We start from the raw sequence: 144,179 nt of genomic DNA on the forward strand, positions 1-144,179 counted from the left end.
TAGTGCGGTGAAGATAGATGCTGTCGTTTCCCATTACTAAAATAGGAGAAGGAATCACTTACTGGGGTGGTTCTGCTGTTCTGGCACCTCAGGGGCTCTCCCAGTGGGTCATGACACCCGCAAACCATAATAGCTAAATCTGTAGTATAATGTGGCGCTCCTTCCCTTCTGAGCTTTGCACTGTGACTGAAAAGTATTTCCCAATTACATGTACAAATTGTGAGTTTCATTTTTTCCTGTTAGCCCTTATAAAAATAAAAATTTTAGGCTAAAACAACATTTTAGTGGTAAAAAATGTAATTATTCTTTCTTAACCACCCAATGGTATAAATTTTGTGAGGCACATGTGGTGTCAATATGATCACTGCACCCCTAGATTAATTCATTGAGAGGTGTAGTTTATAAAATAGGTCACTTATGGGGGGTTCCGCTCTTCTGACACCTCAGGGGCTCTGCCAATGTGACATGGCACCCTCAAACCATTCCAGCAACATCTGAACTGCAATATAGCGCTCCTTCCCTTCTGAGTTTTGCACTGTGCCTCAAAAGTAGTTTTTGACCACATGTGAGGTATTGGCGTACTCAGGAGAAATTGTATAACAAATTGTACCATTCAGTTTCTCCTATTATCCCTTCTGAAAGTTAAAAACTTGGGGCCAAAACAACATTTAAGTGGAAAAAAAATGGTAATTTTCAATTGACTCAGCCCAATGTTATACAATTCTTTGAATCTCCTGAGGGTTAAAAATGATCACTACACCCCTATATGAATTCCTTAAGAGGTGTAGTTTCCAAATTGGTTTCACTTGTGGGGGTTTCTATTGTTTTGACATGTCAGAGGCTCTTCAAATGTGACATGGCATCTGCAATGTGTTCCAGCCAAAATTGCGCTCAAGAATTCAGTTGCTGCTCCTTCCCTTCCAAGCTCTGCCATGTGCCCAATCAATAGTTTTACACCACATATGGGGTATCTGTGTACTCAGGAGAAATTGCACAATAAATTGTATGGTCCATTTTCTTTTGTTATCTATGTGAAAATGAAAAATTTGGGGCTGAAGCAATATCTTTGCGGGAAAATGTATTTTTCCATTTTCACAGCTCAACATTATAAAATTCTGTGAAGCCCCTGTGGGTTTAAGGTGCTCACCATACCTATAGATACGTTTCTTGAGGGGTGTAGTTTTCAAAATGGGGTTACTTGTGAGGGGTTTCCACTGTTTAGGCACATTAGGGGCTCTGAAAACGTGACATGGCGCTCGCTAGGTATTCCAGTCAATTTCGCACTCCAAAAGTTAATTGGTGCTCCTTCTCTTCCTAGCCGTGTGCACAAACAGTGGTTTTCCCCCATATATGGGGTATCGGTGTACTCAGAAATGAATTGCACAACAAATTGTATGGTCCATTTTCTCCTGATACCCTTGTGAAAATGAAAACTTTGGAGCAAAAACAACATTTTTGAGGGAAAAATGTATTTTTTCCATTTTCACGGCTCAAAGTTACAAAATTCTTTGAAGCACCTGTGGATTGAAGGTGTTCACCAAAGCTCTAAATAAATTCCTTGAGGGGTCTAGTCTCCAAAATCGGGTCACTTGTGTTTTTTTTTTCATTGTTTAGGCATATCAGAGGCTCTGCAAACACAATATGGCATCCTCTATCAATTCTAGCCAATTTTGCACTCCAAAAGACAAATGGTGTTCCTTCTCTTCCGAGCCCTGCTATGCACGCAAACAGTAGTTTTCCACCACATATGGGGTATCTATCTACTCAGGAGAAATTGCACAACAAACTGTATGGTTCATTTTTTCCTGCTACCCCTGTAAAAATGCCAAATTTGAGGATAAAGCAACATTTTTGTGGGAAAAAGTAAAATTTTCATTTTTTTCTTCCACTTTGCTTTACATTCTGTGAAGCACCTGAAGGGTTAATATACTTCTTAAATGTGTTTTGATCACTTTGAGGAGTGCAGTTTTTAAAATGGTGTCACTTTTGAGTATTTTCAAAGTCACTGCAAATCTGATGTGAATCCTAAAAAAATTGGTTTTGTAAATTTTGATGGAAAAATTAGTGGAATTATGCTTTAGTTGCTATTTTGCCATACTTGGATTTTTTTTTACTGCTTTCCCGTACATCACAGGATAAAATGGATGGTTTCCTTCAAAAGTACAACTCGTTCAGCAAATAATAAGTCCTCACACGGCTATATGGACGGAAAAATAAAAAAGTTATAGGCCTTGGAATGAGGGGAGGAAAAAACGAAAGCGCAAAAAAGGAAAAAATCACCCCGTTCTTAAGGGGTTAAAAATGTTGGCACAGTAAAGAACAGCTCCTCTCACAAGAAGAGCTTATATGACCCCACTGACATAGAAATTATGGCTTTTGTATTGTGAGAATAAAAAAAAAAAAAAAGGAAGCAGTGTCCTAATGTGTATGCTCTGCTTTAGTAACACAAGGTCTGTTTGCAGCTTGTATCTACCTGCCATAACCTTTACTGAGATATAATTGATATCCAAGCTAAGGTTACGGCATGCCAAAACATGCTCGTCTACTATCGGTATAGTGGAAGCAGCTCTGCGTCTTAAGAGGGACAAAAAGAAATGACATATTTCTAAAGTATAAGAAAAAGCTGAGCTGTCCTTTGATCAAAAACACCAGGATATAAAAATATGTGCACCAACGCAACTTTATTCCGATTATACCCTGCCACAAGAGGGATTTCCCAAATATATTCCTGTATTATATATTTATTTACATGAACTACTACTTTTATATGAGGAGCAATTTGGCTAAGTCGACTACATTTGGGTAGGCGTATACGTCCGAAAAAGATGCACGACAGAGCACACGATGACTCCGTCTGCACTGTTATTGTCAATGGCCCCATCGGCCTAATCCTGTTTGCGGGGAGTTCGGACATAAGCTCCAACCCGATCACTGAAGGTGAGGAAAAACATGGCGTAAAAGGGCCCTAATTCATTAGCATAACCCCAGGAAATTCACACTTCCACATTAAGGGTAGGTTCAGATGAATGTATTTTCGGCCGGTGAATAGATGGACAGCAGTCAGACCAATGGTAGTTAATGGGGCAGTGCAGATGAACGTTTTTTTTTTTTCAAGGACCGAATCTGCTTGTGAAAAAAATCGCATCAGTCACTAGTTTCATCCATGTGTCGCGTCAGACTCACCCATTTATGTCCATGGATGTGCAGAAAAAATGGATACATTGAAATTCTGTAACATAGGAAACTGTAAATGGTCTTGTAAATTATTAATGTCTATTGCTGTAAAAAAAGTTTTTTCAGATGAAACTGATGATTTTTTTATATGCATGTTTGAACCCGGCCTAATAGTGTAAGGGTATATGCACACAATGACTTTTTCAGGCGTGCAATCCCACCAAGTATTTCAAGAGGAAGACGTATCAGGTAACAGAATTTTTTTTACTGAAGCATCTTTTTTTGTTCTTTTTTGTTTGTTTTGTCATTTCCTTAGCTCTTTTTCTACATTTTGGGCTGCCAACGTTTTTTTTGTGTGCATGTGCTTTCCCATCAATTCTGGGTAGTCTTTTTTTACGGCCATTTTCCAGATTTTTTTTAACTCTATTCAGCAATGAAGAAACGATTGCCAAAAAGCTACAGGCCAGGACATCTTTTGAGCTTTCATGTTGACTTGTAATTATGGAGCACCTTCCAAGTGGAAAACTCCTGAAGAATGGTCCACTCACTTCTTTGGAAACCTGAAATGGTTAAACTACGCTCAAAACACTGATTATATGAACAAGTCATTTTTACATAGAAATTCACCCGTTCATTCTCTTAAGCGTGTAGTTATCACTTTTTTAAATCTGTTTTCGCAGCGGATTCTGCCTGAAAAAAAAGTTGTGTGCACATACGCTTAGTGTGTTCCATAAATAATAGAAATTCGATGGCCACATTCCGATGTCCGTTTTTTTTATGATGTGTTTTGACTGTTCATACGGTCCGCAAAACAGGAAGGAGATATGTATGGATGGATCAAACTTGCCCATTTAAGTCAATGGGTCCATGAAAAAAAATGGATAGCTCTCAGACACTATCCATGTGTCATCCGAGTGTTGTCTGTTTTTTTACTGTTTAATGGGCATGAAAAATATATATACACATATATTTTTTTGCATCGGAGAAAAATGAATGCCATACTGATGGTAACTGATTTGAAGAGGCAATTTGCATACTGATGGTAAAAACAGCTAAGGATGAAAAAAAGGATGAAAATTGGATCCAGCACACTGGCTAAAAAAGTAATTTTTTTATTGTATAAAAACTCAGATGCTTGTAGGTCATAAAGGGTTGAATAAAAAGGTACCTCGATATCTGTGATCTGATATCTTATTCCAGAGAGATTCACGTATTTCTTAATATGTAAATGAGCTGTAAGATCTATGCGCCGGACATAGATCTCCCTGAGAATCTGCATTCAGAGCTCATTTTAAGTAAAAGGGAGTGTTACCCGTGTGTGACATGTAATGATGACAGTCTGCTCTTATGCTGTCACACAGCTCTGCAGTGAGATCAGAATTAACATAGTACAGCAGAGCTAACACTGTATTGAGACACAGTTCCCTTCTATTGTACTAACACATTTTCACTGCAGTTGTTCTCTCCTAGTACTTCAGCATCCATCTCACAAGCAGCAAGTGTGGGGAGAAGGGGCAGTACAGCAGAGCTGACGTAACTGCAAATGTGTTTGCAGTGAGATAATGTTCACCTCTGCTGTAATGTGTATGCTATAATCAGGCAGGGCTCTGCAGAAAAGGTGCCAGCACTATGAGTTGATAACTGTAAATGTTTGTAATGAGACAAAGTTCACTTCTGCTGTACTGTGCAATCTCTGCTGTACTATTGGTTCTGATCTCCGTGCAGAGCTGTGTGTTATTATGAGATCAATGTGTCAGACATTACATGTCTCACACTGGTAACACCTCTTTTCATTTATAATAAGCTCCAGAGGCAGATTCTCAGGGAGATCGATGTCTGGCCCGTAGATCTTCACACCTCATTTATATAAAAAAGTGGATTTCTCTGGAATAAGACATCAAGATATCAAGGTTTCCCGAGGCAATGGGCTCCTTCCCTGTCCGTCAAGTTAGGAGGACTCTAGGTTATCCCTGTTCCCCAGCTTACCCCTAATGGTGGAGATGCTGGGGTCTTGTACATTGCTATGCTCCTATATGCACGCTGATCTGTTTCCTTCAACACCCAGTGAGGTATGGGATAGGAGTGTATAGGATAACACAAACCTGACAGACAGGGGAAACAGATGGGGATAAAAGAAAACTACAATCATACAAACACACTAACAAAACAACAGAGTGGAAATGAAGGGAAAAGTAGGAGGGACAAAGCAAATGGAAAGAGTATTAGGATAAACACACAATACCAAATCCACGCAGATATCTCCTGTAAACATCACCAACCGACTGCTACTAATTCAGCCTACTCCTTCCCCACCAAACCAGGACATTGAAAATTATCACCAGCAATTTCCTAGTGCAAGAGGTGAGCATATATACCTGAGAGGAGTGGCCAACACAGAACAGCTGAGACAATTCAGGACGGAGAACTCCAGGAGATAGACCTGATTACCCCTTGCAATAACAGAGCAAGGAAGACCTGCACTACTAAAAGGAAGGTGAAGCAGATCCAATATGTGCAGGGGTTTGTGTAACCAGACGCTGTAATCTTCTGACCCCTCTCTGTCGCGATATCCCTGTGACAGTGTCATTTTATTCAGTGTCCTATGACCTACTGACACGCCAGGTGTGGGCAAGACTTAGTGCAACACAAGGGGAAAAGGGAAAGGGAGCCCAGACACTAGGGAAAGAGGGAAGGGGAGACCTCCTAGTCTGGTCTAGTGTCACCCTGTCTCAACTACAGTCTCTATATTGGCTCTTCACCAATCGCCGCAAGCGTGCCTCACACTGACCTTCCCTGGCGTATGGCTAAGGCTAGGGACGGGAGGATTTGTGCACTAGTCGATCTCCACTAAACTCTATAGACAACAAGGGTAGACAAACAGGGGGGAATTGCTTAGCTTTAGACGACTCCAGACAAATGCGCATACGGCCTCATTCTCCAGAGAGGACTAAGTACTGCTTTTGCTAAAGCCTCACAAGTAGTAATGAATATCGCCGGCACCTCCCTCTCAGACACACCACGTATTTATACACCCAGGCCAGTGAGCTAATTAGCCAGAGGAAGGTAGCCGCTGGGTCCCAGAGACAGCCAGCCTCTAAGAAGATGTCTGTAATGCCAAACGTAGAGATCTCCTGCAACCAACTGCAGGGCGACCGTCTGTCACCTCTGACATACCTGTGACACCTACATGTCCATATAGACAGCTTAGGAGGGTAGATCCTACTGACAGATTCCCTCAAAGTAAGATCTAGTAAAGACTAAGGATCCGATTTTGCATTTATCCCTTTTTTAAGTAACTTTTCTTTTTTTCTCTTTTATGTTTTGCGTCAAAGTCTTCAAAATGCTACACGTGGTCCATGAATGTTGCGCAAAATTAAAAAAAGCTCTTTATTTTTGTCTTTTACCTTTCTTAGAAAAAAAAAGTGACATTTTATAACATTTGCGCAGATGCTTCAGATGTACATAAAATCATTCCAGAGTGGAAGGAAGACTGGAGAATATTTGTGCAAATATTTGGCTAGTTTTTGAAAAGGCACAATTAATGAATCAGCCCATCTGTCTGTAAACACCAAATCCTGCCCACAATGGCAAACATAACAAAAATAAAGTGTAAAAAATGGGCAAATTAAAAGTAGAATATTGCTCAAATGAAAAAAAAAAAAAACACACCAAAAACTTTACCCAAAAAAGCGCAAATGCAAGATTTAAATCGGGTCCATAATGTATGTCTATTAGATATTTTTCTCATATAGTAATTTCTTGGTCCTAGGCAGGTACCTCTCTATATACTAATTGACAAGTATACAACTTTCAAAAGTCATTACTAAAAAGCTCTATAATTCTTTGTCATGGGTAACATTTTAAGGATGGATTCACATGTTGATGTCAGATATTTGCTGTAAGTCAATGGAAATACAAAGAAAGAATTACAGACACTGCATTTTTTTCATGTGGTATGTTTTTTTTCAACTGCAGACTGCAGTGTATAAAAGAAAAATGAAAAAAAAAAAAAAACATAAAAAAATAAACACTCCAAAAAAGGCTTGTACAAAACAAATTGGAAAATCCGATTTGTTGTTGTTCAAAGATTAAACCTCTAAAATCACAGTTTGAAACCCAGATTTCTGGTGCAGATGTACTAGCCGATCCTCACTATCATTAGCCCCATTGTCATTTATTCTTTGCAGAAGCCACATGAATAATGAACATGCTGTAGATTATAACATCTGTAGTGTGGTCACTATTCTTCACGCATTTTTTAATACACTTTTTTGAATGAGCTGTAGAAAAAAAAAAACAAACAAATCACAGACAGGTTGCAAGTCACACGAGACTTGTGTTTAAGGTTGGGTTCAGATAGCCGTATAGAAAAGTGAGCTAGTTGCACCCACAAATTGTAGTTCCATGTGCTCATCAACACTGCAGATGGGTGCCGGAGCTGCCTTTCCTTGCATGCCTTAGGCTATGTGCACAGAGTCTTTTTGCTGAGTTTTCGGAGCGGAAACTGAGTGGAAATTGAGCAGAAGCTCCCAAGTTTTTGAGGAGGACCTGGTGAGGTTCTACTCAGTTTCTGCTCCGAGTGCTCCATGAAAAACTCCACATGCTCATAGCTTTATTCTAGTTGGTGAAGTGGATCAAAGTAGTGCATGCTGTGATTTTTATTTTTTTGCACGCAGGCTATCAATCTACATGGGAAAAATCAACCATGTGTAAATGCACACTAGCTGTGGTGTGTTCTCCGTGCGCAGCCTGTGGCGTACATGGACCGTAAAGTTGGCAGGACAAAGTTGCTTGCGACCTCTGACCAAAATATTACAACAGAATTCACTATTTTCTTTGGCCACATTGTAACGTGAACCTATTACTACTTATTAGACAAGATCCAGCAATCTCCATGTTGCACAACATGGCACAGTGAAGCCCTAGGCTAAATCCTGACATACAACTGAATGAGGTGGTGAGTTCTCCTGCAAACAGAGGCTGGACAGGCATCTGTCTGAGATGGTTTAGTGACTCCTGCATGGAGCAGGAGGTTGGACACGATGACCCTGGAGGTCCCCTCCAACTCTAACATTCTATGATTCCATTACTTTAGGAGACAATAAGTAAATGTATACTATGTAAATGCGATAAAATCCATTGAATTATACAGTAAACTCATTCATAACTATATGATTATGTGAAGTATTCGTGATGCCTTGTGCACTTCTATCATGTGGTGATCGTACCTGGTTTTAGACAAATACCTGTGTGCAGGCTCCATACTGGAAGGGTCACCTAAAATCCCAAGTAGTGTGGGCAGTCAGCGGATCCACCGTGTTCAGCTTTACTGGCCTCGGAGTATCGGATGTAACAGATCACCTGAAGCCGTCTGTGCATTAGTGACTGGTTGCACACGCTGTCCTAATATAATCCTCACACCCAGGTCGGCAGACGCTCTCCTCCCACCTGGCAGCAGGTAAACGGTTACCAGGAACACAAACATGGTCAGTAACAACCTCCTACTGCAAGTGCACAGCCAGAGATTTACCTGTACCCCGTCCATCAAGTATTCACAACGTCTCAAGCTTTTCGCAGTTTGGAGAATAAATCTTTTGTATTACCTGCTCCTTCATTTATGTAGGCAGCTCCAGGTACAAGGTAAAAAACTGAAAGGAATCTACAATTTTCTCTTAGGCTACGTTCACACAACCGTATTTTCTGTTGAAGTGCTGTCTGTGGAATAAACAGAGCTCACACAGAGGGGCATTTTTCTACATGAACTAAATGTAAAAAAAAAAAAAAAAAAAAAGAAATCACAGCAAGCACTGTGTAGCATCTGATTTGTATGACTACATTGCAATTATCAACCTAGGAAACTATATCTGATGGTGTACTCTTTAAAATGTTGATGTTTAAATTCGGATGTCACACTGTAACATTAATGCTAGTGACCCTGCATGGTTTCCCTTCCCCCTCCATGCAGGAGCACCGTCATACTCACCACCACGGCCGCACGGTGACCTCCACAACTCCTGCTCCCCTGCTTCCTGTGTATGCCGCACAGGCTTTCCTGGCAGCGCACCTAGTGCATGCACACGCTCCCCTGTTCTTAAAAGGGCAGCGCACATAGTTTTAAAGTGCTTTCAGCCAATGGTTGGGAGGCATCTTGTATAAGGCATATTGTATAAATGGTGCCGGCAGTAGGGAGGTGCCTGTGCAAACCCTGTAGTTTCCCCTACATTCTGGGTGTGCAACTGTGTGCAACTGTGTGTAGCCATGTCCCTCACCTAGTATCCCGAGTAGTTTGCATGTGAACCTGAACCCCTGGTTTTTGTGTGACCAGGGCCTGAACCTGAATCTGCACAGGTAGTACCAAAGCCAGAAGCCGCGCCGGCGGTACCTGAACGCCCAAACTGCACAGGCAGTACCCGAACCTGAAACCGTTCCAGCAGTACTTGAACCAGCACCAGTGTCTGTCCTGGTTATCGTTCCTGAGTCCGTACTGTCGGACCCTGTTCTAGTATCCGAATCCAGCCGTGTCTGTGGCTCCGTATCAGTATCCGTTCTGGCCAAGGATTCAGAACCTGTGTAGTCTGAACAGAGTCCAAACCATCTCCTGTCAGTTACTCCGAGACCAGTCTGTGTCTGCAAGGCTGACCCCTGGGGTCAGCAGATGCAGTACTGGGGACTCCATAGGAGGGGTACCTGTCGGCTACCTCCATTATCAGGAGCTCCAGTGAAAACCAGGAAGACACTTAGCTACACCCCTTCCTAGGTAAGCCCGGCCCCGTGGCACAGTAGGTCCCCAAACACACACGGACGTAAAACAGGGACACATGGATAACAATACAGATGAATAGTGTCCACATTTTCTGGATGAAAATAGGACATTTTTTCATATGCTTGTCTCACCCTGGCCTTAAAGGGAACCTGTCAGGCAATCCCAGCTGCCCAAACTGCGGGCAGTATAAATCACAGCCTGGCTGCACAATTACAGCCAGGTATATTATTCTCTGAAAACGCTCCGGTGTTTTAGAGAGAGTATACTTTGAAGATTGGGCTGGGGACCATAGCTGGAGACCAGACTTGTGTGGTGCTGTCCCCGGCCCCCTCTTCCCAGCACCACTGCAGGTGATTGGCAGGTCTCCCTCACGTGTACATAAGGAGAGATCAGTCAATCAATTGCATCGGCGCTGGAAAGAGCCGGCCAAGGGCGAAGCCAGACTAGTCTCCTCTCCAGTTATGGTCTGGATCTTTAAAGTATACTCTCTCTGAAACACCAGCGCGTTTCAGAGAATAATATACCTGGCTGTAACTGTGCAGCCAGGCTGCGTTTCACACTGCCCGCAGTTTGGGCAGCATGAATCGCATGAATACCCTTCAAGGGTATGTTCACACACAGTCTATGAGTCAGTAAAAATCAAAGACAGCATACAGGTGGTATCTGTGTCAAATCCGTGTACTGTTCGTGATTAACATTGTGATGGATAGCAGCAGCTTTGCAATTTGTTCAACATTAAAATTTCAAAAGCAAGAAGGAAATGTTGCGGAATTACTGAAATCACAGGCTGGATAGACATTTTAATTAAATGCAAATGAAAAAATTGAAACAAAATTTTCAATACATCTAAATTTATTCAGTATCGAGTATTAGCACAGAAATCCCCACGCTTACACACCTTGGCTGCTATCAATGAGGTTATTAATGGTTGTCTGAGAAATGTTCTGCAGCGCTGATTGCATTTGGGCAAATCATCAAGATCCTCTGCTGGCAGTGCCCTTTATAATTGCCGACCAATGACGTCCCAGATGTGCTTGATGGGAGACAAGTCTAGAGACCCTGCAGGCCATGTTAGGACATTTAGGCCATGCAAGCTGCTCTGAATAACAAGGGCAACATGCAGCCTGTATTCCCCTTCTAGCTTGCTGCCCTTGTGCCATATCAACATGGTACAATATTACACACCACAGATAATGGAGCATGTGGACAAGGTGACGCATCTGTATATTCCAGGGAATTCTATGTACATCATCTAAGTGTTCAAGTCGATTTCAGCGGAATAGGAAGATAATCTGATGTATATGGCGGGGCCCTCAGACTCTCCCTGATAGATGATGTCAGAGAAGATAAGACTGGGGCTGTCAGAATCGTCTGTCTCCAGGAGTGGTGTCTGGCAGCAGCTTTCTCCACTCCTCCTATTGAACACACAAGAACTCTTGGCAGAGCCAGAAAATCATGTGTACGGTGGGGGAGTCAAGAGAGATAGCTGTTAGCAGCTTAAAAAAATGGAAACTGGCCAAAAATGTTTATTTGGCCAAAGGTCTTCAGCAATGGGAAATTTTTATTCGTTCTAAAGTGTTTTTGGATCTAATACAGAACAATCATTCAGTCCCAGAGAACCGTTTTAATTATACTCTGATTGGCAGACAATTAATTTTGGCCATAAATATTCAATTTCTATAAATGTATCTCAGGGATATTGTCAGGGTCTGATTATACAGTTATATGAAAAAGTTTGGGCATCCCTATTAATCTTAAGCTTATTGTTTTATAAAAATTGGTGTTTTTGCAACAGCTATTTCAGTTTGATATATGTAATAACTGTTGGACACAGTAATGTTTCTGCCTTGAAATGAGGTTTATTGTACTAACAGAAAATGTGCAATCTGCATTCAAACAAAACTGTGTCCAACAGTTATTACATATATCAAACTGAAATAGCTGTTGCAAAAACACCAATTTTTATAAAACATTACGCTTAAGATTAATAGGGGTGCCCAAACTTTTTCATATACCTGTATTTGATCAATGGGGGCTGCCAAACAGTCAGGGGGATTTGATATTTTTTGTAGATGAAAATACCTCTGATGTATATGGAATACTTGAAAATAGAGATCAGCTGAGGTTTTGTAAATCAAATTAGCTGGGAGAGGGTCAGAGGGAGAGAGAGAACCCCACTGACCATAAGAGCTTACACTCTACATGAGAGAGAGACTTACCCACTGACTATGGAGATGGAAAATGACTCTACCAGTCTGAGACAGCCCTGGTACTGACCACCACTGTACAAGGCATGTTAATCCAGAAGATGTTATAGCTACAGGGCATTATGGGGAGCCCTGCACGGCCTCGCAAAAAGACATTCCCTCGCTGTCTGATGCTTCAGCAGTGTGGGAAATGGTACTGGATACATTTTTTTTGCGAACCACGAATCAAATCTTAAAGTGTTCAAATTCGCATGAAACTGAGAATTTGAGGAAAGTCAACTCAAAATCTTGATTCAAACATCTCTACATGAAAAAAATATCCTCTGTGTGGTTATATATAAAGTGACGCAGTAATGGTTGTTAGAAAGTTCTGGATATTGTATTAAAGAAACTTGTAATATAAATCCGTAGTACGGCCACATACGCAGAAGCTTTTTGCACTTCATACAAGGAGGCACACAGAATACAATCCAGGTTATTTTTTAATAAACTATGGATAACTACTACTATGGATAACTATGGGGGTGCATTATACTTTATAGGATGACTATGGGGGTGCATTATACTGCTGTGGTGGTGCATTATACTTTATAGGATGACTATGGGGGTGCATTATACTACTATGGATGACTAAGGGGGTGCATTACACTTTATGGAGAACTATGGGGTGCATTATACTTTATGGAGGACTATGGGGTGCATTATATTTTATGGAGGACTATAAGGTGCATTATACTTTATGGATGACTATGAGGGTGCATTATACTTCATGGAGGACTATGGGGTGTGCATTATACTTCATGGAGGACTATGGGGTGTGCATTATACTACATGGATGACTATGAGCTGTGCAGTATATGGAGGACTATGGGGGGTGCATTATACTTCTTTTATGGAGCCCATGACTTCTATGCACGCCCCTGGTGAGTATAATGGTTTATTTTCTTCTATACATTTAAGAACAACAACAGAACGGGGGACATATACCAGGATGGGGGATATATATACCAGGATGGGGCTTGGGATAAGGGACAAATAGCAGAATGGGCGATATATAACAGAATTCCAGAATTGGGCCAGGATGAGGTACATATATACCAGGATGGAGGACTGTTAGAGTCAATGGATAACTTAACATTCAGGCACTAAAAAAAAAATTAACACAGATTAAAAATGGTTAATTTCACACAAATGTAAAAATTGACACAGATGTGTAACTATAGCCTTAAAATATTTTCATATTGCGTTTAGTACACGCTGGGTGGTCCCTTCGGGGCATATGTCTGAACGCCCCCACAAAACGGAAATCAAATGTATTCTCCAACTGAGCCATAGACTATAATGGTGCCGGCAAAGCGAACATGCGCTCTGCCGTGCATAATTTTCGGGCGTGCACGCCTACTGGAGGTAGACACCCAGATGCAGTCTACTACGTCTGAGTGTCCATCTCCAGTAGATGTCCACGCCCGAAAATGATGCACGGCACAAATCATTTCTTGCATGTCCCCAGCAAAATCTGCAGTAGAAAATCCACATATGAATCTTTGTACGTGTGAATGTACCAGCATACTGCTTGGTAACACTAACTGCAATCATGACTGCTCGTAATTGCTGTATGTAATTAGTGCAGCTAGTCAATACCCTGTCATTACTCCTCCATGATTCACCTTGTATGACCCCAGTCAGGGTTTAGGCTCTTCACCTAACAGAACTGGCAGCTATACTATGAAAATCTGTTAATGCAACGCACGTGAAGCCGGTTTTCTGAGAAACTGGAAGCAAGAGCCAAAAACAAGAACTACTTATAAGGATGTGTTTAGAGATAGTTTGTGGTTTTGAGACCAGACTCAGATGATAGCAGGGATTGTCTCTTGCACCACTTTGATTACAGGACAGATATATTCGGTAATTATTTAATGTGGATATATACTGCTCAAAAAAATAAAGGGAACACTTAAACAACAGAATATAACTCCAAGTAAATCAAACTTCTGTGAAATCAAACTGTCCACTTAGGAAGCAACACTGATTGACAATTAATATCACATGCTGTTGTGCAAATGGAATAGACAATAGATGGAAATTATTGGCAATTATCAAGACACACTCAATAAAGGAGTGGTTCTGCAGGTGGGGACCACAGACCACATCTCAGTACCAAAGTTTTCTGGCTGATGTTTTGGTCACTTTTGAATGTTGGTTGTGCTTTCACACTCGTGGTAGCATGAGACGGACTCTACAACCCACAGAAGTTGCTCAGGTAGTGCAGCTCATCCAGGATGGCACATCAATGCGAGCTGTGGCAAGAAGGTTTGCTGTGTCTGTCAGCGTAGTGTCCAGAGACTGGAGGCGCTACCAGGAGGCAGGCCAGTACACCAGGAGACGTGGAGGGGGGCCGTAGGAGGGGCAACAACCCAGCAGCAGGACTGCTACCTCCGCCTTTGTGAAAGGAACAGGAGGAGCACTGCCAGAGCCCTGCAAAATGACCTCCAGCAGGCCACAAATGTGCATGTGTCTGCACAAACGGTTAGAAGCCGACTCTATGAGGGTGGTACGAGGGCCCGACATCCACAGATGGGGGTTGTGCTCACAGCCCAACACCGTGCAGGACACTTTGCATTTGCCACAGAACACCAGGATTGGCAAAATCGCCACTGGTGCCCTGTGCTCTTCACAGATGAAAGCAGGTTCACACTGAGCACATGTGACAGACGTGACAGAGTCTGGAGACGCCGTGGAGAGCGATCTTCTGCCTGCAACATCCTTCAGCATGACCGGTTTGGCAGTGGGTCAGTAATGGTGTGGGGTGACATTTCTTTAGAGGGCCGCACAGCCCTCCATGTGCTCTCCAGAGGTAGCCTGACTGCCATTAGGTACCGAGATGGGATCCTCAGACCCCTTGTGAGACCATATGCTGGTGCGGTTGGCCCTGGGTTCCTCCTAATGCAGGACAATGCCAGACCTCATGTGGCTGGAGTGTGTCAGCAGTTCCTGCAAGATGAAGGCATTGAAGCTAAGGACTGGCCCGCCCGTTCCCCAGACCTGAATCCGATTGAGCACTTCTAGGACATCATGTCTTGCTCCATCCACCAACGTCACTTTGCACCACAGACTGTCCAGGAGTTGGTGAATGCTTTAGTCCAGGTCTGGGAGGAGACCATCCGCAACCTCACCAGGAGCATGCCCAGGTGTTGTCGGGAGGTCATACAGACACGTGGAGGCCAAACACAATACTGAGCCTCATTTTGACTTGCTTTAAGGACATTACATCAAAGTTGGATCAGCCTGTAGAGTGTTTTTCCACTTTAATTTTGGGGGTGACTCCAAATCCAGGCCTCCATCGGTTAATAAATTTGATTTCCATTGATGATTTTTGTGTGATTTTGTTGTCAGCACATTCAACATTGTACAGAACAAAGTATTCAATGAGAATATTTAATTCATTCAGATCTAGGATGTGTTATTTGAGTGTTCCCTTTATTTTTTTGAGCACTGTATTATTTCTTTATTTGTCCTGAACCCCATTGTATTAGCCAGTGTAACAGGGTATAGTATACCCAAGTTCAGACTATACCCGGGGTTAAAGAGGCCTAGGCTTGATTACAACCCCTGGCAAAATTTATGGAATCACCGGGCTCGGAGGATGTTCATTCAGTTGTTTAATGTTGTTGAAGAAAAGCAGATCACAGACATGGCACAAAACTAAAGTCATTTCAAATGGCAACTTTATGGCTTTAAGAAGCACTAAAAGAAATCAAGAAAAAAAAGTGGTACTCAGTAAGGGTAATTTTTTTCAGACCAAGCAGAGGGAAAAATTATGGAATCACTCAATTCTGAGGAAAAAATTATGGAATCACCCTGTAAATTTTCATTTCAGAAACTAACACCTGCATCAAATTAGATCTGCTCGTTAGTCTGCATCTAAAAAGGAGTGATCACACCTTGGAGAGCTGTTGCACCAAGTGGACTGACATGAATCATGGCTCCAACACGAGAGATGTCAATTGAAACAAAGGAGAGGATTATCAAACTCTTAAAAGAAGGTAAATCATCACACAATGCTGCAAAAGATGTTGGTTGTTCACAGTCAGCTGTGTCTAACATCTGGACCAAATACAAACAACATGGGAAGGTTGTTAAAGGCAAACATACTGGTAGACCAAGGAAGACATCAAAGCGTCAAAACCGGAAACTTAAAGCAATATGTCTCCAAAACAGGAAATGCACAACAAAACAAATGAGGCACGAATGGGAGGAAACTGGAATCAATGTCTGTGACGGAACTGTAAGAAACCACCTAAGGCTGTGTGCCCACGATGCGTTTTTTAAGTGTTTCCGCAGCGGCAAAAACGCTGCACAAACGCTTAAAAAACGCATGGTAGAAGGCCTGCCATGTTCCCCAATGATAATCCGCATGTGCTGTGCACATGCTGCGGAAATTTCCGCTGCGGATTATCATTGCGGAAAAAAAACGCAGCACTACCAATTATTTTGCGGAAGTGCTGCGTTTTCGCCGCCATTGACTTGCATTAGAACGCATGGATGATGCATCACTGCATCTGTAGATGCGCATTCCATGCGTTTCAATGTGCGGATGGTACCCGGGTCTAGAGGAGAGGAGACTCTCCTATGGACCCGGGTACCATAGAAAACTGTAAAAAAAAAGAATAAAATAAAAAATAAATGTTATACTTACCTTCTGATGGCCCCCGATGCGCTCGTCCTCCCATGCCGGCAGATCGCGATGGACTGGAGGACCTGCGCTGATGTCGTGTCACGCGACGCTGACGTCGGCAGGTCCTTCAGTGTACCGCGATGTGCCGGCAGCCAGGACGGAGTGAAGCAAGACTGCGGGGGCCATCAGAAGGTAAGTATAGATTTATTTTTTTACTTTTAAAGATTCTTTTACGGTCACACTATATAAATCCATGCTGTTTGCATGGATTTATATAGTGTGACCAAGTTGACAAGCACTTTCCAAGTGATGCTAAAATCGCTCGGAAAGCGCTTGTCAACCCGCATGCGGAAATGCATGTGAAGAACGCTTCACATCTGCATGTCCCTGGCAGGAAAACGCATGTACAATCCGCATACATTTTTTTCTGCCAGGGAGATGCAGAAACGCTTAGGAAAAATCCGGAGCATTTCTGCATCGTGGGCACTTAGCCTAAAGGAAATGGGATTTACATACAGAGAAGCTAAACATAAGCCATCATTAACACCTAAACAGAAAAAAACAAGGTTACAATGGGCTAAGGAAAGCAATCGTGGACTGTGGATGACTGGATGAAAGTCATATTCAGTGATGAATCGCGAATCTGCATTGGGCAAGGTGATGATGCTGGAACTTTTGTTTGGTGCCGTTCCGATGATATTTATAAAGATGACTGCATGAAGAGAACATGCAAATTTCCACAGACATTGATGATATGGGGCTGCATGTCAGGTAAAGGCACTGGGGAGATGGCTGTCATTACATCTTCAATAAATGCCCAGGTTTACATTGATATTTTGGACAGTTTTCTTATCCCATCAATTGAAAGGATGTTTGGGGATGATGACATCATTTTTCAAGATGATAATGCATCCTGCCATAGAGCAAAAACTGAGAAAACATTCCTTGAAAGAACACACATAAAGTCAATGTCATGGCCTGCAAATAGTCCGGATCTCAATCCAATTGAAAATCTTTGGTGGAAGTTGAAGAAAATGGTCCATGACAAGGCTCCAACCTGCAAAGCTGATCTGGCAACAGCAATCAGAGAAAGTTGGAGTCAGATTGATGAAGAGTACTGTTTGTCACTCATTAAGTCCATGCCTCAGAGACTGCAAGCTGTTATTAAAGCCAGAGGTGGTGCAACAAAATAGTAGTGATGTATCGGAGTGTTCTTTTGTATGTTTGTTTTTCCATAATTTTTTCCTCAGAATTGAGTGATTCCATAATTTTTTCCCTCTGCTTGGTCTGAAAAAAAATACCCTTACTGAGTACCACATTTTTTTTCTTGATTTATTTTAGTGTTTCTTAAAGCCATAATGTTGCCATTTGAAATGACTTTAGTTTTGTGCCAGGTCTATGATCTGCTTTTTTTCAACAACATTAAACAACTGAATGAACATCCTCAGAGCCCGGTGATTCCATAATTTTTGCCAGGGGTTGTATACTTCGGGTATATTATGGACTAGGCCATTTCATACACAGTCATGCCAGATTATACCCCCCCCTTGATATCTGCAGCGTTGAGTGATATACACAATAATTACTTAATTTTTCAACATCTTATTGGGGGTTCAGGTTTGTCAGGTAAGTTATGTGAGAAGATAACCAATTTAAATCTTAAAGTTCTAACACATAGACTTTTATTACTTGAACCAGAAAAACTTCAAATCAGTAAAAATATTAGACTTCCACAAAGATATAATGAGATAAATAATCCGACTGCACTTCTCAGTAGTTACACATTAAAATAAAAGCACATATGTAGAACGTTATAATGCAATTGTAACATAACTAATTTGACTGTTCATTTACAAGGGCTCATAAAATAGAGGGGTATATTGTAGCCTGTACACCCTTGGGTATAGTTTGGCCTAGGACAGTTTATCCCCTGGGATAAAATACTGTAGCAGTCTGATTTGATCACTAGAGAAATTTGTCCTGCAAAAGCAATTTATGACTGTTTATTTCCATCCGGGCAGATGGCAAATTCGGGAATCCAACACACTTGGGAGGCACTACTGTGTCAGAAGACATCAATTTGTCAGGAGGCACTGCTGTATCAGTTGGCACTACTGTGTCTGGAGGCGCCACTATGTCAGAAGACATCAATTTGTCAGGAGGCACTGCTAAGACTGGAGGCACCAATGTGTCAGGAGGCACTGCGGAGTCTGGAGAAGAGACAGATTAGAAGATACAGATTAGATATTAGAAAAAACTTTTTGACAGTGAGGGTGATCAATGAGTGGAACAGTCGGCCACGAGAGGTGGTGAGTTCTCCTTCAATGGAAGTCTTTAAACAGAGGCTGGACAGACATCTGTCTGAGATGGTTTAGTGAATCCTGCATTGAGCAGAGGGTTGGACACGGTGACCCTGGAGGTCCCTTCCAACGCTAATATTCTATGAGCCACTGCTAAGTCTAGAGGCACTGCTATGTCAGGAGGCACCAATGTATCAGGAGACATTGCTATTTCAGAAGGCACAGTTGAGTCTGGAGGAGTAGGCAAAATCAGACAAAAATTAATCCCTTAGCTCCCTGATTTAGCTGTACCAAGAGTCCCAGGAATAAAACATGACTGTCATTGTCATGCACCGCCCACAACAAAGTGCGGCACTGCCCAATGACCAAATCGGAAACAGAGGGCACAGATGTTGCAGTAATCAAATCAGCTACAGTACAAAATTAACTGGAAGTAGCTAAAAAAAAGCAGGTTAAATTTTGATACATGTAAAGTTATACACAGTGCACTAATAACCTGCAGGCACCATATGTTCTAGGGGAAGTAAAACTAGGAGAGTCACTTGTAGAGAAGGATCTGGGTGCACTTGTAGATGGCAGACTAAATAACAGCATGCAATGTCAATCAGCGGATTTTAAGGCCAGCAGGATATTGCCATGTATTGAAGGAAACATGGACTCACGGGACAGGGACATAATGCTACCACTTTACAAAGTGTTAATGCCCTGGAGCTACAAAAAGGTACAATGAGGAGCCACAAAACTGATAGGGGTCATGGAGGATCTTTTGTTATGAGAAAAGATTAAAATAATTATATTTATTCTTGAGACGAGACGTACAAGTAAATAAATGGCCCATAGAAAAATATGGTCAAAAGCCGTTTCACGAAAAATGGCCTCAAAAGACAAAAGAAGAGCTCTGTCCATCTGGAGAAAAAAAGGCTCAATCTCCACAGGTGGCAAGGCTTCTTTACCATGAGAGCTATTAGTCTGTGGAGTAGTCTACCTCAAGAGCTGGTCACAGCAGAAACTATTTATGGTTTTCAAGAGTTTTTGATGCTTTTTTATATAATAACATAGCTTATATAGATGTATAAAATTTTTGTTCTGAATGTTGATCCGTTTGATCGATGCTCAGGATCAGGAGGGAAAAATTAGCTCTTTTAGGGCAGATTGGTTCATGCATTATGGTTGTACCTATACCAATTCCCTTTATCATCTCCCATCCCTCATTTGAACCTGATGGATGTGTCTTTTTTCAACAGTAACTAAGTGACTACAATGCAATTGTTAATGCCAAAATCAGAAGTGAATTTAAAGGGAATCTGTCACCAGGTTTTTATTACCCCATCTGAGAGCAGCATGATATAGGAGCAGAGACCCTGATTCCAGCAGTGTATCACTTTCTCACCTACTTGCTGCAGTTTTGATAAAATTACTATTTTCTCTGCTGCAGATCTAGCAGGTCTCTGAATGCTGAGCGCTGTATAACCCCGCCCACACCACTGATTGGCAGTTTTCTGTGTACACTGTGCATAGGCAGAAAGCTGCCAATCAGTGGTGGGGGTGGGATTATACACAGCTTATGAATATGGAGGACTACATGGCAACAGTGATTTTATTAAAACTATAGGAAGCAGCCCAGTAAGTGACACATTGCTGGAATCAGGGTCTCTGTCTCTGCATGATTTTGCTTTCAGATTAGACAGCAAAATCTGTTGACAGATTCCCTTTTAAAAAAAGGTAAGTAGTGTATACCATTTAGGGTAATGCAGGTTATTTCTCCTGTCCCCCCACGTTATACACTGTTAAATCAGACAGGCTGCCCAGCACTATATAAGTGCACCCCACAAAGACAAACACCCCAAATCACCCAACCAGCAGTAAAGGGCCTGGCTGCATCCTGCAAAAAAAATGGAAAAATTAGCAATAAAAAGATGAAAAATTATGTATAAAATACATGAGGCATTGGTCGATATTTTGGCCCCCGCCTTTAACATGGGGGTCTCCAGAATTCTGCTAGTGCATAGGTAATCTGGTCTGGAGTTGGTAAGCCTGTTTTTTTCTGTGTTTTTTCATGATATTTTTGTCCTTTTCTGTGAGGTGTTTTTGAATTTAGTGTAGAGAACCTTGACGTGGCTTGCGAGCTTGCATACTTTGCCCAAAATATCAACCAATACCTCGTGTACTTTATACATCTTAAATCTTTTTACTGTACATTTTTCCATTTTTATACAGGACGCAGCCAGGCCGTTTATTGATGGTTGGGTGATTTGGGGTGTCTGACCTTGTGGGGTGCACTTATATAGTGCTGGACAAGCCCACCTGATGTAATAGTATGGGCATCAATAGGCTGCACACCAGACACTGTGCATTATACGTACCTGTGTGACTTCCGTGCTATGCAAATCTCATCTGTGTGCACGTTTAATACTAAGCAGCCACCCCCTCCATGAATTGGTAGGTCTGCGAGTGGCTGTTTGCATCAGTATTTTGCACCTGTGCTGCCCCCGCCTTTATCATTAGGGTCTCCTGCGTCCTGCTAGTGCATTGGTAATCTGACGTGGAGTTGGTAAGGCTTTTTTTGTTTGTTATTTTTCCCCTGAATTTATGTCCTATGTGAGCCGTTTCAACATACGGTCACACAATCTGACTGCTGCACACCTCCAAAATACCATAGGTGGTCAAAAAATGTCTCATGTGAATGTACTCTTTTAGGCTGCGTGCACACGATGCGTTTTTCATGCGTTTCCGCTGCAGAATTTGCACCCCATGGTCCCCAATGGCATTCCGCAATGTCAATGCACATGCTGCGGATTTTTCCGCAGCGTTTCTGCAGCGCTCATAAATCCGCAGGATGTTCATTAATTTTGCGGAAGCGCAGCGGAAGCGCCGCCATTGACTTGCATTGAGACGCACATAATCCGTGTCTGTACATTTGTACAAGCGGATATCATGCGTCTCTATGTGCGGATGGTACCCAGTTCTGGAGGAGAGAAGACTCTCATCCAGACCTGGGTACCATTGTACCTGTAAAAAAAAGAATAAAATAATAAAAAAGTTTATATTCACCTGTCCGGCGGCCCCTGCAGCGCTTCTCCTTCCAGGACCTGAGATGTGACCGCAGGCTGTCTCGCGAGATGCCGGCAAGCCAGGAAGGAACCAGGAAGGAGCGCGACAGCACACGCCGGGGCATCGGGGGTGAGTATAGCTTTATTTTTTTTATTTTTACGGTCACACTGCCTTTTGCATGGATTTATACAGTGTGACCTAGTTGTCAAGCACTTTCCAAGTGATGCTATCGCCTGGAAAGTGCTTGTCAGTCCGCATACGGAAACACATGCTTTAACGCATGTGGATACGCATGTGAATCCGCATGTATTCTGCAGGAAAAACGCATGCACAATCTGCATGCGTTTTTTCTGCCAGGGAGATGCAGAAATGCTGCAGAAATTTTCTGCTTCATTTCTGCATCGTGGGCACACAATACCAGGGGAAGATTGGGGGAATAAAGCATATTATCTCTGTATGGAAAACTAAAAGAGGAAGGAAGCACTAACACGGGCAGCTATAACTTTAGTTCATATTACACTAAAAAAATCATATTATAATGGAACATAGACATATGAAATGATCTGCAGATTACAAGGGTGCACAGAAATGAACGTATCATCAGCTTCCACCCTGGTAATATAGAAATGAATTTACAGGGTGTTGCCGTCTACTGCGTCTTTGTTTCTCCGTGACTTTTGCATTTGCCATCAAACAAATGGGCTAATATCTCTGCACACAATGGTCACCGTTGTATACAACAGATCCATGGAATCGTTCAGATATCAAACAGACGTAGTCAACATCCTTCACAGAACCGGATGCCGTGAATTCCCAGCCTATTTACTGGGGACAAAGTCAACATGTCATTTGTAAGAAATCATACACTAGTTATATTCTCATTTACCACCATCTCCACCTTCTTTATGACATGTAAAGCCACATTGACAGGAAGGTGAAATAGAAAGGATAGATACATTCTCATTACTGCATGCTATAAAGTGGATTCTCCGCAAGATCAATCTGCAGGATTCACCAGGTATGAGAGCTGTATCTAAACAGCATAAAAATCTGATAATCTGCCCCCAAACTTAGTTTTTGCTGATTATTTGACATTGCGTGTATACAAGTTCAACATTCTGATTATGGAGATACCATATTTTCTTTTTGATCCATGGAGTCTTTTTTTTTTGTGGGACAACAAACTAATTAATTTTTTTGTAAATTATTTGTTACATTTTTATGTTTCCCCCCTCCATGGACTTGTATGATATATTGCAATACAATACACACTGCTATAATAATGTAATGTTAAATTGCCTTTCATAGGACTATGTAGGAATACCAACCTTTTTTTATTATTATTATTATTATTATTATTATTATTATTATTATTATCCTAAAGTTGGAAGTTCTCCTTCATTCACAAAATAAGGGCATTTACGGATTGCATGGGTCTTATTGCTGCAACCCCCAGGCATCCCAAGAAGGGGGATCTGCAAAATCCCATTTGAAAGGATCAGTGGTCAGGTGCACACCTCTGCTTCATTCACTGTCTATAGGACTGTCTATAGGACAGGTGAAAGCTGTGTACATCATTTACCAATTTTGGCAGTGCCGCAGTCAAACCATCCAAAGGAAGCACAGAAGAGGGGGGCTATATTCACATATTGTGCTTTTTCAGGGTTTTGTATGCAAATTGCAGCTGAGCTTTACAGTACCAGAAAAGTCTATAAGACTCCAGAAATCTCGTGCACACAGCTTTTCTTTTTTTTTTTTTTTAGGGTATGTGTCCACGTAGCGTTTTTCAAGCGTATATGCTGCGGAATTTCCGCAGCGTAAACGCTTGTGAAACGCTAGGTAATCCACCCCCCCCATGGTCCCCAAGGGGAATCTGCAAGTTCTATGCCCATGCTGCAGATTTTTCCGCAGCGTTTTTGATGCGCGCAAAAATCCGCAGCATGTCCATTAATTTTGCGTTTCCGCAAGCGGAATTGCCTTTGCAATGCAATAAAAAACGCAAGGCAATTTCGCATGTCGAAAACGCGCGATAAACGCATGCGAAATTCCGGGAGAGAACATGCGGAAATGAAGCAGAAATTTTCTGCTTCATTTCCGCAACGTGGGCACATAGCCTCAATCAGGATTTTGCGCTTTGCAATGGTTTTTTGCAGCATAGAGCATGTCACTTCTGTCAGCGTTTTTTCACCCGTTGGAAGTAGTGGGTGGTGAAAAAAAATGCACCAAAAACGCATGTCAGGTTTTTCAGTGTTTTTTGTGACAAAACCAGAATGAGATTTTTTTTTTTCACTGAACTTTATGTACATGCTTAACAGAGACAAAAGAACAGTGAAAAACATGCAGCAAAAAAGCAAGAAAAATCCTAAACAAACCTCCTGCCAAGAGATCAGGTTTTGCTTCAGAAAAAAAAAATGCAGCAAAAACGCAATGTGTGAACATAGCCTTACAGTAATTTACCTACATGACCACTCGGTGGTGGACATAGACAGTGGGGTGCACCTGTGGAAGAACAATATATGGGCAGTCCAATACCTCATCATAATGCAGAACTCCACCTGCTGGAGGTAGTAGTGGCCCCCTTACCTCTTGCCCCCCTGTGCGGGTGCCCCTGTGACCACTATTTTGGATGTCCCTGAATTAAAGGGAACCTGTCATTACGATTTAGTATGTTAAAATAAAGGTATGGCCATAATGGCACTATTACACTGATTTAATAGATACCGGTAGAGAAGAAATCCGCATATGACGCGCCCCCTGGGCCATGTTCAAGGGATACCCGGAGCCGGATCTGGATAGGGGTAGTAGTCCTTGTGGCGGTGACCCGGTCCGTGCCCAGGGTGTCAAACTAAGTGGCGGTCTATTAGCAGTAGATGTTGGATGACTACGCCACCCGTTGAATGCAGCTTTGGGAGCTGCCGCTGCAGGGCAGACCGCTGAGGCCGGTGGAAGGATGGTGCAGCGGGGATGGTATAACCCCCAACGGGAGGGGTATGGCCTCAGGGCAGCAGGTGTAGATGATGGAGGTTGTGATGGTGCAGCAAGGAGAGTCAGAAACGTATGGTGCAGTTCAGGGTTTTTACTCACAGATGGTACTTCAGTCACTTTGGCCGGGAGTGACCACCCGAGCCGTACTGCGTTCACCAGGTGCGGGACTCGGCTAACCCCCAGGCAGTTCCGGAGCGTGGTCCTGAGCTCCCCTCTCTCTCTCTTTCTGCTGGCCGTCCCCACCAGGGATCCACCTTTGTCCGGCTCCCTCGGGCCTCTTGGTGGTTAAACCTTCTCTGGCTTTCCTGACCCTACTCGTGGTGTGCCTTCCTGGTGGATGTGGTGAGGGTCGCGGCAAAACTTGACCACGACCTCCGGTTCCTGGCTGAGGATCATTAGCCTCCACCAGTTTGGGTTCCGGTACCCGTTTCCGCCAACCCTTCACCCGGTAACTTGTGGGATCTCAGGGTTCCCTCTGGCTCTGCGTCTCTGGGCCTTTCTTCCTCCTCTCTCTCCACTGCAGGCTTGGCCCTGGAGCTGGGCCCAGCCGGAGCCACAGCTCCCTGTCAGCCCTCCTGGCTGAGCTCCTCGGCTCTGCTTCTCCTCAGGCTGACCGACTCCCTCGCTCTCCCTGTCCTAAGATGGTGCCCACCATATATACTCCCTCTATGTGTGAGCCCAGGTGACTAGCACCCAATGGGCTCCTATCTCTATGCCCAGAGCCCCTCCCCTATCTGCCCCTACACTACTGGGATGTTCCACCCCCCCTCCCACTCCAGCCAGGGACAGACACTGTCGTACCTGCACATTCACCTAGTGGGAGTACCATTGATCTGTCCCCCGGAAATGGGATGAGTGTAGTGCATGCAGCTAGCTGAGCTCAGTCCCACACTCCATCCTTACCCGGGAGTGGAATACCACACCTCTGGCTCGAGGTGCACTACCCCTGTAGCAGCCGAGTCCTCGGGGTGCTACATTCCCCCCTGGTAAACCACAGCACGTCCTCGGGCTGTAAAAGAGCAAAACATACAAACATACAAAAAAATTTTTAAAGTGCACTTACATATAAGATATATTAACTTTCACTCATCCCTTTATGGGAGGTACTTTTCTCTTTTAACGTTACGAGTATAAAACATTACGAACACACACATTTATAAAATATCATTAACTCTTTTAGCATAATAAAAACTTTTTCATAAGAAACATTCTTGATCCCTGGCCACCGTGCAACTTGTGACCAGGTAAAGTGCAACAGTCACTTGTAGAAAAACAGTTTTTCTTTAAAACCGGTAGGGGGCGCTTTAGAAAGCGCAACTATATACAGGGTATGGCCGCTCTTCTGGGACCAGGCCCACGATGGGAGGTAGTCTCTTGCCACCCTCTGGCACGCCCATAATGGCGTCCGCTCTGCCAGGGCGGGAAATCTTCTCAGATGGCGGGAACCGTCTCCTAATGGCGGGAAACTCCGTGGATGGCGGGAAAAGGCTGCAGATGGCGGGCAAACGGCGGGAAACGACCCGAGATGGCGTCCGATGGCGGGGACCCTCCGGAACCGGCGGGAGACTTCTTCTTACGGTACAGATAAACTTTTCTTCAGGCACGCAGTACCCGGTGGTAGCGGGCACGTGATCCTGCCGACTACGCCAAAAGTTGACGCGCCCCCTGGGCCATGTTCAAGGGATACCCGGAGCCGGATCTGGATAGGGGTAGTAGTCCTTGTGGCGGTGACCCGGTCCGTGCCCAGGGTGTCAAACTAAGTGGCGGTCTATTAGCAGTAGATGTTGGATGACTACGCCACCCGTTGAATGCAGCTTTGGGAGCTGCCGCTGCAGGGCAGACCGCTGAGACCGGTGGAAGGATGGTGCAGCGGGGATGGTATAACCCCCAACGGGAGGGGTATGGCCTCAGGGCAGCAGGTGTAGATGATGGAGGTTGTGATGGTGCAGCAAGGAGAGTCAGAAACGTATGGTGCAGTTCAGGGTTTTTACTCACAGATGGTACTTCAGTCACTTCGGCCGGGAGTGACCACCCGAGCCGTACTGCGTTCACCAGGTGCGGGACTCGGCTAACCCCCAGGCAGTTCCGGAGCGTGATCCTGAGCTCCCCTCTCTCTCTCTTTCTGCTGGCCGTCCCCACCAGGGATCCACCTTTGTCCGGCTCCCTCGGGCCTCTTGGTGGTTAAACCTTCTCTGGCTTTCCTGACCCTACTCGTGGTGTGCCTTCCTGGTGGATATGGTGAGGGTCGTGGCAAAACTTGACCACGACCTCCGGTTCCTGGCTGAGGATCATTAGCCTCCACCAGTTTGGGTTCCGGTACCCGTTTCCGCCAACCCTTCACCCGGTAACTTGTGGGATCTCAGGGTTCCCTCTGGCTCTGCGTCTCTGGGCCTTTCTTCCTCCTCTCTCTCCACTGCAGGCTTGGCCCTGGAGCTGGGCCCAGCCGGAGCCACAGCTCCCTGTCAGCCCTCCTGGCTGAGCTCCTCGGCTCTGCTTCTCCTCAGGCTGACCGACTCCCTCGCTCTCCCTGTCCTAAGATGGTGCCCACCATATATACTCCCTCTATGTGTGAGCCCAGGTGACTAGCACCCAATGGGCTCCTATCTCTATGCCCAGAGCCCCTCCCCTATCTGCCCCTACACTAGTGGGATGTTCCACCCCCCCTCCCACTCCAGCCAGGGACAGACACTGTCGTACCTGCACATTCACCTAGTGGGAGTACCATTGATCTGTCCCCCGGAAATGGGATGAGTGTAGTGCATGCAGCTAGCTGAGCTCAGTCCCACACTCCATCCTTACCCGGGAGTGGAATACCACACCTCTGGCTCGAGGTGCACTACCCCTGTAGCAGCCGAGTCCTCGGGGTGCTACACATACTGGTTATTTTTTAATTCACGTTAGATTTAGTGCAATATCCTCTTCGTGCATCGGGGCAGGACTTTGGGCCGGGACCCCTCTGCATTTGTACGAGCCTTCTTTTTTACAGTTTGGCCTAGGGCTGCCCTTGCCACCGGGGTGCTTGTACACATTCGTCTCCCAGTGGTCTTCAGTAAAATGGTGCCTGCGCTTGCTCAGATTGACATCCGATGGTCTTCAGCAAAATGGTCGGTGCATGCGCAGATTGAGATCTCAGCTTGTCATTGAGTCGAGGTCTGAATTTACGCATGCGTCACCACTGGCACCATCTTGCTGAAGACCACTGGGAGATGAATGTGCACAAGTGCTGCCAGCAGCAAGGGCGGCACTAGTGCAAACTTTAAAAAAGGAGGCTCTGACAAATGCAGAGGGGTCGTGGCAAAGCCGAAAACCCTACCCATGGTCCTAAATACCTATACTAAATCATGATGCTGGTAATGGATAGAGGTGGCATTCATTGTATTAGGTCACGGTGCAGACGACTGTGTTCTCTCCATCAGAGTAAAGCGGTCTGATGATGCTAATCACACTCTGATCAGAGTCGGATCTGATTTTCTCGTACGAGAGACAAAAAAGTTTCTTCACCTTCTCCATCCTGTCAGTCCGTGAAAATCGGACTGTGCTCAGATGTCAGCCGATTTCTTTCATGGACCCATAGATGTGAATGGGCGAGGGCCGTCCGACTCTGAGGCAAATTATGAATGCTAATTTCTTGTTTTTTTTCCTCCGACCGAGACATTTTGTTCAATTTGTCCAGAGACGGGGACCGTGACGTAACAACTGCACGAGAGTCCTGGGAACGTGAGTGCTGGAACAGCGCAGGCATGTGTGTTTTTATTTTAAAGGGGCCAAATATAAGGAATGAGAAGGGGTTGTCCTAGCAGTGGACGGTCCCTTTAAGTTACACCCCTGCTCAGCAGCGATCCGGACGACCCTAAATGCACTGTCTTGTGGTTACGTTCTGCGGTCCATACTGTCCGTGGTCCTGAGCACCAACCCCCAAATTTACACCATACACTGGGCTTTGTGGGATCAGCCTCTGGGACCCGGATGGGATGTCCGACCACCTCCTTACAGGTCATTATGGGCACAGCTATGGTGGGCTCTAGGCATCAGTTGCTGGCTCCGCCATTGCATGATACAAGTAATGAAGCCCAATGCACAAACAGCAGGATACACTTGATATAAGCAATAACATCGGCCACATCGGTGTGGAGGAAGCCAAACCGGCCCCCAATAACCGCAGCATGTGAGCGGCACGGAGGTGACAGCTGAGCTCCCGCGGCAGCCTCGCAGCACAGCGCCCCCTGCCGCACACTGCGGGCAGGAACAGCTGTGATCGATTCCATCGGGGCTCCGTTCTCTGCAAGAAGAAGGAAATGAGAAAACATCCGGCTGCCGGAGATGGAGGCGAGCGGGGGGAGGTGAGTGCTGTCTGCGGAGCAGGAGCAGGGCGGCCGGGCTCAGCCTGCACCTGCAGGGCGCCTCCCTGCACAGCCAGGTCTGTATGGCACGGTCTATAGGCGGCACTCTCAGCATCTGTCACATATAGTGACATAATGACCAGCTGTTGATCTTATGGGACTGTGAGAAAAATGCCTGAAATAAGACATTACCTATATCCTTGATTGATCCCCGGTCTTCTCTGTGCGACGCTCTGGTATATGGTGAGGTATGGGCCATATGGTGGCGTCACCCTGTGGGCCATATGGTGGCGTCACCCTGTGGGCCATATGGTGGCGTCACCCTGTGGGCCATATGGTAACATGACATGACTGCGCTGTGGCTTTTATCAATCACATCCGTGATAACGATCTGCCTCCAGCCCCCGAAGCTGCGCTCTGTTTGGTCATCATGTTTGATGATATAGGACACATTGTACATCAGAAGTCACAACAGAAAGTGTCGCCCGACTCACTGATATTGTCAGTCCCTGTTCACATCTGCCGTGTTTTTTTTTTTTTATCATCCGTAGGATCCACAACCCGCCACTAGTTCTGTTCCACGGCCCCCACTCATTGACTTATGTTGGGGGCATCCATGGGGTTCTGCCCCCCTAATGATTGCTTTGACTGGGGAGGGGGGAGGGAGCGTTGGCTGCACAGAGCTGTAATTTTTACTGTAAGATTATTTGTATACAGAATTTTTTTGAGACTTTCAAGTGGAAACTGTTTCAGGAAACGTTCTCTCCTGAAGTCGTCTTTGTAGTGTTTACATTGGACAGCACCTAGTCCGGAGGGTTTATCTTTAATGAAGTGACTTGCACTTTTTTTCCCCCCTGTCCAGGCATTGTTTAAAATCTCTTCAAGGAAAAGACACTAAAAAAACCCTCCACAAATGAACAGCAAATTTTAGTAATAGAGATTACTGGGAAGCATTTTCCAAAAAGTACATTTTGATCAATAGATATTGAAATAATAATACGTTCCATAATTGGATGTGATTTAAATAAAATGTTCCTGTGCTGAGATAATCTTATAAATGAGCCCCTGCTGTGTACTGTGTAATGGCTGTGTCTGACCGTACAGGGACATAGTCTGATCATACCACATCTCCTGAGCAGGGGGGAAGCAAAAGAGTATACAGACATTATATAAGATTATCTCAGTACAGGAACATTATTTTCTTAACACATCCAATTGTGAAACTTATTTTTATTCCAAGATCTGTTTATTAAAATGTACTTTGTTCGTGGGAAAACCCCTTTAAAGCAGATTCCACAAAACCTCCATAACAAATGAACACGGCGCAATGTAAAAACGACATTGCTGTGCACATGTTTAGTCTTTTTATTACTTCTTTTTTCTTCTTCTCGGTTTCTGAACCCTGAAGTGTCTAGGAGACGTGGCCTGTTTATTCTTCAGGTGGCTTCCGCTAGAAAACCTCTTAGCACTATGGTGGAGCCGCCAGTAAAAACAACTGCAAAGTCCCCAGTGAAGCTGGTTCAGGAAAAAGACCACCTGCGTTTTCCTGAAGTGACATCACCTATAACAGCTCAGCGGCTCTGCTGTCAGAACAAAGGCGTGTACACATAAACTTTGGGAATGTGCACATGTAAAGTTTTTGGAGAGGAAACTGACAAAAAAACCTCTCAAATTCTCCTCAAAAATATGGACTTTCTGCTCTAAAACTGCAGCGATGCTGGGAGAAGCCAGCCGGGGGCGACGCTGGACTAGTCTGGTCTCCTGTGGTGATCCCCAGCTGGATCTTTAGGCCATGGTCACACGTTGAGTATTTTGGTGAGGTGTTTTTTTTTTACATCAGTATTGACGTGTTTGTATTATACTTTTCCTCTGACTGTTCCACTTCTGGTTTTGGCTTACAAAGACTGAGATAAAAAACTGACCAAATACTGAACATGTGTACATGGCCTTATGGTACAGCTACTCAGGAATACCTGAGCATTTTAGAAAATATATACCTGGCTGCAATCATGCAGCCAGTATCTGATTAATGCTACATATTTTATTACATATACCGTATTTTTCGGACTATAAGACGCACCAGTCCATAAGGCGCACCCCAAATTTTGGGGTGGAAAATAGAAAAAAATTATTTTTTATAAGCTGGGGGTCCATCTTATAGTCTGAATAGGTACGGTATCTTACCTGGGGGGGCAGTGGAGCAAGGGTCACAGGAGGCAGGGTCCCTCAGGAAGTTGGCGGCTGCAGCAGAAGAGGTCAGATGCTGTGGAGCCTGTGCCTGACTGAGGCCCTTAGCCTGGCCGGTTCCTGTGCGGAAGCCTCTGGCCGGGGCCTGTACCGTGCTGCGGTCGGTCCCGGGCTGTGAGCGGCCATCTTCCTAGAGCTGTGATCTACAGGAAAATGGCCACCGGAGCTACTGGTCCGCTCGGGCGGCCATTTTCCTGTAGTTCACAGCTCTAGGAAGATGGCTGCGCACACCTGAAAGCTGTGCAGGCCGCACGCCGCTCAAAGCCCGACACCAGCCCCAGTACCGGCCAGGCACAGGTGGCAGCCGCTGGCGCTTGCCTCTGCCGCCGGTGCTTGCCTCTGCTGCGTTCCTGGAGGGCCCTGTGATCCCACTTTACCACCACCGCAGGTAACGTTCGGACCATAAGACGCACCCCCCATTTTCCTCCCAAATATTGGGGAAAAAAAGTGCGTCTTGTGGTCCAAAAAATACGGTAATTAAAAAAAAATACACCTATTAGGTGTCCACATTATTTTTGCAGTTTATTTAGAAGCTGAGAAAGGAAACAGGACAAAAAATACTTTCAAAAATGACCGTCCAAAAATATCTAAGAAAAAGCCAACAAAAACCTCTTACAAACTGTCCAGAAAAATGCTGCAAAAACGCCAGCATTTTCTTAAGCGTTTTTTCACCGCGTGGAAGAAAGTTGTTGTTTGAACACCCTTAGAGGTGCAATACTTGCTGATGGTATTTCTATTAGTCCGCCATTTGTGGCAGCTAGTTGTCAGGTATAACAACTTCTGCTGTCATCAAAAGTTGTCCATAGTAAACGATCAGATCTCTACTAAGAATATATTAGTTGTGAATTGATCCCCTTTATTAAGCTGTGTCCCCACAAGCGAATTTCCCGGTCTGTATACGGACCACAATAACCAGTGGGTTTCCTAACCCGAATTTACAGACTCCTAGATCCACATGTAAGATTGGGTTGGGAGACTCTGTTAGTCCGGGCCTTGCGGTCTGTTTACGGACTATGATGTCCACCCATGTGGACTGCTTCATGTATGAAGCGATTTATGTGGCTTCTTTTTTGGCCTGATCACCGTTCTTTTCGATTCTGTTGTACCACATGATTCGTCACTTCTGTAAGGGGAGATGGGCAGCAGTTGTCACCTCAGGCACCAATTATCTGCTGACAACTAAAATCCAACCTGTTTGACCATTATTTACTTCAAAGAGAGCTGTCTGTGGTTCCTATGTCCATGTCATGGTGGTAGGTGCTTTTTAACATATCACAAATCCAAAGCTCCAGGCCAGTCTGTGGTGACAACAGCTAGTCATGGGCCATTGTTAGCCTTCCTTTCATCACCGTGTCGTGTCAGTCATCAGGTACATAAGCTGACAATGCGCCTCCACAAACACCATCATGTCTGTTTTAGGTTCTTTTTCTCTAATAATAATTTTTGACACGTTTTAGGTTTTGTACATGGTTGATGATTGTCCAAACGAATGGTCGTTCTTGGTCATTGTCAAGTGTCATTGTGACCGGCAGTCAAACGGTAAATCCTTGGTTTGTTATTGATCGCACCTTTTTGTGCCACCATAAAAATCATCATTGATCGGCAGCACGCTGAGCATGTGCTGCCGACAGCTAGGAATGCGAGGGAGAGCGACCCGTACAAACCCCTCCTGATCATCGCGTGGTGGAAATGCAAGCACTGATTGACTTCCTATAGCTTCAATCTGCTGTCATTGCCCTGTGAAGGGACCCTTAGGTAAACCCCAGCACCATGTATTTTACACGCCAACGTACCACCTGAATTTTTAAAGCAGAAAAAAAGAAAAACGCAGCGGTGTTTTTCCCTGAAATTTTTTTGTCTTTTACGGCAGCTTTGCATAAAAATATATTTAATAGTGAGTTGCTTCTAAGTGGGGAAAATGCAAGAAGAATGGACCGGTCACTTCTTTTAGTGACTTTAATGACTTTTGAAGAGAAGAAAAAAAGTGAAAAAAGACTGAACGTGTGCACAGCAAATCATTTTACATTACCGTGTATGCCAATGCCAAGACGTGTTCATGAAAAAATACACATTACAAATGTAACAGCTGGGGAAGTGAATTGGTCAGGAAGACATTGTCAGAGCATTGAGTTTGTAGGACACTGTTTACTTTCACACTTTGGTTGGCCATTGAGTTGATCAGGTATTGTTCAATCTCGCATCTTTGTCGGACAATGTTTACTTTTTACAAATCACTAATTTAATTAAACTGTACTAATCCTAACTGCCGTCTCAGGTGACCAAGACATTATGGTTTAAACTTGGTAAAATCACAAAAATGTGTTTTACATACTGCTGTTCTTTCTTTTTCTCACTAAAAAGGCAGCATAACCTGATATGTGTTTTTGCACTTAATCATTGCTTTCTGTGGGTGAAAAAACCGCTGGAAAAAGTGACAGTTTTTTAAAAATGCAGCAGATTTCCAATTCAGTCAGGAAAAAAAACAATGTGTGTGAATGAGATTTCTGAAATCTCATAGCTTTTGCTGGTACTGTAAAAGCAGCATTTAATTCACATAAATTTGCATAAACGCAACGTGTGAACATAGCTCATGTTCAATTTTTTATTTATTTATTTATTTTTTTAATTTAAGCATTCACAGTGTGGTAGAAGTGTCCTGACAATATGATTCTCCATCAAACTTTCCAATGGATGGAGCTATGTGAGGATTTGTTTTTCACGTTTCTATCTCGTGTTTTTAGTGGTAACATTTTGATTGCTTATTGCATTTTTTGCCTCCATTGCAGTAATAAAACAAAAAGACGCAATTCTGGCATTTTGATTTTTTTTTTTCCTTCACTGCTTTTACTGTACAGGTTAAATAATTTTACATTATGATTAGAATTTTACGGCTGCAGCGATACCAAATGTTTTATTATGATTTTTAAATATAATATTTTTAACTTTCTACTTTATTTTATTTGTCCTTTTTGGGGGATTTGAACCTGCGACCATCTGATTTCTTGTTCTGCATACTGCTTTACAACAGTATTGTAGTATATTGTAAAACTATCTGTCTTGTACGAATGCCATCCACAGTCTGGTTTTTGCAAAAGCGCCATCATGGCAGGTACAGGGGTCTTCAGCAGGCCCCCAGCTGGGGGGGCATCATGGCAGGTATAGGGGTCTTCAGCAGGCCCCCAGCTGGGGGGGCATCATGGCAGGTATAAGCCTGTGTGCCCACAATGCGTTTTTGCCGCGGAATTTCCGCAGCGAATAAGCTTAAATGCTTGGTAATACGTACCCCATGGTCTACAATGATAATCCACATGTGTTGTGCACATGCTGCGTAAATTTCCGCTGCTTATTATCATTGCGGAAAAATCCGCAGCATGTCCATTAATTTTGCAGACACGCAGCGTAATTGCCGCCATTGACTTGCATTGAATCGCTTAATATCCGCATGACTGCATGTGCCCATGCGGATATCATACGGTTCAATGCGCGGATGGTACCCGGGTCTGGAGAAGAGGAGACTTTCCTCCAGACCCGGGTACCATGGTACCAAAAAAAAGATTTTAAAATAAAAAATAAACATATACTTACCTTCTGATGGCCCCCGGTGTTTTCTCCGCTAAGTCCGGTCTGTTGTAGTTCTCGCGGTGGTCTGAAAGGACCTGCGGTGACGTCATTAGGCATGTGACAGGTCACGCGACCGCTGTCACATGACTAAATGTCGTCACCGCAGGTCCTTTCAGACCACCACGAGACGTACAACAGACCGGACGTAGCAGAGAAAACACCGGGGGCCATCGGAAGGCAAGTATAATCTTTATTTTTTTACTATTTTTATTCTTTTTTTTTTTTTAAACTATTACTTGGTCACACTATATAAATCCATGCCGTTTGCATGGATTTATATAGTGTGACCAAGTTGTCAAGCACTTTCCAAGTGATGCTAAAATCGCTTGGAAAAGCGCTTGATAACCCGCGTGCAGAAATGCATGCAAAAACGCTTGACGAACGCTTCTACCTGGCGGGAAAAACTAATGTACAATCCGCATGCATTTTTCCTGCCAGGGAGATGCGGAAAAAATCTGCAGCATTACTGCATCGTGGGCACTTAGCCTTAGGGTCTTCATCAGGCCCCCAGTTGGGGGGGGCATCATGGCAGGTACAGGGGTCTTCAGGAGGCCCCCAGTTGGGGGGGCATCATGGCAGGTACAGGGGTCTTTAGCAGGCCCCCAGTTGGGGGTGGGGCATCATGGCAGGTACAGGGGTCTTCAGCAGGCCCCCAGATTGGGGGGGGGGGGGCATCATGGCAGGTACAGGGGTCTTCAGCAGGCCCCCAGTTGGGGGGGGGGCATCATGGCAGGTATAGGGGTCTTCAGCTGGCACCCTGCAATTGGGTGCATGGAACATCACTCCACATGTCTTAAATACTGTTGTCCAAGACTGAGGGGGTTAACAGCAGCGAACCGAGTTTAACTCTGATCGCTGCTGTTAGAGGCAGTTCCATTGATACAAAGGGATCCCTCTTGACAGTATATAGACAATAAAGGTGTTTGTCTGTGGTCTAGTACGGTAAATACCCCTGTGTAGAACAGAAAAATAAAACGTCTGCATGCCGCGCTTTTTCTTCAGTTCTAAGAACTGACACTTTAGTGGAATCCTGATGGACCCCATAATAATCAGTGGTGACCCTCTACTACCATTTCCACCGCTTATGTAACTTGCAATTATTCTGTTTGTTTGGAACAAACAAATAGAATGTCCATGTCCAAACACAAGTGTGAACGCAGCCCACAAGCTGACATAGTTATCCTCTTGTCTCTGTTGTTTGCAGCTTCTCGATAGTAACATTTTAGTAGCAGCAATAGAGGAATTCTCACAAACGCGGAAAAGAAATATGATTGTAACCAGCAGCGAAATTAATTCCTAAGTGCTGATGTGTAAGTTCTTCTCATCTCAGCCTTCATAGACCAGGAAATAATGATCCTTCCTTCCTTCAGGCCATCATCATCATCCTCTCTGCTGCTCACAGTTAAACTCTACACGTAGACATTTTCCACGAGGCGGTGTTTTCTCTTTGAAAAAAAAAAAAGTTTCAGTCTTGTCCAACAGGTTTCAACTTGAAAGTGTCTTTTTATTTTTGTGAGCACCTGACATGTAGTTCACGTACATGTAGTAAGCAGTGATCCTTACGTGCATGGAGACAATATGGCTGTAGTAGACATGATACAGTTATTGATAATGCCCTTCTGTTTTGTTTTGCAGGAGGACAGATGAGGTGGATGTGTAGTGGCAGTGTACAGTATGGATGACCCGACATAGTGAGCCGTCCAGAATAACCTAACATGGGCTTGAGAATTGCCGCGGGGCTCTTCCACCTTCCCACCGCCGTTCTGTACGGCTCGTTGTCCTTCTTCCTCTCCGTCCTGCACAACGTTTTCCTTCTCTACTACGTGGACACCTTCGTTTCAGTCTACAAGATCGACAAGCTGTCCTTCTGGATCGGAGAGGTGAGTTGCACATAGTTAATTACATAATGACACGTTGCAGATCTAAAGCCAAGTCAGATCCGGAGTAGATATACAATGATATGTACTTGTGTTGTGTCCTGGAAGCAGAAAAATGATCCAATAAAGGTCGTCTTATACACAGTTCAGAAGGAAATTGGGGCACTGGGGCTGACACTTTTTTTTTTTCAGGGATGTGGATTTTAGATGGCGTTTATTGGAGCAGTGTTTGGCACCAAGGTGGCTGACCTTGTTAGAGGGGGGTTTATGACTGACTTTGATGTGAGGAGGTGAGGTGGGGGGGGGGGAAAGGGTAATTTAGCCAGCATTGCAAAAGGGGCCCTGTGGCCATCACTGTGGAGGTGGTCTGATGTCCGTCACTGCGGAGGGGTCTTCTGGTGTCTGTCACTCTCAAGGGGGAAGTGTTCTTGTGCCTGTCTCTGTAGAAGGGGTTTCTGTGAGTGCTGCGGCTCTGGGGATGGCGTGGTGTTCATCAGAGGGGGTCTGGTATATGTCTCTACTGAGGAGGGGGTTCCGGTGTCTGTCGCTGCTGAGGATGGTGGTCTGGTGGCAGACACTGTGGAGGGGCGGGGTGTATGGTGGTCATCCGTTCAGTTGGGCTCTGGGACTGGCCGACGCTGCGGATTGGCCCACTGTAGAACATAGGGAGTCTGTTTATAATTCCCTTTTATATTTGTGAACTCAGCCATACAAAGCAACATAGATTTGTATTTAAACTGCAATTATCCTGTGTTTCCCGGTCCTCACTTCTGTATTCTTGCTCCTGACCGTGGCTGCATCGTATGGACCTGCAGAACAAGGTGTCCTGTAAATAACGCCATAAATCAGTGTCGCTGTGTCCAGGCCATACTAACGCTGCACTGTATACTTAGCACATGCCTTTCATACCCATATGGCAATACCTTGTTATCCTGAATACATCAAAGACCGTCAGAGTTTGCTGACTGTATATAGAGACCTCAGGTGGGGGTTCTCCTAATAACTACCAGCTATTGCAACCGCTCCATTGTAAAGACATATTATAAAAATAGTTCACTTCTCACAATGGTGCTCGGCGTGACCTCTGTTTAGACCACTATTGTTACATCCTTAATCCTCTCAATCAGATGTAAGAGGCCGACAACCGTTTGCAATAATTACTACATAGTTTACAGCAAACTTTAAATCCTACTCCTGTCGTGGCCAAGGAAATGGCCGTCATGGAATATCTTGGTGCTTTTTTTTTATTTTCGGTTTGATATCTGATGTTTCCAGGCATGTGACAGAATCAGGAACTCAATTATTCACTTTATCATTTTGACTGTCAAGTTAGTAAGACTAAGCTTTATGATGGTATTTTCTTCGAATATAGCAGCAAAGTAATAAAAGGACGGTGCAGAATAAATCCTAGGCCGTCTGGGCACGATAGTTCTTCCCTGGCTGTACAGGTGTAAGGCTTCCCGCCAGTTACTATAAAACATATACATATTACATTATAGCTGGAGCTGCCAGGTAACTGCAGGAACAAAATCTGACAGCCACTGAAATCAGTGTGATTTCCTGCACCATGTAATGCCATTTGTGACAGCAGACCAGGGACTCATTGTTTGGAAAAGGGGTTTTTACAACCTGGGCAAATCCTTTAAAAAGGATCCATCAGCTCTTCTCATATTTCTGTTTTCAAAAATACCTCCCTTTTTAAAAATTCCATAGCGTATTTTTTACATAGAACTTGTTGTGGCATCCCTCTATTATTCCTCCTGGAAATGTATGAATAAATTGAAATCTCAGGGTTACTCTGCCCCTTGTGATGGGAGCATGTCTCAACATACTCTAAGGACGCAGTCAGACCGCCGTATAAATTGGTCCAAGATCGGACCACAGTGCACAGACTGGCCATCTCCTGACCCGAACATGACAGCTGCATAGAATTACATGAAGCTGTCATGCTCGGGTGGGGAGAGCCGCCGGCCAGTCCGTGCACTGTGGTCCGATTTATACAGCCGTCTGACTGTGCCCTAATTTTGTCTAAATCTATGTAGGAACATAGGGCCTGATTAATCAAAGCTTTCACCCCAGAATTCTAGCGTAAAAGCTTTGAAAAGTTGCAAAAATGTAGGTGCAATGTAGACCTCTGCCTAAGTTTTGCGACTTCTCGCGTCTTCACCCTAGTTTCTCCCAGCGCTGCTGAAATGGGCAAAGCTGGGACAAGGGTATGGCGACGGCCGCTCATCAAATTCATGACGAGCGGCTGCACTCGCTACACCACAAAACTCCGTGCGCCACCACCAGAAACGTACGTCAGGCATGCTTGGCAATGCTACGTCCCGCCCCAAACAAGCCTCGCCCACCTTTTAAAAATTTTGCGGAGTTGGCCAGTATTGCCAAAAGTTGCAAAATGTTTGTGTGACTTTGAATTGCATTTCAAGCGGTTTTACACCAGAATTCTTGCAAAACTTGTCACGGGGATACCGCCACAGAGAGGTACCAGAAGATTGCAGCGTCTGGTTACCCGAACTCTTAGACTGGTTAGAACTGCTTCACCATCATATTAAACAGTGCATGTTTTCTTTGCTCTGGCATTGCTAGGCTTAATCAGTTTAGTTGATCTCCTGGAGTTCTCTTTCATGGATTGTCTCAGCTATTCTGTGTTGGACACTCCCCTCTGGTATATATGCTTGCCACTGGCTTTTGGGAATTGCCAGTGATAGTTCATTCTGCCTGGTTTGGAGTTGGCGGTTGGAGAGTTGTTCTGGAGATTTCTGCTTGGAGTTTGATTGCATGTTCATCCACATAATCTCCTATTTGGTTTCACCCATGTTCCCCCTCCCCTGTGTTCCACTCTGTTGTTTGATGAGCGTATTTTATAAGATTGAAGTTTTCATTTGTCCCTGTCTGTCTTCCCTTGTCTGTCTGGTTAGTATAATCCTATACACTTCGGCCTCACACCATCCTGGGTGGAGGAGGGAACAGATAAGGGTAAGTCAGGAGCATAGCAAGGCTCATGACCCCGGCGTCTCCACCTTTATGAATAATCCGTGGGACAGGGATAGACTAGGGCTCCCCCAGCATGAGGGATAGGGAAGAAGCCCCTTTCCCCTCAGAAATCCTGCAACAGACACTTGTTTGATGAATTGGTGCCATAATGAAATATCTTGTCTCAATAGAAGGTTTTTTTTTGTTTGTTTTTTTTAATACTTTCTGATGCCTTGTGTATTGGGAATTTTGGCTGGAATAGTAAATTATCGGTGTTTTATATGTTCAGATCAGTCTGTAAATTCAGTAAAAAACTATTCTTTCTAGTAAGTGAAAGTTACAAATGCAGAAAACAGATGGACTCCAGCATCTTCCAGCGAAACAAAACTAAAGGTCACATTTATCTTCAAGATCAAACGTAAGACAGGAGATATTAGAAGCCGCTGACAAAATCTGAGCGGCAGAAATTGCTCCTTCTTTTTTGCTCTGATCTGATCAGTCCTTTTCGTTAATACACTGTTAATTATTATTTAATCTTGTGCCATCAGTATCCATATAACTGCGCAATTAAAGGGGTAATATACAATTTCTGTAATCAAGACTCAAAAGAAATCTTTGTATAAGACGGTAGAATATTATATGTGCAGAGATTTACCCAAACGACATCTGTTACTAAAGTGAATGAGAAAGTCAAGCACATTTCTTAAAAAAAAAAAAAAAAAAAAAAATGAAACCACACGTTTTTTTTTTTCTTAGACAGTCTTCTTGATCTGGAACAGTCTGAACGACCCTTTATTTGGATGGCTCAGTGACCAGATCTTCCTGAACGCAAAACAGTAAGTCTGATTGTGGGTAACTATTTCCTTGAATGCACTGGCTCATTCCGAGTGTCCTCAGTATACGAAAACTTTCATATCGGTCTGTAATTTCATACGCTGAATCACTTTTCCTGCAAGCTTTTGCAGTTCTGCCTCTCCGCCGCTGTCCCCAGTCTTTCTTGACAGGCTGCAGCGGTGGCATCACAACTACAGCTCACGTGACTACTCCAGGCAATCACTGGCCTCAGTGGTCTCATGACAAACTACAACGGCATCACCCCTGAGCCCAGTAATTGGCTGCAGCGGTCACATGCCCTAAAATTGGGCCAGCATAGCCTGCAACAAAAAATGTGACTGCAGTGGGGAGGCAGCACTTCGCCTGGGGATGGTGAGGAATGCTGATTTTATTATTTTTACCAGAGCAAGACTATGGGGATAAAAAAAAAAACACTTCATCCTAGAAACCTCTCTAAGGGTATGATGACATGTGGTGCTTTTGCAGCATTTATTTATTTTTTTTGGCTGCGTTTTTTTTTCTGCTGCAGAAATGCTGCATATAACACCACATGGAGAGATTAAATAATGCTATATCTCCAACCAATATGAAATATATGTATGTTTTTTTTTAATATTGGTTTGAATAACATCACAGCAAAACGAATGTGGTTTCAAAAATCTCATGCACATGCTTTGTATTTTTTCCTTGCATTTTTTTTTTTGACCTATGAAATCGGCAGCATGTCAACATTTTGCGGCGTTTTTCACCCATTCTAATAAATGGTAAAAAATAAATAAATAAATAAATAAATGCATGTGTGAATGCATCGAAAGTGCGCACTTCTCTTGCCAACACTCTGGTTTTTGCTGCAAAAAAACATCACGTGTGAACATACCTTAAGAGTATTTGCACAAAATGGCTTTTTTAGGAGGACTCTGCCTGGAATTCACCTGAAAAAGCACTGAAAAAAAAGCCAAATGTAAGAACAACGTGCTGAACACATGTTCAGTCTCCTTGAACTTTTACCCGCTTCAGGCTTTCAAAGCTGCGAAGCGGTTACAAGAAGTGACCGGTCCATTCAGCTGGCGGCTTCCACTTTGCATTTTTAATTCTCTGTATTAATAGTGGCGGCTTCAAATTGTCTCTTCAGAGAGGAAGAGGACTAGAACTCTAGTGCCACCTATAGGAAGTAGCAATCTTACAAGTCAATATCGACTCTCTAACGAGCCTTGTCACATGACTTGGGGTAAAAGCCAAACCAGGAATCTCAATTTGCAGACACTGTGTTTCAGGGGTATTGCCCCTCATCAGTGCAAAGTGTGAGATCTGGCTGGGTGAGAGGTGTCTGACCAGGATCCAAGGGGTAACGTATCTCCTTGCAGAGAGTGACCTGCCGAGGTGAGGAGACTTTTAGAACGTTACTCCTTGGATCACGGCCTGACACCTCTCACCCAGCCATGGTGGCAGCAACTCCTTCCCCGGTCCCCATTGAAATCTGAGCTTGTGTTTTTGTAAATCTATGATGGAAATCACATGATATGATTCCGATCACTTACTTATGAGATTGTGTATCTGTGAACCCCCTTCCATTGATGCCTCTGATCTGTAATTTCTCCTGCAGGTCCAGCGTGGACGTCTCCGCTCCTGACGTGGTGCTGAAGCGGCTGAGTGCCTTGAGCAGAAATGGCCCACTGTTTGCACTTTCTTTCCTGGCGTTCTGGGTGTCATGGGCTCATCCTGGTCTGCAGTTCCTCATCTGCCTGTGTGTGTATGACAGCTTCCTCACCATGGTGGACTTGAACCACAATGCCTTGCTGGCAGACCTGGCAGTCTCGGCTGCCGAGAGGACGAGATTGAACTTTCACTGCTCGCTGTTCAGTGCTATCGGCTCCTTGTCGGTTTTTGCATCTTATACAGTCTGGAATAAAGAAGACTTTTTCTCCTTTCGGATATTTTGTGTGATCCTGGCAGCGGTGTCTGCTCTTGGCTTCACGGTTTCTACGTGGCTGCTCAGACAACGCTTTCAGACAGGAGGACAATCTGCTGACAGCCAGGATTGCTTATTAAAGGAGTAAGTGAAATCGCAAATTGTGGTTGAAAAAAATTATTTTTTTTTGGAATATTCCTATATTAAATTAATGCATTTCATGGGAACGACCACTTGGCCCCCACTGATCCGGTGCAGAAATGCAATAAAGCCTCATTGAAGTGAACAGGACTGTGCAGCAGAGAGGATGCCTGAAAGCATTGCTGTGCAGGGAAATGCTGCAAACCTATCCCGCGTTGTGGCCTCGTCATCGGGGAACTCCCCTGATCAATAATTTATATCATATGCTAGATATACAGTCATGACCGAAAGTGTTGACACCCTTGAACATGTGTATAACAAAACATGTATAATGACAATTTTCTGTGAGACATATTCATTTTCTGGAACAATTTCGAGGGTGACAACACTTTTGGCCATGACTGTGTGTCATCACTTACTATGGCATGAAAGTAAATCCTTATAAACAGTATTGATGGCACAAGAGCAAAGTATCCTAAGGTCCCAAAAGACAAAGCTGTGTAGCGATGATGCCTTTCCTGCTAATGTTTCGCCAAGTCACAAAGGTTTTACCACCAGAAGAAGTGATGGCATCTTGCAAATCAATGGGGATTGCATTGCTGGGACCCTCCCTCATCCTAAAGCTGACCTTAAAGAGCGGTTTGGCTGCTGGTTATCTCTGCCGTCTCCTTCAAATACACATGGTTGCTTTGCTGTGCTGAATGCTCTTTTGTTTTTCTACAAGAGCTGCTGCCAGAATCATCTGGCAGCGACTTCTCACCCCACAGAATTAAAGGATTGGGCAATTGAATTCCAACCGTCCAATCCTTTTGCCACTCACGCAACATAACCAGCCTGGGACATTCGGGAGGCTCCCATACATATTAGATGGTCAGCTGTTTTTTTTTATCTAAAGTGTATGGGGGACTTAAAGGGAAGCTGTCGTCAGAAAATGACCTATTGTTTAAGGTTTTTGTGTCTTTTTTTTTCAATGTATTTTTGTAGAAATTTTGGCATGTTTTTTTTTTTTTTTTTTTCATATCACAATCTGTATTAAAAATATAAAAAGTAGTAATATTACAATTTTTCATACTGGCTACTGAGGCTATTTTAGACTCTAACTTTCTATTGTTTCTGGACATTAGACGGACGTTGGCAGCAATGGTCAGGTCCCAATCCTATCTTTTGCATTGAAGCATCTAATGAGCGTGTGCAAAGGTCATTGTGAAGGGAGGGGAGGCAGGGGTCAGATGTGACATCGTCTATTGTGATTGGTGGATCCTGTGTTATCAGCTGTGTATAGAGGGGTTACCTGTCATTGTAATCTTGCCTCTGATGATAAGGAGTCTGCTGAAAGGACATGAAGGGAGTCTAAAAAAAACACACTGAAAATTGAAAGATTGCTAAGCTTGTTTTTAATATAATTAAAAAAAAAAATGGCAAAAAATGTTTTAAAAACACAAGTTTTACAAAAACCTAATTTAAACAATAAGTAGTTTTCTTATGATGGGTTCCTTTCAAGAATCAAGGGCTGCACACAAAGATATTTAGGGAGTGGAAGAATGTTTGGTACTTTCCAAACAAATCTCATATGTCTGTTGATTTTAAAGGGAACCTGAGAGTCTATGCATCCTGCCCAAACCACAGGCAGCATGCTCGGAGCCTGGCTGCAGGACTGGAGCCAGGTATGTGTTATTCTGAAATGCTCCGACATTTCAGAGAGAACCATAGTTAAAGAAGCCTCCTCCATACTTTGAGCTTCTCCCTGACCCCTCTCTACAGGTGATTGACGGGTCTCTCCCTAGGTACACCCTCCCCTCCCCCCTCAAAAAAAAGGCTTTTTAAAACAGTTGGGACCTCTAGCAGCGGTACCCAGCACCACTCCACTAGGTGGATATATAAACCCTCTTTAGTACAGAGCTGAAAGGACTTTTCTGTTTCGCTGCCCTCATAGCTGCATCTAGGGTACAGGAGTTTGCACTTCTGTTTGCTACAGAAACGGTAATGCTTGAGCGACCGTGCACCGACGCCAGGACGCTCCTTATTGTGCCGCACAAAGACCTCAGCTACCTTAGGGGGTTTACTCGGGTTACGAATGTTTATCAGTTGTCTGGAGAGAATGAGATTAGGATTATGGCTGGACCGGGCCGTGTTTGCAGAAGAGGTTAAGCTTGGATTCTCATAACAACATGTCCTACAAGTTTCCTGTCCGTGTGTCCGTACGCGGCCCCTTGTAAGTATCATTTTAAAAGCCGCTCCTCCAGCAGTCATTATCATTTTCACCTTGTGAAATAGAAATAGCTGACGTGGCATCTTGTACGACATCCAAGGAATTCCTACACATGTCCTAAGGTGTGTCTCTTACTAAGGAGCCAAATGTTATTACAACCAAACAAAAAAAAAAACAAAGCAACTGAATTGTTCAAGTGGAAACAGAATATATTGGAGAGAGTTTTCCATTAAAATAAGTAATTATTAGAGGGGTTGTCCGAGACTTAAGACACGATGACATATTCTTAGGATTGGTGATCAATATCCGATCTGTGGTGGTCCGGCACCCTCGCTACTCGGCTGATACCTGGTGCTGAGGCTGCTGGAAGTACAGTGTACAGAAACAGAACAGCACTGCCCCATATACTGTGGCCGTTGTCAGGTACTGCAGCTCAGTTCCCATTGAAATTAATATGATCTGAGCTGCAATACCTGGAAGTGGCCACTACATGGTGTACTGCGCTGTTCTGTCTCCGTATACTTTACTTCCAGCAGCCACGGCACCAAGTATCAGCTGAGCTGTAGAGGTGCTGGGTGTTGGACCCCCACCAATCTGATATCGATGACATCTCCTAAGCAATTTCTTAGTCCTGGTTAATTCCTTTTAGATGCCTGTAAACAGATGAATTTTCAGTTTTTTTGCTTTTTTTGATGGTATAAGTATGTAAGATAGATTAGGCATGGTAAATTTCATCCTACTTAATCTACAAGGCTAAACGCACAGGCATTCCTTGTAGAGCTCAATTTTTGATTTCTCACCCATTTAAACAGTATGCCTTTCACCCAACGAATGTGCAAAACACTTGTTTGTCGGGTGAAATTATAAAAATGATAACCTGCTATTCTATGTTCACAGAACAATCATAATTAACAATTGTTCTGTGCACATGGAAGTGCGGTCGGCCTATCTAAACAGGATATTAAACAACCGCATGTAGCTGATAGTGGGTCATTTAACGTTGCAATTCAACCATTATGTAAATGCACCCCCTGCTCCTTATTCCCGCATTAACTGATCCACTACCAGAGACCTCTGAGTTCCCGCTCTATTAAAATTATATATACATGTTCAGCAGACTGGAGCGTGTTTGTTCAGGGGGAGATAGGTGGTATAGTGGTCATTCTGACCGATCGGCCGACAGCTATTCTAGAGTCAAAATCTTTATCAAAGTAAGCACAGGTCCTAGTTGGGGGACTGTTTGCTAAAAGGAGCCATGCATATTTTTAGTTTAAAAATGCGCTGGCCAGTTTTGGAAAAAAACATTCTTGGTGCTTGGAGTTGGGTTTGTGCCGGTCCTCTGCCTCCCGCAGTTATAGATATAATAAAGGTTTTTTTATTTTTAAACTTAAAGGGGTATTCCCATCTCCAAGATCCTATCCCAAAATGTCGTAGGTGTAATAATATTAGCAAATCCCTCCATTTAGAAATGTAGTATAGTTCTTCTGATTCGCTATATCTCTTTCCTCTTGAGTAAGGCATTGCAGTAGCTTCGGTATCTATGGTTGCGACCATATAGTGACAGCTAGATGCTAGTGGTCGTAACCATAGATACTGAAGCTACTGCAATGCCCTACACATGAGGAAAGAGATAGCGAATCAGAAGAACTATACTACTTTTCTAATTGGAGGTATTTGCTAATATTATTTTTACAACGACGACATATTGGGATAGGATCTTGGAGATGGGGATACCCCTTTTTAATGTATGGCTCTTCTCAGAACAAGGTTTCCCAAAAGGACCCAGATAGCCACCTTTTGAATTAAGTAGTCCTGTCTTGCTAGCCGCAGCTATTGGATTTATGTTAGCAGATCCCTGCGATCTCAGCATCTTCTGCCACCAATGTGATGTTTGTAAAGCCAGACAAGAAGTGGAGTGGTTGAATTTTTTTTTTTTTTTACTCGTTTCCACCTCCACAAGTGGGTAGTTTGGCAGCCACTTTATTTTTACTTCTCCTTAGTAATAGAAGGAGCCGTTCCAATTAAAAGAACTGGTGAAGTCGTGCGTTGCGCTGGGATTCTATAGGCCGGTGCTTCTCCGGTGCCTTCTTATAGACTTCTATGACTATTCCAGATGATTGCCTTCTCTAACGTGGATTATTTTCCCCTAGATTATACGTTCATGAGCCCACGGATTCTCCAGAGAAGAAGATCACCCTTCTAGAATACCTCAAACAGCTGTCCAGGCACCGAAACTTTCTGTGGTTTGTGTGCATGAACCTGGTGCAGGTAAGATCCTCAGACATTGTCCTACTGATCACAAGTGTAAATACAACACACCCAGGCACAGGGCCACCACCATTATTGACCGAGCGTCAACATCGTAAATGGTGATGGGATCATAATGGAACCACAGGCGGATTTCATCACCTCGCTGGTCGTGTAGGGACTTATCTCTACGAGAGATGACGGCCATACACACCCGATAGAGAATGGCCAAGAGATGAGTCACCAGCGTGTATCATCCTCATGTTTCCTATAATATGCTTGGCTAAATGTATTTATTAATCCCTAAGGAGACACGAGCGGTGAGGCAGACACTTTTAGCCCTGCGGTGGGTGAGATGGAAACCAATAGATTTGGGAACAACAGACGTTCACCTTTTTATCTTCCCCTTAGAGCAGATACTTAAGTTTGCTTTGAGTATTGACCCTGTTCCATACGGTACTAGTGGTGCTGGAGAGTTGAAAACATGGTAATTGAACATTCATCACGTGCTGACAGTACATAGTACACTTTTACGTAAGCAAAGTAGATTATTTGAGGCGAAACACACAAGTTTCCAATGTCACAAGTAAATGCGACAAGCCAGGCAGATGTGTCCAAATTACTCTCGATTTTTGGAAAGTAATTTTTGACAGCGAAATGTGTTATCCGAAAATAACCTATTGTTTAAATTAGGTTTTTTGACATATTATTTTGAACATATAATTTGTAGTAAAATAAAGACAAAATTTAGTAATTTTGCAATTTTCACAGTGGCCACTAGGGCTATTTTAGACTTCCTTTTCTTTCCAGAATAAATTTCATCAGGCTCATTATCCGCAGAGGCAGGATTACAATGAATGATAATTCCTCTATAGATAGCTGATCACACAGCATTTACCAATCAGAAGAGGCGGTCACAGCTCTTACTCCCTTCATCGTGACCTTGGCACCTGCTCATTAGATGCTTCAATACAAAATATAGGGTCGGAGTCTGTTCATTGCTGCTAATGTACATTTGGATTTCCTGAAACGAAGTATTAGTCTAGAATTGTCCCAGTGGCTAGTGTGAAAACTGCTGCAAGATTTCTAATTTTTATGTTTTTTTGGCAATAGTTTTTTTTTCTCAACCAGATCTGTATTAAAAATAAAAAATACATTTAAAGGGGTTGTCTGGTGCAAATCTAGAAGTCTGCAGTGAGTCTGTGTGACTGCAAACTTATGAATCCCCCCAGTGCACGCTGTGCTCTGCGGGGATTTGCCAATTTCTGAGCCGGGACCGGCGAGTACATATGCGTTATACATTCTCCCGGGCAAAGCATGACTCCTTTTCTGATTACACACAGTCTTTAAAGTGAAAGTAAACTTTTTATATTCTGTAAGCCTTTTAATTCTGTGCAGATCAGTGGGTGTCCTGGTCCTGAGGCCTTCACTGATCACTGAAAAGACCCCTGATAAGTGCATAACTAAGAAAGCAGGAGCACACAGCCTTCTATTGAACCCATACTCCTCTCTCTTTGCTCGCTCAGGCGCTCCTTTCACTTGAGCTGCGCCGTGTGCGCGCACAGGTGTTCCTTTCTCTTGAGCTGCGCCGTGTACTCGCTCAGGCGCTCCTTTCTCTTGAGCTGCACGGCGTGCTCGCTCAGGCGCTCCTTTCTCTTGAGCTGCGCGGCGTGCTCGCTCAGGCGCTCCTTTCTCTTGAGCTACGCGGCGTGCTCGCTCAGGCGCTCCTTTCTCTTGAGCTGCGCGGCGTGCTCGCTCAGGCGCTCCTTTCTCTTGAGCTGCGCGGCGTGCTCGCTCAGGCGCTCCTTTCTCTTGAGCTGCGCGGCGTGCTCGCTCAGGCGCTCCTTTCCCTTGAGCTGGGCGGCGTGCTCGCTCAGGCGCTCCTTTCCCTTGAGCTGGGCGGCGTGCTCGCTCAGGCGCTCCTTTCCCTTGAGCTGGGCGGCGTGCTCGCTCAGGCGCTCCTTTCCCTTGAGCTGCGCGGCGTGCTCGCTCAGGCGCTCCTTTCCCTTGAGCTGCGCGGCGTGCTCGCTCAGGCGCTCCTTTCCCTTGAGCTGCGCGGCGTGCTCGCTCAGGCGCTCCTTTCCCTTGAGCTGCGCGGTGTGCTCGCTCAGGTGCTCCTTTCTCTTGAGCTGGGCGGTGTGCTCGCTCAGGCGCTCCTTTCTCTTGAGCTGGGCGGCGTGCTCGCTCAGGCGCTCCTTTCCCTTGAGCTGCGCGGCGTGCTCGCTCAGGCGCTCCTTTCCCTTGAGCTGCGCGGCGTGCTCGCTCAGGCGCTCCTTTCCCTTGAGCTGCGCGGCGTGCTCGCTCAGGCGCTCCTTTCCCTTGAGCTGCGCGGCGTGCTCGCTCAGGCGCTCCTTTCTCTTGAGCTGGGCGGCGTGCTCGCTCAGGCGCTCCTTTCTCTTGAGCTGCGCGGCGTGCTCGCTCAGGCGCTCCTTTCCCTTGAGCTGGGCGGCGTGCTCGCTCAGGCGCTCCTTTCCCTTGAGCTGGGCGGCGTGCTCGCTCAGGCGCTCCTTTCCCTTGAGCTGGGCGGCGTGCTCGCTCAGGCGCTCCTTTCCCTTGAGCTGCGCGGCGTGCTCGCTCAGGCGCTCCTTTCTCTTGAGCTGGGCGGCGTGCTCGCTCAGGCGCTCCTTTCCCTTGAGCTGCGTGGCGTGCTCGCTCAGGCGCTCCTTTCCCTTGAGCTGCGCGGCGTGCTCGCTCAGGCGCTCCTTTCTCTTGAGCTGGGCGGCGTGCTCGCTCAGGCGCTCCTTTCTCTTGAGCTGCGCTGAATGGGAAGCGCCTTACACTGTGTGGTGGCCAGAAGTGGTGCCACTATACAATGTATGGAGCTGTGCCACTTCCAATGCACCGTATCCATTTGTAGTAAGGACCCTGAGCTAGTAGTCCTTGGATGCCAGAGCAAATCCCTGCGGACCTCCTCTTACCGGCCGTCATCCCTGGCACCTCGTCTCACTAGTAGATTCAATGCAACATCCTGTGACACAACGCTATGATGACATCTCGCTTGGCGTACTAATTAGGAGAGGTGCTGGGGGCAGGAGATGGTTCGCAGGGCTCTGGTCTGGAAGCTACGTAACTGTGGAGTTACATGTGTAAGTATATCACTATATAGTTATATTGTGTCAAGGGTTTTTTCAGAAGATCTCATTATACAGCACTATGGATTTTTTTTTTAATATTGTTCCTTTAAAAAAAAGTTTCTCCAAATGTGAATTTAACCCAATACAACTTTGCCCCTGCCAGTTATCTTGGGTTACAGCTATGTATACAATGTGTAGACGCCATACTATTTCTGCCTGTTTGGGTTGTATTGATGGCCAGTGGGTCATTAGTGGATCTATAGCGCTGTTATCTGGGGGCAGCATGGCGTCCATTTGTCTGTGTCGTGTTCTGCTTGGATGCACGCCGTGGGCGCGGGATGGGGCACCTGCCCAATGAAGGATATGTTGCTAAGGTTTTTTTTGTTGTTGTTTTGCAGGTGTTTCATTGCCATTTTAACAGTAATTTCTTCCCCCTTTTCCTGGAGCATTTGTTGTCTGACAGAATCTCGGTTTCTACCGGCTCTTTTTTACTTGGTAAGTTGTCAGCTGTCTACTTCTGTCTTGCCTCGCTTGCAAGTATTGTCACCAGCTGTGCTGACATCTATTGCGGGTGTCAGGAAAGGATCGGAAGTCTGAAGCCCCCCAGACACATTAGACAGCTGTCAGTGAACTTCTCCCCCATCTCCCTCACACACAGGAGTTATCCGAGCGCTCTTGTGTTCTGTGAGACCTCAGATTACTCAGGCGGCAGGTTATCTGACCGAGAACAAAAGGATCGTCCAAAATCAGACATGGCTGATCCTTCCCTTCCCCAATATCACCTGTCTGGAAGAGTCGGGGGACCTCCATACAGACTGTTGGCCGAGCGCGCTGATATCGGCGGGTGTGGCTGATGTCAGTCTAATGTGTTGTTATTGTGATTACTATACATGATTACCAGTAGATTTTCGTTCTTCTCACACAGCTTCTATAGTGATCCTAGAGACATATTGTCATCCTATTATATTATATGAGAGGCGGCGGTCACACCAGTCGCTATATTCAGGCCATACACATTGGATATGGCAAATGATCCCAAAAATGCTGGTCATACGAATACGATTTTCAGCCAATCATCCATCCATCGGAGGGTTGAGCAGTCCCTTTTGGCTGTAGATCCTACAAACGATCCAACCTTCCACATACCTGACGTATCGGAGAATTACATACACCTCTAGTCTCATCTGACCACAGCCTAAAAAAACCCGTGAATTTTACAGATGATGATGATGATATTTATATAGCGCCAACATATTCCGTAGCACTTTACAGATCAGTCTGCCATCGTCCATTGCAAACGATGATTTGTGTAATTTTGGCTGACATGTTTATGGGCAGCGTTGTCTTTCTGGACTGACACCCTGTACTTTACTGCACTGATATTGTTACTTCATGCAAGAAAAGTGACCATTACATATTGTGAAGTAGAAATGATTTTCTTTCTCTTTCCTCTTTGCCAGGTATTTCTTACATTGCTCCACATTTAAACAACATGTATTTCCTCTCTCTGTGTCGGAAGTATGGCGTTTACAGCGTTGTGCGCTGGCTGTTCATCCTCAAGCTGGCTCTCAGTGCACTCATGCTCCTAGCCGGCCCGGACCAAATATATCTACTGTGTATTTTTATAGCCAGGTTTGTACCTTTTAAATTTTTTTAAAACTATTTTTCATTTGCGTTGTCTCTCTCGCTCTGTGGTTGTCTCTCTCGCTCTGTGGTTGTCTCTCTCGCTCTGTGGTTGTCTCTCTCGCTCTGTGGTTGTCTCTCTCGCTCTGTGGTTGTCTCTCTCGCTCTGTGGTTGTCTCTCTCGCTCTGTGGTTGTCTCTCTCGCTCTGTGGTTGTCTCTCTCGCTCTGTGGTTGTCTCTCTCGCTCTGTGGTTGTCTCTCTCGCTCTGTGGTTGTCTCTCTCGCTCTGTGGTTGTCTCTCTCGCTCTGTGGTTGTCTCTCTCGCTCTGTGGTTGCCTCTCTCGCTCTGTGGTTGTCTCTCTCGCTCTGTGGTTGTCTCTCTCGCTCTGTGGTTGTCTCTCGCGTAGCCTGTAAATATGACCGAAATGTCCAATAGATACAAACTCAAGAGATGGACATTTGTGGCATATCCTCTTTGTCCTCGGACAGCCCCTGTAATATAATAGACCTTGCAAACATTGACATAATCTATTGAGCCAAAATGAAAAGTCTTCGCTGTAGTATACTGTCATAGAGCCGTACAGAGATCATAGATATCTGCTCAGCACTGCCCCCTAGGGAACGATCATGACATTGGCATTGTTGTGCCTGTAAAGAAACGTGGTGATTACTGGCTCTCATCGTGTTGGAGTATCGCCAAGTTCAAAAGTAAAAAGTTAAAAATATGAGCGCTTTTTTTTTTTCTTTAAATTTTATTAATAATTTTTGTTAATGTTGGAGTAGGTAGGATGCCCATGTTCAGGATCCTAAAATCAGCGCATACAAACAGCGTTCCTATGTCTGCAGTGTCCCTGCATTACATAGACCACCTGTTATTTCCCCTCTGGTGCTGTAGGAGAATTGGGGGTTGTAGTTGTCTGTTCCCCCCCCTCCCCCCCATAGATTACAGCTAGTTGCTGAGGGTCTCCATAGTGGTACATACTGTCCTCAGATTATCATTGGGCGACCGTCTGACAGTAAGGATACGGGAATCGCCTGGTCCTATTGCTGCGGCCCCATCTTTTCCAGGGGTCCTGGTTACTAAACCTCCGCCAATCACAAGGTGACGACGTGTCCTGGTAGTAGTCCATGACTTTGTGTGATAGGGATACACCTTCTTACAGTGTTTTTCAGCCTTGTGGTGGCTGAGGAGCCACTTGCTGCAGCAGGAACCTTCACTCCTTAGTTTCCTGTCTGGATAAGATTGTCGTCTTTGCTGTCTTGCTGCGTGTTCCTCCATGAGTATGATTGGCAGCAGCGGTGTTTGATCCTGACCATCGCTTTGGTTACATGTCAATAACCACCGTGTATTATCCGCTCATTGCAGCAACCGTGTCTTCACTGAAGGGACTTGTAAATTGCTGAACCTGGTGGTCACCGACTTGGTGGATGAAGACTTTGTCCTCAATCGCAGGAAACAGGCGGCCTCAGCGTTGATGTTTGGAATGGTGGCCTTGGTCACCAAACCTGGCCAGACCCTGGCTCCACTTATCGGTACATGGCTGCTGTGCGTCTACACAGGTAAACTGAGAGCACCACCGTATTATTAGAAGCCCTTTATAATGTATTCAGCGTTAAAGGGGTTGTCCATTTTTAGTTGAATAGATGTGTTGGAGACTTTTGATTTTGTGGAGCTTTTAGAATATAAGTATGACAGGTTCTCCTCCTTCCTCACAGGCTCTCCTGTTATCAAAATGGCCGCTGGTGGAGGATCATGTGACCACGCCTGTCCATCCGCCTCCTCCAATAGAAAAACACTTCATTTGTGAAAGAGGAGGCAGATGGACAGGCATGGTCACATGATCCTCCACCAGCGGCCATTTTGATAAAAGGAGAGCCTGTGAGGAAGGAGGAGAACCTGTCCTATTAAAATACTGGTAAGTTCCATAAAATCACATCCAAACACATCTATTTAAAATAATGATAAAGTGACCAAGTCTTTAAAATGAAGCTTAAAGGGGTTCTCCAGGCTTGGAGCTAAAGACTTGTGTATCCTCACAACGTGCACGGTGTGCGCTGTCAGGATTTTCTGGCATCTGAAGCAGGTAGTCATGTGACCACAAGTATGCGATTTGCATATTTCCGGTCACATTCCGACTAGACTTGTCCCGCCTCGCTCAATTCAGTTCTATTGGGCAAGACTGTGCACGTCTAGTCGGCATGTGACCGCATGTATGGACATCACAAACTTGGCTCTGGAGGGCGCGCACAGTCTCCTTCCCTGCGATTTTGGTGCTACAGTAAATTATATTGTAGTCTACTGTGCCCTGTACATGATGGTTTCTTTTCCCAAGTGTAACAATACAAAAATAATGTAGTTCTAGCAACATTTTTATTTGAAGGAGTTTTCCAGAATTAAAAAAAATATATATAATAATAAAAAAAAGAATAGTGGGTGTTTTGACCAAAACTTACAGCTTAAATTATGCTTATGAGGCTGTTAGTTCAGGAGATGTGAGAATTGCTGCCATAGCATGGTTCATGTCTGAACAAGCCCTTACCCATTTATTTGATGGGGCAGAGCACATACACCAAGTGCAGTTGTTTTTAGAAAAAAAAAGCCTGCTTTTTTTGTATTTTTCAATACATCTTGTAAGCTTTAAAGGGATTTTCCAGAATTTTAATATTGACATCCCCCATACTTTGGAAAGGTCATTGATATCAAATTGGTGGAGTCTCCCACTGATCAGGGGCCAGTGGTGTATGGGAAGCGCCTTACTCTGTGTGGTGGCCAGGAGTGGTACTGCACGGCATCTCCCACACATGTGAATAGTAAAGCACTTGCCACTATACAATGTATGGAGCTGTGCCACTTCCAAAGCACCGCATCCCCTCCAAGTAGCTGATCAGTGAAGGTGCTATGGGTTAGACCCCCACCCATCTGCTATTAATGACCGTATTATAAAGTCCCATAAAATTACTTTATAGGAGCTGAACATAACTTTCTGCATTCACTCCATGTGACTGCAGAACGCTGAATCCTGACAGTTTACACAATGCTCCGTTGCCAGCTCTTGTATGTGATCTGAATAGTTGCCGTCATCTGTCTGTTAATAAAACTTTGAGAGGACCAGGAATATTGCTACTAATCACGTGACCGCAAGTATGAAAATCGCATATTTACTGTCAGTTAATGAGCTGGCAATAGAGGGTAATCCTGACAGTGGGAATGTTGCACACTGTCAGGAGTTGGTAGTCTGGGGTAACATAGAATAAGATTTTCACTTTTTACAGGGTTGTCTCAAGTTCCTATCCTCAGGAGCACATTGCTCCAATGCCTCCCGGCTTCTGGTTTGCTGGGGGACCGTGACGGTGCACTCCTGAAAAGGGACAGTGACGGTGCACTCCTGAAGATTGACAGCTCAGGTCAGCAGCATGGCTAGACCGCGGTCCCACACTGTGCTCTCCCATGATAATGGCTGCTTTGCCTCTGCAGCATCAGAGGAGCTGAGAAATCTGGCCAGATTCGGCGCTGTTGCAATTTCGCTCTCCTCGCCTAGGTAACCAGACAATTCTGAGATGGTCGGTAACTTGGCAACGAGCTGTAAACTATAGAATTAAACATTCCTTTGTTCTTGAAAACAGAGTAAAATAAAATATTTTTATAAGCATTTTTCAATATTGCCTATTTAAGGTGAGACAACCCCTTTTAATGTATATAACATTGACTTGTATGTATTTGGTTGCAGGATATGACATCTTTCAGAGGGATGCTATGAATAATATCAACACAGAGCCGCAGATGGATCCGAGCCGTGTACTCGCGGCCACCCTCCGGCACGGCTGCTTTTACCTCCTGGTGTTCATCCCTATCACCTGTGCTCTCCTGCAGATTTTTACCTGGTCACATTTTACTCTACGTGGAAAGCGACTGACGGCAGTGAAATCGTATCGCCAGAATCAGACTCAAAATGTTCTCCCTCAGGATATCAAAAACATATGAAGAACAGTGCAAGATACAGAAATGATTACAGCCCCTCCCTATTGGTATAGAGCGCAGAACATGGCACAAGGTACGAGAACACAGCACATAGTGACCCAGTGATCATGGCCTGTAGCATTGGGCCGGTCACTGCGCTAATAAAGGAAGAGCTGACATTACTGACTGACCTGATCACGAAGAAGAATCAATTACTCTGATCCTTAATATATGTAAGGGGCCAAACTTTCCATTCCATTATAGGAGAATAATTTAAAGGGACATTAAACCCTCGGATGCAAGAGGGAAAATGAAAAAAACACCGTATTTACCTGTGTGTCACTGGGCGCAGCCTTCCTGAAATTTGACCAAAAGCAACGTCCCACCTCCTCCTGGTCACTTCTGGGGCCCAACGTCCCACCTCCTCCTGGTCACTTCTGGGGACCAACGGAGAGCACAGGGCTTACGTTCTATGATTTACATTGCACACAGCATAGCCTAAGGCTAGCCTTATGTATCAGGCGGACAGCTATCCCTTTCGGACACTTACATGCTCAATTGAGTTGATGCGAATCGATCTGCAGGTGCTGGTCCATCAGCAAGTTCAGGGTATCTGCAGCCCTTCTTTTGACTAGCCGGCCTGTGCATCATGCCACAATGATATCATCATGCTAGGCTGGCTAATGAAAAGGGGAGCCAGGGATGGATGCCGCCAGGTAGGAGGTGGTTTTCAGGGCTTCCGTCCAGTGACCCGATTACTGTCGTAGCCACTGGACCAGGTCCTGCGAACAGATTCGCACCAACTCTAGTGTATGTGGTTTATGAATGGGGAAAGGAAAGTCGGCCACTGCCAGACAGGAACGAAAGGATCCCGTAACATAATTTTCCAATTCCATCTTCTCTCAGGGTAGACGTAGGGAGTTGGGAAACCACCATACACATTAAATGGTCATCAGGGCCCTCCTAAATGAAGAGGGTTCTGCTGACATCGATTGAAGATGTAAGATCACTTCTAAGTTGCCTTTTCCGAAATCTCCCATTTCCCCTACACTAGAAGTAAACGCAGAGAACATGATCAAGGCGGACACACACGGTCTACTTTTTTGATTTTTAACGTTCCTTTAAGGAGACTTGTCACCTCTGCCACCAGTCACACCAGGAATAGCTGATGACCTACTGTGACCTTCTTAGCAATGACCTGCCGTTATGTGTTACTTGCTGGCAAGTAATGATCTGGAAAGACAGCGAGGCCCGAATTCCTTGTTATATTGGTGATCCAAGCACAGAACGGGCAACAAAACCTCCGCAGTTGTGACCTGATTGGACTTGGTTTTTGCATCTTAAGTTAACCAGGTGCTATAGTTGATGTAATTTTTTTTTACTTCTGTGTACAGTTATGTAAAATGTGAGACTGGCCTTTTGTAATGTGATGACCCCGTCCGTTTTTACAGGAAGTTTCCACTTCTAAAGACGTAATTTATCATTGCAGTGATTCACATGATCCAGGGTCATTTCCCACTTCTCTTCTGCACATTGACTAATCCAAGGTTCCTTATCAACCACCGTCTTCCTGTTGGGTGACCAGCATTTGCCTACGTGGCACTAAGAGTACAAATTATTATGGGCCAATGGCTGTACAATAGACTGCCCCTCTTTGGTACACAGACTTTGCTTTTGGCCATCCCATTGAAAAAAATTAATTTTCTATATTTATCTATTGCCAGTGGGGAAAAAATACATGAATTAGGTTCTATGTAGAGAGAGGGAAGAAATTGTGTAAGAAGTGTTGTTGTTTTGTTTTTTGTTTAAAAAAAGAGGGAACCAGGAAGTAGAGACTGAACATGTAGTTTAGGGCTCTGTTCACATGTGTTCTCCATTTCTGTTGTCTATATCTGCAAAAAGGAGGCTCCAAACTAATGTGAACAGAGAGTTAGTTGGAAAGCCATGTATGTCAATGAGCCTTATGCTGCGTGCACACGGAGTCTTCAAGACGCCGGCGGTCATTTTCCTGAAGTGTCTTTACAGTTTTCGGCGGGGCTTTGCTTTCAAATTAAGCTGCTCAAAGAATAAATGTTACTTTTCTTATCCACTTCAAGGTTTCAAAACTCTGAAGTGGTTACAAAATAAGAAAAGACTGATCAGCACAGCAATGTCATTTTTACATTGCTGTGCATTAATTTTTTCAGAATCTGCCTGAAAGACTTTGTGTGGACGTCTTAAAGTGAATTATTTGTTGAACACCATTTTTTTTAATCCAATTCTGTACTTTCTTAACCCCCTTACAGTAGTCCCAGCTGTGGTGTGTTTTTTATATATATATATAATTAGAGAGAGACACACAAATCTCCCTAAAAAGACATCATGTAAGGCCTTTTTATTACTTCATTTTTTTGTTTTTTGTTGGTTTTCACCTGTTTTTTAATTGCACCTTACTCTTAGAACTTTAGTCCATTTTGTATGTCTGCTTTATTTCTTTTTCTGTTTGCCATTGTGGGCTGGTTTTGGGGTTTCCAGTTGCTTTCTGCTGCTTCATCAATAGAGACTTTTTAAAAAATGCTTTTTTTTTTGTGCAAATATACTACAACCACCCCCCCTTCCCTGCGGAGTAATGTCATAAATGTTTAATTTTTTTTTATCCCACAAATATTCCGCAAATATTTTTGCTAAAAAGTCACAAAAGAGCTTAAACAAAAATAAATGTTTTTTAATTTAAATGTCACGAAAAACGTGCACCATTTTGAAGAATTTGGCACAAAAAACGTTCACGAATACTAGATAGTGGGGCTGTGGCCATAGGCTACTATCTAGTATTTGGTCAGTAAAAAAAAAAAAAAAAAACAGGAGTGGGTGATAAATGCTGAATTGGTGACTTTTTTCTATTACACCTTTTCTCTGATTGTTCCTCACCTGGTTTTGGCTCCCACTCCTGAGAAAAAAATACTGACCAAATACTGATATCGGGGCCATGGCCTAAGGACACAGATTGAGTTGAAAGTGATACATGGGCTGGAACCTACAGATTCCAATAAGTGATGGACCTTTCGCTGACCTGGGGCTACAGTATACTAAATATTATGCAGTAAGCTCCCATTAGTGGTGGATGCAGGGAGCAGGCTATGGTATAAATCTAGGGACGGGTCCATTTTTAAATTTTGTACATGATTAAATAGATCTTGGACCGGATGAGGCTGGTGCACTTATTTTTAAAATCCATGCCTGACTGGCTATATAATCCTCAAATTAAAATGAGTTTATAACTTCAGCTAGAATCGGACTCTTAAAATACCAACTTTAAAACTTTGCTGACATATTGGGTGCGGGTGCATGGAGCAGGTTCAGGAGCTGAGCCCGCTCTATACGGAGTGGGTAACCGCTTTACTTTAGACGACCAGTACTAGCCTCTAATAGCAGCAACCCGAGTGAACTCTGATTGCTGCCGTTCAACCACATAGCTGCTGGCAGTCTCGGACAGCAAGATTTCAATGGGAGAAGTTGGCAGAGACCGCACCTCTTGGACTAGTCGACTTGTTCCCACCCCGCCCAGATTATATTGTAGATGTTAAAAGAATCTGATTTTTTGCAGGCTGTGGGTCGGCAGCATGAATCAGCTGGCAGGTTGTCTTTAAGATACTTTTTTTTTTTTTGTATTATATTTTTGAGTCTTAACCTTTTTACCACTAGTGCAATTGTTAATTTAAATGTTACATTGTCTTTCATCTTCTGCTTTAAATGCTATCATCATGTGGTTTTATAATTGTGGTATCAATGTGACAAGCTTTTTTATCCTTTAGACCTACACCCAACGATAAAAGGCTTGTGTAACTAATGACTTATTCTATTTTTTTTATACGTATATTTTTTGGCAAGGTAATATATTGAGGAAAATGCTCTTCCAAGCTAATAGTATATCCTGTTCTATAAAGTCGGTATCTGTATCATTTATTGTAGCTCCTGGTGGTTAGATAAGTAGAGGATTGCATTTATATGCATGTTCCCACCTACTTGTTTTTCATCTATCCCTGCCCTTCTTGAGTTTGATAAAGCCAGAGCTGTCAGTCAAAGAAGAGGAGGTGGAGATAGAGGGGAAAACAATCAGGTGGGAAGGTGCAATTAAATGTTTGCCCCCGCCATGGGCACCGAGCACCTGTACTTTGTCTGCACAGAGTGACTGTTCTGACCGAGTCCCTTTTAAGGTGCCTGTACAGATTAGACCAAATGTTCTTAAAGGGTTCAAATTAACAATGCTCGCTATCTTATCCGAACTAGGACATTGTCGTCATCTGAAAAAGAGTTGGTCGTGTCTGTACTTTTCGGCCAATTATCGGATATAAGATCTTTTGACCATGAGCCATTGGTGTTAGACAGAATGTTCTCAGAATTATCATCCGTTCTTTGCCCGGTGTCATTGACCCTGTATTACCAGTTGGACTGCAACGACCATTATGGGTTTAATTGTGTAGATCTGTATTGGCGAAATGATCGCCCGGTCAGTGGTCAACCTACTATCTAATAGGGTCAGATACAAGTTCTCTACAGTAGCCCACCCATACAGACATTACATTCTTGGCGAATCCCACCATAACATTGAAGACTTGGCCCAGCCATCTATAGAGGATTTTTTTTTTTTTTTGGGCTTATGGGGCAGTAAAAATTTGTTGTATAAATAAGGGGGGGGGATACGCTGTACCCTTTGGATCAGATGCCATAAACATTTCCCAAACGGATTGTCTAGTTCCGCAATACAGTGTTAAATGATGGTAATCCCTTGTTCCATGAGCCAAGTTGGAGTGGCCACAAAGAGCGCTTTTGGAGAAGCCGATCCATGAAAACATTACACGGGACAGCTCATTGATATGGGTGGAGTGTAATACTTTATTTCTCCTGTGGTGGCGCTGCAGGGAAAATACTCAGATTAGATCTTAAATTGCAGCTTTCTTATAGGGACAAGCTGGGAGTGGAATTGTTTTTAGCTTCTAAATGAATAAACTGTGACCAATGAAAATCCTGAACTGTACTTGGTAACTTTGAGCTGCTAGAGGCAGAGGTTTCTGATATTTGCAGATCTAGCCGTGTATGAATGTATATTTCTCATTTCATCTCAGGACTTGTACCGTTTGCTGGGGATCAGCTGTGTCACTGCCATGTTCACATGAATCATGATGATTTGCCATAAAATAAAGTCTATTTTCTCCAAAGTGTTGTAAGTTGTTTTTTTCCCACTCGTGCTACAACTCATCAACATGACACATTTTGAATAAGATTGTTTTATTTTAGGATTTTTATGTGTTTCGGGCATCGCCAGCTGACACCATTTTACTTGTGCACAGTACAGGATCGGGCAAAATTTTACAAAAGATGGAAAAACAAATGAACGGAAACACTGTTCGCGGTCATATGATAGAAGCTACTAGAGCAGAGCACATGGACGCAGTTTGGCAAGAGACTTTTATGGACTGATTGTGTCCAAGCCATAATTAATCATACATTATCCCATACAAGACAGGATCGGTGTTATTCTGTGTAGGTGTGCAGTCAGGGAACCCAAGATACCCAAAAACATACCACCTTAGCCTTTCCCATCACTGAAGCAGATCAGAGGCCCCCAATAAACGGATACTAATATAGATGTATGAATAACGTACTACTGTCATTTAAGAACCATTGATCCTTAGTACAAGGAAATAGTGAGACAATGTAGGACACAGGAGGACGGTGTATATTCAACTATGGGTTATTCACTATGAACAGAGTCCAAACTTGTACCATATTTTGGTGTGATTTTTCACCAGGAAATAACCTCTTCTTAATGGATCATTACAAGTCAGCTGATGTTGAATAAATCAGACAAGAGCGGCACGATATTTGGTTAAAAAAAAAAAAAAAAAGCAGCCCATACATTAGCTAAGATTATGACCATTACACTCGTGAACTGGTTTTGGTGAAATTTTTTTTGAAACTATTACAAATGTTGAGCGGACAATCAGTCCAGTAGTGCGTGTTGGTTTCTGTTCTCATTAGTGGCAGATATAGTTTGAGATGTGGCTGGAGCCATCGATGAACAATCGTTCATCAGCCCATTTTGATCCAATATGTTGGGGGCCTTGACTCTTCTTTTCTGGCCTCTAAGGGTATGTGCCCACGATCCGGACATAGTAGCGCCATATTTTTGCTGCGTCCAAAACGCTGTGTTCTATTGGACGCAGGTAAACCCACGTGTTCACTGAACTATATGGATTTGCCGCATTCAATACTTTCTAGTGGTCAAATTTCTGTTGTGGAGACTAGCGACTCCAAGATAAATTGACATGCTGTGGTCCTGAAAGACGCGCTGCATATCAGTGTCCATGGGTGATCCGCAGCCTCACATGCACACGAAGTGGACATGGGATTTCTAGAAATTTCATCCACTATGCTGTAACATCTGGACGCTGCAGGTTTGATGCTGCATAACACGCAGCATTTTCTGATCGTGGGCACACATGGCAAGTTAAACAGAGTATGGGGAAATAATCCTTGCTTAGAGCTCATTTTTAGCTGGACCTCAATATTTCCTTAAATATTTTTGTGGGATTAAACCACACAACAGGGAACGAGAAAATATTCCTTTTCTTGGGGCTATACAGCTGCGATATTGCCCTGGGAACAAGCCTATATTGTGTAATTGCTCTGCTATTGAATGGTCATCCCATAAATAAGATACAGCGGAAACTACCAGGCCAACCACGGGTCTCTTGACCTCAGCAGCTTCGGGCATAAAGCTGAGGTTGTTGAGTTTGGTCCAGACATCATAGCCTGTACTGGCACTATGTTTCATGGATGTCTGCATTGGGCCTGTGTTCCCAACACAGGTTATGCAAATATGCGTTTATTTTTATTTATTTTTTTTAAGTTACTCAAGAATGACTGCCCATTAATTTATGCTCCCCAAAATTGTGGCATTTCTGTATTTCATTGCCATCCGCATCAGTAGTATGGTGTCTGCTGATGAGTAAATGCAGAGTCTGGTCCTGCTTTCTGAAGGGTCTACATCTGCAGCCCCATGTTCTAAGATCCGCTGTGCTGTAAAGATACACAGAAGCAGCTTTCATGGTTCTTTACTAACATCACGGGTACATGTAAACCTTATAAATGAAGTTAGTCCCTTTAGGGTAAAGGTTAGAATGAACTGTCCTGTGACCAGAAATAATCTTATACTGATGCATAATAAAATGGCCACTTACATAGACAATCCATAGTCCAATTTGTTACATATTTCCACTAATGTCAGCATTTACTGTTGGGATGTGAAAGCAGTAGACAGGGTAATAAATATATAGGAAAGACATTAGGCATAGGGGACTTATAACTAAAATTAGTTTAAGACATGACCACTGAGTAGCCACCAATGGTTCTTCTAACAGTGTCAGTCAGCACATTCATCCATAATGTTAGGGCGCAGACAGCCGTATTACTCGTGAGGATCACATCGCAATCCTCGGACTGGCAGTCTGTTCTCCTGACGTGAGCGTGACAGCTGCATAGAAATACATGCTGTCACACTCGGACTGGCCGTCGGCTCTCCTGACCTGAGGATGGTGATGTGATCTTCGCGTGAGTAATACGGCTGTCTGACTGCACCCTTAGGGCACATACATCGCACTGAACGGACTGGCCGGCACCTCTCCTGATCTGAGCATGACAGCGTGATGTATTTCTATCAGCTATCAAGATCAGGAGAGGTGCCGGCCAGTCCGAGGATTGCGCTGTGATCCTTGTGTGAGTAACACAGCCGATTGCCTGCGCCCTTAATCTCAGTCACTCCCTGTCATCCAGGCAGAGATCAGGCTGCTGTTTGGGTGCATTCACACTGCAGTGAATATCGGAGGTACACAGCCAGAGGATTTTCCATGGTATAACTCCAATCGTGCTATATAGGCATAGAGTGACATATGTCACCCATAGGCTGCTTCCATAAAAAAAGGCTTTTTTTTTATGTTTTGAACCTGTTGCCTCTGCATAGAAAACACATCCTGATATATACCCACCCAACCTTTTTGCCTCCATGTGTATATAGATACATTTTACATACAGACCAGGAACTTTTCTGGTGCATGCGGCAAACATACAGTGTAAATGCAGCCTTAGGATCCTGAAAGAGCTGCTCCCTGTGCCTACAGGTCATAAACATTCAGTCATAGGACTCATCTTCCCCCCCCCCCCCCCCTACATGTCATTGAAGTATACAGTGTCAATTAAAAGGGTTAGTCCAAATATCAAAACTTATCGCTGATCCACATTAGATAACTTTCTGATCATAGGGGTCCGACTGCTGCAAACCCTACAGATCCCGATCACTCGGCCTTGAAATTCCCTATCAGAATGGCATGTCGGCCATCTCCAGCAGTCCCATAGCGAATGTATGGAGCATTGCGGTGCCTCTTTCTTGAGATTCCCCACTGCTCATGATCTAGAATAGGTGCCTGCAGTATTGAGAATAACCCTTCAGCATCTGTTTGAGAATACCAATCAAACAGCCCCCTGTATCTCAGCTTCCTTGACCCTAATGAATGGGATATTAGTTAATCCTATAATTTTAAAGGAAAAACAAAACTCAAGATCTCTTAAAACTTAGTAATGAAAATGTAACTATCCCCCTGAAGTGTAATGAAGCCAATAAAATCAATGGATGAGTGGCCATTCCATATTGTTGAAGAGCACTTATATAAGAACACGTTAAGTTTCGCGTAAAATACAGCAGATATATACAAGGATCAATGATGGAGATAGAAGTGGCATTAGTACCGAGCAGATATGATGCACGCTGAAAGGAAAGGGACCAGGGGACCTGTGCAAGCTGTGTTTGAGAAATGCGAGTATAACTAGATCTGGACGTACGTTGGGGAATCCAGTCGTGGAGAACACGGCAGACTGAATGTGCTGGTCATGCAGATCTGTGCTTTTCTATACCGCTCAATGCTTCCAACTTCCAAGTTTATAAAGACAAAAATAAAAGTTTTTAAAGGCAAATATGGTATAAACGATAATAAAACAAAGGCAAACATAGGCCCAGACGGAGAGGTCTAACAAGACTGATGTTAGCGGACAGACTGCATGACACACTAGTGGGATTACTTACTATGTGCTTCATAGGACAAAAAAAATAAATAAATATGAGCAACTAAGACCAGGACAGGGACTGAGATTTGTAGTTTCACAACCACCTGAGAATCCAGTATTGGTTGTAAGGGTAAAATAAAACAGCACCCCTTTTGTCAAAAGGTTGTAATTGGTATTGCAGCGTACCACATTCCCTTGGATCAGGTTGAGCTGCAGTACCACACAAAAAACAGGAGTGGCGCTGTTTCTGAAATAATTCAGTCCTGTTTTCCTCTTATTAAAGGGAACCTGTGACAGACAGCCCGCAGGTAGGATGCGCGTTCAATCATAGACGTAAATTAGTGGCAAAAGATTTATTTTAAAGTATTCATTTAAATCCCTGCTCATGTTAGGCCTGAGCCAAGTGGGCGGTCCCACATAGTGATTGACAGCTATATCAGCGCAGTTATTGACGGAATGCTGTCAATCACTGAACAGGACCGCCCACCGGACTCCTACCTGGAACGACCAGAGATCTACATGTAAAAAATAAGTTATACAGAATCTTCCACTCACCCAAAAAAATTATATATATATATATTAATCTGCTCAGCTCCTCCTGCCAGAGATAGGACTGCAGGTACAACGTGACAGGTTCCCTTTAAGTCTGCCATATACCCGAAATAAAGAGGGAACAGAAGCTGCACTTTCCGGCAATGTAACCTACACTGACCTGCAGACAGGCGTAGTGACGAGGATACTCTGCAACAAAGACAAAATCCAGATGTCTAACTATATAACTATACTGTTCTTTTATTACATGCAATAGAAACATTTTTCCAAAATCCATGGAGTTTTCAGGTTTCACATGTTACAGCTTTTCTTCGTGGAGTCAAGTAAAATGCAATTCTGGAGGCCAGTGCGGCAGTAAGTATAAGTGCGGGGGACACACGACTCAACAGATCCTGACCCACCGCAACATGGATCCTTCACTTATTTCTTTAGGGTCTTACGTCTGGTTACCTGTTACGGTAGAGTTGGCTATAACGCGATAAAATAATTATTCGCAACAGACCTTTGTACGAACCCTGGCGCAACGTAATACACATAAATAGGAATGGGATAAAGGCTTTCCTCTCCTAGGAGCTTTCTGCTGGTCTTTACAATGTCAGATCTTTCCCCTTGGTATGACCACTTCTTGGCATGCTGGAGAGCGCATACAGACACATACATACACACCCACCCACCACTCACCTCCCGACCACACGCTCATACTCAAAAAGCGAGTTTTAAACTGAAGTGGACAGATAGCACGATTTGGTCTTTCTGGATGTTAGAAGGTTTTTCTGTGGATAGCTCTGGGTCCGTCTTCTTCGTATTCCTTCTTTGAGACCCACATTTTCTTGAAGGTGTCCAGAGAGGCCAAAATAGATCCACTGGGAAAGGAACATAGAACATTTTGCTTTAATTGAGAGACGCGGTTTGTTTTCCCTAATTATTAAGCCATCATTTGTCAAAAGATTTGCCTATACTTTTCATTACAAAGTCACCCCGCCAAGAGGGAGTCAATGGGCAACAGAAGCAACACCGTTGCATGTGTGTCTGTGCCTTAAAGGGGTTTTAATTTTAATCAATAGATCTTGGTATAATAATAACTTCCACAATTGGATGTGATTAAATAAAATGTTCCTGTGCTGAGATAATCTTATAAATGTGCCCCTGCTGTGTACTGTGTAATGGCTGTGTCTGACCGTGCAGGGACATGGTCTGGGCAGGAGAGGATACAAGAGAGAGTATACAGACATTACAGCAGGGGATCACAGCTGATTCTTTGTGAGGCAAAACATTGCTTAAAAAAAAGGCAGTGAAATGTTTTGCCTCACAAAAAGAATCATTTGCGATCTCAAGCTGTCCTGTCTGTATACTCTCTTTTGCCCAGGAGATGTGGTATGATCAGACCATGTTCCTGTACGGTCAGACACAGACATTACACAGTACACAGCAGGGGCTCATTTATAAGATTATCTCAGCACAGGAACATTTTATTTAATCACATCCAATTGTGGAAGTTATTATTACTCCAAGATCTAGTGATTAAAATGTACTTTGGTTTATAGTAAATTAATTATAAAGATATGCAAGATCTTCCATAGAAACAGATGAATGTCTGCTACCCATCTGCCCCATTAATTTCTATGCATAGACGGATCTGTGCTTTGGACAGGAACCTGGCGAGCCCAGCCAGTCACACAGAACTAACTGTCTGGATAGGAACGGCGCTGGTGCGCAGCCTAAAAAGGGTCACAGCAAAACTTAAATGGGTATTACCATCTGAGGCATTTATGGTACATCAAAAGTGTAAGCTATGAATGTATGGTATGTCAGATAAAGGCTTGTATACGTATAATACAAAACAGCTGTTATTCCCCCCTCTCCAGCGCACATCACCCATGTAGACAGCACGAGCTGCTGAACCCAGATTGGCTGCAGGGGTCACGTGCACTGTAGTCATGATATCACTGCTGCAGTCAGTAGCACAGAGGTAGCGCTGGACCTGAGCGGGGTGAATATCAGCTGTATTTGTTATTTTAGACAATATTTAAGCCTTTTCTGAGATAAAAATTTGTAAAAAACCCCTGTAATCCGCACTTCACAGAGGAGGAGACCATGCATGGGCTCTCTGCACTAAAGATTACAGGTGATGTGGTGACCATTTTTTGCATCCCGATAATTGGGGGCCACACGGATTGGTTTTGTGGGTTGCATGTGGCCCCTAGGATGCAGGTTGTGCACCCCTGCCCTATAACATCCTATCTTGTGTATAGAGGAACAGGTTCTTCTTACCCAATCCATGTAGAGTATAATCGTTCTTGAGGAGCAGATATCTAAAATGAATAATAAAAGGTTACAAAGGGTCATAAAATAACATTCAAGAAACATTGGTCATACAAAACGGGAACATCCCAATTAAATGCTGAAGGGGTTCTCATGAAGACTACAAGTTTCTATAAGGAAGGTGATCAGCCTTCTGACAATTTGACTCCGGAGCAGATTATAAGTCATAATGACAGGGAGTTACCTTCATGAGACAGCCCCTTTATGATCAGGGAGCCAATATAGTGTAACACTGGAGAAGTTAAAAGCAGATTTCAGTAATAGGAGATTTCTTCTCCTGATCTCGGGAGGACAGATGTATGGGTGAGGCGAAACGCGTTAATGTGTAAGCATATCTGCTATACAGGAGTGACCCCCAGAGATCTACAGGAGGTATCACATTAATACAGCAATCCACATGGATGAGAGGCTGTAAAGAAGAATAGAAACAGCATAAATAGATTATTTAAATAAAAAATAAACCCACAACCTACCCTTATTTTTACATCTTTCGGTGCTAATTTTTTCACTTCACTTAGAAGCCGATCCCCAAAACCTGAGAAATAAAACGTATGACTCCAGTTATTATTAGTGGATTGTTGCATAAGTAAAAAAAACAACAACAATTATCTGGTTTAACCCCTTAGTTACCGAGCCAATTTTAACTTTCTGACCAGTGTCACTTGATGTGGTAATATCTCAGGAATGCTTCAATGTACACAAGTGTTGAGATTCTTTTACGTGACACATTGTTCTTTATGCTAGTGGTAAATTTAAGAAGTTTTGTTATGCGTTTATTTTGGCGAAAATGTTTTAAAATTTGCTATTTTCAAACATTCAATCTTTATTTCCGTAGACTAGTTAGTCGTACTGCACAAAATTATTAATAAATAACACTTCCCATATGTCTACTTTACATCTGCATCATTTTTAAAACATTTTATTTAACAGCATTTTATTTTTTAGGTTGTTAGAAGGGTTAAAAGCTTAGTAGCGATTTCTCATTTTTTCAAGAAATTTAAAACAGGTATCAAAACGGCAGACTAAAAACAATATTTTACAAAAATGTATTTGCTTTTGCATCGCCATATTCTGAGCGCTGTAAAGTTTTTATTTTTTTCCTGAATGAGCCATATTAAGGCTTGTTTTTTGCAGGACGGTTTGGCATTTTTATTTTAACATATGACTTTTTTTTAATTTAATTTTGTGTATGTCAGTATGATGAAAAAGCGACATTTTTAGTTTCTTTTTTTTTTTATGGTGTTCGCAATATGGAAATAACAGTTTTATAGCGCGGGTCGTTCTTGACACGGAGATATTAATTATGTGTACTTTTTTTATCTTTGTCTGATCACAAACCTTGCGTTGCGAATCGGCTTCTGTGCGCTATTCTTTGTAGGGTTTTTTTATTTTTATTTTTTACACATTTTATTTCAGTTTTTCACTTAGTCCCACTGTAGGACATGTATATTTTTCACTCTGGTCTTATGCATTGCAGCACAATGCCCAAAACTTGTCAGTGACCCACTGACTGCCTGTGAGACATTGCTTATAGCTGGACCTCACAGGCCACCATACACTGGGGTCATCAGATGACCTCAGTGTACCATGGCAGCGATCTTGCCATAGGGGGGTCTTTTAACAACCTTTTAACCACTCAGATAATCGCAACAGCCATATTTAAGGGGTTAATGGGCCCAGATTGGCTCCAAAACTGGCCCTGACCAATATCGCTGGGTGTCAGCTGTCACCTGCGGTAATTGTGCTTGTGGGGTGGAAGGGGGGGCGTGCTATTCACTTATTGCCGATCAGAAATAAGACCCCTCAACGGCCGCCGTTTTAATGAGCATTGGCTGTCGTTAAGGGGTTAAGAAGTTATCTGTAGATTGCACAGGAGATGTTATGTTTGTCACGGATTACTTGTATTGGGAGTGCATTTTATTTTGCGAACCTTTAAATAAAGTGGATCCGCCAGACAACACGATGTTGGAGAATAAAGTTCGCCTCAGGTCCATGTCTGACTTCTGGATGGCGAACACTAAGACCTCGTGGATCCCCTCGCATTCTTCCCCAATTAGATCTGGTCGGAATAGCAGCTCCGGGGCTCTGAACCGGGCCGGGCCGATCTGCAAATAGACAGAAAAATCAATTTGGCATCAAAAATCCAGGGAACAGCAGCGTCCAGACCTCAGACCGCACCCATCCATCACATAGCGTGAGTCACTGAGCCCGCAGGCTGTCATATGTCTGCAGGAAAAGCAATTCACTTCTATCAGGGTCTAAGGAAGACTACTCCCGCTGCCGGCTATTGTTCTGACTGCTAAGGATATACTGGATACACCAGACATTTATCACATTATGAATTGTGCGGGATTCAAGCAATTTTGCAGGAGGAAAAAAAAAAAAAAAAAAAATCAGGTTCAGCCACTTTCAGGCCTTTTAACCAGTGTTTTTTTTTTCAGTTTTCTCAGGATATGTGGGCTTTAAATTTCATGCCATTTTTCTACTTTTTGTGGGGGTTTTCACAGATAAAATGGAAAAAAAAAATACATTTGTTTTTCACATTGTTTTAACAACCGCAAAAGACTAGTAAAATACATTTCTACATTGTTGTTATAGAAAGGGGAAAACAATCACTTTTATATATTGGACACCGTTTCTTTTGTTGTTTTTTTATGGGGGATGGATTAGAAACCGCAATTCAGTCATGAGTCTTTTCTTAATTTCTTCTTCATTAATTTCACACATTGTCCTCCCCTCCCCATAAGGTCATGAAAGACCTTTGGGGAGGTGGAATTTCAACATTTAGACATTTATATGTAGCCAATTTCCTCTGTAACTTGGGCTGCTCTATTGGCTCCAGTTACAGGGTAAAGTCAGCCTCCTACCTGCACTTCAGAGCTGATCTGGGTCTTTTAGGCTATGTTCACACTAGGCGTTTTTTCTGCAGCAAAATCTGACCTTTTGGCAGGAGATAAACTGCATCAAAAACACAGGTTTTGCTGCAATTTTCAAGATCACAAAGTTCAGCTTTGCTTCCACCACAGAAGCATGAAGACAGGTCATCAATGCAAGACATATGTGAAAGCATATTAACCAGAATTACAAATGTAACAGTGGGGGGAGGTGAATTGTTCAGGAATAGTTTTTCTAAGACACTGGCAGTGCATTGATTTTGTAGGACACTATTTATTTTCACACTATGGTCTGCCATTGAGTTGCTCAGAGATTGTTCAATTTCACACCTCACTGGGCCACAGGTACTGTTCAATCTCATACCTGGCTTAGCCACTCTACACATAACTAATATAATTAAACTGTATTAAACCAAACAACTGCCATCTCAGGTGACGAAGACAAGATGGTAAAATCACAAAAATAAATGAGTTTCACATACTGCTGTACTTTTTTTCCACTAAAAACACTGCAAAACCTGATAGTTATGGTCACACTAGGCGTTTTTTCAGCACCCATTACTTTTAATAGCTGAAAATATGCAGAAAAAAATGCTGAAAGAAGAGACATGTTCTATTGTGCAAAAAAAAAACATGCAAAGCACAAAATACTGAGGACAAAAAACAAGCTGTGTGCATGAGATTTCTGAAATCTCATAGACTTTGCTGGTACTGGAAAACGCAGCTGAAAATTTGCATAAAAAAAGCTTTAAAAAAAAAAAAAAAAAAAACGCTTAGTGTGAACATAGCCTTAGGACCGAGCCGCTCCTGCTCCCTCCCTGCAGCCGGTGATCACACAATTGCTGGGAACAGATGTAAGGGCTGTTAGAGCTTCCTATATGCACATTGCTCGTTAACAGCTGTGTGCGCAGCGATCAGGAAGGCAGAGATGGTGATAAACCACGTCTGCCTCCTCTGTGAGAAGTCCAGCCGCCTCTCTGGTCCTGCAGCTGCAAGACCTACGCCCAGCTGCTGACTTCACAGTGATATTGTGTAACTGCAGAGCAATATGCGGAGCAGCATGATGTGTTAAGCTGCCGGACAGTTCGCAAGAAGGTACTGCTGAAGCCTGTAGTACTAGATGCAGAATTGATGCATTTCACAAAAATACATACAATGTAAAACCCCTTTGTTTTCACATATCAAGCGACACTGGCCCATATGTGGGGGATAATCATTGGAAAGGAAATGCTTATTTCACATAATTCCTGAACAAAACTGCTGCTGTCTGACAAGTCATCCAAATAAATGCTGCACTAAAACACTAATGTAGATCTTAAAAAGAAAAAAAAAAGAAAAGAAACCCGGCGCAGCGTCTTCGTTACACCCTTGCCTGCAGCTACCCGTCACATCGTCGCACAGACATGGCATTACTGCTTTACAGCTTCTGCAGACGTCGCTTCCGTTCACACCCGGTCCCATATGAATTAGTAACACGTATTGCGGGTGGAGCGAGAAATACCTCAATAGTGCTTCCATCAGGTAGGTAATACTGAGCCTTCTCCGTCTCCAGTGTCTCATCCTTTTGTGGATTTATGGACAGGTAACAAGCTCGCTGCATGTTCAGAGGAGGGAAAATAAAAACAATTAAAATTATAGAATAAAAATGTCACCAATAATGCTTGCCCGTATACTAATGTGTGCGGTGTCTAATACATGTGCACGCATTTACTTTTTGCAAAGTTGCTTTATGATGCATTTTCTACTTTAAGGCCAAGATTAGTTGTAGATGTAATACACAGACCAGGTACAATAGTGAGACCCCCTGCTTATTATTACCTCTCCACTTCGATCACAGTGGTGGTCCTGAGGGGTCTCTCTGAACTTCATCTGTCCTAACAGGCTAGGCAATCGTTCCTGTATTACTTAATGGGGAAGGTCAGAACATATGAGCGCTGTACAAACCTCTTTGATAGTTTTGACAATTTCAAACTCGGCTGAAGTGTGGAAGTCGTAGCCCTCCTTCCGGAGGTAAAGGCGGAGGAAGCGGGAGACGTCTCGACCGGCAATGTCAATCCTCATGATGGAGTGTGGCATGGCAAAGCCTTCATAGATGGGGACAGCATGCGTCACTCCATCCCCAGAGTCCAGCACCACTCCTGTTGTCCTTCCCGTTGCGTACCTAAAATTAATGTAGGTATATACTATATAATAATCTGCATCAGTCTGATAATAGTGCGTGAAATATGGAGGACGGACGTGTGTGTCTATGGTTTTGATACATCTGTTACTAAGGAGCAGATTTACTGTAGAAGTGTCCAAGTTTCCATGAAGTCATGTATCTGCATCTACCAAGCCGTCAACTGATTACCTCTATACTGTGCAGCATACAGGCCACATGGACACAATTTTAGGACTGCCACGGCTTAAGCTGTCTACATATATCCGATACACGTCAGCCAATCTTGGAGAATTCAGCCAGACGGACAGACCCTCTAATATGTAATGACGGCAGATGTCAGTGAGAATTAGGAATAAGCACTTGGACCACAAGTGTCTGGCAGTGGCTTACTCTGCTATTCCTACTGTTGCGGGAGTTGTTGCCTTTCATACAATGTTGTGCCCCGGTTGCAGTTTAAAAAAAAAAAAAAAAAAAAAAAAAGATGTTCTGTACTCACCTTCCCCAGGTCTTCCACTGAGTCTCCACCATTGCTCCCGGTGTCTAGCATTGGCTGCAGGGCTAACATCACATGGACAGTGCGGCAGCCAGTCTGATCTCAGTGCCATTACCCATATAGATGGAAAGCCCTCTTTAGAGAAGACTGACCGCTGTGCTGTTGACATACCGTCAGCATCGTAGTTAATGCCAGACACCGTGAGCAGTGGTGGAGACTCAGCGGTGGACCTGGGGAAGGCAAGTAGAGCTTGGATATTTTAATAAACTGCAGTCAAAAGGGGACAACCCCTTTAAGACATTCACGCTCAATTGAGCAGAGTGTGCATGTGTATAGTGTGGCATGGCACTGGAAGACGCTGCTTTTTTTTCCAGCTGCAAAAATGCGTGGAAAAAAAAAAGTAATGAGTGAACAAGCCCTAATGTGTGCGGCCAGCCTAAATCCCCTATGTAAAAGCAAATGAACCTTCCAAGACAATGTGCTGTTCATGGTTGTAAAACAGATTATTTGAGAAGAAGGTCAAAGTACAATAAGATTACCAGCAGCACGAGACAACATGTATACTGACAGATATATCTGCAAAATAAGGCTATGTTCACATGTCCCGTAATGATCCGTTAGAATGGAACCAGCACAAATAAATTGGGAAAAAAGTTGTGATGACAACTTTTTAGTGAGATCTCTTGGTGTCAATATGCAACGGATCCACTGTCGTCTATTTCTAACGGATCCAGCAAGACTTCAGCAAAGTGAATGAGACATCTGAAATCTCATGCACATCTTTTTTCAGCGCTTTTCACCCATTCAAATGGATGGGGGAAAAGAAAGAAAACTTAGATAAAAATAAAAAATAAAAATAAAATAATGCACATAAAAAAAAACATGTAAAAAAAAAAAATACTTATTTCACATAGCGTTTTTCCTGCCAATACTCTGGTTTTTGGAACAGAAAAATCTGGTGTGAATACTCAATGTGTGCACACGGCCAAAGTCTACGTTAATGGTTATTACAATGAGTGCTTAACTCCTACACAACAGGGACTTAATTTGAGAAATTTACAGCAGGGATCAGTCATCAAGTTCTGCTTTAGTGTTAATACCACGCTAATACTGTCTGTGCCAGCGAGTATAATGTGCCGCAATCATACCAGCAGTGCCAACAATAGAATATTAATACCACCTCAGCCTGTTTACTCCTGAATCTTTATTCTCACGCTGCGGTGTCACCTCCTGTAATGTGCGGTGTCATTTTCTTATTTATACACATGGGTGTGTAGATGTTACTTACAGGCTGAGGACGGCTTGCATGGAGATGAACAGAGCCGGAACATTAAACGTCTCAAAGAAAACTTCGGCTGCACGTTCACGGTTTTTCCGTGGGTTCAAGGGAGCTTCTGTGAGCAGAACTGGATGCTGTGGAAATAAGAAACAGAAGAATACAGCAAAGTATAGGTGGACAGGACTTGGGAAACAGTGTTTATATTTAAGGGGTTGTAATAAGTTTTTAATTTATTCCCCATCTCATAACTTCCCAATCGTCAGGGGTGCAACTGCGGGGGTCCCATCTGATTGGAGCAGAGGTTGTGCACGCGCTCTGCTCATTTTCTATGTGACTGCTGTTTTTATTTCTGGGATAGCAGAGCCTTTTTTTCTGATCCCAGACAGGGGTTTTCTATTTTTGTTAAATAGGTAAGATTGCAAAGTAGTGGTAAACACAGGCAACTTACTTCTTATTAAAAATCCTCTCTGTTCTCAGGAACAGAAGGATCTATATTTTATAGTTTACTCTTCGTTGTATAAGTTACCAGACACGTTTGCAGTTGATCAGCAGTGGTCGGTTTCCTAGGAAAGTAGCCACAACGAGCGCAAGCTTTTTGCTATAAAAGCTTGCAAGCACTGACTTGAAGCTGGCCGGATCACTAGATCCAGAGAGCTTCTGTGACCCTATTCTCCTCCGATGCTGCAGATGCAAAGCCGCCTCTGCTTGCAGCATGGGAAGGTCCATAGTTTGGACCAGTGGTTCAGCCCTGCAATTGCTCCAAACTAGCAAACATCACTCATGACCACTCACTCTCAAGACCTGAGCTTATAGATTTCCACAATTTTTTATCTGGGTGCTCCATGTAAACAGAGCTGTGACACAACTGATTGTTAAAGACCCCGCAGGGGAGGGCCCGCCGCTAATATTACATGATGGAGCTGCTATTTCTAAATATTATATCATGATCACAATGGAGGAGGAACCACATTCATCATGTGAAGACTTGTGCTCATTTACCTCTTCAGAAAAGGTCTGCAGCTGGTCCTTGGAGTAGACATACTGCCAGATACGCTCCATGTCATTCCAGTCCTTCACAATCCCATGTTCCATAGGATATCGAATAGACAGGAGGCCTCTGTGTTCCTGGATGGGCAAAGGATAAAATAATTAAAATACAATATAATCTCATTATAAAATACATTTTTTGCCATATCACAGTGACCTAAACAACCCACCTCAGAGTCAGATATGTGTCTTTTGTTTTACTACTTTCCAATCCAGCCCTTTGCAAAATATAGTATACGGTAAGTAGGATCCCTCCCAGAGGAGCCTGAGCACAAAGCCGAGTCCTCCTCAGAGGTTAAGTATTTCTCTACATGGAAACTGGAAGCTAATATAATCCTGATTTCAATGATGTTGGTCACCAGCACTAATAAACCGAATTTCTAATCTGGTGCCCATATCCCCACCGAGGCCCAGCAGTATATAGAAGGGGAATCTTCTGATTGTAGGTCATTAAAAAAATAAAATTCACTGGATTTTCTGCTGACAAGCTAGTCCCTGCTGCAGCACTTACTGAAAACTCCTATATATTCTTCTGGGGTTGGGCCCATTAAAGACCTACTCCATTAATCAGGCCATCTGTGTAATAGCACATTGCTAGGAAAAGTCATAAATTAATGATTGCTGCGGGGTATGATCTCTAGTACCGCCACTGATCCTGGATATTAAAGGAGTTGTCAGGTCCAAATCGATAAGTCTGCAGTCACTCTGTGTAACTGCAGACTTATGAATCCCCCCCAGCCTGCGGTTTCTGACCCGGACAGTGGGCGCGGCGTCGTTCTCCATACACTTGTATGGAGCAAGGCCTCACCCTATAGTTGGCGACGCCACTAGATTGGGCACGGCCTCGCTCAATACAAGTGTATGCACTTTAAGTGGCTGCAGCGCTATTACGTCGTCACAGTTTTCCACTGCACATTGGTGATCCCGGCTTCAGCCAACTCCATTAACTTGAATGGAGCCTGGTTGCACCCTGTGGCCAGGAATGGCAGGTGGGTGCAAAGGAGAACCTGAGACTGGCGGTCCAGAGATACACGGTGGAATCAGGGAACATGGCATTTGGCCAACGCTCAATGTTGTTCTCTATTGGACAATCTCTTATGAGCAGATGTCCGTGCAATCTAAAATAAAGACTTCATATTTGCCTCCAGGACCGGTGGCGCTCCTCCGATGTCGACACTGTGCCTCTTGGCAGTCATGTGACATTGCTATATGACGTGACCACTGCAGCCAATCAGAGACTGATAAGCTGCAGTTCACTTGGTGGAATGGCACCGGTCCGGGTAGTCAGTGCGCAGCTTTTTTTTTCTTATTTTAGGCTGCGCTGTCGAGCTATATATGAAAGGTTGTGCAGTGGAGGACAGCCCCTTCAATGGCCGGAGGTAGTCCATCATGTCAGCGTGTCTTACCTCTGCCTTTGGTCCAATAAATAAGTCTCCTTCCAGGGCACCGGCCATGACTCGAATATGCTTAGGTCGGCCCACACTAGAGGAAAACACAACATTGTGTTACACGGGTACAGAAGATCCAGAGAAACATAGAAATCTGTTTGGTGAATACTTTACTTACTAGTTTGGAAAACAATATTTCGGGATCTGATCACCGGCAAATCCAGCTTTTATCACTCCAGAACCCTAAGAGAAAAAACCAACAAACGGTAGGAATACGTCTGGAAGCCCCATTTATACTATAGATTGTGTGAATAGTGCAGAATACCAGAAGTCGTACTGTGACATTACAGGTCAGTGTAAGCAGTCAGTCTCCAGACTGCAGACTGTTCACGTGGCTCCACTGTGCATTTTGTGAAAATTTTCTAAAAAAAAAATAGTGCAGACCGAACCCTGACAGGTCCCAGAAACCAGGACACCATGACCGAACCCTGACAGGTCCCAGAAACCAGGACACCATGACCGAACCCTGACAGGTCCCAGAAACCAGGACACCATGACCGAACCCTGACAGGTCCCAGAAACCAGGACACCATGACCGAACCCTGACAGGTCCCAGAAACCAGGACACCATGACCGAACCCTGACAGGTCCCAGAAACCAGGACACCATGACCGAACCCTGACAGGTCCCAGAAACCAGGACACCATGACCGAACCCTGACAGGTCCCAGAAACCAGGACACCATGACCGAACCCTGACAGGTCCCAGAAACCAGGACACCATGACCGAACCCTGACAGGTCCCAGAAACCAGGACACCATGACCGAACCCTGACAGGTCCCAGAAACCAGGACACCATGACCGAACCCTGACAGGTCCCAGAAACCAGGACACCATGACCGAACCCTGACAGGTCCCAGAAACCAGGACACCATGACCGAACCCTGACAGGTCCCAGAAACCAGGACACCATGACCGAACCCTGACAGGTCCCAGAAACCAGGACACCATGACCGAACCCTGACAGGTCCCAGAAACCAGGACACCATGACCGAACCCTGACAGGTCCCAGAAACCAGGACACCATGACCGAACCCTGACAGGTCCCAGAAACCAGGACACCATGACCGAACCCTGACAGGTCCCAGAAACCAGGACACCATGACCGAACCCTGACAGGTCCCAGAAACCAGGACACCATGACCGAATCCTAACAGGTCCCAGAAACCAGCACACCATGACCGAACCCTGACAGGTCCCAGAAACCAGGACACCATGACCGAACCAGACAGGTCCCAGAAACCATAAACAGGGGCCACAGAATGCTACTGCTGTCAATCAATCCATCAATGCTGTTGTACTAAACCTGTGACAGAACAGGACAATGAAAATGTGAATCAGGTCTTCAAGGGGTTCTCTTCAGTCAAAACTGGGAAACGAGCTGGTAATGCCAACGTACCCACTGAAGACCCGCTGCCCTGGAGCTGCTGGTCTTTGCTTACAAGGTGGGAGCGCTGGCATGTTATCTACCACCAGTGACCACCGCTGCAATGTAATCCCTCTGGCAGTAAAGAAGGAGCACGGGAACAGCAGGGGCTTCACAAATACTGTTTATTTTACAGCTTTAGGCTATGTGCCCACGTTGCAGAAAGCTTCATTTCTGCAAGTCCTCTCCCGGAAAAACGCATGCGGAATTCCGCACGCGTTTATCGCACGTTTTTCATGCGTTTATCGCGCGTTTTCCACATGCGAAATTGCCTTGCGCTTTTTATGCATTGCTCAAGGCAATTCCGCTTGCGGAAACGCAAAATTAATGAACATGCTGCGGATTTTTGAACGCAGCATAAACGCTGCAGAAAAATCCGCAGCATGTGCATAGAACTTGCGGAATCCCCTTGGGGACCATGGGGAGCGGATTACCTAGCGTTTTACAAGCGTTTCCGCTGCGGAAATTCCGCATAAAAAACGCTTGTAATCCGCAACGTGGGCACACAGCCTAAGGCTATGTGCCCAAGATGCAGAAATGCTGCATATTTTTTCCGCTTCTCCCTGGCAGGAAAAAAGCATGCGGATTTTAGGCTGTGTGCCCACGATGCGTATTTCATGTGTTTTTGGTGCGGAAATTTCCGCAGCGTAAACGCATGATAAAAGCATGGTAAGCCTTCTGCCATGGTCCCCTATGCAATTCTGCACTTTCAATGCCCATGCTGCGGATTTTTCCGCAGATTTATGCTGCGCTCAAAAATCCGCAGCATGTCCATTAATTTTGCGGAAGCGCTGCGTTTTCGCCGCCATTGACTTGCATTAGAACGCGCCAATTCCGCAAGACTGCATTTGTACTTGCGTTATTGGCGCGTTCTAATGTGCGGATGGTACCCGGGTGTGGAGGAGAGGAGAGTCTCATCCACACCCAGGTACCATAAAAAGCTGTAAAAACAAGAATAAAATAAAAAATAAAGCTATACTTACCTTCCAACGGCCCCCGGTCTCCTTCCCTCTGCTTGCGTGCAAGACTGAAGGACCTGAGTTGACGTCACAGTCATGTGACCGCAGGCCCTTCAGCGTAGTGTCTCGCGATATCCCAGCAGCCAGGAACGAGCCAGGAACGAACGCGGCAGCACACGCCGGGCCATAGGAGGGTAAGTATAGCTTTATTTTTTTATTTTTTACGGTCACACTATATAAATCCATGCTGGTTGCATGGATTTATATAGTGTGACCTAGTTGTCAAGCACTTTCCAGGTGATGCTAAAATCGCCTGGAAAGTGCTTTTCAATCCGCATGCGGAAACACATGTGGAAACGCATGTGAATCCGCATGTATTACGCAGGAAAAACGCATGTACAATCCGCATGCGTTTTTTCTGCCAGGGAGATGCAGAAATGATGCAGAAATTTTCTGCATCGTGGGCACATAGCCTTACATGCGTTTTTCCTGCCAGGTAGAAGTGGTTTGTCAAGTTTTTGCATGCATTTCTGCATGCGGGTTATCAAGCGCTTTTCCAAGCGATTTTAGCATCACTTGGAAAAGTGCTTGACAACTTGGTCACACTATATAAATCCATGCAACCTGCAGCATGAATAGTAAAAAAAAAAAAAAAAAAGAATAAGAATGGTAAAAAATAAATATTATACTTACCTTCCGATGGCCCCCGGTCTTTTCTTCACTGCGTCCGGTCTGTTGTATCAGTCGCGGTGGTGTGAAAGGACCTGCCATGACGTCATTTAGTCATGTGACAGGTCACGCAACCGCTGACGTCAGTGGTCGCGTGACCTGTCACATGACTAAATGACGTCATGGAAGGTCTTTTTAGACCATCGCGAGCCGCCCAACACACCGGACGCATCGCTGAGGAGACCGGGGGACATCGGAAGGTAAGTATAATATTTTTTTATTTTAAATTCTTTTTTAACAGGTTCTATGGTACCTGGGTCTAGATGAGAGTCTCCTCTCCTCCAGACCCGGGTACCATCCGCACATTGAACCGTATGATATCCGCATGTGCAGATGCAGTGATGCGGATGTCACGCGGTCCAATGCAAGTCAATGGCGGCGATTACGCAAAATTAATGGACATGCTGCCTATTTTTCCGCAATGATAATCCACAGCGGAAATTTCCGCAGCATGTGCACAGCACATGCGGATTATCATTGGGGACCATGGGGCATGTATTACCAAGCGTTTAAGCTGCGGAAATTCCGCGGCAAAAACGCATAGTGGGCGCGCAGCCTTACCTGTCGGCCCCTTAAGTTTGACCAATTTTTTTTTTAAAATCTTCTCATATGCCAGAAAAAAAAAGACTTCATCAGCTGACATCCATGAAGTGACAAATTTTAAGAGTGAAGTGGAAGTAATCCTTAAAAGGGGCAGTCCACTATTTAGAATAGCTCATTAATACCATTCCAGGGTTAGACAGTCCGCACCACTTCCGATCATATCCCTGCAGGATACAGGACAGCACAGTGTAATGGCCGTTGTTGGGTACAGCAGCTCAGCTCCTACTGTAGTGAATGTGATCTGAGTTGCAGTACCTGAGAACGGCCACTAAACAGTATACGGAGCTGTGCTGTTTCAGGTCCATTCATGGGTCACATCAGTCTGCTGCCAGAACTTAAAACAACTGATTAAGGGGTGTAAGACGCTCACCAATCTGATACTGATGGCATGGGTCATGGACAACCCTTTTAATAGTGTTTTCGGCTTGCAGACCATGTTTGCTGGAAGCTCTTTGCCTCTTCAGATCTGGTAATTACTTCAAGTGTCTTTTTCATCATCACATAACACTAGAAAATAGCGAAGTCGACATCAACTGTGCCGTCAGCGGAGTTAGAGTCCATTACTGTACAATAGTGCAGGCCGGGAGGGTCTGCGCAGGCGGCAGGCCGGGAGACCCAGTAGTCAGGCCAGGTACTGCAATGTGAGTACGGTCCATATATCACAGACATGTGAACCTAGGGTAAGGCCTCATTCAGACGTCAATTGCTCACAGACAGAACACGTATTCATTATATTCTCCGGTGCTGTTCACGTGACTGACTTTATGCAGGTGGTTTGCTTGCAAAGGGGAAAAAATGCCCAATTTTTATCCTAGTTGTGGATTAAAAAAAAAAAAAAACACTGGTTCAAAAGAATGGGTCTGTGAAAAACCACACAGCATATTGACGCCATCTGAGGTCTGCCCATTCGTTACCGTGTAATAGGCAGGAGAAGCTTGGCATTTTTATTTCTTTTTGCACATGAGAACAAATACCACTTAGATGCTAAAAAAAAGGAGGAAAAACGTGGCTGAATATTGGACCCAGCACACCTCAGTCCCAGACAAATCTCAATAAAGAAGAACATTCACAATACAATTTTTTATTTAAACTGTATATATCAGTAAAAGGGGCAGAGGGGCCGATTCAATTTGTATTTTCTCTCTCCACTATGAGGAGATATGAAATTTTAAAGTTTACATGCAAATTTCCCCTTAAACCAATGAGGCTACAGAGATTCTTCTCTGGGGGAGGGAGAATCCCTGTATGATGCTGCCCAATCATAAGAAGCCAGAATCATAAGGGTATGTGCACACAATCCTTTCTGGCAGCGCTTTGAACGCAGTATACTTTATGCAACGTCCAAAGCAGTGCACGCAGGTGAATCCGCATGTGTTCATTGAACTATGCGGATTCAAGGCATCCTATACATTGCACTGATAATTTCTCTTGCAGAGACTGACATGCTGCGGTCGGGAAAGACGCGCCACATATCCGTGTCCGCAGGTGATCTGCAGGTGCACGGAGACGCATAGTGGGCATGGGATTTCTTGAAATCCCATCCACTATGCTGTAACATCTGGCCGCTGCGGATTGCACACAGCCCATGTGATATGAGTCTAATGCGCAGCGATTACTGACTGCGTGCACATACCCTAAGGGAACAAAAAATCTAAACGCCCCCAGAGAAGAGACTGCTGCCGCCACCATGGCTGAAGGAGGAACTATCATATAAACTTCAACAACCCACAATGCTGTGGGTTGAAGAAAAAAATTGTAACTAGCCCCCTTTTTATTGATATATGCAGTTTAAAGGGGTATTCCCATCTCTTTCCCAATATGTTGTAGGTATAATAATAAAATTATTAGAAAATACCTTAGAAATGTAGTATAGTTCTTCTGATCAGCTATATTGCTTACTCCGTGTGCAGGGCATTGCGGTAGCTGAGGTATGCATGGTTACAACCACTCAATAGTGGTTGCTAGTTAGCTAGTGGTCATAACCATAGATACCGAAGCTCCTGCACATGAGGTAAGTAACATAGCGAATCAGAAGAACTATACTACATTTCTAATTGGAGGTATTTGTTAATATTATTATACCTACTACATAGTGGGATAGGAACTTGGAGATGGGAATACACCGTTAAATTAAAAATTATTGTGAAGGGTCGTGTCCACACCAGTGGAAGGCAGATTTGACACCCTGGATAAAGTAAACACCAGAAGGGGCAGGAAAAACAAGGCAGAATTGACATTTTACAGCATGTGACACAAATAAATAAGAACTGGAAAAATAAAACCTTATGGCTCTGGGAAGAGAAGAATACAGGGGGGGTAGAAAAAGCATAAAAATGGCCATGTCATGAAGGGGTTAAATAAAGAGGTAAACCCCCGATACTAGGCAGGTGCTGGGCGACCATACTCGTGTGGTGAGGACTGAGCGGCCCTGGAGCCAGACTATAGTGACTTGTGGCCTCACACAGGGGTCGCTCACTGCAATGAATGATTTCATCCAGACCCTGCAGCCACATAACGGGCTCGGCCTATTTACACCAGTCACTGCCATCCCTCCACACCCAGACCCAACTCCTCCCAGCGCTGAAACTGACCAATCACAGATGGCGTTACTGCGGTGACGCAGATCCCTGACCAATAAAAACTGAAAACGCCGCCAGCTGAGATCATCTAATACCGCCCCTTTCACTCGCCGTAACTGACAGTAGTATTGTCCAATCGGAATGCAAGAAGCTCCCGTCTGCCACGCCTCTGTATTGCGTGATGGGTACTATGTCGCGGCAGCAGGTTCGGTTGCGCCTGCACAGCCCTAAACATCGGTCAGAAATAATAATACAAATGTGTGCGGGCGGCGGGACACGGCGCCCGGAGACGTCTGCTCCCGGACTCCGCTCCGGGTCGCTCAGCTTTACTGCAGCCTAGTCACTATGACCAACAGGAGGGGCGCGGTTGTAATGACAAAGGGAAAATCATTGCCTGCATTGCTGATCCCAATCGCTAGCACGGAAACGTGACACACCGGCGTACAAAGCAAGCTGCGCCGGCCGTCACACTACTCACGTTATCAATCACCACGGGCTGGTTAGCGATCACATCGTATGACTCCATGGCGGCTTCCTCCTGCTCAGGAGCTGACGGGCCGGCTGCAGCAGCTTTTGCGCATGCGCAGCAAACCAAGCGACGGGCCGGCGCTCAAGACTGAGTACGCATGCGTATGTCCCTGAGATTTTTTTGCGCATGCGCCTTTGTGGTCGGCTGCTGTAGCATGGGTGTCGCTGTACAGTCCCGCCTACTTAGCGTCACGAAACTCTCCTTTGTCAAAGCTGTGTACAAACAAATTGTAAGATTGCATGAGGCTGGGGGTATGAAATGCATGCAGAGAGCAGAAAGTGCAAAAATAATAAGCTTTATAAATGTGCTTTTAATATGATACTCATATCTCTCTACATTAGGTTGGTATCACACATGAAGGCTTTGGTGCGGTATTTGATGCAGCTTTTTGAGTGAAAGCTATGAATGCATACAAACTGGATAAGAAATATAAGCGTGTGTTCACTGAGAACCTGAATGGAAACTCTTTAAATTCCTCAAATCTTTGGCCCCTTATTCATCACATTTTTTTTATGCTAGGAATCTGGAAATAAAACACTGAAAAGTCTTAAAATTTTGCAACTTTTGACGTTTTCACTACAGTTTTATCCAGCTCCACAAAAATGGTGACCCACTGGCTCTTTTCAGGCAGATTTCAGACCTTAAAGAGATTTTCTGAAATCTGAAGACCCTTTAAAGCAGGGATGTCGGCACGTACGCGATGACGTCATTGTGTACCCGCCAGCATCGAGCGCTAGGATGACAGTCCGGAAGTGGAGCTGCAGGGATTGTATGAGAGGTAAGTATGAAAACTTTTATTTCTTCAATAGAATTAATTAAATGATCTTGGGGTAGTGAGCATATGCTGAACTGGGACTGGGGGTGAGGAGTGCATATGATGGACGCGGAAGTGGGCAGAGCATATGATGGACGCGGAAGTGGGCAGAGCATATGATGAACTGGGACTGGGGGGTAGGGAGAGCACATGATGGACTGAGGTGTGGGTAGAGCATATTATGGACTGGGACTGAAGAGTGGGCAGAGCATATGATGAACTGGGACTGGGGAGTGGGCAGAGCATATGATGAACTTGGACTGGGGAGTGGGCAGAGCATATTGTGAACTGGGAGTGGGAAGAGCTAATGATGTATTAGGAGTGGGGGGAGCAAATAAAGAATGGGGGTAGGGAGAGCAAATGATAAATTGGGGGTGGGGAAAGCAAATTAATTGGGAGTGGGGATGGGGCTAGCAAATAATGAATTGAGGGTGGGGTAGCGCAAATAATGATGAATTGAGCGTGGGGGTGGGGAGAGCAAATTATAATGAATTGAGGGTGGGGGAGAGTAAATGATGATGCAGTGGGGGTAGGAGAGAGAGGACATGACCAAATGAATTGGGGCGGAGAGGGGCATGTAAATATAATTAATTGGGAGAGGGGGCATTGAGGGTGACAGAGTGTGACTAGTAATGAATTGGGGGAAAGAGTACAGGTTCTAATTAATTGATATATTTATTAGGTGGGGAAAGTGGCTATTTACAGTCAGTGGGGGCAAAGTGGTGGATTACAATTTATATTTGGAATGGTGGGTTACATAATAACTACTTATATATTAATGGTGGGTGCACGTCTGTATTCAGCTGCGTAGTGTAGAAGTTGGGGAATGTGCTCTAGATAACTGTGATATTTTATGCAGAGAAGAGTCCTGGCTGGAAGAAGTGATGGCGGTCTGTGCTGGATGAAGAAGAAAAGCGAAGATGAAGGACTTCAACTAGAGACGTCACTGGTGAGTCAGTGTGTTACCTGTACACTTACACTATATACTATATACAGGGCTCAGGGCCGGCGTCAGCCTGAGTAGGCGGAGGGCCCACTCGCGGTCGGGCACCCCGCCGGGCTATGGGCGGAGGAGAGCGGTGCCAGCACCCGCCCTTCTCCCCCACTTGCTCAGGGCCCCGGCAGCTGGATACTTACCTCTCCCCGTGCCTCTGCAGATCCGCTGTCTTCCTGCTGTGCGCTCCCTGTGACGTCTCAGGTCAGAGGGTGCGGTGACGTCTTTCCACCACGCCCTCTCCTGAGCCGTCATAGGCAGCGCAGAGCGGGAAGACGCCGGCAACGCTGGAGTCAGGACCTGAACAGTGGCAGCAAGTGAGGAGGAGTGAGGTGAGTATTTTTTTTTTTTAATGTATGGAGACGTGGAGCATTATATGGGGGGGCTGACATCCTGCATTGGGCATTATATGGGGGGGTGACATCCTGCATGGGACATTATATGGGGGGGCTGACATCCTGCATTGGGCATTATATGGGGGGGAGAAGTGATATCCTGCATAGGGCATTATATGGGGGGTAGAAGTGATATCCTGCATGGGGCATTATATGGGGGGGCATGACATTTTGCATGGGGCATTATATGGGGGGGGTGACATTCTGCATGGGGCATTATATGGGGCGTGACATCCTGCATGGGGCAGTATATGGGGGGTGACATCCTGCATGGGGCATTATATGGGGGGGGAGAAGTGATATCCTGCATGGCGCATTATATGAGGGGAGTGACATCCCGCATGGGGCATTATATTGGGGGATTGACATTCCGCATGGGGCATTATATGGGGGATGACATCCTGCATGGGGCATTATATGGGGGGTGACATCCTGCTTGGTGCATTATAAGGGGGGAACAGCCTGCATAGGGCATTATGTGGGGGGAACAACCTGCATGGAGCATTATATGGGGACCAGTATCCTGTACGGAGCGTTTTATGGGGGCCAGTATTCTGTATGGAGCGTTATATGGGGGCCAGTATCCTGTACAGAGCGTTTTATGGGGGCCAGTATTCTGTATGGAGCGTTATATGGGGGCCAGTATCCTGTACGGAGCGTTTTATGGGGGGCAGTATTCTGTATGGAGCGTTTTATGGGGGCCAGTATTCTGTATGGAGCGTTATATGGGGGCCAGTATACTGTGTGGAGCAATTTGCTGGTTTCTGAGCTATTATGGAATTTACAATAGATATTGCTCATGTAATGTAAGAAGTGAAATCTTTGCATTGTACTGCATATATATATTTCTCTGCGGTATCTGTGCATCATGAATCGTGGTACGTGTTAAAGGGGCCCACTGAGACTTTTTCGCCCGGGGCCCACAAAAACCTGGAGCCGGCCCTAACAGGGCTCCTGTGTATAATGTCACTGGTGATCTCTGTATTACCTGTACACTATATACTATATGCAGAGCTTCTGTGTATAATGTCACTGGTGATCTCTGTATTACCTGTACACTATATACTATATACAGAGCTCCTGTGTATAATGTCACTGGTGATCACTGTATTATCTGCAGGGGTGGATTAGGAGTAGCCAGGGTCCAGGCAGTTTAAAAGGTGTGGGTTCCCCCAGGTACCTGATGTATCACGTGACATGCCACATGATCCCCTTTGATAGATCATGTGATAGGTCATGTGAGTAAAACGCAGGTGCTCTGGTGCAGATCTGTGGATGGAAAACGGCAGAGATAGCGGCACGCAAATTTATCTCTTACATACAGCACTATACATAACATAGCGCTATACATAATAGAGCAGGGGTGGGAGAATAATTTTCATGAGGGGCCACATGAGAGACCGAGACTGTTGTGGACGCCGAACCATTATGCTGAAATTAACTTTGGTAATTCTGATCAATATTAATATTAACATATTGATTAGAATTATTTTTTATATTAATTGTATCACTTAATATTGAGCAGAGTTAAGTATGCTCACACCACCCTATCTACAGTATGAGTCCCCACAGAGCCCCCTACATGCAATATGAGCCCCCAAATAGCCCCCTCAATCAACAAACAAAGCCATCAACCTATGGGGCTCTTATACATGTAAACCATAGCAAAAAAAGACACCTTAAAAATTCTCCCTTTCATTATTTCTTTTAAAATCCCATTACATAAAAACATAAATGCACATACATTTGCACAGAAAAACAGGGATTTAAAAAGGAAGAGCAGAAATGAGGGGATATAGGGACTAGTTTTACCTTTTACAATTCCCTTCCTGACAGTGGAGGTTGGCACACTAACTTGAAACGGTATGGCGCCCCCACTCCTCGTTGACTACCCCTATGTGGCCTTACCAATACTCTAACTGATCAGGCATCCTCAATCAGATAATATGTAATGAACATGTATATATATATATAAAATATAGATACTAGTGGGCTGAGGGATCGATCATCAATACTGTTCAACAATCTGGCCAGAAAAACCCTAACAAAGTCCAAAAGAAACACATATGATGTCCTTGTCAAACAAACAATAACCCTTCAGATCATAAATGGCCAGTCAATTAGCAGTGCAATTAAACCACAAAACATCCATATACCTCATATCACGTTTCTATGGACATGGACTAACTATGTATATATACAGTACAGACCAAAAGTTTGGACACACCTTATCATTTAAAGATTTTTCTGTATTTTCATGACTATTAAAATTGTACATTCACACTGAAGGCATCAAAACTATGAATTAACACATGTGGAATTATATACTTAACAAAAAAGTGTGAAACAACTGAAAATATGTCTTATATTCTAGGTTTTTCAAAGTAGCCACCTTTTACTTTGATGACTGCTTTGCACACTCTTGGCATTCTCTTGATGAGCTTCAAGAGGTAGTCACCAGAAATGGTCTGCCAACAATCTTGAAGGAGTTCCCAGAGATGCTTAGCACTTGTTGGCCCTTTTGCCTTCACTCTGCGGTCCAGCTCACCCCAAACCATCTCGATTGGGTTCAGGTCTGGTGACTGTGGAGGCCAGGTCATCTGGCGTAGCACCCCATCACTCTCCTTCTTGGTCAAATAGCCCTTACACAGCCTGGAGGTGTGTTTGGGGTCATTGTCCTGTTGAAAAATAAATGATGGTCCAACTAAACGCAAACCAGATGGAATAGCATGCCGCTGCAAGATGCTGTGGTAGCCATGCTGGTTCAGTATGCCTTCAATTTTGAATAAATCCCCAACAGTGTCACCAGCAAAGCATCCACACACCATCACACCTCCTCCTCCATGCTTCACGGTGGGAACCAGGCATGTAGAGTCCATCTGTTCACCTTTTCTGCGTCGCACAAAGACACGATGGTTGGAACCAAAGATCTCAAATTTGGACTCATCAGACCAAAGCACAGATTTCCACTGGTCTAATGTCCATTCCTTGTGTTCTTTAGCCCAAACAAGTCTCTTCTGCTTGTTGCCTGTCCTTAGCAGTGGTTTCCTAGCAGCTATTTTATCATGAAGGCCTGCTGCACAAAGTCTCCTCTTAACAGTTGTTGAAGAGATGTGTCTGCTGCTAGAACTCTGTGCGGCATTGACCTGGTCTCTAATCTGAGCTGCTGTTAACCTACGATTTCTGAGGCTGGTGACTCGGATAAACTTATCCTCAGAAGCAGAGGTGACTCTTGGTCTTCCTCTCCTGGGGCGGTCCTCATGTGAGCCAGTTTCTTTGTAGCGCTTGATGGTTTTTGCAACTGCACTTGGGGACACTTTCAAAGTTTGCCCAATTTTTCGCACTGACTGACCTTCATTTCTCAAAGTAATGATGGCCACTCGTTTTTCTTTACTTAGCTGCTTTTTTCTTGCCATAATACAAATTCTAACAGTCTATTCAGTAGGAATATCAGCTGTGTATCCACCAGACTTCTGCACAACACAACTGACGGTCCCAACCCTATTTGTAAGGCAAGAAATCCCACTTATTAAACCTGACAGGGCAGACCTGTGAAGTGAAAACCATTTCCGGTGACTACCTCTTGAAGCTCATCAAGAGAATGGCAAGAGTGTGCAAAGCAGTCATCAAAGCAAAAGGTGGCTACTTTGAAGAACCTAGAGTATAAGACATATTTTCAGTTGTTTCACACTTTTTTGTTAAGTATATAATTCCACATGTGTTAATTTATAGTTTTGATGCCTTCAGTGTGAATGTACAATTTTCATAATCATGAAAATACAGAAAAATCTTTAAATGAGAAGGTGTGTCCAAACTTTTGGTCTGTACTGTATATATATATACACTGCTCAAAAAAATAAAGGGAACACTTAACAGAATATAACTCCAAGTAAATCAAACTTCTGTGAAATCAAACTGTCCACTTAGGAAGCAACACTGATTGACAATCAATTTGACATGCTGTTGTGCAAATGGAGTAGACAATAGATGGAAATTATTGGCAATTATCAAGACACCCTCAATAAAAGAGTGGTTCTTCAGATGGGGACCACAGACCACATCTCAGTACCAATGCTTTCTGGCTGTTGTTTTGGTCACTTTTGAATGTTGGTTGTGCTTTCACACTCATGGTAGCATGAGACGGACTCTACAACCCACAGAAGTTGCTCAGGTAGTGCAGCTCATCCAGGATGGCACATCAATGCGAGCTGTGGCAAGAAGGTTTGCTGTGTCTGTCAGCATAGTGTCCAGAGGCTGGAGGTGCTACCAGGAGACAGGCCAATACACCAGGAGACGTGGAGGGGGCCGTAGGAGGGCAACAACCCAGCAGCAGGACCGCTACCTCCACCTTTGTGCAAGGAGGAACAGGAGGAGCACTGCCAGAGCCCTGCAAAATGACCTCCAGCAGGCCACAAATGTGCATGTGTCTGCACAAACGGTTAGAAACCGACTCTATGAGGGTGGTATGAGGGCCTGATGTCCACAGATGGGGGTTGTGTTCACAGCCCAACACCGTGCAGGACACTTGGCATTTGCCACAGAACACCAGGATTGGCAAAGTCGCCACTGGCGCCCTGTGCTCTTCATAGATGAAAGCAGGTTCACACTTAGCACATGTGACAGGAGTTGGCGGATGCTTTAGTCCAGGTCTGGGAGGAGATCCCACAGGAGACCATCCGCAACCTCATCAGTAGCATGCCCAGGCGTTGTAGGGAGGTCATACAGGCACGTGGAGGCCACACACAATACTGAGCCTCATTATGACTTATTTTAAGGACATTACATCAAAGTTGGATCAGCCTGTAGTGTGTTTTCCACATTTTTTGGAGCAGTGTATATATATATATATATACTGTATACAGTATATATATATACCCTATATGGCTGAACAGTTGTGCACTTAGCTTAATGGCATCTTCTTCTGACACATTTCCCTCCTCTTTTAGTAATTCAGGGGTTCATCAGGCAATTCCTTCAATCAGGACAAGAAAAAGAGACCATCAGTACTGCAATGAGGATAACAGCTCACAGGCCCAGGCACTATGCCCCCACATAGCCCCTTACATACAATATAAGCCCTCACACAACCCCCTATATAGAGCATGAGTCCTCACATAGTCCCCAATATACAGTATGAGCCCCCACATAGCTTATAGCCTGTAATTACGCCCTGGCACTTTGATTGACAGCTCCCAGTGCAGTGCATCATTGACTGAAAGCCAATGGTTCCTGGGATGAATAAAGTCAATTTTTTCCCCATGAGCTTCACTTTCAGTACAGCGGTCAGGCACCTTTCTAACGCTTGTAAGGAAGCTAACGGACACATAGTTGATGGGAGGTATGTATAACCGAGATGGTTGCCATCTGTGATGTAATCCTGGAGTGTTGCTCTAGTGCACATAGCGCTAAGAGGTTTGTTTGGTGCGTCCGGGCCCAGATTTTACGGGTAGCTGGAGAGATGGGTGGATTTGGCTACCCACATACCTCACCTCTGGGTGTGGTTAACAAGGTAAAATGGAGTCTGTTATTTGACACATTGTTATTGGACACTGTGTGTGGAGGGAAAAGGCCTCCGGTGTGATATCAAGACGGAAGCAGGGTACTAGATGCTCTCCAGCCTGTGTGCTCACAGGACTGGCTAACCAGAGACTTTGGCTAAAGGACTGTTTTCTTTATTTTGCCTGCACTGAAGGCTGTTTGTTTTCCTTTTGCTTGTGGATGATTTATGAAGCAATAAACCGACATGGACATTTAAACAGAAACGCTTCTTTTTTTGCCTCCCGACGCACCCAAGGGAATAGAAATCCCACAATTGGTGATAGAAGTGCAGGCAGCGTTACCAGCAAATACAGTACGTGTGACTGCTACAAGACGTACTGCATGTCCTGGGCGAAGTTTGCTATAAGCCAGCAAGTGACACCAGACAAAATGGAGGACATTCTTAAACATCTCGTGCAAGCACAGCAGGCACTGCACCAGCAGCATCTGCAATTGTTACAGCAGCACAGGGAGCAGCAGCAACAAATGGCGCAACTGGAGACAAGTAAACTGCTTATGCAGCAGCAGCGACAAGACCAGCACCGTCAACAGCAGCAGCAAATTGATTTGCTCGCAGAGGCGATTCATGGCATGGCGACAGCTCCGACAAGGTCAGTGGATGATTTTTCCATCCGGGAGGCGGTAAGGAGAGCCCTGCAGAAAATGACCTCAGGGGATGATATAGAGGCCTTTTTGCCTGTTTTTGAAAGGGTCTCCAAGAGGGGGTAACTTCCGCCAGAGCAGCCTCAGAGGTGCTGGCGCCATACTTGACGGGGGAGCCCCAGTAGACTTACTGTGACTTTGCTTTGCAAGACGCCAAGGAATATGGCAAGCTAAAAACTGAAATTTTGGCGTGCTTGGGGGTAGCGATGACTGTCAAGGCGCAGCAGGTCCACCGCTGGGTGTATCATCGTGACAAACCCCCTCGCTCCCAATTGTTTGACCTACTGCACCTGGTCCAAAAATGGTTGCAGCCGGATCCTCTTCCCCTGCGCAGATGGTAGAGCGAGTGATGATGGACCGGTTTGTGCACTCCCTTCTGAGGCCAATACAGATTTGGCTTGCCCAGGGTGATATCCGGAACGCTGATGAACTGATCGGATTGGTCGAGAGGTATCAGGGGGTTGAGGGTTCCTTGGGAAGGCAGCCCACTCCATACTGGGTTTCCCAACAGGGGCGGAGGCCCAAAGAAGGGTGGGGCGTCCAAGGTCATGCCAAAGGTCCCTGCTGGCTATATTATATGCTGGAGATGGCACGGCCCAGGTCATATAGCCACCTGTTGTCCTCTGACCTCCAAGCAAATGGATGTAGCATCCAGGCTTCGTCCAGGACTTATTGCACCCCATTACTATAGAGCGGGACTTTTGTTTGTTTTGGGATCTGTGGGGGAAGAGATCAAGGCTTAGTTGCTTTAATAAGAAGCCGGTTGGACCTACAGAAGTATCACCACACCCAGAATCTGACAGGTTTCCCTTCTGTGTCCTTGTGGGGGATGAGGAGGTAGTGTCCCCTGGGACTAACTTCCTGAGTTAGGGGTGACCAGCGAAAATTTGTGTCCACTCAACATAGGGACCTAACTCTAAGGAAAGCATTGAACAATGTAACAGTCATAAATGTTATTGCGCCGGTGGCTGACACGAGATTTCCCTATTTTATGTTGAGTGGGGAGTTATTGTACCAGGTTACGAAAATGAGGGAGGAACTTGTGGAACAGTTATTGGTACCAGGAGCCTATAGATGGAGGATGTTGGACATAACCCATTTAATGTCTTGGGTGGCCATTTGGGAGTGGAAAAAAACTCAGAAATGGATCATACAGCGGTTCTATTGGCCCGGATGTCACCGGGAAATCTTAAAGTATTGCAGGTGATATCCTACGTACCAGTTAACAGCCCCCACCTCTCACTTTCGAAGTCCCCTCATGCCATTGCCCATCATTGAAGTGCCGTTTGAGAGAATTGCCATGGTCTTGGTCGGTCCCCTGGTTAAATCTGCTCGTGAGCAGCACTATATATTTGTAATCCTGGACTATGCCACACACTATCCTGAAGAGGATCCACAGAGAAACTCCTCGGCAAAAAGTATAGCTTGCGAATTAGTCCACTTTTTTTCCCGGACAGGATTACCAAGGGAGGTCCTGACTGACCAAGGAACACCCTTTAGGAGTAAGGTGATGAGGGAAATGTGTAAGGTGTGTAAGGGCCTGCAAATCACCCAACTAAAGACATCAGTATATCATCCTCAGACAGATGGCCTTGTGGAAAGATTCAATAAAACTCTGAAGATTATGCTGAGGAAGACCATAGAAAAGGATGATAGAGACTGGGACTGTCTCCTGCCGTACCTGTTGTTCTCTATCCGAGAGGTTCCACAGGCCTCTACTGGGCTCTCGCCATTTGAACTTCTGTATGGCCGACATCCGCGGGGTCGCCCATCTCTATATACTACTAACATCAGCAGTTGTGTGAGCAGTATATAATTACAACATAAGTGTTACCATATTATCATTGATGCAATTAAGGTATTTTTTTGTATTATATGCAGAATACGTGTGAACTGGCACAGAATAGAAATGAATTCTTGTTATAATGACACATGGGGAGATTGATATTCTTGCACTGTATACTTGTGCACTATCCTTTCCTGATGTATATTAATCACTGATTATGGCGTGTTACCTATATATACCTTGTTTCTGCACTGTGAATGTTCATGGTTTGAGATAAACTCACAGTTAGAAGGGCCGAAACGTCGCCCGTACATGGGGAATAAAGACCACAGTTTCTTTTACTATCAAGTCTGGAGTGCTGACATTTTTTGCCGTATATCACTATAAATAAATATGTATCTGTATCAATCTCTAATCATGTGGTTACTTTTTTATATGTAAAGCAATAACTGCACAGATGTCCTCATGTATATGAAATGTATAATCTACAGACTCGAGCCAATCGATCACAGGATCTATTGTAGTGGGACCAAGGTCCCACAAACGTCTTTGGCTGGTATTGGGACCCCGGAATCCTGGATGTATGTTGCATTTACAAGGGCGCACTATTTCCTGACCGGCCTAATTATTTTGCATGACCCTGACCTGATAACCATGGAGTCCTGTGGATCTTTTTATTCAGCTCTACAGTACACTGTATTATATATTGATGATGGCTTACACAGTGATTTTGGCCATGGCACAGTTTGTGCAGCACAAAATCATTGCAATCTCCTGCTACATTACATAGCAGCAGAAATAAAGTGAATAGGGTCACATTACATCCTCTAGGTACCACAACAAGCAACTGAAAAAAATCATAACTTGTCACATCACCGCAGAGGTCGCAATGTGACCCTACTCACGAGCGTCATACAGAGTCTGATGGGCAGAGGGCAGTGCTGGACACTTAGGCCGGGCAGTGCGAGCTCTGGCTGTGAGTTTAGAAAAAAGCACAGGGAGTTTCCCAGTCTGGAGAGCAGCATGTAAACAAACCAGGTGCAGGCAATGTAGTGAAATTCAGGAGGAACGAAAGTTAGAAACCACAAAATTTATAGGGGAGTTATAAATTATAATAGAGCACAGATTATCTTAAAAGGTTTATTTTTCGGTCTGACAACCTTCTTAAATTGGTGCCAGATGAAATTGGCTGCTTCTGGTGGTGGTGGTCGCCAGGTGGAATTGGCTGGTGGTGGTGGTGGTGGTGGTTGCTAGGTGGAATTAGCTGCTTCAGGTGGTGGTGGTGGTCGCCAGGTGGAATTGGCTGCTGCTGGTGGTCGCTAGGTGAAATTGGCTGCTGCCGGTGGTGGTGGTCGCCAGGTGGAATTGGCTTCTGGTGGTGGTGGTGGCCAGGTGGAATTGGCTGCTGCAGGTGGTGGTGGTCGCCAGGTGGAATTGGCTGCTGCTGGTGGTGGTGGTGGTTGCCAGGTGGAATTAGCTACTTCAGGTGGTGGTGGTGGTCGCCAGGTGGAATTGGCTGCTGCTGGTGGTCGCTAGGTGAAATTGGCTGCTGCCGGTGGTGGTTGTGGTCGCCAGGTGGAATTGGGTGCTGCTGGTTGTTGCAAGGTGGAATTGGCTGCTGCTGGTAGTGGTGGTCGCCAGATGGAATTTGCTATTGCTGGTGGTTGCCAGGTGAAATTGGCTGCTGCTGGTGGTGGTGGTCGCCAGGTGGAATTGGCTGCTGCTGGTGGTGGTGGTCGCCAGGTGGAATTGGCTGGTGGTTGCTGTTGCTAGACGGATGTTTCTTTGCTATATAGAGTGGAGATATAAGAAATAATGTTAAAGTGCATTCAATTCACAAGATAAAACCATTTTTTTACACTTTCTGCATGCTTCAATAGTCTCCATAGGAGACTAGAAGAAGCAGTTGTCTGATAGCTTCTACTACATACAGGCGATAAGCAGATCGCTTGTATGCAGCAGAAATGCTCACTTGTTATGAGCGCCGACCACTAGGTGGCGCTCATAGCAATTGAGACATGACAACCACAGAGGTCTGCTGCAGACCCTGGGTTGTCATGCCCACCCATTGGTGACCCGCGATCACGTGACGGGGTCACCGATGGGCGGGGCTTAAGACGCACTTCCCGGAAGCGCGAGTTAAATGCCGCTGTCAGAGATTGACAGCGGCATTTGACTGGTTAACAGCCGCGGGTGGATCGCGATTCGACCCGTGGCTGTTGCGGGCACATGTCAGCTGTACAAATCAGCTGACATGTGCCCGGTTCAGTGCGGGCTCAGCGCCGGAGCCCCCGCTGAACCGGCCTTTCCGAGCTGGTGCATAATATTACTGACCAGGTCGGAAATGGGTTAAAATATGAAAAAATGAATAAAAAAAGCATAAAAGTTGGAATCACCTCCTTTATCCCCCAGTGAATAATAAAGAAAATAAAAATATACATCTGTGGTATCGCTACATCCATAAGTGTCCAGTCAAAGCATAAAAATAATTAACCCGTTTGGAAACATCATAAACAGAAAAAAATTCAAAATGATAAAAAAATGTGTTTTTTTGTGTGCAGCAACACTGTAAAAAAATGTTGTAAGTAATAAAAATGTCATATCTGTCAATAAATTATATTGATAAAAACTTTGTCTCACCCCGCAAAAAATAAGTCCTCACACAGCTCTATAGTCCCAAAAATGAAAACATTATTAGTTTTGGGAAATGGAGACACAATCCCCCCCAATTATTTTTTTTTCAAAAATCGGTTTTTGTTTTCACCACTAAAATAATGAAAAAACTACTAGTTTGGTATCGCCGTAATCATACTGATGAGGAGAATCACATTGGCAGGTCATTTCTTACCACACAATGTTTGCCATAAATATAATTCCCAATATACAGTACAGACCAAAAGTTTGGACACACCTTCTCATTTAAAGATTTTTCTGTATTTTCATGACTGTGAAAATTGTACATTCACACTGAAGGCATCAAAACTATGAATTAACACATGTGGAATTATATACTTAACAAAAAAGTGTGAAACAACTGAAAATATGTCTTATATTCTAGGTTCTTCAAAGTAGCCACCTTTTGCTTTGATGACTGCTTTGCACACTCTTGGCATTCTCTTGATGGGCTTCAAGAGGTAGTCACCGGAAATGGTTTTCACTTCACAGGTGTGCCCTGTCAGGTTTAATAAGTAGGATTTCTTGCCTTATAAATAGGGTTGGGACCATCAGTTGTGTTGTGCAGAAGTCAGGTGGATACACAGCTGATAGTCCTACTGAATAGACTGTTAGAATTTGTATTATGGCAAGAAAAAAGCAGCTAAGTAAAGAAAAACCAATGGCCATCATTACTTTAAGAAATGAAGGTCAGTCAGTGCAAAAAATTGGGAAAGTGTCCCCAAGTGCAGTTGCAAAAAACATCAAGCGCTTCAAAGAAACTGGCTCACATGAGGACCGCCCCAGGAAATGAAGACCAAGAGTCACCTCTGCTTCTGAGGATAAGTTTATCCGAGTCACCAGCCTCAGAAATCGCAGGTTAACAGCAGCTCAGATTAGAGACCAGGTCAATGCCACACAGAGTTCTAGCAGCAGACACATCTCTACAACAAGTGTTAAGAGGAGACTTTGTGCAGCAGGCCTTCATGGTAAAATAGCTGCTAGGAAACCACTGCTAAGGACAGGCAACAAGCAAAAGAGACTTGTTTGGGCTAAAGAACATAAGAAATGGACATTAGACCAGTGGAAATCTGTGCTTTGGTCTGATGAGTCCAAATTTGAGATCTTTGGTTCCAACCACCGTGTCTTTGTGCGACGCAGAAAAGGTGAACGGATGGACTCTACGTGCCTGGTTCCCACCGTGAAGCATGGAGGAGGAGATGTGATGGTGTGGGGGTGCTTTGCTGGTGACACTGTTGGGGATTTATTCAAAATTGAAGGCATACTGAACCAGCATGGCTACCACAGCGTCTTGCAGCGGCATGCTATTCCATCTGGTTTGCCTTTAGTTGGACCATCATTTATTTTTCAACAGGACAATGACCCCAAACACACCTCCAGGCTGTGTAAGGGCTATTTGACCAAGAAGGAGAGTGATGGGGTGCTACGCCAGATGACCTGGCCTCCACAGTCACCAGACCTGAACCCAATCGAGATGGTTTGGGGTGAGCTGGACCGCAAAGTGAAGGCAAAAGGGCCAACAAGTGCTAAGCATCTCTGGGAACTCCTTCAAGATTGTTGGAAGACCATTTCCGGTGACAACCTCTTGATTCTCATCAAGAGAATGACAAGAGTGTGCAAAGCAGTCATCAAAGCAAAAGGAGGCTACTTTGAAGAACCTAGAATATAAGACATATTTTCAACTGTTTCACACTTTTTTGTTAAGTATATAATTCCACATGTGTTAATTCATAGTTTTGATGCCTTCAGTGTGAATGTACAATTTTCATAGTCATGAAAATACAGAAAAATCTTTAAATGAGAAGGTGTGTCCAAACTTTTAGTCTGTACTGTAAGTTAGAATTGCTTTTTTTATGCTAAGTAAAGTACACACATGGCTATACTGGGGCTGTGACACTGATTAAAACGATACCTGTGGTGCAGAAATCTGTTTTGTGGATTTTGTGTTTGAAGCGGTGGAAGTTTTTTTCTAATCATAGCTTTGTGCGTCGGGGCGGGACAGTGAGATGGAACTGTGGGTAGGGTCTTCGGCTCTGCCACAGCCCCTCCGCTGCTCTTGTTGTCTTTATCGTCCTCCTGGTTTAGACTTCGCGTCGGTGCTGTCCTAGCCACAAGTGGTGCTGGTGCACATTGATCTCTTTGCAGTTTTTAGGAAAATGGCGCTGGTGGTATCACATGCGCAAAATTGACCTCCCGGTGGTCTTCAGTAAAATGGCGCCAGTGGTGGCACATGCGCAGATTAAGATCTTGGCTAGTCATTGAGCCGAGATCTAAATCTGCCAGTGAGCCACCACCGGGACCATTTCCCTGAAGACTGGCAGGAGATCAATGTGCACAAGTGACGCCCGCGGCTAGGACAGCACTGGCGCAAAGTCTAAACCAAAAGGACAATAAAGACAACAGGAGCAGCGGAGGGGCCGTGGCAGAGCCGAAGACCCTACTCCCAGTCCTGCCCCGATGCACAAAAAAAACTTCAAACCCTTTATGCGGAAAATCCACAAAACTGATTTCTTCACCACAGGTATCGTTTCAATCAGTATCACAGCGCCAATATGGCCATGTGTGTATTTTATTTAGCAAAATCCTGCTGACAGGTTCTTTTTAAGAGTATGTTCATACTGAGTCTTTTTCCTCAGTCCTTGGAGGGGAAACAGCAGAAATTCCTAGTTTTTGAGGAGTTGTGAATTTTTGAAGAGGATTTTGAAATTTCTGTTCCAAAAACTCAGTAAAAAAAAATCAATGTGAACACTCCCTAAAGCTAAACATTGGTTACATCACAGAGAGTATGTGCTCATAAATATTTTTTTAGGTTTTTTTTTTCAAGCAGATCTTCTCCAAAATTCACCTCAAAAATTATTCCAGAAACTCTTGGAAATCAATTCCAGTTCATTTCTATGGAAAATCCACTTTGAACGCTTCAGGAAAAAAAACTCTTCCAAAACCTCTTAAAAATCAGGTATATAAGATGTGCAGTCAGAAATATACAGTAGTAAAGAATCATCTATATCATTATGTCATCATTTGCTCAGTAAATCTCTGCTCTTACATGATCAGGGTGGTGGTCTTCTCCTGATCATCATTTTCGGTGATCTCATATCTACAGTACATAAAACATCTCATGTAAATGTGCAGGTAACGGTGCGGATTAGGGTCAATATTCACAGTGAAAATATACCAATAAAATCATACTTTATAAGATATGCACTAAAAAGAGCAATACTTAAAACCAACACAGTACTCAAACAAGAAATGCTCCAGGGGCCGGGTGGTGATCCCTAATGGAAAACTACAAGTGTAACATCTGACGATGTGGGGTCCCAAACTGACCCTATTATATATCCTACCTAACCACGGGGGTTGCCACCCTAGAAAACGCAAATGGCGCTCCTGCTCAAAGACTGGCCCCAATAATCCCTAATGGCCCAAAGGGGAACAGGTCACAGTTGTTAAGTCAAAATACAGAAGGGTGATATCAGGATACAGGTATATTACCCACACAGGCAGACAGATATGCTGATAGCTGCAAACTAACATGGAGTCACATCCTCATTAAATATAAAGGTGAACTAGATTGATTTGTGCAAATCCAAACAGTATAGAGCAAGTTCTCATATATGGCATTAAAAATTATTGTAGCCTAAATGACAAAGCCCCAATCAGCACTAAACATATTGAAACCAAATCACTCAACGCGTTTCCCCTCCAGCATCAGAGGATCTTCAGGAGAGAACACAGAAACAGATCTGCAGCAAAAATAGGTAGAGATATAAAGGCCAAAGGACTTCACTTATTTCAATGGATTTCAGTAACCACAGGTCCAATGGAGAGTGGGCTCCTCATAGAAGCACATATCAAAGAATATATCCTCCGAAGGTGAATGGCCCCATAGGAAGTGTGTGCCACAACTGTGGAGCTCTGTTCCTTAAGTGTGTCCAGGACCGGATGTGGTGAGCCCCCTTACCCTGGAGAAGGGGGTCTCTCCCTCATATCTCATAGAGGGAGACTGGATACCATACAACAGGGGTCTCAAACACGCGGCCCGCGGGCTGCATGCTGCCCCTCCGGCTGCTTCTTGTGGCCCGCAGGCACAGACTCCGTAACTATCGCGGCTCTCTCCAGCTGCCGCCGACATCAGCGCTGTAATGCAGTGTATTGCCGCGCAGAGACCGGCTCTCTGCACAGCAATACCAGTGCCAGCCATATTGCAGACATGGTCCCCCATCCAGATCCCCCATATTGCAGACATGGTCCCCCATCCAGGTCCCCCATATTGCAGACATGGTCCCCCATCCAGGTCCCCCATATTGCAGACATGGTCCCCAATCCAGGTCCCCCATATTGCAGACATGGTCCCCCATCCAGGTCCCCCATATTGCAGACATGGTCCCCCATCCAGATCCCCCATATTGCAGACATGGTCCCCCATCCAGGTCCCCCATATTGCAGACATGGTCCCCCATCCAGGTCCCCCATATTGCAGACATGGTCCCCAATCCAGGTCCCCCATATTGCAGACATGGTCCCCCATCCAGGTCCCCCATATTGCAGACATGGTCAGTTGGCGGAGCCAACCTTGCGTTTCCGATAAGTGCGAGTTAACAGGTAAACAGCTGCGGGTGGATCGAGATTCCACCCGTGGCTGTTGCGGGCATATGTCAGCTGTATAGATCAGCTGACATGTGCCCGGAAAGGTGCGGGCTCAGCACCAGAGCCCGCCCTAAACAGGGGGTTGTGATGTGTGTTGTACTATTACGGCAGACGTCATAAAGGGGTTAAACCCGTACAGCACACTGATGGTACACTAACTCCATCCATGAGCTGTACGTGTTTATCACGGACCCATAGACTTGTATTGGCCATTGTCATCCGTGCTGCCAGAAAAAACAGACCTGTCTCCATGTGTTTTGCAAGGACACCCGGTTAGGTTATAACGGGTACCGCATTTACTCTTCCGGGGTGGTGCCGTGTATACACCAATTGTCTCTGTTGATACATTTTATAATATCACAAGGTAGTTTTCTGTCCACAGCATGGATGTCTATACCTGAGGGACTGTCGGGGCCTATTCCCTCACACATACTACCAGGACGATCCTTTTCAAAAACAAGAACAACCATGTAATGAAAGAGAGTAGTAATTATACTGAGGATTCATTCCAAGCCTGTGTTTTATGGTCGGGGTACATAATGCATTTTCCGGACTGGCTGCGAGTCTCCTCACCCGAACCCAACAGCTTCATATGTGCCTGAGGATGTGGAGTGTGGGGTCCGGAGATTCACAGTCGGACTGGAAATCACGGTCCATATAGCCTTAGGGCCGTTTCACACTGCGTTCTTCACCACGTTCACTCGGGGCTTGAGTCCGAACCCCCCGCAAAACAGGATTCGTGCATATGCGCCGACAGGGCCATTTACTATAATGGTGCAGATAGGACCATTGACTCTACCTTCACCATTATAGTCAATGTCACTGTCAGCGCATATGACCGAATCCTGCTTTGAATTTATTAAGCCTGTGAATTAATATTCAACAGATGGGAGAAAAGCAGCACGAGCCTATAATACTGTGTGGATGGGGCCACGGTGGGATTTGAACCCACAACCCAGAGCCGCGCCGTCACTAAGCTCTGAGCCACCAAACCTGTAGGAAAAAATTGTGCTTTGGCCGAGACCACTTCATGTCTTGGAGTCCCTGGCAATGTCCTGCCAGCTACATATGTGGTGGGCAAGCCATATAGGAGAACTCTCAGATCTGCTGCCTATCTATCCTATCTATCTTCTGATGGATATCTGGCTCGCTGGCAGATGCTTTCTTTATAACACTACCATGATCTCTGCACTGCACCCGATTATACAGGTAAACCTCAGCTCTATTTATGTGCCCGTGATGGCAGAAACTTTTAACTTAGGGAGACTTAAAAAAATATATATCTAAAGTGACCTGCTGACAGTGACCCCGCCCCTGTTGACCGTGACCCCGCCCCTGCCGGCAAAATGTCCCGCCCCTGCTGAATATTTAGGGCAAATTTGTTGAAAAGTTGTTGGTTTTGCCACCAGCTCATTTGCATATGTCGGTGAGCGAGCGCTCTGATTGGCTGGCTGTGGAATGCTGCATCTGCAGCCATGTGATAGACCGGAACATCACCCTGACAGGACAGGTCGCTGCACGAGGGATACGAGGTCACAGATTAAGGAAATGGGGCGTAACACAAGGCTGTATTTACCCCATGGCACCTTAGAGCGGGTGTCTAGGTCGGCAGACTGCAGGGGGCGACGTCAGCATGATTGAATAAACAAACATGTATTTCCGCTGCTTCACCGCTGGACCGAGCGTCAGTATTGCCGATGATATTTGGTGGGATATCAATCCATCATCTACCACATCCTATACATAATCTAGGGCAGGGGTCTCAAACACACGGCCCCCTCCGGCTGCTTCTTGCGGCCCGCAGGCACATAGACCCCGTAACTATCGCGGCTCTCTCCAGCAGCCACCGACATCAGCGCTATAATGTAGTGTATTGCCGCGCAGAGACCATCTCTCTGCACAGCAATACCAGTGCCAGCCGCCGGCCTATCAGAGACCAGCAGCTGACATTGGCGTCCCAGCACAGCGGCGTATGACGTCACTGCCATGCGCAGATGTCAGCGGCTGGCCTCTGATAGGCCGGCGGCTGGCACTGCTATTGCTGTGCAGAGAGATGGTCTCTGCGCGGCAATACACTACATTACAGCGCTGATGTCGGCGGCTGCTGGAGAAATCCAAGATCGTTATGGGGTCTGTGCCTGCGGGCCACAGGTGAAGAAAGGACGCCGAGGGAACGGAGGACAGGTGAGAATCTTTTTTTTTTTTTTCTCTGTCGTGTGAAATACACCACAGGGCCCTGTGCTCAGTATGGGGGGGACACTGTGCGCAGTATGGGGGGGGACACTGTGCGCAGTATGGGGGGGGACACTGTGCGCAGTATGGGGGGACAGGGTCCCTGAGCGCAGTATGGGGGGACAGGGACCCTGAGCGCAGTATGGGGGGACGAGGACCCTGAGCGCAGTATGGTGGGGTACGGACCCTGAGCGCAGTATGGGGGGACGAGGACCCTGAGCGCAGTATGGGGGGACAGGGACCCTGAGCGCAGTATGGGGGGACAGGGACCCTGAGCGCAGTATGGTGGGACGGGGACCCTGAGCTCAGTATGGGGGGGGACGGACCCGGAGCGCAGTAAGGGGGGGGACGGGGACCCTGAGCGCAGTATGGGGGACGGGATGGGGACCCTGAGCGCAGTATGGGGGGGGACGGGGACCCTGAGCGCAGTATGGGGGGGGACGGGGACCCTGAGCGCAGTATGGGGGGGGACGGGGACCCTGAGCGCAGTATGGGGGGGGACGGGGACCCTGAGCGCAGTATGGGGGAGATGAGGACCCTGAGCGCAGTATGGGGGGGGGCGGGGACCCTGAGCGCAGTATGGGGAGGCGATAGGGACCCTGAGCGTAGTGTGGGGGGGCGACGAGGACCCTGAGTGCAGTATGGGGGGGCGACGGGGACCCTGAACGCAGTATGGGGGGGCGACGGGGACCCTGAGCGCAGTATGGGGGGGCGATGGGGACCCTGAGCGCAGTATGGGGGGGCGACGGGGACCCTGAGCGCAGTATGGGGGGGCGATGGGGACCCTGAGCTCAGTATGCTGGGGACGGGAGACCCTGAGCGCAGTATGGGGGGGGACGGGCACCCTGAGCGCAGTATGGGGGGGGACGGGCACCCTGAGCGCAGTATGGGGGGGCGATGGGGACCCTGAGCGCAGTATGGGGGGGCGACGGGGAACCTGAGCGCAGTATGGGGGGGCGATGTGGACCCTGAGTTCAGTATGCTGGGGACGGGAGACCCTGAGCGCAGTATGGGGGGGGACAGGCACCCTGAGCGCAGTATGATGGGGGACGGGCACCCTGAGCGCAGTGGGGGGGGGGACGGGGACCCTGTGCGCAGTATGGGGGGACGGGGACCCTGTGCGCAGTAGGGGGGGGCAGCCCTGTGTGCACTATGGGGGGGGGGACCTAGATGGGGGACATGTCTGCAACATGGGGACCTGGATGGGGGACATGTCTGTGAGATAAGGATCAGGATGGGGGACCATGTCTGCAATATGGGGGACCTGGATGGGGAACCATGTCTGCAATATGGGGGACCTGGATGGGGGACCATGTCTGCAATATGGGGGACCTGGATGGGGGACAATGTCTGCTATATGGGGGATCTGGATGGGGGACCATGTCTGCAATATGGGGGACCTGGATGGGGGACCATGTCTGCAATATGGGGGACCTGAATGGGAGACCATGTCTGCAATATGGGGGACCTGGATGGGAGACCATGTCTGCAATATTGGGGACCTGGATGGGAGACCATGTCTGCAATATGGGGGACCTGGATGGGAGACCATGTCTGCAATATTGGGGACCTGGATGGGAGACCATGTCTGCAATATGGGGGACCAGGATGGGAGACCATGTCTGCAATATGGGGGACCTGGAGTGGAGACCATGTCTGCAAGAGGAAGGACCTGGAGGGGAGACCATGCCTGCAAGATGGGGGACCTAGAGGGGAGACCATGTCTACAAGATGGGGGGCCTGGAGGGGAGACCATGTCTGCAAGATGGGGGACCTGGAGGGGAGACCATGTCTGCAAGATGGGGGCCTGGAGGGGAGACAATGTCTGCAAGATGGGGGGCCTGGAGGGGAGACCATGTCTGCAATATTGGGGACATGGATGGGAGAGCATGTCTGCAATATGGGGGACCTGGATGGGAGACCATGTCTGCAATATGGGGGACCTGGATGGGAGACCATGTCTGCAATATTGGGGACCTGGATGGGAGACCATGTCTGCAATATGGGGGACGAGGATGGGAGACCATGTCTGCAATATGGGGGACCTGGAGGGGAGACCATGTCTGCAAGATGAAGGACCTGGAGGGGAGACCATGCCTGCAAGATGGGGGACCTGGAGGGAAGACCATGTCTGCAAGATGGGGGGCCTGGAGGGGAGACCATGTCTGCAAAATGGGGGACCTGGAGGGGAGACCATGTCTGCAAAATGGGGGCCTGGAGGGGAGACAATGTCTGCAAGATGACCAGTTCAAAAGGCGTATAGAAAATAAAATGGTATCACTAAAAATGGCACTTTGTCATGCAAATAATGCGGCCCCCCAAATTAAATGTTTTTCCGTGTGACCAGCTGAGTTTGAGACCCCTGATCTAGGGTATATAATATACACAGGGGCAGACATATCATTGGTGATCACAGGGGCCACTTCCACCGATAAAAGCACAGGGGCCCGTGTGTGTATAGACTTCTCGAATGGCACCAGTCCCGTTAATTCACGTCCGTGTTTAAACTCTGATGTGTGAAGGAGGCCTTAGGCAATAATAATATATTTATATATATATATATATATATATATATATATATATATATATATATATATATATTGGCGCTAGACCCCCTTCACACATCAGTGTTTAAACACGTACGTGAAATAACTGGACTGGTGCCATCCGTGTTATTCATCCGTGTCTCCGTTTTTACCATCATTGTAGTCATCAGTGTTTTTACAGTATGGATAAAGAAATGACAAAGCTTCTCCTATACTTCACAATGTTATCCCCTTACTGACCAGGCCATTTTCCGAGTTTGCGTTTTTTTGTTTTTTTGCTCCCCTTCTTCCCAGAGCCAAACTTATTTTGTTTTTCGGTCAATATGGCCGTATGAGGGCTTATTTTTTGAGGGACGAGTTGTACTTTTGAATGACACCATTGGTTTTACCATATCGTGTACTTTAAAACAGGAAAAAAATTCCAAGTGCGGTGAAATTGCAAAAAAAGCGCAATTCCACAGTTGTTTTTTTGGGTTATTTTTTCCATGTTCACTAAATGCTAAAACTGACCTGCCATTATAATTCTCCAGGTCATTAGTTCGTAGACACCAAACATATATAGGTTATTTTTTATGTAATTGGTGAAAAAAAATCCAAAGTTTGTTAACAAAAAAATGGCGCCATTTTCCGAGACGTGTAGCGTCTCCATTTTTCAGGATCTGGGGCAGAGTGAGCTTAGTTTTTTCCCACCGAGCTGACGTTTTTATTGATACTATTTTGGGGTAGATCCGATGTTTTGATCGCCCGTTATTGCATTTCATTTAAATGTTGCGGTGACCAAAAAAACTTGATTCTGGGGTTTTTAATTTTTTTCTTGTTACGCCGTTTACCGATCGGATTAATTATTTTTTACATTGATAGATCGGGCGGTTCTGAACGCGACAATAACAAATATGTGTATATGTAGCACCCCGAGGGCTCGGCTGCTACAGGGGTATTGCACCTCAAACCAGAGGTGTGATATTCCACTCCCGGGTAAGGATGGAGTGTGGACCAGGGCTCAGTTAGCTGCATGCACCACACACACCCCATTTCCGCGGGACAGCTCAACGGTGCTCCCACAGAAGTGCAGGCACGACAGCATCTGTCCCTGGCTGGAGTGGGGAGGGGAAAGTACACCCAGTGATGTAGGAGCAGATAGGGGTTGGGTCTCTGGGCATAGGTAGGAGCCCATTGGTTGCTAGACAGCTGGGCTCACACATAGAGGGAAGTATATAAGGTGGGCACCATCTTAGAACGGGGTTCTGTTCAGACAGACAGTCAGAGGAGAGAAGGAGTTCAGCCAGAGAGGGCTGACAGGGAGCTGTGGCTCAGTCTGGGCCCAGCTCCACGAGGCAGGCCTAGGGTGAAGGCCGGAGCCAGAGAGAGAGAGAACGGGAACAGAAAGGAACAGAAAGGAAAGAAGAAAAGGAACTTTAAGAGAGGCCCAGAGACACGAGAGAAGAAGGAACCCCATAGGCCCAGGAGATTGCGGGTGACGGGTTGGCAGAACAGGGTACCGGAACCCAAATTGGTGGAGGCAATAAATTCCTCAGCCAAAGAGCGGAGGTTGTGACCACAACTTGGTGCGACCCCTCACTACATCCACCAGGAAAGCATACCACATAGGGTCAGGGAAACCGGAGATAGGTTTCTCCAAGAGAAGGCCCGAGGAAGCTGGACAAAGGTGGGTCACTGGTGGGGATGGCCAGAGAAAGGAAGAGAAGGGAGCCCTGTGCCACGCTCTGGAATTGCCTGGGAGTTGGTCGAGCCCCTTGCCTGGTGGACGCAGCACGGCTTGGGCAGTCACCGCCGGTACCGAGGTGACTAGGACCAGTAAAGAACTGTGAGTAAAGCATTGGAAACTGCAACCACACGTCTCTGTGTTTCATCGCCGCACCAGCACCATCAGTACTGGGATGCTCACACCATCACTCTCATCATCCACACTAGCTGCCCTGAGGCAATACTTCTCCCGTGGGGAGTTATCCCATACTTGGCTGCGCATACAGCATCAGCCTCAGCGGTCTGCAGCGCAGCGGCGGTCCCCACTGACCGCCATCCACGGGTGGCGTAGTCGGACACTTGTTATTACACTAAGACTGCCACTGAATTGACCACCCTGGGCACGGACCGGGTCAGCGCCACGGAGACTACAACCCCCAGCGATCCGGCTCCGGGTACTCCCTGCACAACACAGGCCCAGGGGGGCGCGTCATATATTTGTTTTTTTTATTGTTTTATTTTGAATGGGGTGAAATTCAAAATTTAAACTTTTATACTTTTTTTTCAATAACATTTTTTTTTACCTTTTGCATGATTCAATGTCTCCATGGGAGACTAGAAGCTGCAGTTGTCTGTTCTCCTTTACTAGACACAGGCGATCATCAGATCAACTGTGTGCAGCAGAATTGCTCACTGGCTATGAGCGCCGACTGCTGGGTGGCACTCATAGCAATCTGGCAATGACAACCGCAGGGGTCTCCTGCAGACCCCGGTTTGTCATGCCAAACCATCGGCGATCCGCAGTCATGTGATGGGGTCACCGATGGGCGGAGCCAACGTTGCGTTTCCAATAAGTGCGAGTTAAATCCGCTGTCAGAGATTGACAGCGGCATTTAACAAGTTAACAGCCGCGGGTGGATCGAGATTCAACCGGGGCTGTTGCGGGCATATGTCAGCTGTATAGATCAGCTAACATGTGCCCGGAAAGGTGCGGGCTCAGCACCAGAGCCCGCGCTAAACAGGGGGTTGTGATGTGTGTTGTACTATTACGGCAGACGTCATAAAGGGGTTAAACCCGTACAGCACACTGATGGTACACTAACTCCATCCATGAGCTGTACGTGTTTATCACGGACCCATAGACTTGTATTGGCCATTGTCATCCGTGCTGCCAGAAAAAACAGACCTGTCTCCATGTGTTTTGCAAGGACACCCGGTTAGGTTATAACGGGTACCGCATTTACTCTTCCGGGGTGGTGCCGTGTATACACCAATTGTCTCTGTTGATACATTTTGTAATATCACAAGGTAGTTTTCTGTCCACAGCATGGATGTCTATACCTGAGGGACTGTCGGGGCCTATTCCCTCACACATACTACCAGGACGATCCTTTTCAAAAACAAGAACAACCATGTAATGAAAGAGAGTAGTAATTATACTGAGGATTCATTCCAAGCCTGTGTTTTATGGTCGGGGTACATAATGCATTTTCCGGACTGGCTGCGAGTCTCCTCACCCGAACCCAACAGCTTCATATGTGCCTGAGGATGTGGAGTGTGGGGTCCGGAGATTCACAGTCGGACTGGAAATCATGGTCCATATAGCCTTAGGGCCGTTTCACACTGCGTTCTTCACCACGTTCACTCGGAGCTTGAGTCCGAACCCCCCGCAAAACAGGATTCGTGCATATGCGCCGACAGGGCCATTTACTATAATGGTGCAGATAGGACCATTGACTCTACCTTCACCATTATAGTCAATGTCACTGTCAGCGCATATGACAGAATCCTGCTTTGAATTTATTAAGCCTGTGAATTAATATTCAACAGATGGGAGAAAAGCAGCACAAGCCTATAATGCTGTGTGGATGGGGCCACGGTGGGATTTGAACCCACAACCCAGAGCCGCGCCGTCACTAAGCTCTGAGCCACCAAACCTGTAGGAAAAAATTGTGCTTCGGCCGAAACCACTTCATGTCTTGGAGTCCCTGGCAGTGTCCTGCCAGCTACATATGTGGTGGGCAAGCCACATAGGAGAACTCTCCGATCTGCTGCCTATCTATCCTATCTATCTTCTGATAGATATCTGGCTCGCTGGCAGATGCTTTCTTTATGACACTACCATGATCTCTGCACTGCACCCGATTATACAGGTAAACCTCAGCTCTATTTATGTGCCCGTGATGGCAGAAACTTTTAACTTAGGGAGACTTAAAAAAAATATATCTAAAGTGACCTGCTGACAGTGACCCCGCCCCTGCTGACAGTGACCCCGCCCCTGCCGGCAAAATGTCCCGCCCCTGCTGAATATTTAGGGCAAATTTGTTGAAAAGTTGTTGGTTTTGCCACCAGCTCATTTGCATATGTCGGTGAGCGAGCGCTCTGATTGGCTGGCTGTGGAATGCTGCATCTGCAGCCATGTGATAGACTGGAACATCACCCTGACAGGACAGGTCGCTGCACGAGGGATACGGGGTCACAGATTAAGGCAATGGGGCGTAACACAAGGCTGTATTTACCCCATGGCACCTTAGAGCGGGTGTCTAGGTCGGCAGACTGCAGGGGGCGACGTCAGCATGATTGAATAAACAAACATGTATTTCCGCTGCTTCACCGCTGGACCGAGCGTCAGTATTGCCGATGATATTTGGTGGGATATCAATCCATCATCTACCACATCCTATACATAATCTAGGGCAGGGGTCTCAAACACACGGCCCCCTCCGGCTGCTTCTTGCGGCCCGCAGGCACATAGACCCCGTAACTATCGCGGCTCTCTCCAGCAGCCACCGACATCAGCGCTATAATGTAGTGTATTGCCGCGCAGAGACCATCTCTCTGCACAGCAATACCAGTGCCAGCCGCCGGCCTATCAGAGGCCAGCAGCTGACATTGGCGTCCCAGCACAGCGGCGTATGACGTCACTGCCATGCGCAGATGTCAGCGGCTGGCCTCTGATAGGCCGGCGGCTGGCACTGCTATTGCTGTGCAGAGAGATGGTCTCTGCGCGGCAATACACTGCATTACAGCGCTGATGTCGGCGGCTGCTGGAGAAAGCCAAGATCATTATGGGGTCTGTGCCTGCGGGCCACAGGTGAAGAAAGGACGCAGAGGGAACGGAGGACAGGTGAGAATCTTTTTTTTTTTTTCTCTGTCGTGTGAAATACACCACAGGGGACCTGTGCTCAGTATGGGGGGGGGACACTGTGCGCAGTATGGGGGGACAGGGACCCTGAGCGCAGTATGGTGGGACGGGGACCCTGAGCGCAGTATGGGGGGACGAGCACCCTGAGCGCAGTATGGTGGGGGACGGACCCTGAGCGCAGTATGGGGGGGGACGGGGACCCTGAGCGCAGTATGGGGGGGGGCGGGGACCCTGAGCGCAGTATGGGGGGGGGGGACACTGAGCGCAGTATGGGGGGGGGACGGGGACCCTGAGCGCAGTATGGGGGACTGGACGGGGATCCTGAGCGCAGTATGGGGGGGGACGGGGACCCTGAGCGCAGTATGGGGGGGACGGGGATCCTGAGCGCAGTATGGGGGGGGACGGGGACCCTGAGCGCAGTATGGGGGGGGGGTCGGGGACCCTGAGCGCAGTATGGGGGGGATGGGGACCCTGAGCACAGTATGGGGGGGCGGGGACCCTGAGCGCAGTATGGGGGAGATGAGGACCCTGAGCGCAGTATGGGGGGGGGCGGGGACCCTGAGCGCAGTATGGGGGGGCGACGGGGACCCTGAACGCAGTATGGGGGGGGCGACGGGGACCCTGAGCGCAGTATGGGGGGGCGACGGGGACCCTGAGCGCAGTATGGGGGGGCAATGGGGACCCTGAGCGCAGTATGGGGAGCACGGGAGACCCAGAGCGCAGTATGGTGGGGGATGGGCACCCTGAGCGCAGTATGGGGGGGGGGACGGGGACCCTGTGCGCAGTATGGGGGGGGACGGGGACCCTGTGCGCAGTATGGGGGGGGACCTAGACGGGGGACATGTCTGCAACATGAGGACCTGGATGGGGGACATGTCTGTGAGATAAGGATCAGGATGGGGGACCATGTCTGCAATATGGGGGACCTGGATGGGGGACCATGTCTGCAATATAGGGGACCTGGATGGGGGACCATGTCTGCAATATGGGGGACCTGGATGGGGGACCATGTCAGCAATATGGGGGATCTGGATGGGGGACCATGTCTGCAATATGGGGGATCTGGATGGGGGACCATGTCTGCAATATGGGGGACCTGGATGGGGGACCATGTCTGCAATATGGGGGACCTGGATGGGAGACCATGTCTGCAATATTGGGGACCTGGATGGGAGACCATGTCTGCAATATGGGGGACCTGGATGGGAGACCATGTCTGCAATATTGGGGACCTGGATGGGAGACCATGTCTGCAATATGGGGGACCTGGAGGGGAGACCATGTCTGCAAGATGAAGGACCTGGAGGGGAGACCATGCCTGCAAGATGGGGGACCTGGAGGGGAGACCATGTCTGCAAGATGGGGGGCCTGGAAGGGAGACCATGTCTGCAAGATGGGGGACCTGGAGGGGAGACCATGTCTGCAAGATTGGGGCCTGGAGGGGAGACAATGTCTGCAAGATGACCAGTTCAAAAGGCGTATAGAAAATAAAATGGTATCACTAAAAATGTCACTTTGTCATGCAAATAATGCGGCCCCCCAAATTAAATGTTTTTCCGTGTGACCAGCTGAGTTTGAGACCCCTGATGTAGGGTATATAATATACACAGGGGCAGACATATCATTGGTGATCACAAGGGCCACTTCCACCGATAAAAGCACAGGGGCCCGTGTGTGTATAGACTTCTCGAATGACACCAGTCCCGTTAATTCACGTCCGTGTTTAAACTCTGATGTGTGAAGGAGGCCTTAGGCAATAATATATATATATATATATATATATATATATATATATATATATATATATATATATATATATTGGCTCTAGACCCCCTTCACACATCAGTGTTTAAACACGTACTTGAAATAACTGGATTGGTGCCATCCGTGTTATTCATCCGTGTCTCCGTTTTTACCATCATTGTAGTCATCAGTGTTTTTCCAGTATGGATAAAGAAATGACAAAGCTTCTCCTATACTTCACAATGTTATCCCCTTACTGACCAGGCCATTTTCCGATTTAGCATTTTTTAGTTTTTTTGCTCCCCTTCTTCCCAGAGCCAAACTTATTTTGTTTTTCGGTCAATATGGCCGTATGAGGGCTTATTTTTTGAGGGACTAGTTGTACTTTTGAATGACACCATTGGTTTTACCATATCGTGTACTTTAAAACGGGAAAAAATTCCAAATGCGGTGAAATTGCAAAAAAAAGTGGAATTCCACAGTTGTTTTTTTGGGTTATTTTTTCCATGTTCACTAAATGCTAAAACTGACCTGCCATTATAATTCTCCAGGTCATTAGTTCGTAGACACCAAACATATATAAGTTATTTTTTATGTAAGTGGTGAAAAAAAATCCAAAGTTTGTTAACAGAAAAATGGCGCCATTTTCCGAGACGCGTAGCGTCTCCATTTTTCAGGATCTGGGGCAGAGTGAGCTTAGTTTTTTCCCACCGAGCTGACGTTTTTATTGATACTATTTTGGGGTAGATCCGATGTTTTGATCGCCCGTTATTGCATGTCATTTAAATGTTGCGGTGACCAAAAAAACTTAATTCTGGGGTTTTTAATTTTTTCCTTGTTACGCCGTTTACCGATCGGATTAATTCTTTTTTTACATTGATAGATCGGGCGGTTCTGAACGCGGCAATAACAAATATGTGTATATGTAGCACCCCGAGGGCTCGGCTGCTACAGGGGTATTGCACCTCAAACCAGAGGTGTGATATTCCACTCCCGGGTAAGGATGGAGTATGGACCAGGACTCGGTAGGCTGCATGTGTGGCACCCCAGGGGTCTGGTCTCCACAGTAATAGCAATGTTATGTCTGAGAGCAGGTGGGAGGTCTCTTGGTCAGGAATCCTATGCATGCCACACCTCCTGCCCAGTCCTGGGAGGGGAAGAACTTCCCCTATATAAAACTGGGGCTGAGGCAGGGTTAGAGAGAAGAAGAGTAGAGAAGAAGAGGAGCAGCTTAGGAAATAAAGATCAGGAGCTCTGTGGAGCAGTGCTAAAAGGAATCAGGGGCTGGCAGCTGAAGAGCTCGCCCTGATTGAACAGTTACCACCGGACCCGGAGTCCGAGGCTGTGGGGATTAACCTTGACCCAGCAGCAGAAACCGACCGGCAGGGGATTTCAGGTCCTCTGGCCAAGAAACCCGAAGGCACGGTCACACGCATGGGACCAGCACCGCCGTCGTGGAGCGGAAGCCACTAGAAGGCCCCGAGTCACCGGCCATACGGGTGAGCACCACACGGTACACTCAGGGACGTGGGCTACTTTTACCCGCTTCTAGCAAGGTAGCCAAGAAGAGTACAGTTAGTTGGGGAGGCCTACAACTCCGCCTGGCCAAGGGGGATCCCATCTGCTCAAGGACTGACCAGGCCCCGACCGCTAGCCAGTACTCCGGGAGGGTCTATCTTTGCCACCAGTAAAGACCCTGAACTACACCGCATCGTCTCTGAGTGGTTCCTGCTACCCCCATCATCCACGTCGGCTGCCCTGAGGCCATACCCCTCCCGTTGGGGGTTATACCATCCACGCTGCACCATCCTTCCACCGGCCTCAGCGGTCTGCCCTGCAGCGGCAGCTCCATAGCTGCATTCAACGGGTGGCGTAGTCGTCCTACATCTACTGCTAATACATCGCCACTTAGTCTGACACCCTGGGCACGGACCGGGTCACCGCCACAAGGATTACTACCCCTATCCAGATCCGGCTCCGGGTATCCCTTGAACATGGCCCAGGGGGCGCGTCAGCTTTTGGCGTAGTCGGCAGGATTTCGTGCCCGCAACCGCCGGGTACTGCGTGCCTGAAAAAAGAGACTTTTAAACTTACCTGTGGTGAAGATTCCCGCCATCCGGCGCCATCTTCAGCCTTCTTCCCGCCATCGGTGAAGATTCCCGCCATCCGGCGCCATTTTCAGCCTTCTTCCCGCCTTCCGTGGAGTTTTCCCGCCGTTGGACGCCATCTTGAAGACGCCGCGCGGGAAGAAGAGGGGCGTGGACTCCAAAAGCGCGCGAGAACTGAAGCCCCGCCTCACGTCCAGACGTCGCGTAAGGTCCTGGAAGGAGCCCAGCAGACGCTGACGTCACAGGAGCGCGACGGAAGGTCCTCAACCCTGACGATCCACTGCGGAGCCGCGGCCTACGGAAGAGGATCATCGCAAGGTAGGCCACGGTCCACTAGGGGGGAGGAAGATGTCGGATACAGAGGAGAGCTTCACTGCCTCAACCCCCGCCAGCGCCAGCGCTGCTGCAGTCATGCCTTTTACCATGCCCTATATCCCGGGAGCAGACTGGCTACCCCAATACTCAGGGGAGTCACATACCCTGAATGACTTTAGAGAAAAGCTGGATAGCCTCTTCCAGGTGTACCCCCTCACAGAAGAGCAAAAAGTGAGCATCCTGGTGGCCCAACTAACCGGGGCAGCCCAAAGGGAGGTAAAGTCCTGGCCACCTGGGAGGAGGACTGTCGCGGGGATACTAACCCGGCTGAGGGACACCTTTGATACCCGCACCTCAGCCGAGATTAAGCTTAAATTCTATGGGTGCAAGCAGCGAGCACATGAGAGTATAAGGAACTATGCACTAAACCTACAAGAGGCCCTGAGAGCCATTAAGCAGACCGACCCCGACAGCGTGGGAAACGAGGACAGGCTGTTGACCGAACAATTTATAGAGGGACTATATTGCAATGTCCACCGAACCCAGTTGCGGGCCATAGCCTTACAGGATCCTCATCTGGACTTTGCACAGTTCAAGGACAGAGCCATCCGGGTGCTCCGAGAACCGGCACCGGGTGGCGTTGTGACCCACAGGCGCCCAGCTATCACTTACCACCAGGAGGCGGCGCCCTTGTCGGCAGGGCCTGTGGGGGCTGATGCGCAGGCTTTGAACAATGACCCGGCTCCAGACCTGCACCATCAGGTCCAAGAGCTAGCTAAAAGCGTTGCTGCGCTAACCCGAACTGTGCAGTCTTTACAGGTTTCCACTCCAGGGAAGATCCAGCTGGCATCCGGACCGGAGGACATCCCGTGGCGTCGACCAAGGAGGACCCCACCGGCCAGAGGAAGACCCAGCGACCGATACAACGAGGACGGACAACCCATCTGCCGCCGCTGGAATCAACCCGGACATATGGCAAGGTACTGTCCTTTAAACTGGCACAACCTGGGGTAGAGGGCCAACCCCCAGGAAAAAGATCACCAGGCCCATCGAACTGGCGCGACAAATATGTGGGAGGACGTCCAGTCTTGCCTGTGGTACTGGATGGCATTCCTATGAGTGCCCTACTGGACACCGGGTCACAGGTCACCACCATCCCGTACGTGCTCTTCAAGCAGTACTGGAATGACTCGGATATAACCCGCTACCCTGACGACGACTTGAGTATCATTGCCAGCAATGGTCAACCCGTGCCGCAGATCGGATTTAAAGAGATGACCATTAAAATCGGTAGAGTTGAACTGGCAGCACAGGGACTGATCATTGTGGACATTGACAAGCGCGAGAGTCACCAAAAGATAACTCTAAGAACTAATGTGATTGAAAATTGTCTTGCAGAGGTGATTTTCATTTTACAGCAGGTTGCCAAGAACGCCAGCTCCGGCCAGCAGCGAGTGCTCCAGAAAGAGATCCGGGCACTGATGCGACGGCAACAAGTGGAACTCTCCGGCGGTGAGATTGGTAGCGTAAGAATGTGTGACCCTTTCCCTATTGCCATACCCCCGAAAAGTGAAATGATGATTTGGTGCCGGGCAGCTATTGGTCTGAGAGGTAGAGATTACCAGGCCATGGTAGAGCCAGTCTACTCAGACAGTAGGCCCACCATTTTGACAGCCCGGGGGGTAGTTGATGTACGCCATGGGAGGGTACCCGTTCGCATAATAAATATTGGGAAAAGGGAAGTATACCTGCCCCGGTATGCTACGCTAGCCAAATTATATACTATCAACCAAAATTCTATACAGTCTGTGGAACCCTTGCCTCCATCTCATCCGGAGGAAGGTAACGGCTCTGAGAAAACAATGGAGGGTTGGTGTCAGCAACTACATTTGGGTACTGACTCTACTCCCTCCCACCAGAAACAGGGAGTCTACCGGGTGGTTCAAGAGTACGAGAGAGTGTTTAGTAAACACCCGTTAGACTTCGGGCGAGTCAAGGGGGTAGAACACCACATCCCCACGGGAGACCATCCTCCCATAAAAGAGAGGTATCGGCCCGTACCCCCTGCACACTACCAACACGCCAAGGGGATGCTTAGAGACATGAAGGAGGCTGGGGTAATCAGGGATAGCTGTAGCCCATGGGCAGCTCCACTAGTCTTGGTCAAAAAGAAAGACAACACCATGAGAATGTGTGTAGATTACCGGAAAATTAACCGTATCACACACAAAGATGCGTACCCCTTACCAAGAATAGAGGAGTCTTTGGCTGCTTTAAAATCTGCTAACTTCTTCTCCACCTTGGATCTCACTAGCGGGTACTGGCAGGTTCCTGTAGCAGAGGCGGATCGGGAGAAGACCGCATTCACCACCCCGATGGGACTTAGCGAGTTTACCTGCATGCCGTTTGGACTCTGCAATGCACCAGGAACCTTCCAGCGATTGATGGAGTGCTGTCTGGGACACCGGAACTTTGAGACGGTCCTGTTATACCTGGACGATGTCATCGTCTACTCCAAGACCTACGAGGACCACCTGAAGCACCTGGCGGAAGTGTTTGAAGCTCTGGCAAGTTACGGCCTAAAGGTGAAACCTTCCAAATGTCACCTCCTGAAGCCAAAGGTGCAGTACCTGGGACACGTGGTGAGTGCTGACGGAGTGGCTCCCGACCCTGATAAGATCACCGCAATTAAGGAATGGCCAAGCCCCTCCAGCGTAAAGGAAGTGAGGCAGTTCCTCGGGTTGGTAGGCTACTACCGAAGGTTCATTCCCGGTTTCACCAAAAAGGCAGCTCCTATGCAGGACCTCCTGATAGGCCAGTCCAGGAAGGCCAAGAACCAGAAGCCACCCTTCAGATGGGAGAAGCTGGAAGAAGAGTCCTTCCGCCAGCTGAAGATGGCCCTCACGGGGGATGAAATCCTGGCGTACCCTGATTACAGCCAGCCCTTTATCCTCTACACCGACGCAAGTAACATCGGGCTAGGAGCCGTACTGTCCCAGATCCAGCAGGGGAAAGAACGGGTAATTGCTTACGCCAGCCGAAAACTGCGACCCACCGAAAGAAACCCTGAGAATTACAGCTCATTTAAGCTAGAGTTCCTGGCAGTGGTGTGGGCAGTCACCGAACGCTTTAAGCACTACCTCGCTTCTTCCCGGTTCACCGTGTACACGGATAACAACCCGTTGACACACCTGGACACTGCAAGACTCGGTGCCCTAGAGCAGAGATGGATGGCCCGCTTGTCCAACTATGAGTTTACAATCAAATACCGGGCAGGACGCTTCAATACCAACGCAGACGCCCTGTCCAGGATGCCAAACCTACCGGACGTAGGGGGAAGATTCAGAGGAACTGGAAGAAGTTGAGCTCCCCGCGTTCCACCGTCATGGGACTATCCAGTATTCCCACCGTGTAAGAAGTAAGCAAACCGCTACGTTCAACCCCTTACCTCATTACAACTGGGTGGAGACGCAAGACAGTGACCCTGCCGTCCGTCTGGTAAAGGAGATGCTGACTCGGCCAGATGCATGCCTTGACCCAGACGCTCCGGAGGAAGCCAAGCAACTGTGGGCTGAGAAGAGTCGACTGTTCCTTTACAAGGGGAAGTTGTGCCGCAGAATGGTTAACTCCCGGACGCATGAACTAATCTGGCAAGTAGTGGTGCCAAGAAGAGACGCAGCTATGGTGATGGAGGCATACCACGACGGAGCTGGGCACTTCGGATGGAAGAAGCTGGAGTTCCTGCTGCGCGGGCGGTTCCATTGGGTAGGCATGAGAGGAACCATCGAGAGGTGGTGCAGAGACTGTGGCCCATGCAACCTAAGAAGGAGGGACCGTGCCAGCCAGAAGACTCCCCTGCGGTCCATCATCACCAGACAGCCGTTGGAACTGGTAGCCTTGGATCATGTAAAACTGACCCCAAGCAGAAGTGGCTACGTCTACGCGTTAACCATCGTGGATCATTACTCCCGGTTCTTGGTTGTCGTCCCCGTCAAGGACTTAACGGCTCACACAGCAGCTAGAGCCTTCCAGCAGCACTTCTGCCGTCCGCATGGATACCCGGAGCAGGTGCTGACGGACCAGGGGCCTGCCTTTGAAGCGGAGGTCTTCCAGGAGTTCTGCACCCTGTATGGCTCCCGGAAGATTAGAACAACACCCTATCACCCGCAAACTAATGGACTTTGTGAGAAAATGAACCAGGTGGTGATAGATCTTCTGAAAACTTTGCCCCTGGAAGAACGTAGTCTGTGGCCTGAGAAGCTGCCCGACCTGGTGGACCTATACAACCACATCCCTGTAGGTTCCACCAACTGTACCCCGGCTTACCTAATGAGGGCAAGACCTGGTAAGCTTCCTGTTGATCTGGAGATGGGAGTCCTGACACCCGAGGACACTTCACCAGAAGCAGACTGGGACACAGAGAGGCAGCAGCAATACCGAAAAGTACAGGAGAGCGTGGAGCGTAGTCTCTGTCAAGCTAGGGAAAGACAAGAGAAAACTTACAACCAGTATGCTCCCGCTGTTCCCCTGGTGCCCGGAGAGCAGGTCTTGAAGAGGAAAAGACGGCTCCACAAGTTGGACGACCAATGGGAGAAGGACCCGTACACCGTACTGCCCTCAAGCCACGACAACCCAAAGATCTGTACAATCAGTAAAGACGGAGGGGAAACCACAGCCATTGTATCCCGGGATCACCTAAAGAAGTGTCCCGAACAGCTACGGAACCCTGAAGAGGAACAAGAGGACCCTCGACCCGTAGAGGAAAGGGAAGATATGGTTAGTACTGTGCTCGGAGACTTCCCTCGGTCTTGGACTCAAGTCAATGGTGCTGTTGTGGTACCCGTCCTCACGTTCCTCCAACCAGCATCCCAAGTGCCTACGGAGACACAGGTAGAACTGGAAGAACAGCCGGTCCAGGAGGCAGAAGGCCCCACACAAGCAGACCAGGAAAATCAACCCTCTGCTTATAGTGAGCCTGCCATACCCCTAGTGAGCCAAAGAGTCCGTAGACGGCTGCCCAGTTTACCCTTGACAGCTCCTATACCCTGTAGCTCAGGACCAATCAACCAGCTCCGTAGGTCCACTAGGGTCACTAGAGGCCAGCTGCCCATACGGTGGAGGATCTAAATGTTCAAGCTATTTTATTAATGTTTACCTGTTTATTGTTGCTTGTGTATAATTATGTGTTTCTAGTTATTTATAGGAGTCTTTGGTGGATTTACCGGGAATCCTTTGTGCATATAGTTGGAGCATAACCCAGGAAAGGACTGAAAGACTGTTAAGGACTCGGGGCAGGACAGACCCCTACCTGGTTACGTCTCCCTGTGTTGGTGAAATGGACACCCTTGTTTTCCTCAAAAGTTACACCCGGTTGCGGACACGCCGTGACCACCTAATGTGTTTTTCTTTATTGTACAGTTTCTGTTTTTACCTGTTATGTTTTACAAAAATATGTTTAGTCCCGGAGTACTAACTTTCACTAGGGGGGAATGTGGCACCCCAGGGGTCTGGTCTCCACAGTAATAGCAATGTTATGTCTGAGAGCAGGTGGGAGGTCTCTTGGTCAGGAATCCTATGCATGCCACACCTCCTGCCCAGTCCTGGGAGGGGAAGAACTTCCCCTATATAAAACTGGGGCTGAGGCAGGGTTAGAGAGAAGAAGAGTAGAGAAGAAGAGGAGCAGCTTAGGAAATAAAGATCAGGAGCTCTGTGGAGCAGTGCTAAAAGGAATCAGGGGCTGGCAGCTGAAGAGCTCGCCCTGATTGAACAGTTACCACCGGACCCGGAGTCCGAGGCTGTGGGGATTAACCTTGACCCAGCAGCAGAAACCGACCGGCAGGGGATTTCAGGTCCTCTGGCCAAGAAACCCGAAGGCACGGTCACACGCATGGGACCAGCACCGCCGTCGTGGAGCGGAAGCCACTAGAAGGCCCCGAGTCACCGGCCATACGGGTGAGCACCACACGGTACACTCAGGGACGTGGGCTACTTTTACCCGCTTCTAGCAAGGTAGCCAAGAAGAGTACAGTTAGTTGGGGAGGCCTACAACTCCGCCTGGCCAAGGGGGATCCCATCTGCTCAAGGACTGACCAGGCCCCGACCGCTAGCCAGTACTCCGGGAGGGTCTATCTTTGCCACCAGTAAAGACCCTGAACTACACCGCATCGTCTCTGAGTGGTTCCTGCTACCCCCATCATCCACGTCGGCTGCCCTGAGGCCATACCCCTCCCGTTGGGGGTTATACCATCCACGCTGCACCATCCTTCCACCGGCCTCAGCGGTCTGCCCTGCAGCGGCAGCTCCATAGTTGCATTCAACGGGTGGCGTAGTCGTCCTACATCTACTGCTAATACATCGCCACTTAGTCTGACACCCTGGGCACGGACCGGGTCACCGCCACAAGGACTACTACCCCTATCCAGATCCGGCTCCGGGTATCCCTTGAACATGGCCCAGGGGGCGCGTCACATGCACCACACACACCCCATTTCCGAGGGACAGCTCAACGGTGCTCCCACAGAAGTGCAGGCACGACAGCATCTGTCCCTGGCTGGAGTGGGGAGGGGAAAGTACACCCAGTGATGTAGGAGCAGATAGGGGTTGGGTCTCTGGGCATAGGTAGGAGCCCATTGGTTGCTAGTCACCTGGGCTCACACATAGAGGGAAGTATATAAGGTGGGCACCATCTTAGAACGGGGTTCTGTTCAGACAGACAGTCAGAGGAGAGAAGGAGTTCAGCCAGAGAGGGCTGACAGGGAGCTGTGGCTCAGTCTGGGCCCAGCTCCACGAGGCAGGCCTAGGGTGAAGGCCGGAGCCAGAGAGAGAGAGAACGGGAACAGAAAGGAACAGAAAGGAAAGAAGAAAAGGAACTTTAAGAGAGGCCCAGAGACACGAGAGAAGAAGGAACCCCATAGGCCCAGGAGATTGCGGGTGACGGGTTGGCAGAACAGGGTACCGGAACCCAAATTGGTGGAGGCAATAAATTCCTCAGCCAAAGAGCGGAGGTTGTGACCACAACTTGGTGCGACCCCTCACTACATCCACCAGGAAAGCATACCACATAGGGTCAGGGAAACCGGAGATAAGTTTTGCCAAGAGAAGGCCCGAGGAAGCTGGACAAAGGTGGGTCACTGGTGGGGATGGCCAGAGAAAGGAAGAGAAGGGAGCCCTGTGCCACGCTCTGGAATTGCCTGGGAGTTGGTCGAGCCCCTTGCCTGGTGGACGCAGCACGGCTTGGGCAGTCACCGCCGGTACCGAGGTGACTAGGACCAGTAAAGAACTGTGAGTAAAGCATTGGAAACTGCAACCACACGTCTCTGTTTCTCTGTGTTTCATCGCCGCACCATCAGTACTGGGACGCTCACACCATCACTCTCATCATCCACACTAGCTGCCCTGAGGCAATACTTCTCCCGTGGGGAGTCATCCCATACTTGGCTGCGCATACAGCATCAGCCTCAGCGGTCTGCAGCGCAGCGGCGGTCCCCACTGACCGCCATCCACGGGTGGCGTAGTCGGACACTTGTTATTACACTAAGACTGCCACTGAATTGACCACCCTGGGCACGGACCGGGTCAGCGCCACGGAGACTACAACCCCCAGCGATCCGGCTCCGGGTACTCCCTGCACAACACAGGCCCAGGGGGGCGCGTCATATATTTGTTTTTTTTATTGTTTTATTTTGAATGGGGTGAAATTCAAAATTTAAACTTTTATACTTTTTTTTCAATAACATTTTTTTTTACCTTTTGCATGATTCAATGTCTTCATGGGAGACTAGAAGCTGCAGTTGTCTGTTCTCCTTTACTACACACAGGCGATCATCAGATCAACTGTGTGCAGCAGAATTGCTCACTGGCTATGAGCGCCGACTGCTGGGTGGCACTCATAGCAATCTGGCAATGACAACCGCAGGGGTCTCCTGCAGACCCCGGTTTGTCATGCCAAACCATCGGCGATCCGCAGTCATGTGATGGGGTCACCGATGGGCGGAGCCAACGTTGCGTTTCCAATAAGTGCGAGTTAAATCCGCTGTCAGAGATTGACAGCGGCATTTAACAAGTTAACAGCTGTGGGTGGATCGAGATTCCACCCGTGGCTGTTGCGGGCATATGTCAGCTGTATAGATCAGCTGACATGTGCCCGGAAAGGTGCGGGCTCAGCACCAGAGCCCGCCCTAAACAGGGGGTTGTGATGTGTGTTGTACTATTACGGCAGACGTCATAAAGGGGTTAAACCCGTACAGCACACTGATGGTAAACTAACTCCATCCATGAGCTGTACGTGTTTATCACGGACCCATAGACTTGTATTGGCCATTGTCATCCGTGCTGCCAGAAAAAACAGACCTGTCTCCATGTGTTTTGCAAGGACACCCGGTTAGGTTATAACGGGTACCGCATTTACTCTTCCGGGGTGGTGCCGTGTATACACCAATTGTCTCTGTTGATACATTTTGTAATATCACAAGGTAGTTTTCTGTCCACAGCATGGATGTCTATACCTGAGGGACTGTCGGGGCCTATTCCCTCACACATACTACCAGGACGATCCTTTTCAAAAACAAGAACAACCATGTAATGAAAGAGAGTAGTAATTATACTGAGGATTCATTCCAAGCCTGTGTTTTATGGTCTGGGTACATAATGCATTTTCCGGACTGGCTGCGAGTCTCCTCACCCGAACCCAACAGCTTCATATGTGCCTGAGGATGTGGAGTGTGGGGTCCGGAGATTCACAGTCGGACTGGAAATCACGGTCCATATAGCCTTAGGGCCGTTTCACACTGCGTTCTTCACCACGTTCACTCGGGGCTTGAGTCCAAACCCCCCGCAAAACAGGATTCGTGCATATGCGCCGACAGGGCCATTTACTATAATGGTGCAGATAGGACCATTGACTCTACCTTCACCATTATAGTCAATGTCACTGTCAGCGCATATGACCGAATCCTGCTTTGAATTTATTAAGCCTGTGAATTAATATTCAACAGATGGGAGAAAAGCAGCACGAGCCTATAATACTGTGTGGATGGGGCCACGGTGGGATTTGAACCCACAACCCAGAGCCGCGCCGTCACTAAGCTCTGAGCCACCAAACCTGTAGGAAAAAATTGTGCTTTGGCCGAGACCACTTCATGTCTTGGAGTCCCTGGCAATGTCCTGCCAGCTACATATGTGGTGGGCAAGCCACATAGGAGAACTCTCCGATCTGCTGCCTATCTATCCTATCTATCTTCTGATAGATATCTGGCTCGCTGGCAGATGCTTTCTTTATAACACTACCATGATCTCTGCACTGCACCCGATTATACAGGTAAACCTCAGCTCTATTTATGTGCCCGTGATGGCAGAAACTTTTAACTTAGGGAGACTTAAAAAAATATATATCTAAAGTGACCTGCTGACAGTGACCCCGCCCCTGCTGACCGTGACCCCGCCCCTGCCAGCAAAATGTCCCGCCCCTGCTGAATATTTAGGGCAAATTTGTTGAAAAGTTGTTGGTTTTGCCACCAGCTCATTTGCATATGTCGGTGAGCGAGCGCTCTGATTGGCTGGCTGTGGAATGCTGCATCTGCAGCCATGTGATAGACCGGAACATCATCCTGACAGGACAGGTCGCTGCACGAGGGATACGGGGTCACAGATTAAGGAAATGGGGCGTAACACAAGGCTGTATTTACCCCATGGCACCTTAGAGCGGGTGTCTAGGTCGGCAGACTGCAGGGGGCGACGTCAGCATGATTGAATAAACAAACATGTATATCCGCTGCTTCACCGCTGGACCGAGCGTCAGTATTGCCGATGATATTTGGTGGGATATCAATCCATCATCTACCACATCCTATACATAATCTAGGGCAGGGGTCTCAAACACACGGCCCCCTCCGGCTGCTTCTTGCGGCCCGCAGGCACATAGACCCCGTAACTATCGCGGCTCTCTCCAGCAGCCACCGACATCAGCGCTGTAATGCAGTGTATTGCCGCGCAGAGACCATCTCTCTGCACAGCAATAGCAGTGCCAGCCGCCGGCCTATCAGAGGCCAGCAGCTGACATTGGCGTCCCAGCACAGCGGCGTATGACGTCACTGCCATGCGCAGATGTCAGCTGCTGGCCTCTGATAGGCCGGCGGCTGGCACTGGTATTGCTGTGCAGAGAGATGGTCTCTGCGCGGCAATACACTACATTACAGCGCTGATGTCGGCGGCTGCTGGAGAAAGCCAAGATCATTATGGGTTTTTTTTTCTCTATCGTGTGAAATACACCACAGGGGACCTGTGCTCAGTATGAGGGGGGACACTGTGCGCAGTATGGGGGGACAGGGACCCTGAGCGCAGTATGGGGGGACAGGGACCCTGAGCGCAGTATGGTGGGACGGGGACCCTATGCGCAGTATGGGGGGACGAGGACCCTGAGCGCAGTATGGGGGGGACGGGGACCCTGAGCGCAGTATGGGGGGGACGGGGACCCTGAGTGCAGTATGGGGGGGGACGGGGACCCTGAGCGCAGTATGGGGAGGCGATGGGGACCCTGAGCGTAGTGTACGGGGGCGACGGGGACCCTGAGTGCTGTATGGGGGGGTGACGGGGACCCTGAGCGCAGTATGGGGGGGTCGACGGGGACCCTGAGCGCAGTATGGGGGGGTCGACGGGGACCCTGAGCGCAGTATGGGGGGGTCGACGGGGACCCTGAGCGCAGTATGGGGGAACGGGAGACCCTGAGCGCAGTATGGTGGGGGACGGGCACCCTGAGCGCAGTATGGTGGGGGACGGGCACCCTGAGCGCAGTATATGGGGGGGACGGGGACCCTGTGCGCAGTATGGGGGGACGGGGACCCTGAGCGCAGTATGGGGGGGGGGACCCCGAGCGCAGTATGGGGGGGACGGGCACCCTGAGCGCAGTATGGGACGGGGATGGGGACCCCGTGCGAAGTATGGGGGGGGACGGGGACCCTGTGCGCAGTATGGGGGGACGGGGACCCTGTACGCAGTATGGGGGGACGGGGACCCTGTGCACAGTATGGGGGGCGGCCCTGTGCGCAGTATGGGGGGGGACCTAGATGGGGGACATGTCTGCAACATGGGGACCTGGATGGGGGACATGTCTGTAAGATAAGGACCAGGATGGGGGACCATGTCTGCAATATGGGGGACCTGGATGGGGGACCATGTCTGCAATATGGGGGACCTGGATGAGGGTCCATGTCTGCAATATGGGGGACCTGGATGGGGGACCATGTCTGCAATATGGGGGACCTGGATGGGAGACCATGTCTGCAATATGGGGGACCTGGATGGGAGACCATGTCTGCAATATGGGGGACCTGGATGGGAGACCATGTCTGCAATATGGAGGACCAGGATGGGAGACCATGTCTGCAATATGGGGGACCTGGATGGGAGACCATGTCTGCAATATGGGGGACCTGGATGGGAGACCATGTCTGCAATATGGGAGACCTGGATGGGAGACCATGTCTGAAATATGGGGGACCTGGAGGGGAGGCCATGTCTGCAATATGGGGGACCTGGAGGGGAGACCATGTCTGCAAGATGAGGACCAGTTCAAAAGGTGTATAGAAAATAAAATGGTATCACTAAAAATGTCAGTTTGTCATGCAAATTAAATGTTTTTCTGTGTGCGGCCCATATGCCCAGCTGAGTTTGAGACCCCTGCCATACAAAATACTATTTCATGGTCACTGCGCCTTAGAGTGACGTAATATAAGATGGCTACGCAGTCCACTCGGGAATGCATCTGGTTACTGCACTTGTGCAACCGGAAGTGATGTCATCAATATGACCCTCCACAACAGTGAACGGTCTCTCATGTGGACCCTCGGGGAATGTAACTGTCCACCCCTGGGATAAAGGAATCTAAACGATTGATGTAGAAGAGTATATATCCCATGTGAATGCCATATCCAGGTATCTCTACCCACAGCTGGAAGTGTTTTTTACAATGCAGGCCCTTTAATATAAATCCTGAGAAAGCAGGTATGCTATTATTAAGATGAGACACTAGTCAGCCAGGTGGATCGCCTGTGGTGGTAAAACAACTACTGGATAACTAGGGAGTAATAGAAAGCACTGGACCAGCGGGTGCGAGAAATAGATAGCAGGATCACTACAAGTACTGTACTCCACCAGGGGGTCAAGCAGAAACGCAACCTTGTATAATATATCAGACTGGTCATATAGTATATTTTCAGAAATAATATACGTACGGGATGTTTTCAAGAGATGAATTCTCCATACTATATTCGTATGCAGACGTCCAGATCAGTCTTGCATTTGCGATTTTGTGGAACTTTCTGTTGTAAAAGAAAAGTAATGACAAAGATTTAACAGCAGCAAATGTATGACAGCGACCTCAGAGCCACAATGATCCGACAAAGGTGACATATCGGAGAGATCGCACCACTCAGGGTGTAGTGTGACTGCAGGGGGCGCCACTATCTAACAGCAGCTTCCTTTCCCTACAGCTTCTTTCATCAGCTCAGGATGATGGGGGGTTAAGTAATGTGTTTTTTTACTGGACCCTTTAATTTTTTATAGTCTAAGACCCGAATTTATCCAAGTAATTTAACCAGAATTCTGGGATAAATTGCTAAATTTTAGCACAACTTGGAGTTGCACAAATATTTTTCAGCACTTTAAAAGACAGAAAAGGTGATGTGTTATGAGGGCACTTAGTCTTCTATGACAGTAGAATACCCCCGTATATGCCCCACAGTATAAAACCTTCACAGTATGACACCCCCACGATGCCCCTCCATATAGTATGATAGCCCAGAGATGTATTCCCACCCATAGGATAATACCCCTAACACACACATTACTATGCACCTACACATAATGCCCCAAAAAGTTGCACCACCACACAGTATGTTGCCCCAAGGCAACCCCCTCGCTCTATGATGCCCCCACAGTATAATGCCCCAAGGTGCTCCTTCACACTCAGTACAATGTCTCAAAATGCCCTCCCCAGTGCCCACCCCACGGCACGCAGAATAGTGCAATGGCTAAAAAAAACCTCACAAAGTCTTGTTCCCATGATAAGTATGAATCTACAGGCTTGCTCTATTCTATGTCGTGTGGCTGGACGCTGCAGACATGATCTAGTGACATCATTATGTCTTCTGCACCAAACCTTATACAGTGCGGAGAGCATAGACTGTGTGGTGGTGCAGGGAGCTGACGGCTCCCTGCTCCACTACTATATACAACCATATCTATGAGGATACAGACTGGACATGTGCCGACCTCCTGAGACAGCTTCCCCAATCCAGCACCCTAGACAGGAGGTATGCTATAGAAAGTATACATACTTCTAATTATTACTCGTGTCTTTCTAAAGGAGCCATAGAAAAATGCTGGGTCATGAATAGAATAGAACTATAAGCGTAGACAGATATATATAATATGTGTCGACAGGTTTTATATAATTTCTACCTGAAAAAAAAAAGTACTTACAAAGTTTTCTCCATTGTCTTCATCTCTTCCTCTTCTTTTTCCAATCTCTCTTGTAAGATTTGTTTGATTTCTTTCCTGTTGTAGATGGAACATATATCATCATCTCATATGTAAATGTATAAATATCAGCAATTTGAAGATGAGTAGTGAACACATTCCACCCCTTGGCCTCCATCCCAAATACATTCCCAACATTTTCCATCTACATTACACAAATGATACAATTTTGTCTACATGGAGCGATCACTAGAGGGCGCTCACTGTGTAGGGACGGAAGAAACCTAGAAGGCTGGCGGCATAAAAAGACCTCATGGTTGTTATATACTTTTGATATATGTCTATCCCAGACTTATTTAAAGCTTTAATAACTGGGAAATTTTCCATTTTGGAATCTTCATTTGCACCGTTTGCCTTCTATAGCTTCTGTGTTGCAATATCTATTGCTGGCTGCATGACGAGTTAACCGAAAATCTGTCAGTGAACTTGTTCTAATGGTCCAATGATAGAGTTTGTAACTTTATCTGTCTTTTTTAGTTCCTCTCAGCCAATTTATAATCACAGACCACATCAAAGTTGAATGTGGAGGGAAACAAAGCGCCTGTGAAAGGCAAATGGTGCAAAATTTGTAATGAAATCAAAATGCTAAAATGTTTTGTCACCTACTGCAGTGATTTTCAACCAGTGTTCCGCGGCACACTAGTGTGCCGCGACACATGGTCGGGTGCGCCGCGGGGAAAGTTCCCCAAACTATGGTGCCCCCTGTGTTTTGTTTCCCGGCAATGCGCTCGATGCGCAGTCACGCCTTCTTACAATGTAGGAGACGTGTACAATAACACATGTGCAAGCTTTGAACCTCGCGCGACTTAATGACGTCACCGAGGCCGGCGCGTCATCCTGAGAGAAAGCTGAGTTCTACGTCACTAGTGTCAATTCAAGCAGGAAATGCAGACCGTAGTAATATAAGTTATTATCACACACATACAGCTCTCGCGAAGTTCACTCTTGGGGGGTTTAAATCAGCTTCTTGTCACCACGAGAGCTGCTTTTTAAGCCCTCAGGAATGAAATATGCCTAGCAGAGGTCCTTTAAGTGTGGCAGATAATGTAATACTCTTCTATTTTAGTGTGTGGCTGCGCACACTATTTCAGCAGTGATGGAGAAGTATTTGAGAATGGAAAAGGCAAATGCCGAACAGGACCCCGGACACAATTCTAACCCAAATGAAGGCCCTAGTATGAGAGTTCGACAAAAGAAAAAAGACAAGACGGTGAGCTCAAGGCAATACAGTGAAAGCTATCTTTCATTTGGATTTACTTCCACTGGGGATGCGACAGCACCAACACCACTGTGCTTGGTGTGTGGTGAGAAGCTTTCCAATAGCGCTATGGTGCCAAGCAAACTTAAACGCCATCTCCAAACGAAACACCCTTCCGTTCAAAATAAACCGATGGAGTATTTTGTACGCTTACGTACAAACAATGAGAAAGGGGCAACTTTTTTTGAGAAAAAGCACAAAGGTAAATGAGAGAGCCCTCAAAGCTAGCTACCTTGTTGCTGAACCAAGCTAAATCAAAAAAGTCCCACACTGTGGCAGAAACATTAATACTACCAGCTTGTAAAGCTATTGTAAATGAGATGCTTGGCCCTGAAGCAGCTAAAGAGATAGCTAAAGTGCCTCTCTCTGATAACACAATTGCCAGACGGATTGATGACTTGTCTGCGGACATTGAAACAGTTGTTTTGGAAAAGGTGCGCATCAGTAAGAAATTTGCCTTGCAACTTGATGAGTCGACGGATATCAGTGGACATTGTCAGTTGTTGGCCAATGTGCGTTTTGTGGATGGTGAAGCCATTAGAGAAAACTTCCTATTTTGCAAGGCACTGACAGAAAAATCAACAGGAGAGGCAATATTCCAAGTCACATCGGAATATCTTGATAAAAGTGGACTTACATGGGAAAACTGCACAGGTGTCTGCACTGATGGAGCCGCAGCCATGGTCGGGCGCATCAAAGGCTTTGTAAGTAGGGTTAAAGAAAGAAACCCAGATGTTCTTGCTACCCACTGTTTCTTGCACCGTGAGGCCCTCGTTGCAAAGACCTTACCAGCAGATCTAGCTCCTGTGTTGGATGATGTTGTGCGCATAGTGAACTTTGTGAAGACGCGACCTTTGAGATGTCGCTTATTTGCGTCTTTGTGTACAGAAATGGGAACATAAAATCTTATTGCTCCACACGGAGGTCAGGTGGCTGTCACGCAGCAAAGTGCTGGCCCGTGTGTATGAGTTGCGAGAGGAACTTAAAATATTTCTTACAAACGAGAGGTCCGATTATTCAAAGCTGCTTGCAAGTGATGAGTGGTGTGCAAAGCTGGCATACCTGGCTGATATATTTCAATATCTGAATGAACTAAACACACGGATGCAAGGTCGAAATGAAAACCTGCTTACAAGCACTGATAAAATGAACGGATTCCGTTTAAAGGTGCAGCTCTGGCAACAACATGTGCAGGGTGGCAACCTTCAGATGTTCCCACTCACCGAGAAACTGCATGATGACAATACTGCTGCAATGTGCGAAGCGATTGGCAGACATTTGAAAACTCTTGAGGAGAAGTTATCGTTCTATTTCTCTTCAGCCTTCACAGAATGCCTTGACTGGGTTAGGGACCCATACAGCTCATTATCCGTTGCTGGAAAGGACATGACTTTAAAGGAGCAAGAGGAACTCGTTGAACTGAAGCAAGATCGCGGTTTAAAGCTAAAGTTTGCTGATCTTCCTTTGGACAGTTTTTGGTTATCTGTTGCCAAGGAGTTCCCCATTCTGGCCAACAAAGCTATTTTGACATTGCTCCCATTTTCAACCACATATCTATGTGAGCTGGGCTTCTCAAGCTTGACTGCGATAAAAACTAAAAACAGGGAGAAACTGAGAACTGTTGAGGAAGAGCTTCGTGTGTGTCTTTCCACCATTCCTGCCAGGATATCCCTTTTGTGTTTATCGAAACAGGCCCAGGTTTCACACTGAGTGAGTAAAATAAATTTAGAATCTATATTATTAACTATATGTATAATATGACTGTTTTAGTGTCATTTTGTGCTATTTTGGTTGGTGGTGTGCCCCAGGATTTTCTAAGTATAAAAAGTGTGCCGCGGCTCAAAAAAGGTTGAAAATCACTGACCTACTGTACCTAGTGGAATAATCCATTATCGCCTGTATTTTATACCATATTTTATCCAGGATGGAATAAATGTTAAATCTTATGGGATCTGCTTTGCTGGACTGAAATTTTGGATTGAGAAGTCTGTGTCTCCTGGCAGATGTTACTGTGATCTGGGAGTCCTCAACACTCCAGCGGTGAGATGACTTTATCTATAGGTTTAACATCTATAATATCTGATATATTTCTACAGAAGCCATATCAAGATATTGCCTCATTTTTCTTTTCTTCTCACAATTCAAGTAACAATTCCACTAATATTTGTATCCCATAAAAAACACTGCCATCTTTCTACAATAAAATATGAGAAATGAGCCACACCCAGTAAATGGCAACTACTGTATCTGTGTATCAGGCTTATCCCCAGGAAGAAGCACATCACGAAACGCGCGTCGGGGCTAGTGATTCATCTCTCAGGTCATATACGCTACTCCTATTTATTTATCTCTCACTACCAGCACTTTATGCTTATCTACCTCTTAACCCTTTATACCTGCCTACTTGATCTGCATATTTTCTGCGTGTTTGCACTATTTTAAGCACTTTCTGCTACTATGTGATCCTAATTCTATCTAATATACACCTACACTATGTTAGGCCTTTTGGCCACTACGTGATTTGGATTTTCTATGATTTGAATTGGTAATATAATCACTTTGAGGTGGACTGCTACATGTTTTAATTATCATCTTCATATCTGACTTTAACACCGGAGTTAGACCTGTGAGGGGTATATTTTTCTTCCTCTTTGTACCTATTAAGCACAAGTTCACTTTACTTGCTTGACCTAGATACAAATTATTTTTGTCATTAATTGTCTTTCAAACTTGCTGAATTTGATATATCATGATGAGAGTTTACATCTATCACTATGAAATGGAGTGTGAGCTCCCTCTTGTGGAGTAACCTGGTATGACCACTGAATGAATTTATTTCTGCTAGTATTTTTCACCATTTTTTACTTGCTTTTAAAGAAATAATTTTTGACAATAAAGATTGATGTTTTTCTGGTATGATTGCTTTGACTTCCCATTCTTTGTAGGTGGTTATTATTTATATGGAAGTGCCATAGGATCTATTTGGCTATATTTAGGTTGACTTTACTGTATCTGTGTAGTAGATATACGGTGTATCATGTGCAGACAGGTTTTATATCATCTGTACCCGGAGACAATGAGTCACACATTGGAGATAAGGAAACATCTATATCATTGGGATCTATAAGGTTTGCTTCTATTACATCAGTAATTCTCTGCACTTACATAGTAATGATCCTCTTCTTGATCAATTTTATTTTCTTCTTTCCCTCTTTCTTAGGGGTGTCCTTACTATTGTACAAGGAAGATCCATCAATTTATGTTAAATGGTCACAAACCCAATAGTACGAGCAAATGTAAGAAGCTTTGTAATATAGGTTATCAGAGAAATATGCTTCCTTCCCCACTTATGAGCCACTTCTACTCCCACCAGCGTCTTGAACTCACCATCCAAAAAAATAATTAAAAAAACAGTTTAAGGTGAACCTGTCAGGTCCTATAATGCTGTTACCTGCAGATATTGGGTTAATCTGCAGGTTACTAGCGTTATGAAGGTGCCGGGCGGCTGCACTGAAAGTGCCGCACCTGGGAGAAAATGTCATTTCTTCTGGGAGCTGCCGGCTTTCAATCGTTCAGGCGTGCCCGGAGGAATTACAGTCACGGCTCACAGCACTGAGAGCGGCGGATGTAACCACACCCCGACACTGACTGACAAGGCGCTCAGAAGTGCATCAGTGCAGAGCTGGCTGTCAGTCAGTGGCGGGGTCCGGTTACAGCCGCCCTCACTGTGTACGTAGTGGTGACTGAAGCTGTGCCGGACACTCCTCTATGACTGAAAGCTGGTGGCTCCTCAATTGCCGGCATTTTCAATAATCGCACGGCACTTGGATGACATCCGACTGCAGTCCGATGTTTTGCACCCATAGACTTGTATGGGTGATTGGAATCCGATTCCCGAATGCATTCACAGCTTGCTGCTGTTATTTTCTCATGCTGAATCGGCACGAGATTTTAATCTGCGCATTTGCCGCCTCTAGCGGCCATTTTCCCCAAACTCATCGCAGTGAAAAGGATGGATAGTGCAGGGACTCCGCCGATATTTTAGGAACGCCCCGTGCTCGCAGCAAATCCTCACACCAGCGAAAGCTCCCTCCTCCCAACCCGGGGCCCACAGCATCGCCCCACTCCTGACACCGCAGCCAGCTTCCTGCAGCAGCGACCCTGCTTCTTCTAGGACCCTGCTCCACTGTAAGCTATATTCAGATTAAAAGGCACACCCCCATTTTCCCCCCGAAATATAGGGGGAAAAAAGTGCGTTGTATAATCTGAAAAATTCGGTACGTATTTGATGGCTCGGCACCAGCAAAGCCATCTCTTATTCAGGACTGTAACAGAAAACAGTTTTCATCCATGAGGCCTCGTATCACGACTCATTCATTATACACTAGATCAGAGGTCCCCAACCGCCGGTCCGCGGACCAGGACCGGGCCGTTGGGGTTTTTCAGCCGGTCCGCGGCGCCGCTGACAGCAGAGAACATTATGCAGGACGGGGTGGGGCGTCGGGCGGGTCTTAGTGACGCGGCCCTCCTGCACAGCATGGTGTGTTCCTGACGGGGTGGGGCGGCAGGCTCTCCTCACTGACACGCCCCCGGCAGAACATGTTATGTGGGGCGTGCTGGGGCAGCAGACTGGCTTCAGTGACGCGGCTCCCGGTACCAGTGTTCAGTGTGTAGCGCTGCTAAGCAGCAGCGCTGTATACACTGACGCTCAATGTACAATGCTGCTACTTAGCAGCGCTGTACACCGAGGTCCCGCCAGCATCCTCCCCATACAGCGCTGTCTGGTGCATATAGCAGTGCTAGTAGCAGTGCTGTACACTGAAACTCAATGTACAGTGCTGCTACTCGCAGAATGTGCTCAGGCAGGAGCAGGGACAAGCAGGTCATGTGTGTCCAGCGCTCCTTCCCCTCCTGCTAGCTGCGAGTTGGAGGTGGAGGGGCTCTGGATGCTAATGGGCAGCTAGATATGACGTCAGGTGTCCCACCCTTATGACTCCTTCACCTCTAACCCTTGTAAAATGAGTAAAAAACAAACATCACTGAAGAGCTTCTTTGAAAAGGAAGAAAGACCCAATGAGACAGATGAAGACTCCATGACTGCTAAAAAAAGAAAGCTGCATTTAAAAGAAAATACAATGAGTCCTACTTAAATTATGGGTTCATCGCAACTGGCGATTCACATGCCCCAAGCCCACTCTGTCTGATATGTGGCGACCGGCTATCCAACAAGGCCATGAAGCCTTCAAAACTGGTTCGCCACTTACAGACCAAGCACCCTGCATCAAAAGACAAGCCTTTGGAGTTTTTTGAAAGAAAAAAACGCGAACACGAAGGACAGAAGCAATTATTGAAGGCCACCACATCAACAAATGTGTCTGCTCTGAGAGCATCATTCTTAGTGGCTAACCGCATTGCCAAGGCTAAGAAGCCCTTCACTATTGGTGAAGAGTTGATCCTGCCTGCCGCTAAGAACATTTGCCAGGAACTTTTAGGAGAGGCTGCGGTTAAAAAAGTGGCACAGGTTCCTCTTTCAGCGAGCACTGTCAGTAGACGAATTAATGAAATAGCAGAAGACATCGAGGTACAATTGTTGGAGAGGATTAATGCGTCACCATGGTACGCAATCCAGGTTGACGAGTCTACTGACGTTGACAACAAGGCAATGATGCTGGTTTATGTGCGATATATTTTTCAGGAGGATGTGCATGAGGATATGTTATGTGCATTATTGTTGCCAGCCAACACCACAGGTGCAGAACTATTCAAGTCTTTGGATGATTACATATCAGGAAACCTAAACTGGTCATTTTGTGTCGGTATATGCACAGACGGAGCAGCTGCCATGACTGGACGGCTTTCTGGTTTAACTACCCGGGTCAAAGAGGTTGCGTCTGAATGCGACTCTACGCACTGTGTCATCCATAGAGAAATGCTGGCAAGCCGAAAAATGTCACCTGAACTTAACAGCGTTTTGCAAGATGTGATTAAAGTTATTAATCACATAAAAGCACATGCCCTTAACTCACGTCTGTTCGAGCAGCTCTGTGAGGAGATGGACGCGGAGCACAAACGTCTTCTCCTACACACAGAAGTCAGATGGCTTTCTAAAGGTAGAGCACTGGCCAGAGTTTTTGAGTTACGAGACCCGCTTTATAGATTTCTTTTAGAAAAAGAATCGCCACTTGCAGCACATTTCAGTAGTAAGGAATGGGTCACAAAACTTGCTTACTTATGTGACATATTCAACTTTTTGAACGAACTTAATCTGTCACTTCAGGGGAGAATGACAACTGCCTTCAAGTTGGCAGATAAAGTTGCTGCATTTAAAGCCAAACTGGAAGTGTGGGGACGGCGAGTGAGAACAGGGATATTTGACATGTTTCAAACATTAGCAGGAATTTTGGAAGAGACCGAGCCTGAGCCTTCATTCTCCCAGCTGGTGCATGATCACCTATCTCAGCTTTCAGAAGAGTTTGAGCGCTATTTTCCGACCACAAAAGACCCACGAACTAGGAAGGAATGGATTCGCAACCCATTTGTGAACAAGCCAGGTGAATCGACCTTGTCCGTGCTTGAAGAAGACCAACTGCTTGAGATTGCAAATGATGGTAGCCTTAAAAGTATGTTTGAGACTTCAAATCTCCCAACATTCTGGATTAAAGTCCAGGCTGAATATCCTGGGATCGCCACCAAAACTCTGAAAACTCTGCTTCCTTTTCCAACATCCTATCTTTGTGAAACTGGGTTTTCTGCCATGACAACAGCAAAAACGAGATTACGGAGTAGACTGGACATAAGGAACACACTTCGGGTTTCACTGTCTCCCATCACCCCTAGATGGGACCGTCTTGTTGCAGGAAAACAAGCCCAGTGCTCCCACTGATCCAGGGAAACAAGCCTGGTGCTCCCACTCATTCTGAACCTATGGTAAGTTGAATCACATTCTCATTATAAATGTCATAATTATATGATAAGTATGCACTAAGCTCCACCCCTCCATAACCCCACCCCCATATGACCAAAGCCCCACCCCCACCCCCACCGGGCCATGGAAAACTGGTCTTGCTTAAAGCCGGTCCCTGGTGCAAAAAAGGTTGGGGACCTCTGCACTAGATTACAATACATACATCTGATGTAAAGGGAAACTGTCACCAGGTTTTTTACTCTAAATCCAGTGATGTGTCACTTACTGGGCTGCTTGCTGTTTTATCAGCAGTAGATTATCAGTAGAGGATTAGTAATCCTGCTGCTATTTAGTCCTCCAAATCTCTGTATAATTCCACCCCCACTACTGATCGGCAGCTTTCTGCCTATGCACAGTGTACACAGAAAACTGCCAGTGGTGGGGACAGGGTTATTCTGAGCTCAGTATTCAGAGAATTGGTAGATCTGCAGCAGATAAAACAGTGACTTTATCAAAACTGCTGCAAATAACCCAGTAAGTGATACATCTCAGGAATCAGGATCTCTGCCCCTACATTTGCTGCTCTGAGATGGGACAGCAATAACCTGGTGGCAGATTCCCTTTTAATGTGTTTACATCTAGGCATTCACCAGTCCTGTGTGTGTCTTATAACCACCTTATAACTGGGTAATATTAATATTCATTATTATATAATTTTACTCTATGACCAAATCTGGGGACGTCTCCGCTTTCTAACCTGGTGGGGGTCCGACTACCAGTGCTACAGATCCTGAGAGTGAAGGGTCCGCAGTGCTGGTTAGTGTCGCTTCCCCTCTGTTATTCCATGTACCGCTGTGCTCTCAGCCATGTCTGTATTAGGTGCAGAGGAAAACCTGTAAGGCTATGTTCACACGTTCTGTTTTTGCTGTGTTTTTACACGAATTTATGCAAAATGTAAGCTGTGTTTTACAGTACCAGCAAAAGCTATGAGATTTCAGAAATCTCATGTACACACATTGTTTTTTTTCCTGACTGAATTGGAAAACTGCAGCATGTCACTTCTTTCAGCGTTTTTTCACCCATAGAAAGCAATGAGTGAGTGCAAAAATGCAGCAAAACGCAGGTATCAGGTTTTGCTGCATTTTTGTGAAAAAAGCAGGTACAGCAGGATGTGAAACCCATCAATTTTTGTGATTTTCCCAAGTTTAAACCATAATATCTTGGTCACGGGGGTTGGACACGATGACCCTGGAGGTCCCTTCAAACGCTAACATTCTATGATTCATCACCTGATAATGCCAGTTTAGGATTAGTGCAGTTTAATTAAATTAGTGATATGTAGAAAGTAAAAATTGGCTGACCAAGGTGTGAAATTGAACAATACTTGGTCAACTCAAAGGCTGAGCAAAGTGTGAACGTAAACAATATCCTACAAACTCAACAATCTGCCAATGTCTTAGGTAAACTATTCCCGACCAATTCACCCCACTGTTACATTTGTAATTGTGTAATTTTTCATTAACTCATATGAACTTCTTTCTTCAGAATAGTCACTATTTTTTGAGGCATAAAAATCTTTTTCCACTAAATATTTTGATCAAATTGCCCTTTTTTCCAAAAATGGTTTTATGGTTTCACCTATGTCTTGAATTGGTGACCTGTGTTAATGCTTCTTTGGTGGAAACAAAGCTGAACTTTGGGATCCTGAAAAACGCAGCAAAACCTGCTATTTGTAAGCAGCTTCTTTACTGCCAAGAGAGCAGGTTTGGCTGCAGAGAAAAAACGCAGCAAAAATGCAACATGTGAACATAGCCTTAGAATATAAATCATTATGTTATTTATAACGTTAGATTTTATTAGCTCAATAAATCTCAGCACTTACAGAGTCAGGCTAATGTTCTTCAGGGCCATGTTCTCTTCTTCAATTTTCATTTCTAGAAGCTGTATGTTCCTCTTCCTATTGTACATGGAAAATATATCTCATATTGAAATACACAAATGCCATTATTTATTACGATATACACTAGTGACCAGGTACTTTCATTGCCAACATTTTACACTGACTCCATTCCACAGTTAAAGGGAATCCGTCAGCAGGTTTTTACTATTTAATCTGAGAACAGCATGATGTAGGGGCGGACACCTTGATTCCATCAAGATGTCAATTACTGGGCTGCTTGCTGTAGGTTCAATAAAATCAGTGATTTATCAGCAGGAGATGATCACTAGAGGACTAGTTCTCTCCTGCTCTGTATAACCTTGTCCCCACCACTGATCAGCAGCTTTCTGTCAATGTACAATTTCCCCAATCAGTGGTGTGGGCGGTCAGGGCTAGATTTAGCGCTCATGCTGCTCTAGGCACTGTGATTTTTAATGCACTCTAGTTTTTTTTACATATCTGTTATCCAGGTAAGCAAGACAAAAAAAATCTCCAAGCTTCTCTTACCCAGTGAACAAAAAAAAAAAAAGGATCTGGGGGCGGAGTGTCCAGGGGGCGGAGTGTCCAGGGGGCGGAGTGTCCGGGGGCGGAGTGTCCAGGGGGTGGAGTGTCCAGGGGGCGGAGTAACAGACCTGCTCATCCCTGAACCGATGTACTTACACTGTCCTGATGCAGGATGATCTGATGGCGCAGCCGGGGATCAGTCTTCCCTATGCACAGTGTCCTTGGATGTAATCTGTCTTCTGATTGGTGGAGCATCGCACAGCAGACCCTGCTGACTTCCGTTCCACCAATCAGCGCTGAGCGTTCTATTTTTCACTACATTATTCTGCTGCTTTCTGTCTGCCCTCGTCTCCGCAAAAAAACACACTCCTTCCCTCCCCCCTCAGAAAAACACCAAAATAACTTACAAGTCTGGAAGGAGAAAAAGGGGAGTGGGGAAAAAATCACCACTAGGTGGCACCACCCCCTACAATATGCCGCCCTAGGCACCAGCCCTCCAGTGCCTAATGATAATTATGGCCCTATGAGTGGTGCTATACAGAGCTCAGCATTCAGAGCTCAGCTAGATCTACAGCAGAGAAAACAGTGATTTTATTAAACTACAGCAAGCAGCCCAGTAAGTGACACATTGCTGGAATCGGTGCTTTTAGATGGGAAACCTGGTGACATATTTCCATTAAGTCCAGGGTCAGACAACCGTAGATTCTCTCATCCAAGAGAATTAGGTCCATTATGTTAATGACAATCTGATCAGAGTTTGCTCAGGGTGTCGGCATAGTGTGATCCGTGAGTAGAAGATGGAGAACAAAATTTCTCCCTTTTTTCAATTTTGTGAGTCCGTGGAAATTGGACTGCACTTAGTTGTCACCGAGTGCAGTCTGATGTTTTCCACGCACCCATAGGCTTGAATGGGTGAGTGGCATCTGATTTCAGAATGAATCGCAGCATGCTGTGATTTTTTTCACTGCCAGATCCTGCAATCAGTCATCACCACTGCCCTATTCAATAACATTGGTATGAATGCTATGCAATAAAAAAATCGGATAGAGCTCGTCCAATATATACGATGGTGCCGCCCTTATTACTAAAATTCTGTCTGCCAGTTGCTGCCAGGACCTAGAAGATAATTGGCAGAAAAAGACTCCGTGGTCCATCTTGTCCATATTATTTCCCTTTTTTAAATTTACAATAGATGATTATGTGGCACCCCAGGGGTCTGGTTGCCACAGTAATAGGAATATTACGTTTGAGAGCAAGTGGGAGGTTTCTCTGGTCAGGAGCCCTTAAGCATGCAACATCTCCTGCCCAGACCTGGGAGGGGAGGAATCTGCCCTTATAAACTGGGTCTGGGGCGGGATCAGAGAGTCAGAGCCTGGAGAGGGAAAGTTACAGCAGGAGCTCTGTAGGAGCTAGGAGCAGAAGACCAGGGGCTGGAAGCTAAGCAGAGATATAGCTCGCCCTGGCAGAAGAATCTGATAACCGGACACCGGAGTCCGAGGCTGTGGGGACTGATATCCACCCAGCAGCAGAAACCAGCCGGCAGGGGATTCCAGGTCCTCTGGCCTTAGAAGCCCGGAGGCTCAGTCACAAGGAAGGGACCAGCACCGCCATCCAGGAGCGGAGGCTAACAGAAGGCCCCAAGTCACCAGCCATACGGGTGAGCACCACACAGTATACTCAGGGACGTAGGCTACTTCTACCCGCTTACAGCAAGGTAAAAAAAGAAAGAGTGCAGATAGAAGGGGAGGCCTACAACTCCACCTGGCCAGGGGAACTCCTGTTTGCTCGCAGACTGACCAGGCCCCTTATGCTAGCCAGTACTCCCAGGAGGGTCTGCCTTAATATCACCAGTAAAGACCCTAAACTGCACTGCAAAGACTCTGAGTCGTTCCTGCTTCATCGCCGCACCAACACTACTAGTGCTGGGACTCCCGTGCACTATCACCCTCACCATCAACTACACTGCCCTGGGGCCGCACTCTTCCCGTGGGGAGTCACACTACCTAAGCTGCATACACCATCAGCCCCAGCGGTCAGCCTTGCAGCGGCGGTCCGCACTGACCGCAATCCATGGGTGGTTTAGTCGGGCATTAAACCACAAAAACCCCATAAAAGACCGCCATCAGCCTGACCACCCTGAGCCATGGGACCGGGTCGCCGCCACAGAGACTACAACCCCCAGAGACCCGGCTCCGGGTAACTCACACGCGTCCACACTAGGCCCAGGGGGCGAGTCAATTATACCAGACATATTTAATTTACTGGTAATTTCCTAACTATGCCCCACAAAGTGAATATTGTAAATATTAATCGCAAAAAATAGCAATATTGCAGTTGTTTTGCATTTTGTCTTCTGCAGCCTCCATACATTCTAATACATTTAAGGCTGCTCAATCCTGTTCACTGTCAGATGAGCTTGTATACAGTTCACTGCAGTATACGTCCTTTCTTTCTAAAGAAGCCATACTACAATAGTGGCTTGTGTGTGTTTTCTCCTGGTTTCCGTTAGGCTGTGTGCCCACGTAGCGTTTTTCAAGCGTATATGCTGCGGAATTTCCGCAGCGTAAACGCTTGAAAAACGCATGTATATCCGCACCCCATGGTCCCCAATGGCATTCCGCAATGTCAATGCCCATGCTGCGGATTTTTCCGCAGCGTATATGTTGCGGTCAAAAATCCGCAGCATGTTCATTAATTTTGCGGAAGCGCTGCGGAATCAATGTGCGGATGGTACCCAAGTCTGGAGGAGAGGAGACTCTCATCCAGACCTGGGTACCAAAGAACCTGTAAAAAAAAGAATAAAATAAAGTTTATACTTATCTTCTGATGTTTTCCCTCCGTCGCGCTGTTGTCTGAAGGACCTGCCACGTCATTGAGTAATGTGACCCACCACATGACTCAATGACGTCACCGCAGGTCCTGCACACAACAGCGTGAGCCGCTCAAGCCTCCGGACGGGGCAGAGAATGCATCAGAAGGTGAGTATAAAGTTTATTTTTTTATTTTTTACCATTCTGAACAAGTTGTCAAGCACTTTTCCAAGTGATGCTTGGAGAAGTGCTTGATAACACGCATGCGGAAACGCCTCACAAACGCTTCTACCTGGTGGGAAAACCGCATGTAATATCCGCATGCGATTTTCCCGCCAGGGAGAAGCGTAAAAAATATGCTTCAGGTCCGCAACGTGGGCACATAGCCTTATCCTTAGTGACTGAGTCAATTTTGACCTTAAGGCTATGTGCCCACGTTGCGGACCTGAAAGCGCTTGATAACCCACATGCTAAATCGCATGATCAAAACGCTTCACTTACGCTTGTCCCTGGCAGGAAAAACGCATGTAAAATCCGCATGTAAAATCCGCATGTAAATTCCGCATGCGTTTTTTCTGCCAGGGAGATGCAGAAACGCTCAGGAAAAATCCGGAGAATTTCTGCATCGTGGGCACATAGCCTTACACTGGTAATTGATTTGAACTATTAAAAAAGATGTCCTAGCTTATTTCTCCCCTCTCCACAGTACAGGGAATAAGCTGCTGATTGCTGGGATCCATCTGCCGGACCCTCCAGCTCTGAGATGCCCTTGTAGGATGGAGCCGCGGTGACGCCTGCGCACCCCACCACTATACAATGAGAAGAAAGACTCTTACCTGTAAATCAGGTCTGTGGCTGAAAGACAAACAACAGGTTAGAATTAGATTTACTGAATTATATAATAAAAGTCACTCAGCTGCAGTCAATGACTTATTTTTAGGCCGTATTCACACTTCATTTTATTCTCATCTGCATAAAACCAAAACAACTAGTTGTCACTATTATACTGCATCCGAGTTTCATCTTTTTTTTTTGGGGTCCGTGCCCATTTTTACCATCAGTATGTCATCCATTTCTCTTATATGCAAAAAAAGGAAAAAAGCTGCTGTAAGTATTTCTTAGTAGTCAGTCAATGGGTGAGTGTGATCCACAATTCTCCCCAGAGCTGACATGTTACTAGCTCCATAGAATATAACTGCACACCATACACCTGGTACAGACACAACCATGTGAATGAGCCCTTCCTTTCCATCGTTATTGTACAGAGACTTCTTTACACAATATCGGATCTGATCTGGCATTCAGGTTTCGGCTGTACTGTAACTACTGCAGTGCGGGGGTGTTACATCCATAGCGGCAGACCACACGGCTGTGAGTCCTGGGGAGCGCTGGCTCTGTACCCCCATCACCCAACCGTCATCACTATATTACTGCTCATGTTCCACCATTCAGCCTGCCCCTGTGCGTCTGAGACTCAGCTCAGCAGGCGCGATTACGTCACTGGATGGCGCCTGCTGTGCAAAGCCTCAGTCCCCACACTGCACAGACCGGAGCAGGGCGCTGGGGAACACGGCGAGGTATAAATGCTATAATTGTGTGA

The 144,179-nt window shown here is 46.1% G+C and overlaps 3 protein-coding genes across 7 annotated transcripts; 2 read left to right on the forward strand and 1 right to left on the reverse strand.

The window, feature by feature from the left end:
• Positions 1–23,064: 23,064 nt before the first annotated feature.
• On the forward strand, positions 23,065–61,406 carry MFSD13A (major facilitator superfamily domain containing 13A). Of its 5 annotated transcripts, none has more exons than XM_073685310.1 (9): positions 23,065–23,188; positions 36,999–37,243; positions 40,973–41,052; positions 42,654–43,103; positions 47,460–47,577; positions 51,029–51,125; positions 52,091–52,262; positions 53,620–53,813; positions 55,982–61,406. In XM_073685310.1, exons 2-9 carry the CDS (start codon positions 37,079–37,081, stop codon positions 56,233–56,235), a joined length of 1,530 nt encoding a protein of 509 aa, XP_073541411.1. In that variant the 5' UTR covers positions 23,065–23,188; positions 36,999–37,078; the 3' UTR covers positions 56,236–61,406. The 5 variants fall into 5 exon arrangements, with proteins under 5 accessions (XP_073541411.1, XP_073541408.1, XP_073541410.1 ...); XM_073685307.1 differs by lacking the exon at positions 23,065–23,188 and adding an exon at positions 29,385–29,495; XM_073685309.1 differs by lacking the exon at positions 23,065–23,188 and adding an exon at positions 29,385–29,492 and having other exon boundaries at positions 36,997–37,243.
• Positions 61,407–66,075: 4,669 nt separating this feature from the next.
• ACTR1A (actin related protein 1A) lies at positions 66,076–84,432 on the reverse strand. The gene is made up of 11 exons (XM_073685312.1): positions 84,278–84,432; positions 77,622–77,686; positions 77,462–77,537; positions 76,008–76,133; positions 75,018–75,142; positions 73,020–73,236; positions 72,577–72,669; positions 70,112–70,286; positions 68,655–68,716; positions 68,131–68,171; positions 66,076–66,722 (listed from the first exon to the last, which is right to left on the reverse strand). The coding sequence occupies exons 1-11, from the start codon at positions 84,323–84,325 to the stop codon at positions 66,620–66,622; spliced, it is 1,131 nt and encodes a 376-aa protein (XP_073541413.1). The 5' UTR covers positions 84,326–84,432; the 3' UTR covers positions 66,076–66,619.
• Positions 84,433–135,655: 51,223 nt separating this feature from the next.
• On the forward strand, positions 135,656–138,876 carry LOC141271629 (SCAN domain-containing protein 3-like). The gene is made up of 2 exons (XM_073681671.1): positions 135,656–137,042; positions 138,872–138,876. The coding sequence occupies exons 1-2, from the start codon at positions 135,656–135,658 to the stop codon at positions 138,874–138,876; spliced, it is 1,392 nt and encodes a 463-aa protein (XP_073537772.1).
• The last annotated feature ends 5,303 nt before the right edge of the window (positions 138,877–144,179 follow it).

The sequence above is a fragment of the Phyllobates terribilis genome, unplaced genomic scaffold (assembly GCF_046119375.1).
Source record: "Phyllobates terribilis strain yellow unplaced genomic scaffold, ASM4611937v1 Scaffold_5__5_contigs__length_657084704, whole genome shotgun sequence".
NCBI classification, from domain to species: Eukaryota; Metazoa; Chordata; class Amphibia; order Anura; family Dendrobatidae; genus Phyllobates; species Phyllobates terribilis.

Bases quoted from the DNA above. Each gene is read 5' to 3' on its own strand.
- MFSD13A (XM_073685310.1), top strand. From the start codon at position 37,079: ATGGGCTTGAGAATTGCCGCGGGGCTCTTCCACCTTCCCACCGCCGTT. The intron at 47,578-51,028 runs GTAAGATCCTCA...GTTGTTTTGCAG, and splicing joins TGTGCATGAACCTGGTGCAG to GTGTTTCATTGCCATTTTAA. The intron at 51,126-52,090 runs GTAAGTTGTCAG...CCTCTTTGCCAG, and splicing joins TACCGGCTCTTTTTTACTTG to GTATTTCTTACATTGCTCCA.
- ACTR1A (XM_073685312.1), bottom strand. From the start codon at position 84,325: ATGGAGTCATACGATGTGATCGCTAACCAGCCCGTGGTGATTGATAAC. The intron at 73,237-75,017 runs GTAAGTAACATC...CATTAATTTTAG, and splicing joins ATGCAAGCCGTCCTCAGCCT to GTACGCAACGGGAAGGACAA. The intron at 68,717-70,111 runs GTTCGCAAAATA...TTTATTTCTCAG, and splicing joins CGGATCCACTTTATTTAAAG to GTTTTGGGGATCGGCTTCTA.
- LOC141271629 (XM_073681671.1), top strand. From the start codon at position 135,656: ATGAAGCCTTCAAAACTGGTTCGCCACTTACAGACCAAGCACCCTGCA.